This window comes from Eptesicus fuscus, chromosome 7 (assembly GCF_027574615.1).
Source record: "Eptesicus fuscus isolate TK198812 chromosome 7, DD_ASM_mEF_20220401, whole genome shotgun sequence".
Taxonomy (NCBI): domain Eukaryota; kingdom Metazoa; phylum Chordata; class Mammalia; order Chiroptera; family Vespertilionidae; genus Eptesicus; species Eptesicus fuscus.
In genome coordinates this window covers 16,751,841-16,873,736 of record NC_072479.1, presented here as the reverse complement: position 1 = coordinate 16,873,736, position 121,896 = coordinate 16,751,841, and the positions used below count along the sequence as shown (strand labels likewise).

General features: G+C 50.9%; 2 protein-coding genes across 2 annotated transcripts in view; one reads left to right on the top strand and one right to left on the bottom strand.

Moving 5' to 3' along the window:
- Nucleotides 1-1,222: 1,222 nt before the first annotated feature.
- On the top strand, nucleotides 1,223-107,181 carry IQSEC3 (IQ motif and Sec7 domain ArfGEF 3). The gene is made up of 14 exons (XM_008160665.3): nucleotides 1,223-1,776; nucleotides 34,617-34,700; nucleotides 55,069-55,333; nucleotides 67,952-69,102; nucleotides 71,097-71,258; nucleotides 88,654-88,776; nucleotides 89,267-89,433; nucleotides 94,175-94,314; nucleotides 95,482-95,607; nucleotides 97,605-97,704; nucleotides 97,850-98,011; nucleotides 100,934-101,026; nucleotides 103,344-103,393; nucleotides 106,747-107,181. The coding sequence occupies exons 1-14, from the start codon at nucleotides 1,223-1,225 to the stop codon at nucleotides 107,179-107,181; spliced, it is 3,612 nt and encodes a 1,203-aa protein (XP_008158887.2).
- A 14,387-nt stretch (nucleotides 107,182-121,568) lies between these two features.
- Nucleotides 121,569-121,896, bottom strand: part of SLC6A12 (solute carrier family 6 member 12) — a 21,460-nt gene continuing 21,132 nt past the window's right edge. The window contains exon 14 of the mRNA XM_054719712.1: nucleotides 121,569-121,712. Coding sequence (XP_054575687.1) covers nucleotides 121,569-121,712 — 144 coding nt within the window. The remainder of the gene's footprint in view (nucleotides 121,713-121,896) is intronic.

The window sequence follows — 121,896 nt, the reverse complement described above, 5'->3', positions numbered from 1 at the left end:
TTGTGTACATTTATTGTAGAAATTAATGAGTGATTCATTTTATGCTGATTCATATCTCTGAGCTTTTGCTTACACTTTTCCCCTTTTCTGGAAAATCCTTCCCACTTCAAGTGTTATTTCCTCCAATAAGTGTCCCTAGGTCCCTAAGCTGTTGGGCTTCTGTAGCACTTCCTATCTTAGCACTTACAACCACCGTTGTATATTAAAATTAAATATTGATTACCATTTTGACCTACTTTACCATAAGCTTCAAGAAGTAAAAAATTTCATCCTAAGTCATCCTTACTTTTAGCCCAGTGTTGGGTAGTAGCATGCACTTTACGAATGTTTTTCAAACATTTATATAACCCCTCCAGAAGTTTCTGGAAGCATTAGCCCATGACACAGAGGCTCTGGTTTGTTTACTTTGTGTTCCTATTAGAGTGGGCAAAACTGTCCTGAGCGCCAATTCCCAGGGAAAGCCCAGCATAAACAACCTTGCCATTCTAAGTGTCCTTTTGGCTGAACGAAGGAGTAGGACTAGGTGTTCTCTAGGGCCTCTTATAATCCCATGATCCTTATGTTCCAGAAATTCCCCAGCAGAATAGGTTGTTGAATGCAAAAGAGGCACGTGTGTCCTCTCCCCCGAAGGTCTTTACGATGACCCCCTGCCTCTGGGATGGCTGGACATAGGGAAAATAATTCGTGACCCTTCAGAGTACCCATGATTCCTCTTTTTAAATATATATCTCTCTCCTTTTGCCACCTTCCCTTTTTCTGCTTCCTCGTTCTCCCAGCCTCTCTCTCTTTTCCCTCTTTCCTTATCTGCCTCTCTTCGCCTACCCATTCCACTGCACTTTCCCGGCACCTCTACTGCTGCCTCTCCCGCTTTCCCTTTCTCTCCAGATTTACTTTATCCATCTCAGTTCTCCTTCATTTATCCTGCGTCTCTACCCATTCTCTCCCTCGCCTACCTCCTCTGCTGTCAGCCCTGCTGGAAGCCAAGACTCCTCACGACGCCTGGAGGTGGGAGGGTGAGTGGGTGGGCCCTGGTGCAGCGGTCCCGCCCCTCGGTGCGTGTGTGAATGTGTGCTAGTGACGCGGCACAGGCAGCGGGGAGGGAGGCTGGGCCGGCGGAGCGGGAAGCGAGCGGATCGCTGGGGCTGCTCCGCTCCTGCGCGCCCTCCCGCTCCCTGCCGCCCGCCGAGGCGCAGGCAGGGCGCAGGCGGCGGCGGCGGGCGGCATGGAGAGCCTGCTGGAGAATCCGGTGCGTGCCGTGCTCTATCTTAAGGAGCTCACGGCCATCGTGCAGAACCAGCAGAGCCTCATCCACACCCAGCGCCAGCGTATTGATGAGCTGGAGCGGCGGCTGGATGAGCTAAGCGCCGAGAACCGCAGCCTGTGGGAACACCAGCAGCTGCTGCAAGCCCAGCCTCCGCCCGGGCTCGTTCCTCCGTCGCCAGCCCCGCTGTCCCCTATCCCAGTCACCGCCGCCACCGCCACTGCTGTCCCCCAGGAACCGCTCCAGAACCACGGACAGCTCCCGCCCACCTCGCCACAGACTGTACCCGAGCAGCCACCGATTCAGCACCACGGACAGTTCCTGGTGCAGCCCTCGCCGGCCCACAGCAGCAGGGCGCACGCACCCCAGTCGCCCCACCAGCAGACGGTGGCGCCAGGGGCCGTCGCCAACAAGGAGAAGGAGCGTCCCCCGAGTTGTTGCGCTGCCGCTGGAACCCTCCTTCAGCACAAATCCCCCGCTGCCCTCGGCAAGGGCGTCCTGAGCAGGAGACCTGAGTGAGTGGGGAAGAGGGTTTGCGGACAGTTGAGGTGGGAGAAAGGGAAGCAAATGGGTATGAGGAAGAGCCAAGGGAGAAATGGGTGCACCTAAGAGTCTGAAGGACTAAGGTAACGTGAAGTGATGGGGTGAGAAGATGCTTGAGGGTAGAAGTGTGTCAAGGAGATTTGGGGGGAAGGAGGAAATGATATCAGTGTTTGAGAGGGTTTGGGGGTTGTTGGAGAAAAGAGGAATATCCAGACCATCATTGGGGGCAGAGAAGAAAGAAATTTGGTTTAAGTGATTGGGGATGTTGAAAACTAGCAGTTTTTAACGGGGACAAGATTGAGAGAAAGTTGGGGTGAAGATTTAACAGAAGAAAAAAGAACAGTTGGAGAATGTATTTAAGTTAGAAAAATCTTAGAAGAGAGTTTGAGTGGTAAAATTATTTCAATGAAGAGTAAGATATGAAAAAGATGGAGGCTTGGCAAACAGGCATGTTAAGGGCTAGAGTCCAGGAAGAGTAGACTTGGATTTGAGGGAATTCAGGAGGCAGAGGATACGGCTGAAAAGCAGGAATGATGTAAAAAGTCGGGCTGTAGATAGAAGATGAGCTGGCTCTTTAATTGATGCAGTGGGAATCAAAGCCAGGAGTGGCTCATTTGGGGAATCTTATGCTGCTCTGACCTGAGTGACTGCCTTTCTTATGAATCCCCACAGAACTAAAGGGATGCAAGGTAACAACCCACCAAGCTAATGGAGGACTGAGTTATAGTATGAGGACTCAGTCTGGTTATAGTTTTCCCTCTGACTCAAAGAGGATTTCTGTGCAGGGTGGTTGGCACTCGCACAAAGGGAACAATGATGAGAGAGACAGTTGCCAAACGGAGTTGGTAGTTCAGTGTAATTCCTGTTTAAATCTCTCTGTTAGGTCTAGTGACTGTCAACCTTCTTTCCCTTTGGTTTTTTGGCGATAACTGAAATCTCATGTTGAGTTCTGAGAGAAATAGTACCTCCCCCCCCCCCCCATGAGGGACTCTAGGACCTTGAGCTCTTTCTTCACACACAATATCCATCCATAAACTAGGAAGATGGAAAGAATAGATGAAAGGGGACTAGAATATTCTCCCCTGAGTATTGGGAAAGCTGTGATCATGTCAGCTTCCTTTCTCTGATTGGAGGTGATGGGATAACTGCATGGAAGAACAGCTCTGGGGAAATCAGCACCTGGTCAGCACCTGATCCTGACAATGATGACGCTAAAGGAATTGATTAGGGGAAAGAGTGAAAAGAGCCAAGAATCTCATCTTCATCCAGTCTTGGTGTGCTTTAGATATGGGAATACTTGTGAAGATTTTATATATTTCTTAAAAACCTATTTTCTCCTCACATCTTCTGTAAGTTAGAGAATTCTGGTCAGGTCATGTTAGCTCACAGGGTAGATTTAACCAAAACCATGAGATTTAAGGGGGAGAGGTCTAGGATCATCTGAGTTGGCTGACCTAAAGATTTGATTTGAGCCTCAAGGAGATGGTTTTCTTAGCTCCCTCAGTGGTCCAATTGCCCTCCCTTCAATTTCATTGTTTTCTTTCCTTATCTAGCATAAAAAGCAGAAAGTCAGTTTCCCCCCATGCTCATAGCTAGCTAAAAGGCCCATGATACTATGTGGCTTTCTCCCCCAAATAGGGAGATAAAAACTATTTCATTCCCTTTTCCCGAGGGCAGCCACAGCTTCATGAAAATGATGGTTCTTCACCTGATTCCTCTCCTCTTGTTCTTTATTGTCTCCTTCCCTTCCACTGCACCCTACATCATTTGCATCCCTTCAGGATATGTTGAGAAAAGATCATTTTCTTGAAAATAACTTTGCTGTGGCCCCAAAAGTGGCTTAGAGAACCCAACTCTCCTGCCCAGGTGCTCGTGCTGGGAATTCAGGGGTTTAGGAATCATCTGAATTCCATCCAGCCTCATATGGCAAAACTGGAGAGGAAACATCATTTTTCCTCCTCCCTTGTTCTGCTTTTGCTTCCCAAGAAAGCAGAACAAAAATAAGAAATAATTAGAGTGATGGAAAAGAGTAGAGATTGTTGGAAATCTCTCACGTAGGAAGTTGTGCCAGGCACTAAAAGGTTGATACCACTGGTAGCTCCTTCATTTATCCAGATCCTCCAGCTTTTTCTCCTGCTCCTCAAGTGTGAACACCAAGAGACTTAGAGAGTGTGGGTATGGACATGCATAGCTCACCTCCTTCCTAAGGCTCTCTCTCTCCCATAGATGTGAAATGTTGGCTTGCTGAATACATTTCTCCCCACTGTTTTGCCTAACTTCAACCCAAATTTTCCCCCACAGGACCTCAGAAAGGGATTATCTTTGTTGACTAGATCTTTGGCCTCAACCTGCTCTCTACCTACGACACCCTCTTTGTATGTATGTCCTCCTCTGCCTATACCTCTCAATGGTGCAGAGCTAGATGCAGCCAGCAGGCAGGGAGATACCTTCATGGATAGTGTTAGGTGAGAAGAGCAGAGCCAGCAGCTATCCCCCCAATATTTCTCCTAGGGAACTCCCTGCTGAATCAGTTTTCTCCTGGGGGTGCTGAAGTAGAGAAAGAGATGACAGAGGAGGAGTATCTTTGGATTATAATTTTGCTGCACTCTTTTCTAATTTCATACTTTCCCTTCCCTGGCCTCATTATAGTGAGAATGAGGCCCTGGTGAGGTTGCTGAAGGGTAGGTGAGGGTTACAAAGGGCCAGGCACTGTGTTAGATGCGCTATCTCATCATACAGTTTGTCTCTTATCCACAGAACTCCTCTTCCTGCCCAAATCCAGGAGAAGCAGGAGCCCTAGGGAACCTGGGACTGGGAAATAATGGATTGTTTAATTGTCATCAGATCTGCATTAATATGCAACTTGGCCTCTCTCCCTCTTTCAGCTGAGGGAGATAAAATAATGGTGGCCTTGGAAATTAGGCCAAGGAAGCAACATTATGGAGATGAGTGAGTGCAGAGACATCATGGAAAAAGAGACTTCAGGGGTTAAAATTCTTTCTTTGCATGTTTCCTGGCTCTTGCTACGCGCTCCAGCCCCCACTGCTTTTGCCTCTTAATGAAAGCAGCAATCTTAGCTTCCTCCTCTTTATTTTTTCAATCAAAGCTCACTACATCTACAGAATTGGTTATGCTCTTCCTGGCTGAAGCCAGAGCCTCAGCCTGACCTGGCAAAGTCTCCTCCTTGCCACAGAAGCACACGGCCCTGCCTGAAGCTACTGGCTTCAGCATGACTCCAGTTTCTCTGTTTGAGCACAGGTTTGTCCAGCCATCCAGCTATGCATTTAGAGCACCTGGACCCCAGGGCTTGCCAACATCCCCAAGCCCATGGGCAGAGGATTTTTGGAGGCTAGGTAAGATCCTTGCATTATAATTCAAATTTAGCTTCTACCTCAAACTCCCCACCTCCAAGTGGCCATGAAGTCTAAATGGCTCAGTAGCACCTGTCCTCTTTTCTCTTCTTCCTCCTTTGTCTTTTTTTTCTATACACTTCTTCCTCACTATCCGCCCTTTCTCTTTTTTCTTCCTTCTCTCTTCTCCCTTTCTTCCTGCCCCTCACACACTCTCTCTCTCCCATATTTTCTTCTTTCTATATTTTGCTTTTACTTAAGCTGCATAAGGAAGTCTCCCCCTCTCCACTCCCATCCTCTCAGCATAAAATAAATATTTGTCATCTTTTGAGTTCTTATACTGACTAGAGGCTGGAGGATGGTTAGAAGATCATTGGAAGTGATCTTTTTACCCTGTTATCTAAGGTGCTGGTTGGAGTAGGTTTCTCTGTTTGGAGGTGCAACTCATGACTGACCCATCCTGAGAGCTATTAAAAGAGTATGAAGGCCCTAACCGGTTTGGCTCAGCGGATAGAGCATCAGCCTGCGGACTGAAAGGTCCCAGGTTCGATTCCAGTCAAGGGCATGTACCTTGATTGCGGGCACATCCCCAGTGGGAGGTGTGCAGGAGGCAGCTGATCAATGTTTCTCTCTCATCGATCTTTCTGACTCTCTATCCCTCTCCCTTCCTCTCTGTAAAAAATCAATAAAATATATTTTTTTTAAAAAGAGTATAAAGGTCTGTCAGTCAGTCAACTCCATTGTATCAATTGTCCAGTTAATTCAAAATTATGCATTCTGTGCTGTGGAAAGAGGAAATAAGCAAACAGTTGTGGTTCGTCATGCAGGAGACACATATCTGGAAACATCCAAACAAGTGTAAGCAGATTGCGGCTGCCTCGAGCTACCCTCTATCAGAACAGAATGGTGAAAGGGGTGAGCATACAAATCACATTCAGAGTCCAGAGAGAAGGTTTTATTGGTTGGACTCAAGGGTTTATGTCAGGAACAGTAAGAGTCAAGGCTAGCTGGATGGAGGACAGGGGCCAGAAGATTCAGTGCATGGAATCACTGTACGGCATCTGCATATATCCTGTCCTCTGATGGTATAGTTCCCCACTACCCTAATCCCCTCCCTCCGGGCAAAACCCTATCCACAGGGTAAGGAAAGCCCTAGGACTCGGGGTCCTTGTCTATCTCATGCCTAGAAGGCCTGGTTGCTGAGGCCAATGCTGCCTATCCCCCTTCTCTTCCTCTGTCTGCTGCAAGGAAAGGACTTCTAGCTGGTAGGCTGGAAATGGGGCCAGACGAAGGTTCACTGAGAGGAGGGAGTGTGTGTCTTTTTGCTCACATGGAAGCTGACATGGAGTGGGCACTTGTAAAGATTTGCTGTCCCGCTCCTTCCCAATGGCCCAGACTGCTACTCTTCCCTCCCATTCAGCCAAAAAGAACACAATTCAAGAGAAACAAGTCACTCTGCCTTCTGGGAAATGCTGATGGCCTTTGTCCTCCTCACCAGCCCCCTTTGCCTTGCTCCACTCCTGCTCTTTCCTTCCTTACTCCTGAGCCCTTCCCAGACCCACAAAGTCAACACCCTGGGGCTTCACAGTGGCATCCTGGAGCATTTTCCCATTGGCCCAAAACCAAGCAAGAGGAGCAGCAGTTGGTGCTGCTGATTCAGCAAATAGTTTCAAAGGTCACTCATGAAAAAAGGTAGATGGGGTCAGGTCTGGGTGGAGAACCAATGAAAGGGAGAGTGGTATGAAAAGGAAGCGGGGAGCTGGGACAAATAGCTCCACTCATGATCTGGAAAGGGACTCGGATCCTGAGTTTAAATCCTATGTAAAGCTTTTCAGACAGCCTGGCTTTGTTGGGAAACTTAAAACATTTTTCATGGGGGCCCAACATACTCTCAGTGACCTGGACACAGGGCAGCAGCAGCTTAGTATGGGGTTTCTTAGTAAGATTTCTGGGGACTCTGATTGCACCTCGCAGATCCCCAGACACAAGTCCATCTGGCAGCTTTCCAAGGCTTTGGGCACTGCAGCGCCTTCCTCCTCTGCAGGTTCCCACAGGGGCTGCAAAGGGCTTCTTGTTTCAACAGAGGGTGAGGTAGTCATCTCCATTTCATGCAATGAGGAAATTAACTGAACAGAAAAGGGTCAGGAGTGAGGGAGAAATTAGATTTTTTGGGCTGAAAGGAAAACCAGAGAATCACAGAATTGTCAAGATCTAGGGAGTTAAAAACATGAGCTTTGGAGTCAGGCAAAGCTGAGTATGAATCTTGCTCTCCTACTATAAGCGTGAGACCCTACATTCATTACTTACCTTCTTTGAGCCTCTGTTTCCTCATTTATAAAATGAGAAGTAGTATGTACTTTGGAGGGTTGTTGTAGTTTAAAAATTAAATAGTATCAGTTGCTTAGTACTGTTCTGGGCACATAGTAAGTGCTCAATACATTGTAGTATTTCTAGAGATAGAGAACCCAGGGCCCAGGATCCATCTACAGTCAGACCATAGTGACAGACTGGAATCCAGGCAGGATTCCCTCCCTTCTTACAGGCCAGCTATCTCCATCTGCCCTTTCCCCATCTGCCCTTCTACCTCTGGACAATGTGCACCCAAGCTATTCTAGATAAATGAATGTAGAGCTTACACTGAAATGCAGCCAGGCAGGTCAAATCCACTATCCATTAGTGATCTGTGTTGAAGGCTCACAATTTGATAGCTGAGAAATGCTTCCTTAAGCCCAACTTAAATCTCATCTGTTGTCTTTTGAGATTTGTACTTAAGGTCGTTGAAAGGATCTGAGTTATCACCAATGCCCCATGGTAATAAGAATGATCTCCCCGTTTTCTAAATGCATAAACTACAGTCTCATCGAGTATATGGACTTATCAGGGACAGAGGGGAGGGTGGGGACAATGGGGCCTGAACCAGGAGACTGCCTCCCACCTGAAATGAATGAAAACTAAATCCACTCCTTCAAATTCTTCCATCCTGGGGATGGAAGGGTAGACCTGCTCTTTTCAGGACTCTGAGGTCAGAAAGCTGGAAAGAATAGCAGGATGAACAAAGAAAAGGAGAGGCCTGGTGTGTTCTTGTGGGGTGTTTTTGTGGTGGATGGGGGAAGAGGAAGTTAGGGACGAATTCTGCTTTCTTTGGTCAAGCATAGAAGTAAGAGTTTCTTCTCGAGAAAGACTTTCTTAGATGAAATACCTCCTAGGAAAAACAAAACAACTGGAAAAGTAGAGATGGTGGGCTCTAAAATTCTCTCCCAGGGTGGTTGTGGCTGTGAGGCCACCATAGGCAAAGGCTGCTGTGTGTGTGTGTGTGTGTGTGTGTGTGTGTGTGTGTGCGTGCACTGTTTTGCTATTGCTCTTTGTTTGGAATATCCCATCTGGGAGGGTTATGTAACACTGCAAGACTGGTGTATGCACTGAATGGTGCCTTTTGTCTTTGGCAAGTGGGCAGGCTACTGTGGACAGAGGGCATGCAGGCCTGTCTGACTCCCTGCCCACTTTCTGTACTGGCATCAGGCCATTCCCTCTAGGCCATAGCTGCAGGGGATGGAGGGCTTTAGGAAATGGAATAGGGCCCCTCAGCCCCTCTGAGGAGTCAGGTGAATGTCAGAGCTAGAAAGGTCCTATAAAAGGTCATTTGGTCCAAACTTCTCATTTGGCAAATGAGAAAACTATGGCCCAAGACAGAAGTGACGGGTGCTTCCAAACTAGTTAGTGGCAGAACTCTTCATCCAGTGCTCTTGATAGCATGTGGTGATGTACCCAAAGAACCCACAGGACTGCTCCACGAGTGTGCAGGGCCAAACTTACAGCTAGTTACGGAGTTTAGGGGACCCAGGGATATCTCTCTGCCTTCCACAATATCTTGCCTATGCCAGATATTCCACAGTTAGGGATTCCTTGGGTACTTCAAGGTTATACCCTTGTTAAAATGTAAACTATCTGAGGACAGGAGAAAAACAACACATTTAGTTAGATCAGCCTTTTACACTTCAGCATGAAAGAGTTTATTTGAGCCATGTCTGAGAACAGGTTTGATAAGGGAGGAGGTTGCCATGGTTGACTCAAGGCCAGGTCAAAAGGCTCAGAAGGAGTTGAAGGGCCCATGAAGGGGGCTGTCCAGTACCTAAATGATCTTTATCACTGCTAGGTTTTGCGTGGAGTTGGAACTGCCTTGCCTGAACCTGGCAAGCAAAGGGGCGGGAACTGGGCACTCCCTCATTGGCTTGTCTTGGAAAAGTAATTATCTGAGCCACAGAAGGTGTACTGTCCCAATGAGCTTCACGTGTAAAGTCATAAGGCAGAGATTTAAGGAGCATCCTGGTGCTTGGTGACCTCTTTTGACTCTTTCTAGTATCTTAAAATAATATTTTGGAAGGAAAAATTTCACACAACTCTATTGGGGTTAGCTATGGGGCAAGAAGATGTGGGCAGGATGAACCAAGGGCTAAGGGCTAGCAGACAGTAGAGGCTGGTGTGGCATGGGCCTGCAGAGAATGGGGGATGAGAGGCTAAGTCAACATCTAGGAGGTATTTGATAAACACTGCTTGAATGAATAAACTCTTAGTGTGTAGGGCTCAGGCAAGCTCATAGGTAGTTGAGTGGAGGGAGAGGGGTCAGCGGGAAGGAGAGAGGTCAGCTGGATGGAGGCCCCACTGGGCAAATAAGTTGTGCTTAGGCCCAATAGCAGTTTCTGCAGCTGAGCATGTGTGAAAAGCTGGATCTGAGGCTCAGCTCTTAAGGCTGTTTGGAGAGTGACGGGGACATGGGTGCTCCTCCCAGCTAACAGATCCTTCCCTAACTCTATCCATCTGAGCCCTCCTCTCTTTCTGTGTCTGCCTCTGACAAGTCCAGTCCTCAGCCTGGGAGGCTGCATTATTAAGCATGACAAAGCACTTGAGTGTTTCATCTCAGACACACACACACACACACACACACACACACACACACACACACACACAGCCTTGTCAGCAGGTTGAACTAGTAATGTGTAATGTGTCTATGATAATGGGAGGGAAAGGAAGCTTAAAATGTGGCCATGTCTCTAGGTAGAAAGAGACAGAGAGTGAGCTGGATACTGGGATCACCCTCTGGCCTAGAAACGCAGCAAAAACCAACACCCAGGCTCTATCTAGCCTTTCCTTCCTATTTCTATCAGGCAGCATCAGCTCTGTTCAGGGAAATGTTAGGACACTGACTGGAGGTGGGCAGATGTGAGTGGGGGTGTGTATGGTATGGATGTGTGTGGGGATCTGAGTGGATACAGCTGCGCATGGGTGAGTGTATTACTGACTTGGGTTGGGGGAGATTGATGTCACCCACACCATGCAGAAGGTGTGTGGGCCTCACAGCAAAGCTCAGCAGAGGTTTTCTTCCTGCCTCCCCATGACACCCTGGTCTGTTACCCTGTCAGGACTTGGGTTCCTTCTTCTTTCTCGGCATGGCTTGTTTCATTTCTCTTGGCTGGCCAGTTCCTTCTGGGTCTTTTCCTCTACAAAATGGGGAGAGTCTACAGTGCCTGGCTCTAGGCTTTCTCTGTCTCAAGGGGGCCTGGGGATCAAGGGATTTGCAGTCTCTGGAGGCTGTAAGCTCCTGGGAAGAAGGCTATCTGGAGGGTGGATGGGTGCAGGGGTGGGCATCTGGGACTCTCTATTGGGCTATTATGTTTGGAAGCTCATTAACCGGGCAGCAGGGAGATGCAGGGAAGGCTGCAGTGTGGGGTTTCCCTGCACCTGATTTGGCCTAGCTGTGGCCATGGCCTAGCTGTGGCCATGGCCTTGCACAACATGACCTCTCAGGGATCTGGGTAAGTCAGGTCAAACCGCTGTCTCCCTGCCTACAGTGAGGAATGCAGGCAGAGGGGCAAGGTAATTCCATAATTTCTTGATAAATGATTTGAATTGACCACGCTATTCATTCAACACATCAACTCAACACAATGATTATTTAAAAACAGCAACAGCAACAAAAACTCTACAGAGTAGTTGGGAACCTCTTGCCTGTGTCTAGTTTCAGTGATTCCTGTGCACAGCCTGGGCTTTACAAACAGATGCCCAGAATGCTTCCAAACTGGCTACTTGCCATCTTTGATATTCTTGGAGCTACTTAGCTCATAAGATCCCATCAGGGAAGGCCACAGGGAATTCCAGGGACAGATAAGGGGGACACTTTCCTTCCAAGCAGCTTGTCTCCACCAAGAAGCCAGGACTTCCGAGTTCTGTGCCCACCTTCACAGAAGCCAAGTGTAAGCTTGGAGCAACCCCCTCCCTTTCTCCAGGCCAATAGGAACAATCACTTTTTGCCCCTCTCTCCCCTCAGCTGACCAAGTCTGTGGCAAAGCAGAGCTGTTTACAGGCTGCTGCAGCACGAAGGGCCCAGCTTAGATGTGAAACCTGATTTCCAAATGATAAGAGCCTTAGGAAGGGAGCTCAGGGTGGGGGACCAAGAGAGAATGAATTCACTGGTCCTTTCGGGAGAGAGGGGGAGAGGAGGAGAGGGGGAGGGGAAGAGGGGGGGGGGAGGGGGAGAGGAAACGGACACCTGTGGGCCCGAAGTATGGCGGCCTTGCAGGTCTGCAAGGATGACGTGAATTCTGCAGGGCCTTCCAGCTCTAAATACCCCAGGAATTTCCACCGGGCTCCCTCAGGTCATTCCTGCTGAAAATCCGGGAGCAGCTGGAAGGTAGAGATTGGGGTCGAACCCTCTCCCCACCTGGGGTCCCCTCTCCCGCCTCTGCCCCCAATCTCGCTCCGAAAGCCTGGGAAAGCCCTTCCTCCTCCGTGTCCCGGGGGCTTCTCGGCGGAAGGGAACGCCGAGTCAGGCTTGCTGCCGCGTGGGCGGCCAGAGCTGCTGACACGCAGAATGGAACCTCCCGGGCCACACACTCCTCCGCCATCCCCGCGCGCTGGGCCCACAGCGGGGGACGCCCCCGCCGGGCGAGGCGGTGCTGAGTCACACGCTCGGGAAGCGCAGCCCCGGCGCCGTCCGCGCCCCGCCCCGCGTCACACCTGGGCGCTCCGGCTCCGGGGCCCGCGGCGTGGGCGTGCGCGGGGGCGGGAGGAGAGGGAGGGGCGCGGCGCCTCCGCCGGCTTCCGGAGTCCACGGGGCTCCCCTGGGTTCCCCGCCCCACCCGCGCTACCCTGGCCCCAGCGTCAGGCGGTCTCCCGACTGTGGCTGTTTCCCTGGGTCTTCCTCCGCCCCGGCGCCCTCGCCGGCTCCTCCGGCGCGCACGCCGCCCGCCCACGGCGTCTGTGAGCACCGCCAGCGCCGCCGCCGCCCCCGCCCCCGTCCTGGAACCGGGGGAGGGAAGGGGCTTCCGTGCTGCGTCACCGCCTAGCCCTGCGGCTCCTGCCGCCGCTGCGCCTGGGATCCTGGCGGCCTCCTGGCTTCAGATCACGACCCGCTCACCCTGCACGCAGGCTGCTCCCCAGGGGTGCGGGCCCTCTGCGCTGACGTGCGCTCCTGCCGCCCCGCCCTCCCCTCCCCCTCCCCTTCCCCCCTCCCCCCCCAGCCCCTTCTCCCTTCCCCCTCCCCCCCCTCGCCCTTTCTCCCCCACCCACCCTCCGCCTCCGTAGGCCCAGCCCAGGCTGCTGTGAGTGGATTCCCTTTGAAGAAGGTGGGAGACCAGAAGGCTAAGAAGGCCAGGGACCAGGATGGTGTCACCGAGGTCAACTTCCCAGTATCCACCTTCCATAGCCTTCCTCGTCCCCAAGACACCTTTGCAAGAAAAGCCCAGCTCTTAGTACCCCCCATATTTATATTTTAATTTAATGGGTCACATGATCATAGAATTCTAAGCCAACCTAGGATGAAGCATAATAGTTCAGAGTGTGACACTAGGTTTGAACCCTGACTCGGTCATGTATTTACTGTGTGATCTTGATCAGTGACAGCCTTGGTTTTCTTATCTGTAAAATGGGGATACAATTAGTACTAACCTGGTAGGATTGCTATGAAAATTAAGAGGTAATGCCAGCAAAACACCAAGTAAGCCAAGCACACAGTAAGGACTCCAACTAGAGTAGTTGCTATTATTTTGGGATCCTTCTGGCAAGAACTGGGCCAGAAAGTGCTTTTGAAGGTAGAGCACACTTCCTTACCTTTCTGTGTTTTCCAGAGGATTCAGAACAGAACTCCTCTTTTCCTCTTTGGCAGCTCCTCAAACATTTGAAGACAGTCATACCTCCTTCCCTGGTCTTTCTGCCCACTATCTCCCCTCCCCCTAGTCTTTTTTTTTTTCTTTAAGGGGAACAAGCCTAAGCCCACCACTTCCTGCTGTTGTGGCTTTGTGGGTTGCTGTGCCTTCTTATCACTGCTCTCCTGACACAGGAGCCAGAAGGGAGCCCTTCCATCCAGGGGGTATGGCCAGACCACCCCTTAACCTCCTGCCTCAACCAGGCAAATTCTGACCCAACCTGGCTTTGAATGGTGGTTGGTGCCTAGGAACCCACTTGGTGCCTCACACCAAGAAGGGACTGGTCAGCTAAAGCCCCTGGGTGCTAGGGTCTTTCCGCATTAAGAGTTCAGGAATCTGGAGAAGGGCTGCATGTAAATGAATAAACTAGACATGAAATATAAATTTGGGAGGCATTTTGGGGGAGCCAGAGGAGGCTTAGCTTTAGTGACTAAGCTCTCTGAATCTCCAGACCCAAGGCTCTTTAGTCACACATTTTTCCCTTTAGCAAAGCCGATATACATATCAAAGGTAGGGTTTGGTAAACAGAAAAGGACCATCAGGTTGGGGGAATTGCCTTTGGCTGTTCCAGCAGCAGGTAACAACATGCAGATTTCCAGCCCTGCTGAAAGAGTCCATTCAACCTTTTGAGGACTTCTCGCATTTATTATGACCTGCTGGACTTAGCCTCCAGCACCTGGGCTCCTTCTACCTGAAGGACTCTGTTCTCTGACTCCAGGCCCCTATAGTTTTGCAGGTGGCTTGCAGTTTAACATAAAAAAAAAAAAAAGCAGAACTGTTTACAAGGACCTATTGGTTTTTATCTTGTCAATCTGGTTGTGTGTTTTTGTTTTTTTTTTAAATTTAATTCACTCTTTTCAAGTAGGTAATATATTGACATAGTACAAAACTTACAAGATGCAAGAGTTTACAATGAAAAGTGTCTCCCCACCCATTTCGAACCCACTCACCCCCACTGGCACCCCACCAGCAACCAATGTTAGCAATTTCTCATGTATCTTTCCAGGGAATTCTTTATACATTTAAGTGTGTATGTGCATGCACACACACATGTATTTCCTTTTACACAAATGGTAGTATATTTTACACTGTACCTCACCTTGCTTCCCCCCACTAATAATCTGTCTTTATTGTTGAGAATATTACAGATGTTCCCCTTTTTCCCCCCATTGCCTCCTTCCACCCAGTTCCCACCCCACCCCTTCACCACCCTACTGTCTGTGTGCATAGGTAAGATCTTTGGTTAATCTCTCTCCACTCCCACTCCCCCTTCCCTCTGAGATTTGTCAGTCTGTTCTATGCTTCCATGCCTCTGACTATATTTTATTCATCAGTTCATTTTGTTCATTAGATTTCTTGTTCATTTATTTTGAGTTTTAGATTCAATTGTTGATAGATATATATGTGTTACCATTTTATTGTTCATATTTTTTAATCTCTTCTTAAAGAATACCCTTTAACATTTTATGTAATATTGGTTTGGTGGTGATGAACTCCATTAGTTTTTTCTTGTTTGTGAAGCGCTTTATCCTTTATCTGACCCTCAATTCTAAATGAGAGCTTTTTTGGATAGAGTAATTTTGATTATAGGACCTTATTATTCATCACTTTGAATATTTCTTGCCACTCCCTTCTGGCCTGCCAAGTTTCTGTTGAGAAATCAGCTGACACTGATTTCTGATATGGGCACTGCCTTGATGGTAACTAACTGTTTTTCTCTTGCTGCTTTTAAGATTCTCTCTTTGTCTTTAACCCTTGCATTTTAATTATGATGTGTCTTGGTGTGGGCCTCTTTGGGTTCCTCTTGTTTGGGACTCTCTGTGCTTCCTGGACTTATAAGTCTATTTCTTTCACCAGGTAGGGGAAGTTTTCTGTCATTATTTTTTTTCAAATAGGTTTTCAGTATCTTGCTTTCTCTTCTCCTTCTGGCAATCCCATGATGCAAATATTGGTATGCTTGAAGTTGTCCCACAGTCTTCTTACGCTATCTTAATATTTTTGGATTATTTTTTTCTTTTTGCTCTTCTGATTGGGTGTTTTTTGCTTCCTCATATTTCATTGATTTGATTGATTTGTTGATTTGTTGATTTGATTCTCTGAATCATCTACTCTACTATTGAATCCTTGTAAATTATTCTTTATTTCAGTTACTGTTTGATTAATTTCTGACTGGTCCTTTTTCGTGTCTTTGACATCCTCACTAAGAACCTTGAAAGTCTCATGAAGATCCTTGAGTAACCTTATAACCCTGGTTTTGAACTCTGTATCCAGTAGTTTGCTTGCTTCCATTTCTTTTATTTGTGACATGTTTCTTTGTCTCTGCATTTTGGCTGCTTCCCTGTGTTTGTTTCTATGTATTAGGTAGAGCTGCTATGGCTTCTGGAACTAGTAGAGTGGCCTTGTGTAGTAGGTGTCCTCTAGGGCCGAGTGACTCAGCCTCCCCAGTCACCTGAGTTGGTCACTCTAGGTGTATTCCTGTGTGGGCTGTGTGCACAATCTTGTAATTGAGCCACCATCCATCTTCAGAAAAATAACTGCCTCATTCTTTTTAATAGCTGCAAAGTATTTCATTATACAGCTGTGAATCTAGGTTCTTTCTTTTTGTCTGCTGAGAGTTTGGAAGGCTTGCCTCTATGTGATCATTGGGGGTGGGCTTTTCTGAGGATCCAGGGGTGAGAGTGGGAAAACACTATCAACGGGCTCCATTTGAACTTGGCCCTATAACTATGGACTTGCTGCTTTAGTGTCCTATAGGTAAATTACGGTAGAAATAAGATTGATGGAGTGTGCTTCCCAGCCTGAAAACTTTTTAACACTCTTCTAGCTTGGCTCACTTTTGTTCCCTGGGGTTGGGGGAGCTGCCAGGGTGTTATAATCTGGTTCAAAACAAGCTGAAGGGGAGTTCCCTAAACCCATCTCTTCAGGAAGTTTTCCTGAACTGATTTGAGAAATAAACTGAGATTCTCATAGCCTCTCCCCCTACTTACCACCTCAAGCTGAGCATACTCCAGTCCTAAGAATGAAATTAATTATTTATTCCTGTGACTTAAAAATGCTTGTTTTCTTCTCTAGGTAAGTTTATGTTCATAGCATCTGTATCTTTTCTTTCACTTAACAAATATTGATTGATTGTCTTCTATGTACCAGTTACTGTTCTAGGCACTGGGTACAGCAGTGAACCCCACATCCCCAAATCCCTGTGTGAAGCTTACAGACAAAAAATAAGCGAGATTAATAATAAACACATATAGTACACATGATGGGCTAAGTTCTCTAGAGAAAAATAGAGAGTGGGGCATGGGAATCAAAGGATTTGCAATTTCAAACAGGTTGCGCTGAGAAGGCCTCACTGAGAAGATAGTGCCTGAGCAAAGACCTGGAGAAGGGAGTTATCTGCATTGGGAGGAACTTTCTGGGTAGAGACCACAGCCAGCACATAGGCCCAGCACAGGGGCCTGTCTGGTTGGTCCAGTAAGATAGCAGAGGAAGTGCAGGGAGAGTAGTCTGAGGCCAAATAAGAACCATCAATGGGGTGTAGGGGAGGGTTGGAGAGGGCAGGGATGCAGCAAATCTTGCAGATATTCTCAGCTGGGATTTCCAAATTCACCAGGCAGTGTTTAGAAATGTGTGGGGACATTTTAGTTGTCACAATGACTGGCAGGGTTAAGGGGGAGGGCCTAGGTACTTTCATGATAGCATCTTTGCCATAGACACCTTTGCTGTAGCATTTATGCTGCAAACATTTTTGCCACACAACTAATTGCCTGAAAGGTAACTTTGCTGTAAAAAATATCAAATAACTATTAGACAGTTTCTTTTGTTTTTTGTTGGGGTGAGGTGGGAGATTGGTCAGGTTGGTTTCATTTTTCCATTGAGGAAATGGTGGAGAAAATAGTTACATATAATGGTGTTTTAAAATAGTTAACATTGCCCAGCTGGTATGGCTCAGTGGTTGAGCATCGACCCATGAACCAAGAGGTCACTGGTTTGATTCCTGGTCAGGGCACATGCCCAGGTTGTGGGCTCAATCCCAAGTAGGGGGTGTGCAGAAGACAGCAGATCGGTGACATTCTCTCTCATCAATGTTTCTATCTCTCTATCCCTCTCCCTCACTCTCTCTCTAAAAAATCAATAAAAACATTTAAATAAATAAATAAAATAGGCAGCATTGCCCTAGCTGGTTTGGCTCAGCAGTTAGAGTGTTGGCCTGTGGACTGAAGGGTCGTGGGTTTGAGTCTGGTCAAGGGTATGTACCTAAGTGGCAGGCTTGATCCATGGCCCTGGTTGAGGCACATGTGGGAGGCAACCAGTCGATGTGTCTCTCTCACATCAATGTTTCTCTCTCTCTGTCTCTCTCTCTCTTCTTCTCTAAAATAACATTAATAAGATAGTTAGCATTTCTTCCACATGAAGATTTTGCCCCAAGAGTTCTTTGGTTTCTTATTTTGAAACATACTACACTGGGAGGAGAAAGAGAGGCACTGAGGGGCCTCTTTTAGGGTACAGAGTTGAATCCACATTTCCTGTAGAATGAAGACGGTGCTTAGATACAACCAAAATATAAAATCAGTTATTTGCACAGTATTATCATGAATCTACACACATTTAAATGTATTCAAATATTCTGTATTTCACAATAAAGTCTTTTTCATTTTGTTACTCATTTTTAATGTACCTCTATTTGTTGTGAATTTATCTTTTTTTTTTTACCAGCAAAATTGCCTCACAGCCAATTAGTTATGGGGTGAAAATGTTTGCGGTGAATATGTTTGTGGTATAGATGCTACAGTGAAACAATACCAGGCACATGCGGGGAAAGTGGTGCTATACGGGCATTGAGGGGACAAGGGCTATGTTAGACCTATATGGTCCTATAGACAGGATAGTACCCACATGGAAGAATTTTCCTGCCCTAAATAAGTGTTTCTTGTTGAGAAACACTGGTAGGGCCTTGGAGTCTGTTGTGAAGAGTTTGGCTTGTAGTTAAGACAAACAAGTGACAGTTGGATAGTTTGAGCAGAAAATGCTTAAAGAGAACTTCAGATGCTCGGTTGAGTTTGGGTTGAGAATAGACTGAAGGTGGAAGAAAGCCAGAAGCAGAGAGATTGGGTAGGGGGTTGTTGCAAAGTCCAGATAAGAGATGGAAGTAGCAGTTGAAGCAACAGTACTTCCTGGGGGGTTAATGTGGGGTGTGAGAGAAAGAGGAGGAGTTGAGAGTGATCCAAAGAGTTTGGGTCAAAGTTATTGGAAAGATGAGTTGGGGGAGTCTGTGGGAGGGAAGATGAGGGGTGGAGGTTTAGACGTGGTAAGTTGGAGATGCCTGTTCAATATTCAGGTGGAGACCACGAAGGGACTGGAGATACACATTTGGGGGGGCTTTTAAAGCTTTGAGACTGGATGACGCCACCTAGGAGTGAGTTAAGAAGACTGAAGAGGAGCAAGGATGGAGCCTTGGAGCACTCCAATGTCAAGAGGTGGGCATAGAAGCCGAGAGGAGGGGAAAAGCTGGAGGACCAAGAGGTGTTTCAGCGAGGAGTGCAGGACCATAAGGTCAAACACTGGAGCAGGGTGAGGAATGAATACTGTCCACTGGCTTTAGCAACACTGAGGTAATGGGTGACCCTGAAAAGTTTGGTAATTTCTGCTATGTGCTAGGCATTCATGTACATTTATTATCTCATTTTATCTACACATTCCTATTTCACAGATGTGGTAGCTGAGGCTCAGAAAGGTTAAGATGACCCACCCAAGGTCACACAGCTCAAGTGCATCTTCAAGATTCACATGCAAACTTTAGCCTCTTATACCCTGACATAGCTATCCCCACTACAGAGGGTCCCCTGTGGTGCGGGAAGTGTTTGCCCTAGGCACCATGCCCATGTAACAGTTGTTCATGTTGCTGCAGCTCAGAACCTGGCCCTTGGCCCACTCATCTCTGCATGCCATGCAAGACTGGACTAGAGGACTGCCAGAATACCATCCACATGTAACCAGAAGATGGATGATTTACAGGTCCTCATGGGACATGACATCCTTCTATGGCCCACACACTCTGGGGGCTCACATAGGGGATAGAACATTATTGGCCTCAGTCCTGTCTGTGTGTGAATGCATGTGTGTGCACACACCTTCACATGCAGGGTTGTATGCGAAAATATGTATATGTCTATCTACATATCCAAGAGTGTGTGCACACTCATGTGCATGTGTGTCCAGGATTGTGTGTGCATAGGTTTGGGAAGTTTATATTGAGTGAGACTTGGACTACAGTCAGCCCTCCATATCTGAGGGTTCTGCATCTGTAGATTCAACTAACGAGGGATCAAATATTTGCAGGAAAAAAAAAAGTTATGTTGTTGCTAATGTGTATTATGTAGTTAGGCCTATATGCTTGTGTCTGTACTGTACGTGTATAGACTTTTTATTCTTGCCTTTATTTCCTAAACAATACAGTATAACAACTATTTACATAACATTTACATTGTATTAGGAATTGTAAGTAATCTAGAGATAATTTAAAGTATATGGGAGGGTGTGTGCCAGTTATATGCAAATACTACATATATATGAGACTTGAGCATCTGCAGATTTTGGTATCTGTGGGGGGTTCTGGAACCAGTCTCCTGCAGATACCAAGGGACAAGTGTATATTCAGGACCTATGTGCATTTTTATGAGAGCTCTGGATGTGTTTATGAAGTGAGGTGTGCATATTAAGGAGTGTGTGTGTGTGTGTGTGTGTGTGTACACCAAGAAGCATGTGTATATGTTTATGTATATTAATATTTGCACATCCAAATAGGTGTAAAAAGCATGTTGCATGTTAGCATGTAGCTGGTTTACCAGAAGTAAGAGATATTTCTGTAGGTATGTGAGTTGAGTGGGTACACATGACTCATTGTCCACTGAGCAGGTGGCTAGGAGGTTGGTTGAAGCTGTGAGATTGGGGATTGGCTGGATGAGGTTTTATGTTTTTGTTTAACTCCAACAGTCTGCCTGTGCTATGGAGGGCAAGATCAAGCCTCTTCCATTCACAGCCCAGTGGCCACCTCCCCTGCAGGTGCCTGCTGTGGGCTTGAGTGGCTTAGTGAGAGTAGGTGCTGGGGGCAGCGCGCAGCAAGGAAGGGCATGGGCTAGAGTCTCAGCTGTGTGTTCTCAGGAGGTCATCAAACCTTGCTCATCAGTCAAGTGGCATTAATATTAACATTAATTATTATAATACTAGAGGCCCAGTGCACAAAATTCGTGCATGGGTAGGGTCCCTAGGCCTGGCTGGCAATCAGAGCCAATCTGTGGAGCGACCAGCGGGACAATAGGGGAGCCCCTGCTGGCACCCGCCTTGGCTGGCCTGGAGCCTGAGGGCTGGGGGCTGTTCCTGCATTGAGCATCTGCCCCCTGGTGGTCAGTGCGCATCATAGCGACCAGTTGTTCTGCTGGTTGGTCTATTTGCATATTAGGCTTTTATTATATAGGATAATAATATTACTACCATTTTCCATAAATCAGAACTACTGCACAAATGCAGTCATTATATTGATCGGGACTTATCTTCGCTATCCCTGGAAAAGCAATGCATGCTCACCATTGATTAAGGGTGTGGGAGTGATGCCATGTGGGCTGCTGCTCTGGCATCCTGAGGTAGGCCACAGTGTGAAGCAGCCTCTGAGGCTGCATGGGCCAGATGGCCTTGATCTGTCCTCTCAAGCTGGCTTTGCCCAGCAGCCAGGACCCCGCCTGCCAGGTAATAAAGAGATCTCTTGTGAAGGAAGCTGGCAAAGGGCAGCCAAGCTCCAGTCCTGTCATTCACGCTGAGCCACCCCTGCCTGGTGCCGGCACCCTCCTGGCTGCCTTCAAAGGTGTTGGACTTGACACAAATAGGCTTGAGCTAGGCAGCTAAATGGCTCTGAGGCTGCTGGCAGTGCCACCCACTGGGCAGGAAGGGGAGAGGGCAGCATGCCGTGTGGGGACTGAGGAAGCCTGACAGCTCCAGGGCTGGGCTGGGGTGATGAGTATGGCGAGGAGGAGCTGGGGGCCTCCTGACACACTCGAGTTACAGGCTCAGTTTCCTGGTCTGAGTTAAGCTTCCCCAAGACTGCCAGGTTGATGCCAAAGCTGTGTGATATTAAGCAAGTGTCTTGGTCTCTCTGAGTCTCCTCATCTGTAAAATGAGGATTAAAATGAGGGAATGTATGGAAAGGGCTTGCACACTGCTTTGTACATATGATGATGGTGTTTCTGTGGTACATACTTGGGCTTTTTCCATGCATGTGCCTGTTTCATGCATGTGCATGTTTAACCCCCATTTCTCTCCAGCATCCTCAGAAATAGAGACTTATTCACGCATTGAGTTGATACTGCCACGAGCCAGGCTACATCTGTACTGGATGTAGACATGAATTGGTCACAGTCATGGCTCTGTCCTGGAAAGCTCACTCTAGTATAGGGAGGTGCAACATGCATATAGACATTGGCAATATGATGTTGTAGCCTGTGCGTGTTGCAGGGAGGCTGCTGTGGGAGTCTGGAGGTGCGTGCTTCCAGCCTGGGCAGGGGCAGGGGCAGGGTCAGGGGCAGGAGGGTGGGCATGGCATGAGCGAGGGAAGACTTTGCAGGGGAAATGTCTTTGGCTGGGCCCTGAAGAGTGGGCAGAATTGGGAGATTTGGAGATTGGGGCAGCCAGGGATCTCTGACTGAGGCTTCCATCCACTTTAGCCTGTTTCCTAATCATAAAATTCAAATATAGATAGAAGCGGTGACATCTGCACAGGATTGTTATGAGGCTTTTGAGTACTCACCTCCAGGGCTGAGGGCGAGGAACTCTGGGTCTAGGAGCAGCAGGGGCGGACTAACTGGGCCTGGCACAGTTCTAAGCACTTTAGATATATCTACTCATTTAATCCTCACAATCACACTTGGAGGTAAATGCTAACAGTACCCTATTTTACAGGTAAGGAAACTGAGGCTCAGACAGACCAAGCTATTAACTAAAAACTGGGCTTTGAACACTGGACTTCCTGTGCCCCATACCAGTGCATGTTCCAGATGTTCTATGTTGCCCTGCTATGTACTAATATTGTATACAAGTATAACATGGATTATATTGTTGGACCTTCACAGCAACCCTATGAGATAGTTTTCTTTATGACCTCCCCTTTAACCTTTTGCACTCGGATGTCGAGTGTGACTCGACACGGTTAGCATTAGAATAAAGGAATCGAGAAAAAAGCGAGTGCAAAGGGTTAAAGTTGGGGAAACTGAGGCTGAAGAAGGTCAGATAATCTGTCTAAGATTCCAGAGCCATCCCAGTGGCCAAGTCTATAACCTGCCGGCTTCCCGTGGAACTGAGCTACCTCTTATGGCTTGAGAAAGAGCCTGATGAATTTCCTCCTCCCAGCATTTGTTCCTCCCTCACTGCTCCATGAAGGAGCACTCCTAGGACCAGAGGACCTCAGTGCAATACTGGTTCCGCTGTGTGACCACTGGAAAACCAGGGCACATCTCTGCAAAGGGGAGTACCTGGGTGCAACTCACAAGTGGTACAAAGATGAAAAGAAGCTGTGTGAGAAAATGCTGTATAAACTGTGAAGTGCTGTAACGAAAGGAAGAGACAGCATTGTGTGCCCACCACTGTGGTGAATGTGATAAGGAATGCAATAGGCCACAAAGGCAAAAATCAAACTAAAAAGCTCCTGCACAGCAAAGGAAACCATCAACAAAATGCAAAGGCAACCGATGGAATGGGAGAAAATATTTGCAAATCATATATGTGATAAGGAGTTAATATCCAAAATATATAAAGAACTCAGACAACTCACAAGCAAGAAATAAACAATCTGATTTAAAAAATGGACATGGGGGTGGTCCATGAGATGGGCCATTGAAGCAACAACTAGCAACCCCATGCTGCCTGCACTCTGCATCACCCACAGAGCTTTCATGCCAGTTACCTCTTATGACACTCAAAGCAGCGCAGTGAGCTAGTGGACTTCACAGGTAAGGGCATAGGCTCAGAGAGCTCAAGTGACGAGCCCCAAACCGCACAGCTAGATCTCTCTAGAATTTGAACCCAGGCCTCTTGTTTGGCCCAATCTACACCAGAGCCTCTTCTGTGGGTATAGAATAATGTGGGGGCTGGGACCTGGCCTGGGTTCAATTCCTACCTCAGCCTCTACTTAGCAGTGTGCCTTTGACCTTGTTACTAAATTTCACTACTCATCTGTAAAACTCTTGTGTTATAGTTGCTGTATGTCAAGTTCCTGGCAGGTAGTAAGTGTGCTCAGTAAATAATGGGACAAGCAAGCCATTATGGAGTGTTCATTGTCTTCTGAGCTCTGTGGGGAGACACTAAGGAGAAGATATGCTCTTTTCTGTGGGGAAAGGGTGCCTTGGCACCTGGTTAAGGAATTGTGAAAAGGGGATGGGGCCCACTGTTTGCAGTTTGAATAGAGCCACTTCCTTTCCCTCAGCCTCAATTTTCTTACCTGTAAAAAGGGAATAATGGCAACATTGATACTTACCTCACAGGGCTAATAGGTGCCAGTCAATATCTGATGCAGAGATGTCTCTCCCTGAAGCAGCTTATAGTCTAGTTGGGGAGACAGGCCAACAACTATAATCCACTATAAGATGCATAATAAAGCACCCCAACTTAGTGTCTTCCAACCATCCCGGAACTTATACATCAGTAAGTACGTGCTTTGCTTAGAAATCTGCTTGTTATCCACGGCAGAAATCCACGTGGCACCAGCTGGAGAGGCTTGACTAAGGCTGGAAGATTCGGTTTCAGGATGGTCATCAAATGCCTGGTGAGCTGGTGGTGGTTGCGCCTTCCCACATGCACCTCTCTGTGAACTTGTTTGGGCTCCCCTCAGCGCGGTGGCTGATTTCCTCCTATTGCCATGAAAGCAAGGAAGCGCAGGCAGAGCACTTCCCTGGAAGTCAAGGGAGGAAGGTTACAAGAAAGAAGGTTTGGCCAATCAATAACTACAGAAAAGTCAATTCAGAACTGACAAATTCCACTAGGTTGGGCAACTAGATCCTTGGGGACTTCCCCAGTGAGAGTTCTGGGGGAAGAACTGCATTCCAGCAAGTTGGCAGGAGATCAAGATGGAAGAAGTCCCTGGACACAGACAGCTCTTCCTAAAAGGCTGGCTGAAGGACGAGGGGAAGAGCTGTAGGGAAACAAAGTAGTTTGGGATGAGAGATTTGAGCATATTTATATGCTGAGAGAAAAGGCCTATGAAAATGACAGCGCTGAAGACAAAGGGGACAAAGGATGAAGAGCAGGAGAGACTGGATGGAGCTTGGAGAAGAGGGAGCACCTCTTCCCTGAGATCAAAGGGAGAGAGGCAAGACGGGCAGAAATACGATATTAATAACAGCTGACATTCATTAAGCATTTACTATATGCCAGACTCTATTAAGTGCTTTACACGTTTTAACTCATTTCATCCTCAAAACAACACTGTAAAGTTCTGTTACTAACCCCATTTTACTTACTGATGAGGAAACCAAGGCAGAATGTGCACAGAGGAGTTAGGTAGGAGTACTTAAGGGGCCTTCCTCCAGGCAATGAGAAAGAGAGGGCAGGGCGCCACTGCCTTAGGGCGGCCAGCAGCTCCTCCCCAAGGGGAGCTGTGATTGGCTGAGATCTAGGGAGCTGCAGTAGCTGCAGTAGCTGCAGTAGCAGGGCTTTGGGTTAGAAGAATACTTTCCCAGCTGTTTTGTTTTTTTAAAACAAAAAACAAAAAACAACAAGGAAATTTTATCTCCAACTTAAACCTAATGGGCATCCCTAAGTAGCTAAAACAGACCAAACCAGAGCTGCATGGGTTGCAGGGTAAGGTTCTATGCCCTGCCCTCCCTCTCCACTTTCCTCTGACCTCAGAGTACCCCCTGGGGCAGCCCCTGGGGCGGTGGGGCTCCTGAGGGCACAGGAGAGAAACACAGGGCACCGCAAGACCAAAGGCTTCTCTTCTTATGAACATCTGACGAGCCTACAGCGTCAGGGCCTTTTTCAGGGAAAGGCCCTCTGAAAAGGAGAGGCAGGAACTCTCTCTGGGAGTCTGTAACCTTCTGTTCCTTGGGGGCATGGACTAGGCGACCTTTAAAACTCTCCCAAAAGGAAGTGAGCAGAGAATGAAAGAAGCAAATCCAGTTGAGTGTGAGGTCCCCACGGAGATTTCAGACTTTGTCAGGACTGAACAATGAACACTGAGCCCGGTTGTCCTCCCGGACCTGGATGCCACCAGGGTGATATTTTCTGTTGCCTTTTATTCCTGGTTGCTGGAACAGCTGTAATCACCAGACTTGTTAAGATCTTTCCAAAACTTTCCACATTCCGTGCAGTGGCAGATTCTACCAATGAGCAAAGGAGGGGGTGGGACTAGAGAGAAGGACTTCAAGCTGACATCCTGGGAGGTCTCTGCTGAGTTCCATGGTGGCAAAGACTAATAATATCAGTAATGGTCACGATAAGGTTTTGCATCTGTGCAGGGTTTATTATGCTTCTCCAGAGGCAGTTTCACATTCAAAGTCTTACTGAGTCCCCACAACTCAGTGAAAAAAACCAGGCAGGAATAAGAGCCCCGTTTACCATGACTGGCCGGACACTCCTGAGGGCCAGCAGTGGTGGAGTGGGGCGGGGTCTCCATCTCCTCAGCACGGTTACTACTGCACTTCCAGGGACTCTCAGCCCCAAGCCCTGGTCCACATTTTTCCATTCAACCATCCCAGCCCCTGATTTTCTCATTGTTCTAGTTTCTGGCCTCCTGGACTCCTTTGGCTCAGTCATGAGCCATCTGGTCTCTGAAAATCCAATCTAGCAGTTGGAAGGAAGGGAAAATACAGTGTTTTTCTCTGCTGCTTGGAGGGGGGTTAATAATTACGCGATCTGGGGAGAAATGGGAGGAGGGAAGTTAGAAAAGAAATTATTCTAAAGCCTCTTGGAGTATCAAGAAGTGAGAAGGGGAAGAAAAAGATTTTGGTCTTTTAAAAATGTCAGTTGTATTAAGGTACAATTATATATAATAAAATTTATCCATTTAAAGTGTATAGTTTGATAAGTTCTGACAAATGTCTACAGTTGTGTAACCATGATCTCAATCAAGTGATAGAACCTTTCCATCACCCCAAATGACTCCTTCTTCCCTTTTGTAGTTTGACCCCCCCCCACACACACTTATACCAATGAAACTGATCTGCTTTCTATTACTATAGTTTTTTCTATTTTAGAATGTTCTATAAATGGAATCATACAGTGAGTAGACTTTTGTGTCTAGCTTCCTTCACTTAGTATAATGCTGTTGAAATTCATCCACGTTGATGCATGCATGTGTAGCTCATCTCTTTTTATTGCTCACTAGTATTCCATTGTATAGATGTACAATTTTATCCATTTACCAGTTAATGTTGCTGTTTTATGACATCAATCTTTATTTTGTTGATACTAATTCTCCTGCATCCATTTAGAATACACCATCCATATGTGTGCAGGATATGTCACTTATTTAATTTACAGGCAACGCTTGGTGTGCATAAGTGTTTGTGCACTCCTTGTATTAACTCCGAACCAGCTCCCTCTCACTCCTACTCTCCTGGCAGGGCTCAGGTGCTCACAAGGTGGGAACACTCATTTCAGTCATACAACTCAAGAAACAAATATTCAAACCAAAGCACTGATGTTTAGCTTCTTAGTTTTATTTTGTTTTATTGTGGTAGGAACTTTGTTAAGATCTTCAAATTTTATCCATATGATGACACATTGGAGGATTTCCATTTTTAAGGCTGAATAACATTCTATTGAATGCATATACTTTTTAAAAATTAATTCATCCATCAATGGACATTTAGGTTGTTTGTGAATCTTGGCTATTGTGAACAGTGGTGCAATGATCCTGTGGTGCTAATATCTCTTCGAGATCCTGATTTCAGTTCTTTTAAATAAATACTCAGAAGTGGGATTTCTGGATCATATGGTAGTTCTATTTTTAATTTTTGAGGAACCACCATACTGTTTTCCATAGCACCATTTTGCATTCCCAGCAACAGTGTACAAGGGTTCCAATTTCTCCACATCCTTGCCAACACGTGTTGTCTTTTGTTTATTTATTTTCATAATAGTCATCTTAACAGGTATGAGGTAATATCTCATTGTGGTTTTGATTTGCATTGCCCTGATGAGCAGTGACTTTGAGCATATTTTCATATACCTGTTGATCATGTGTGTGTCTTCTTTGGAGAAATGTTTACTTGAGTCTTTAGGTCATCTATAGATATAAAAGCCTAAGCTTTTACCAAGACCATTTGACTGTTCGGCCAGTAGCTATGATGTGCACTAAACACTAGGGGTCAGATGTTCAATGCACAGGCATGGAAACATGGATCAGATTGATGAATCTCAGGGGGCAAGGGGGAGGGAGGAGGGCAGGAAGAGATTAACCAAAGATCTTACAAGCATCCTAGAGGCCCGATGAATGGACTCATGCATCGGTGGGGTCTCTCAGCCTGGCCTGTGGGGATCAGGCCGAAACCGGCAGTCCAACATCCCCCGAGGGGTCCCAGATTGCAAGAGGGTGCAGGCCAGGCTGAGGGACCCTGGGCCTCTAGTGTAAAATAATACTGAATGTCAATAATAATTGAAAAATGAAATTTAAGAAAGAATTATTTATTTTTCTTAATAGTGTCTTTTAAAGAAAAAAAATTTTAAATTTTTAATGAAGTCTAATTTATGAATTTTTTCTTTTATGGCTTGTGCTTTTTATTTCCTACCTAGGAAATCTCTGCATAAACAAAAGTCCCAGATTTTATTCCACGCTTTCTTTTAACAGTTTTATAGTTTTATCTGAAAGGTTGCTTTTGTTGTTGATTTCAGAGAGAGGAAGGGAGAGGGAGAGAGACATAAACATCAATGAGGAGAGAGAATCATTAATCGGCTGCCCCTCCTGCACACCCCCTACTGGGGTTCGAGCCCGACCTGCCAGGGAATCCAACCATGACCTCCTATTTCATAGGTTGATGCTCAACCACTGAGCCATACTGGCTGGGTTATCTGTTATTTTTTATCTATAATCTATTTTGTATTAATTTTTATACATGGGGCAAGACATGGGTTAAAGTCCTTTTTTTGCCTATGGAGATCCAATTGTTTCAGCACTGTTAAAAAGGTTATCATTTTCCTTTCAATTATCTTGGTACTTTTACTAAGAACCAATACACGTTTCTTTCTATTTCCAGCCCCTCTATTTGATTCAATCACTCTGCATGTCTGTCCTCATGCCAACACCAAACTGTCTTAATTTTGGTAGCTTCGTTGTAAATCTTGAAAGCACACAGTGTGTCTTACAAGTTGTTCTTGTTTTTCAAAGTTGTTTTGTAGATTTACCCTCTCCCCCCACCCACCTTCCCCCACCTCCTGTAATAGCAGTGATTTCTGAGGAAATGAAGGTATCTTTTCCTCCTATTCATCATGTTTAAATAGAGAAGGCTTCTTAGAGGAGGTGAAAAAATTAAGAGAAAGTGGAGGGGAAAGGAACTCAGTCTTCAGGCTCTCCCAGCACTAGTGATGGTGGTACCAGGATGAATGGGGGTGGGGATGTGACTGGAAATGATTTCAAGTTTCTCCCTTTTACTGCAGTTCAAGACTGCAAAGAGACATTCCTTGACTGCTTCCTTTCAAAGACTGGGGGTTAATCTGCCTTCTTCTACTTGGTGAAGGGGAGGGTTGTTTGTTTGTTTTTCCTTCAGAGTTGCCTCACTAGGTCCCTGGCTTTTCCTCCTTGATTCTCCTCCTAGGAATTCCCTTCTCTATCCCAGCTTCACCCATGCAGGACTGCACACGTCATCAGTTCCTCTAAACGACTCAACTGTTCTCATGGCCTTACAAGTGGAATCCTGAGCCTCAAACTAAATATAGATGTGGGAGTTATAGGTGCGCAGCCCCCATAGTTTCCGACTGTCCCTGGCAGAGCTGTAATCAGCTCCTCGTAGCACTGTTTTCTTCCCCTCCTGCCAGCTCCTGGCCCCGCAGGTCTCCGCAGCACCATCACTTTCTTCCCAGCTTCCTAGTTAAGAAAAAGGGTCCTTTTCTGGCTGAGCCCAAGGTTTTCCTCGGCCTTCAGGTCCACAATGCCTTCTTCGAGGACCCTTAACCCCCATCTTACTTGGGTGATGTCTGACATTCCCTGAGCCAGCTGCTCCTCGCTTAACTCCTCTCCTCCCCAGCCCACCCCCAGCATGACCAAGGAATGGCCACACATCACTTTCCTCTTTGTGGGTCCAGGCTGCCCCCCACATTTAGGTTTCACCACATCCACCTACAATCCAGCTATCTCTCAATATTCATCAGTTTGGGGCACTTGAGACCTCAAAAAACAGAAAGAGCTGGATTCTGCCTAAAATCATGGGCCCTGGAATTAAGAAACCTTTGGCCTGGACACCACAAACTTCCCTCCTTTGGAATTTCAAGAGCCAAGAACTCAGAATGGGCCATGTTCCTTCTTCAGAGGGGCTCTTCCATTGCCTAAATCCTTGGGTCCCCTCCAGCTCCAGAACTCCCAAGGGCCACAGCCTTAGACTATGAACCCCACAGACTACAATGTGGATGATGCCTCCAGAACAGTGCAACATGGGGGCCCTGAGAAAGACCTTCCCAGTCTCATACTCAGGGGTGAGCTGAGGGTTATATGATTCCACAGCCTGACTGGGGTTTAGGCTCTCCTACCAACCAGTTGTGTGACCTTAGGCAAGTCACTTACCTCTTCTGAGTCTTGGTTTTATCAATTGTAAAAAAAAAAAAAAGGGGGGGGGGACTATAAAACATACCCTAAAAGTTGTCATAAGAAATTAAGCATATGTTGAATGTATAATATTTCATCAGCAGTTCACAAACTCACTATTCCTCAGCTTCTATCTGCATAGTGATGAGAAAGTTTTGTTGGATGTTTTGTGAGAATTAACAACTTAATACAAGGAAAGTGCTTAGAATTATATGTGCCATATAGTAAACATTATAAAGTGGTAAAATACAATTATTAGTCCTGCCAGTGTGGGTCAGTGGTTGAGTGTTAACCTATGAACCAGAAGGTCTCAGTTTGATTCCAGGTCAGGGCACATGCCCTGGTTGTGGACTCTATCCGAAATGGGGTGGCATGCAGGAGGCAGCCAATCAATGATATTCTCTCATCATTGATGTTTCTATCTCTCTCTCCCTTCCTCTTTGAAATCAAGAAAAACACTCACAAAAATACATAATTATTAGCATTTTGCTGCCCCAACTTTATCATCTATTTATCCATCTACAAAACTCTAGACTTTGTTTTTATTAGTTTTGTCACTAATATTCTTTTCCTGCTCCAGGATCTCATCCAGGGTACCACACGACAGTTGTCCTGTCTCCTGAGTTTTCTCTGGTCTGTGACAGTTTGTAGCTCTTTTTGGTTTTCATTAACTTGAGAATTTTGAGGAGTACTGGTCAGATATTTTGTAGAGTGTCCTTAATTTGGTTTGGTCTGATGTTTTTCTCACAGTTAATAACATCAATGTTGCCTCCTGTACTCATGGGCCTCCTATACTCCTGTACTCACCCTGACTGGGGATGGAACCTCCAAGCTAGGTATGTGCCCTGACTGGTAACCTAACCCGCAACCCTCGGGTACACAGGATGATACTCCAACCAGCTGAGCCATACTGGTCAGGGCTCCAATTTTGTTTTTAATGGTAATTAATTATTTGGGTTCCTTTGTTAGGTTTCTCCTTTGGGATGGAGGGAAGGGGAGTCTTAGAGGCTAAAAGCAGTATTCAGCCAACTTAAGCTAAGACTTGCCCAGGTCAGGGGCACTTGGACCATGACCTTGGGCAGGAGAGGTGGCCAGACTGGTCAGAGGACTTATAAATCATCATGAATGAAATAGGACTTATAAATCATCATGAATGAAACCCCAAGTGAAGGCAAAAAGAGACGTTCCACGCCAGGTTTAGGAGGCCCATGGGACAGGAGGTGGATAGAGGAGAAACTGGAGAAGGGCTGAAGGCAAGCTTCTCCTCTCAGCTGGACTGTCCTGAGGGGCCCCATTAGCATGAACCGCAAAAGAGAGTACAGCCCCAATAACACTGCCATCCCAAGCCTGAGGTGTGGATGGACTTGGGGACATTCAGGCTTATGTCACCCATTGCATGGGCCAACACAGCTGAGTCTGGGACCTGGGAAAACCATCTGGAGCCTGCCTCAGTGCCTGGTCTGAGGAGCAGCTCCCGGCCCTGGGAGGATGCTTCTCAGAAATGGGCAGGATCAAACAGCCTGTGATGTGTCTGCGTGCACTCTTTCCTGAAATGCGAGTGTAGCGGGTGGTGAACAAGCTGTGCCTCTTTGCCTAGGCTCTCAAGGGCTTTTGCCAGAATTCTGAACCTGCTCTGGGGCAGAGGTGCACTTGGTAGTAGGAACTGGGGTGAAGGGGTAGGTTCTCTGCTTTAGCTACACACCTGGGTCTACCGCTCCATTGTTTGGCCTCTGAGCCCATCTGCCCTGTCTCCTCCTTCCTCCTTCCCCCTTTTCTCATGCCAGGCGGCCCTCAGGGTATCACAAGACAATTCTCTAAAGGCTCTGATTTGCCCCAGAATGCCTGGGCTGGACGGGAATGGTAGGGTTGACTAGAAGATTGAACTTTGGTCAGGGAACAACTCTAGACAAATCACTTCCCCAACTCTAGGCCTCAGCCTTCTCGATTGTAAAATGAGGGGTCAGATTCAATTATTGCTTCATTGCCCTTTAAAAAAGCTATATTAGTTGTAGTAAATATTAATCTATAATCTATAGATTATTCATAATCTATAATTACTAATTTTTATTAATTTATATTAAATTAATAAAAATCCAACATAAAATTGCCCCTGCTTCATTCCGAAGTGACATTAATATTTGTATTGGTTCCTGACACTTGCTAGTCCTCGTTCAGGTACATATTCAATTTTAATGTATTTATAGTAATAGCATAAGTAGGAATTTATATTTAACATTTTCAATTAACATTACACCATTTTTTTCTTTTCCTTTTTATACCTACACTCTTCCCCCCCCCCACATTGTAATCTTGCTGAGATAACCAATGTTAATAGCTTAGCTATGTATGCACTCATATATGAATATAGCACAATGTATAGAATTTGCATTTGGAGGAGAGGGGTTAATATTTATTTTACAAAACTATATAATTTCTCTGCAACGTTCATTTCTCATTTAGCCATATATTGTGGAAATCAAACCAGGCCAAGAGATATAGCACATAATTCCATAGCATGGATGAAGCTATCGCAGTTTACTCAACCACCATTTCCTGATTGATTGGGATTCGGGTTATTTCCAGTGGCTTTATTTCTCTCCCCTCCACGCCCACCCACCCCGTCCTGTAAAAATAAGGCTGCCACAACATTTTCTACAAATACCTTCATAAATGGGTACTTGCTTATCTAGGGTATAAAATTTCAGAGGTGGGATTGCTGGGTCAGAGGACCTGTGTTCTTTTTAATTTCCAAACAGCTGTAAAAATTCACATCTACACAGGTCATGGATGAGGGCAAGTCTCGCCCCACATCCTCACCAGCACTTGCACTTATTAGTCCTTTTCATGTTTGCTAGTCTGGGGGATGGAAAATAGCTTCTCAGTGTTCCCTTAATTGGCATTTGCCTGTTTACTATAAGGTGGAGCATCTTTCCATATATTCACCAGCTCTTTGGATTTCCTCTTGTGTCAACCGGAATTCATATCCTTTGCCCATATTTTTTTTTTACTGGGTTTGTCTTTGCACTATGAATTTGCGGGAGTTCAAAGTAGGATATTAACGTGCTTTCTGTCACATGTGTTGCAAATATATTTTCCCATTCTGTCATTTTTCTTTTGATTTAATAGGGTATCTTTTTTCATACTAGATGTTTTCATTTTGTGTAGTCAGACATGTTTATCTTTTTCTGACTGGCTTTTTCGGTTTCCTGTTTTGTTTTAAGCCTCCTTAACACATGGGCTATATTCCTAAGGTTCCTTCTTTATCTTCCCTTGTTTTATTTTCTCACTTAAACATGCAGTCTCTCTGGAATTTATTTTTGTCTAAGGTAGGCTTCAACAGTATTTCCTTCCACGAGGATAGCCAGATTTAGCAGCTTCCAGAACAGACTGGGTTTGGACAAAGTGTCCTGAAGCTAAAGAAGTTTAAAAATCCCTTTCAGGTGATCTTTCGGGGCCCTTCCAGGTCTGACATTCTCTGACTCCATAACGCCCAGTACAGCGACTGCTTGCTAAGAGAGAGAAGGCAATGGACAGCATCACTTATGAAAAAAAGTAATTTCAATATTAAACCCCAAGTTGGCTCAAAGTGGATATTAGAATAACAGCATTTTAGAGGTGGAAGGGACTTTGGAAATTATGTAGTCTAATTGCTCTGCTGAATTACCTGGGAACTTATAACAAGTCCTGGTGCCCACCCCCGCCCCCGAGCCAGGCCAGACCAAGTGAGTCAGTCCTTGGGTGTAAGGCCCAGGCAGGGGTCGATTTTAAATCTCCTGGTGATTCTAATAAGCAGCCAGGGTTGAGAACCACTTCTCTAGTTCAACTCCCTTATTTCACCAATGAATAAACTGAGACCAAGAAGAGGTGAACTGGCTCGCTGGCACTGGAGCCCAGGTCTCTGCTTCCTGGATTGCTTTCCCATCCGTGTCAAACAAATCCATCAAGCACCATACCTTGGATTTTCAGCTGGCAACACTAAGGCCTCTGTGTGAGTGCTTTGTACCTTTGCATATGATCAGCTTTAACCTTTTGCACTCGGATGTCGAGTGTGACTCGACACGGTTAGCATTAGAATAAAGGACTCGAGAAAAAAGCAAGCGAGTGCAAAGGGTTAAAATGTTTACTGTATGCAGTTCTGTGCATCACAAGTGGGTAGACAAGTTCTGCCTTGCCGGACCTTAGTGGGGAACGGGGTAATAAAGAACTATGATAATGATAAAAGACAGGAAACAAATGGCTCCTACATCTGGAGGAGCCTACTGAGGGGATGGGGGTGCAGAAGGAGGAAGAGTTCCCTTGACAGGAAGTCAGGGGCACTGCAAGCAGGAGGTGGTGTTTGAATTGGGCCTCGATGGCAGAGCATCCGTGCTGGCGACTTTAGTGACACAGAGGCAAGGTTTCAGGGCAGAAAGGCCTTGGTGTGAGAGAGCCGTGCTGGGCCCAGCCTGTCCAGGCCGAGCTCTGACCTTCTTCCTCTGCTCTGCCCTCAGGAATGAGACCGTGCTGCACCAGTTCTGCTGCCCCGCTGCCGATGCCGAGCAGAAGCCCTCCTGCGCAGACCCGGCCTCCCAAAGGTGGGAAGTCTTTGGTGGATGGTCCTTCCCTCCCCACCCCACAGTCCTTCCCCTCGGAGCAAAGCACACACCACCGCACCATTTGGCCTCTTCCTTGAGTCTTGTGCTGTTGGTTGTTTGTTTTTACTTCCTTTCTCATACTTCCATTTCTCTTTGCTTCCTCTGGACCCCAGATGAGCCATTCCCAACTTTTGAGGTCATTATGCCCATTCCTATACTGCTCCCCTCTAAATGACCTATGTAAATTACATTTTTAAACATCAAGGGAAATGAAGGTGGCTGTAATTACAGAGCACAGTAGTTGCTCAACCAATGAGAGTGCCCACTTTCCTCTTACATCGAATAGTTCCATTTGTCTTCCTGATCTTTCTCCTTCCATAACGAAGACAAGATGACTGACTTTAATTTCAGGGATTTTTCAACCTTCGATGAGTTATCTGACAACTTGGGAAGGAAGGGGAGTAGTGAAAAGTCAAGACTTGGTGTCACTGTCCCAAGCTTTCTCCTTCATCTTGTTTTGGTTTATTCATACGCCCTCTTTCTTCCTGTCTCCTTCCCTTGTGTTCTCTCTCCATCATGCTTTCATCTTTCTCCTCCCACATTCATCTAGCTGGCTGCCCTGCTGCTCCTCCATTCGCCTCCTCCCCGCCCCCATCAGTTTCCGCTCCCTCTCATCTAGATGTGTGTGCTGTCAGTCTCTGTCCCTTGTTCCACTTCATTTTCTTCTCTTTCCCACCAATTTTTCTGTCTCGCAGTTCTGCACATTTCTCTTGTTCTTTACATCACTCAGTCATGATCCTTCAATTTGGGACAAAAATTTGCCCCATGTACAGTCTCCTGTTGTCAGAATGAATTTGGGCAAGTGACATAACTCCCCTGGGCCTCAGTTTCCGCATCAGTATAATGAAGGGGTTGGTCTGTCTAGAAAATGACATTTACACGTAACCTCACTGAGCTTCTCACCTGCTTAGGAGAACAAGACCAGGCAGGTTTTATAAGCCCTGTCTTACCTGAGAGGCGAGTGAGCTCAGAGCACTCAGGGGACTGGCCCACAGTCCCACAGCCAGTAAGTACCGACGCCCAGATGCACACTTACGGCGTTTGACTCCCTGCTCGCCACTTCCAGGTTTAAGATTTAACAATCCCATCATCGTTCCCTTTCTCCCTTGGAAAATAACTAGATAATAATCAGAGATGATGGCTATCGAGCTTAAGGACAGAAAACATCCCCCTGGAAGGCATTACTACTCATTTCCCTTAAAGAAGTCAGAGGGGACTGGGCATGAGGCAGGACTCTGAGGAGGGAACCATGGCAGTGGGGCCACAGTAACACCTCCAGACCCTTCAGTCCGGGGCTTCGGGAGGCATGGTGTTCCCTGCAGCCAACCACGTTAGAGGACGGAAGGCAAAGGGAAGGACCAGGCTCTGTGCCATGCCCGGGTGGTCTCTGTGCCACGTTCTGTGCCGGGACACAAGGACAAGTAAGGTCACTTGGATTCCCGGGGAGCTCCCCATCTAGCAGGACATCACAATGCCTCCAAGTGGGAAATGGCTCACCTAGACACTGGAAGGAAGAAGAGAAATGGGAGAAGGAGAAAGTGGAGAGAAAGGAGAGAGGACAGAGAGTGGAGTGGTGTGAGGGTGGTCTGGGAGGAAAGAGATAGGGGACCCTGGCTCCTTCCATGAGCTGTCACTGTTCAGACACGGCTGAGTCTTCTTCCAAAAAAATGTCCTCCCTGGCAGCGAAGGAGCAGCAAGGAAAGCTGTGTAGTCTGCCTCCCACCGCGTCAGTCCAACTCACTTCAGCGGACAGGTAATTGTTGCTCCCTGAGCACCAGGCATTGGTGAGGATGGGTAACTTCATACCCTCACACAGTCGGTGCCAGGGGCCCTAGCAACAGAAATCTTCCCTTGAGTTTTCCTTGGTCCTTCCTCTCTCTCACACTCACCCCTCCCACTCTTCCACGTGCCAACACGCTTCTGCTGGACCCACCCTGCAGTCTGGCTCCTGGTAGGAAGGGGTGGGAGAGAGGCCGGTGTATGTGGAGGCAGGGGAAGGTGCTGGCCCTCATGGCACCTGGGCTCCAGGGGAATAGGGTTATTTCCCAAGATTCCGGGTGGGATTGTAGGGAACCTATGATCTCGGGCACCCCTGGAAGGGCAGGCCCCAAGGTTGGGTGGAGGTGCTCTAGGGAGGGAGGTGGGGTGGAAGGTCTTCTTGACCTTGGTGCAGGGAGGGGCCTGTAAGTGCTGCCTCTGGCAGCCCTCCCCTCGGGGTGGGGCAGGAGGCTTGCACCCAAGTTGGTCCAGCTGTTGTCTGTCTCTGTTCCCAGGTATGCCAAGTTGTCTTGTCTGTCTGGTTTGTAGTTTCCTAGAGTGTGTTTCTGCCTGTCTGTCTGTCTGTCTGTCTCTCTGATGACAGTTTCTCGGCTTCTCTGGAAGAAGGCTACCTCGATGTTTTTGGACAGTGTGTCAGTCGATCTGTCTATGCTTGGATTCTTGGGGGAATTCCATCCTGAGATAAATTTTCTCCCATCAGAGTCCCAACATCCCTGCTCCCAACCCTATCCGTGACTCCTTCACAGCCCTGAATCCCTCTCCTTTAGCCAGGTGTCCCGCCTCCAGTGTAGCTCAAGCCCCGGTGAGTTTCTCTACAAGAAAGTAGAGGTCAGAGAGCAGGCTGAGGGCCAGCTCAGGGTGGGCGGGTCACAGAGCCCTCCAAAAACAGCCAGGCTCCTCCCCACTGGTCAGTCTGGTTCCCCACCAGCTCAGCCAGCCTCAAGCTCCTCCGAGCATTTCTGGGAATTAGCCAGTTGATCTCTACAGGAGACATCAATATAAGGAATCCAAATCAATCATCAGATCTAGGGTCATTGGGGCCTTTCTTGTGTGACCTCAGAGCTGGTCACAGAGACCCCCTCACCTTCTTCCCCCTCACCACCCTGACGCCAGTGGTGACCAAGGCCAGCACAAGTGTTGGGGGTGGGGGTGGGGGCTGTCTCCTCTCTGCCCCCACCCCAAGCTGTGAGACTGAGCAAGAATCCCTTTCCATGAGCCACTGGGCTCAAGCCCTGAGGGCTGCAATGGCAGCTGATCTGTGTAAGCCTATCACCCACAGCTGATCCTGGTAGAGAGGAGCTGCTGCTGCTGCCTGAGGCAAACCCTCAGCCCCGGGGAGAGCCTCAGGGCCCCAGATAGACCCTCATTTCCTTCCAAAGAGGGGGAAGCTCCAGCCTGTTAGTGTGTGCTAGCACAGCCTCCCCCAGCCACCTGTGGAGCAGCCTTTGAGGGATGGGCTCAGGAGAAATCTCTCTGGGGACCTGGAGCCTGCCAGGAGGTGATGCTCCCAGAAGTGGGAAGAGCAAGTCCGGGAGCGGCTGTCTACAGAGGGGAGGCTGAGTGGTAGGCATTGTGTCCTGGGTATAATGGAACAGTTATGGGGCTGGCACAGCGTTATCATGGGCTCCATTGTGCTTAGGCTCACACATCCCTAGGCAACAGCCTATGCTTACCAGGGTAATAGACCCTCAGGTGAGAACTGGGCCCAGAGCCAGCCAGGGGGCAGCAGGCCGTGCCAGCCTCTTTTATCCCCCTTCCCAGCTCCTTCCCGCTGCTAGCTGACGGCAGGGCTTTATTCTGGGGAATTGAATAGAGAAGTAATTGCAGCCCTACTTTCTATGGGAGGGGGGGGACCCTCCCTCTCAGGCTCTCAGTGACATTTGGAACAATGACCCTGGCGCTGGCCAGCTACCTCCTGGCATCTAGCCCATTTGTCTCTGTGGGTGGCAATGAGGCAAGATGAGGAAGACTGGCTTCTATGAGGGCAATTTTGGGAGGCTGGAGGGGTGGAGGTCAGAGAGAGGAGGTGCTAGGGAGGAAACCGAACAACCCCCAGCCCTGGGGAGCAGGAGGAGGGGATAGGAGTGTGGATGGCGGCATTCTGGGCCCCAGCAAATGAAATGATTCACCCCCAATATTTGGTCCTTCCTTCTCAACCACCCTGTCCTGCTCCAGGATGGAAGAGAGACTCATATTTATTCAACAAAATATCTATTGGACACGCCGGTGTTGTTGCACTGAGCACTCTCAATATTTTATCTCACCGAATTCTGTGAGATACTGCTACTCCCATTGACAGATAAGGAATCTGGGAAGGAGAGAAGTTCGGTATCTTGATAGAGGGACCACTGTGGCTCAGTTTGGAGCTGGAAGGTGAGCCCAGGTCTAACTCCAAAACGTAACCTCTTTCCACAGAGCTGCTGCGAGGAGTTTTTTTATTTAATAGCATAGGAGAAGTTCTTTGAGACATTTCATTTAATACTAAATAACACTTATTTTCTCTGATTACAAGTTACACTTGCTAGTTGTTGGAAATGTGGAAAATACAGGAACATAAAGAAAATAAAAATTGAATCCAGCCAGACAGAATTAACCACTGTCAATATATTAGTGCGCAGGTTTCTGGGGTTTTATTTTTCTATGGACTGGGTTTTTCAGTGCCCCCATTAAAAAATAAGGATATTGTGGCCTGCATTTCCCACTGACTGCATACATTCATTGAGAAAGCCGCCTGCCCTAACCAGAACCTCCCGGTGCCTCCACCCCTCTTGTCTGTCACCTGCTAACCAGCCTGAAGAGTGTGTGCAGCAGAGGCTGAGGCCCCTGAGGAAGGGACACCCTTCCAAGGATGGCTGTCAGGGAGAGCCCTGTGTTAGCTGGCGCTGTCCTGTGCATCCGGGGACTTTCCTCTCTCCCCAGCCTGCCTTAGGCATGATCAATAGACCCGCCATGTTGACTCAGCCATTATGGAGCAATTAAATTCTCAATCAATACAGTTTAGTCTTCAAACCGCTGGGCTTGGGAGCTTTGGTGTCAGTGCCTACTCTATTTGTCACATCCGAGGCTCAGAGGCTGCTGGGAAACCTGCCCACCCACCAGTAGGAGGGGGTGGGTTGTTCTGGGGCTGCAGAACTGTCTGCTCCCAGTCCCTAGAGGCACAGAGAAGCCTCAGCTTCCCTCCCAAGCCCTGGGGTGGGGGTTTGGTGGGGGCAGGCCATTGGTTAGTTCCCAGAAGCCTTTATAAGCGTTGGGCTCCTGGGACCTGACCTAGGGCTGTAAACATTCCCATGCCCTGCCCTGGAGTGGAGCGTCCTGCCTGCTTCGCCCACGTGGGACTCTGGAGACTGAGGACTGTGTCTGGTGTGGGACACAGTAGGGGTAGGGGAAGGGGCTGCTCCTTCTTATTTGGGCTTTTTGAGCAAATTTGCTTGCCAGTCTTCTGAGGATCTCGTGTAGTTAAGCAGAGTCCACCTTGGCTGGACTCCTTACCTGAGGGTGACCACACAAGATGGCAGAATTTGATCCAAGAGCTGGTGAAATCTGTCCCCCAAGGAACTGTGTGGCCTGTCACTTCCCCTTCCCAGGCTTTTGGCTCCACCTGTGTCTTCCCTACCAGACTAGTGGGCACAAAAACAAAAGATATCAAAATACTGTGATACCTTGCAGTGGGTACCCACACTACTTCCCGAAAGTGTTAGGAAAGCTTTGTCTTGTCATGATGTTTGGCCTTTTGTTCAGAGGACTTTCCTCAGCTGGGATGTGAAACTCGTGTTTGGAGTCAAGTACTTGTCCAGCCAATTTCCTTGCGTGTTTTCCCTCCCAGGCCTTGCGCCATCCTCTACCACTGGTCTTTTCCTGAGGCCCAGGCTGTCACCAGAGCGTACTTAGGAAACTATGGGGCTGAGCAGAGGGCTACACCGTGTGAGCGAGGCTAGGTCGGGGCCCACCTTCAAAGAGCTGCTAGTTAGGACAGACAGCTTCCTGTCAGCAGCATTTAGAGATGATCGGAGAATTCCTCTCACTATTTGTATTTTGTGTCCCTCACCCATGAGAGAGGGAAGGAGAATACAAGCTGTCATTTATGGAGCACTTGCTTCGGTGCTACACAAGCAGTATGTCATTCTCACTAAAAGCTCATAAAATGTTATTATTATTCCCATGTTAGAAACAAAGAAACTGCGGGTCAGAGATAATGAATGAGTTATCCAAGGTCCATACGTCTGGTAAACTGCAGAATGAAGATTTGAGCCAAGCATCTGTGGCAGCTTCTACACTGGAGTCAGATAACCAGAAGGAGGTGTTTTTAGGCACAGGAAGTGCAAGTGTGGCTGGGGCGTGAACAGCTGGCTCCCGCTTCCCAGCCACAGGTGGCAGGCTGCTCAGGGCCAGCTCCTTGAGAGAACTTGGCGTGTAGGCCAAGGGTTGACAAGGCCAGGCCTTTCTTTCCTGCCCGGCCACTCTGTGCATGAGGCTGTTTTCAGACTCCAGGCAAATTAGGTAAACACGTCAGCGCAATCAAGCTGAGAAGAGAGATGACCCAGATGACATTTTTAGGGATAAAAAAAAGCTCTAGATTTTATTATTTAAAGAAACAAACATAACTAAAGATAACACTTTCAGAACAACAAAATGAAATATACCACAAGGAATGTCATGCTATCGCTGTTCAGTCAGCCTTCATTCATGTAGAGTTTTGAACCATTTTCTGGGAAACAAATTCTTGTTTAATTAACTGAAAACTTCCTGTTTGAGTTTTTGGCTATATATATTTCTTTTATTCCCAGAGAGTCACCTCTCCTTGCAGGCCTAGAGATTTTTCAGCATCTCCTGTGCTTTTCTTGTCTTGCTTTTCTCCTCCGAAAGGGCATCTTTACTTATTCATTTATCTTTTAACCAATACTATGACCATGAACATAATTTATAATTCCAGTAAGTGTTTCTGATGTATGACAAAAGAGGTTTTAAATTTGTTTTATAAAGTAAAAAAAGAGGAAATAATCTTGCTCTGTAGCAAGAGTGATTTAATCACACCAGGCATCCTTAAAGACATTACTGCCTCTGAGGGGCCTTGGAGCGGCTTGAGAAGGGAGATTTTCAGAGATTTCTTTTGTGACAATTAAAAAGCAAAACGGGGAAGACAGCTGTGTCTGAGGGAAGACTGGCATGTGTTGTTGTCTCTGGCAAGGACAGGTGCCAGCGGGAGCAAAGAGAAGCGTCTGTTCATTTAGAACCTCAGGATGTCACGGCTGGAAGCGAGCCAAGGCGAGCAGCGGCCCTTTGTTGAACAGAGGAGCCCGGGGACCCGAGAAAGGTGCCTTGCCCAAGGTCTCACAGCCGGTCAAGTGCGGAACAAGGCAGAAGTCCTGATGAAGCTGGGGCTTTGCACCACCTCCCCTTCCCTGGCCTCCGTGTCCTCAGCTATGACATGATGGGGGGAGGGGGGGCTGTCTAACCCCCAAGCCCCTCTGGCAGCGATTCTATAGAAGGCACTGTGCCCAGGCCAAGGATGAGACATACACGTGGGGAGACCAGGAACATCCACAAGCAAAACAAAGGGCAAGTGGTACGACACAGACAGTAGGCCCAAGAGGCAGATGAGAAAGGCAACGTGCAGACTAGTACGAGCATACGGGGGGAAAAAGCCTTGGATAGGCCAGTGCGTGGGCTTTTCCTTTCTCTGTTTTACTTATTGTTAAAACATAAAAAGATATTTTTAAAAGGAGAACAAACTCACCTCACTCGTAACCTGCAGTCCTTGCACAAGCACCTCCTCTCATTTTCCCTGTTCTCCACACATTTGAGTGCTGCAGTCTGGTCAATGTGCCCCCAGAATGCCACAGAGAGAGCATGGCCTCCCCTCACCCCACTCCCCCCCGCCTGGTGCTGGCAGGCTTCAGCATTGGTCCTAGACCGAGGTGCACTGCGTTCACTCCCAGGACAGAAACGATGGGGATGAAGGAGGCTGAAGTGCACAGTCAGCATGACCTTAACACTCCAAGGACAGAGGACTGAGCACCAGAAGACTTTCTCAGATTCCCTTCTAGGTTGGAAAGGGAGAGAGAGGTGAGGAGGTGGCAAAGGACGGCCCTGGGCTATGAGACCAATTCAGAACGACTTCAGGGAAGCGCTAGAAAGTGGAGCAGCTGAGAACTTAAGACAGAGCGATTCAAATCCCAGTTCCAGTCCTGGCTTGGCCACTTACTAACTCTGTGACCTTGGTAAAATTACCAAGTGTTCTCACCCTCAATTTACTTATCTGTAAAATGGGGATCATAATACCACTTACCTCTTAGGGTAGTTGGGAGAGTTAAATGAGATGATGCATGGCAAGGTATCCGGTATATAGTCAGCATGCAATAAATGTTAGCTATTTTAAAACTGGATTTTCAAAAGCAAAGAGGAGGAAGTCAGTTAAGATCTAGGAGTCCCAGGATAAGGGGTCTAGAAACTCAATTTAGAGAGAATGGCTTGAGTACTTCAGGGCGTGAGAACCTAGTGGCAGAGCCCCTGGTATGGCAAGCAGCAAGGGATACACTCCTTGCAGGTTGCTTGGGGTCACTGAGCCATGCCCTTCACAGAGAGGGTTCATCTCTTCTTTGGATGGCGGACAATGGGCATGGAGGAGGAAGAAGCAGTCTTTCAGATGTTTCTATTCAAACCCAGCCCAGGAAAGATAGCGTGTTGGCTGGAAAGAGCCCAATATCAGAGAGAGAAAGAGGCTCTCAGAACTGAAGGACTAATTGGGGGAAGAGGCCAGAGAAGCTAACGGCCCAGATGAATGACAATCAAGCAGGGCCACGGCGGGAAAAGAGTGTCTCTAGCCGTCAGGGCAGGAGAGGAAGTGATTTCTCCCTGCACCAGGCCGTCACAGTGCAGGCTGGGATGAGATTAAGAGCAGAGGCACTTTTATCAGGAAAATCTTCTTGCCAGTTTGACTGTCTGTTCTCCTAAGAGAAGGAGGCCATTTAACCCTTCAGGGAAAGGTTTATGGCCTGGCACTGACTCCTGCCCTGCCTGTGGAGGGCTCCCCTAGCTGGTATTTCTGAGGCTTCTTCCCAAAGCCAGTGTGTACTGCAGTGTCCCTTTCTCCTAAACACGTTGGAAACCACAGACATGTGGGAAATAGCAGGGCCTTTCTCATACTGTAAGCTCTGAGTAGTTTCTACTGCAGCAAGGAAGACTGAAGCTAGACATTAGGAAGGACTCCAGTAGGAAAGGTGAAGATAAGGAAGGTGGCTGTAGGGAAACAGGTAGGCATCTTGCTCCATAGTAACTTAATGAATGTCCAGAGTAATATCCTACGCTACTGGTAATTCTGCCATTTCTATCTCTTGTGTCCCGTTTTGGCAAGCACACACCTAACCACCATAGGCACCTGTGGGCCATCAGAGACCCTCTACCCTGGCATGTAGTGAAACTGAGCCTGTGAGGAGCTGGAAGGATATCCTTCCCTGGAAATGGCTCAGGACCAAAGAAACATCTACTCTGGGGTGAGGTAGGACTGACCTGGGTTACACCAGGAGGAGGGTGAAATGAAGGAACTTCAGGTCTCATGCCCTGTGTCTGGGTTGGGCTGTGTGCACACATGGTTTGTGCAGGTCACCATCACAGGGCTCTACGACAGATCCAAGAAGGACAAGACCAGGTCTTTGTTCTCCAGGGAGCAATCGCTGATGAGCCAGAAGGTGGGGAAGCACAGCTGGCCCAGATTAGAATAGGAAACTTACCTTTACTGAGCATCACATTGGTGCCAGAGGCTTAATGGACATTATTTTGCTAACTCTCCCAGCAAAATCATGTGGCAAGCATCTGAACTTCACACATGAGGAAATAGGCTCAGAGAAGTTAAGCAACTAGCCCAGTGCCACACCTATAGGGAATGGCCAGATTTTAACCACAGTGGGTCTGTCTGGTTCTCAATCTCATCTCGTTACAGTCTGCTGCTTCCCAGCCCTTACTGCCTTCTGGTGAGCTCCCCTTGGCATCATCTCTAGCTCAGAGCTTCAGTAATTACACCATAGAGAAAAGTCCAGTACTTCTCCATTTAAAGAATTCTAGCACAAAACACCAAGAACATAAAAAATGATAGTTCAAGTTAAAGGACTGTTTTTTATTCTGAAATTACATCCTTCCTACTTTTCATATTCTTTTATAATATTACTAGAGGCCCAGTGCACGGATTCATGCACCAGTGGGGTCCCTTGGCCTGGCCTGTGGGGATCGGGCTAAAACCAACTCTTCAACATCCCCCCAGGGGTCCTGGATTGCAAGAGGGTGCAGGCCAGGCTAAGGGACCACACCAGTGCATGATCAATCGGGGCCGGAGAGGGACTGCAGGAAGGCTCCAGGGCGTGTCCGGCCTGTCTTGCCCAGTCCTGATCGCCGGACCCCAGCAGCAAGCTAACCTACCAGTTGGAGCATCTGCCCCCTGGTGGTCAGTGCCCATCATAGCGACTGGTCGAACAGTCCAAAGGTTGGAGGGATGATTAGCATATTAGGCTTTTATATATATAAACTAGTGGCCCAGTGCACAAAATTCGTGCACATTAAAAGGGAGTTAATTAGAGGAAATATTTTAATATTGCTACTTGCCCTTTCTCTATAATAGAAGTATCAGAGAAGAAAGAAAATTAGTAAAATGTATATGAAAATCTTCCTCCTGTCAGAGTCAGGAGTGCGCCGCAGGACCCAGAGTCAAGTCTCCGCCCACCTGCATGCACCTCGAAATCAGTGAGCCCCAGACATGGCTGGCCCCAACCCCATTGGGTGAGATCCAGACCCGGCCAGCTCCACCCCTGTCAAGACCCACTGGGGGGAGGGGAGGACACAGCATCAGGTCCCCTGGCCTGGCACCGGGCAGGGGGCGCAGCCTCAGGTCCCCCGTCAAGCCCTGCCAGGTGGGGGGTGTGGCCTCAGGTCCCCTGGCTTGGGGCAAAGGGAGCAGCCTGAGGTCCCCGGCCCAGCACTGGGGTGGGGGGCACACCTTGAGGTCCCCCATCAAGCCCCACTGGGTGGGGGGCATGGCCTGAAGTCCCCCATCAAGCCCCACCAGGTGGGAGGCATGGCCTGAGGTCCCCCAGCCTGGCAATGGGGCAGGGGGCATGGCCTGAGGTCCCCAGGCCCGGGCCGGGGTGGGGGGCACACCTTGAGGTCCCCCCCGCCTCAGGTCCCCTGCCCCAGCCTGGTGCCATACAGCCTCAGGTCCCTGCTGATTGCTCATTACGGGAACCCCGCCTCCACTGTGGGCACAGCCATCTTGTGATGGCGTGAGGGTTAATTTGCATATTACCTCTTTATTATATAGGATAGGAAAATTAAAGAGCACTTTTAACAGTTTTCCTTATTTAGCAAAATAGCATGTTGGAAATTCTAAAAAAGAAAAAGATAGTTACTACTTCTATAGGGCTTACTGAGTGCATGACATATATCACTCCCTAATTCTTTCATAGAAAGGAAAGTGAGGCACAAGGAGGTTAAGCAATGTGCCCAAGGCCACACAGTAGGTGGAAGGCAGAGCCAGCATTCAGACCCAGGCAGCCGGCCCTGAGCCCACACTTGGAGCTGCCATAGTGCTGCCCCTGACCATGAGTTGGCCAACACTGCCCGCAGCCTCATGTGCTCCTTCCCTGCAAGGACCCCTGAGGCTCTCACACCCTGGACCCAGCTCCCAGATGCTAAACAGCTGATGTCTCTCTTCAGCACACCTCTGCCAGCCTCACCCCCGTGGCTCCCGACAGTCACCATGGTCCATTTGGAGATCATGACACACCCAGGCCACAAAGGGGCAGCCGGGGAGGGGGGGTCCTTAAGGGACAAGTCCATTTTCTTTCTGAAAGTCCTCCTTGCTGAAGTAATGGGCACACCCAGCTGCGGTCAGACCAGGGCCATCTCTGCAGTCCTGCCACCACATAGGAGAGGCTTCCTGACCCCTTTCAGGGCTGCCAGACCCGGAGTGTTCCTGAGCCTCCCACCCAGCACACTGTGCACACGTGTGCTCCTGCCAAGCAGCCACCATGCTTACACAGAGACGGAAGGGACTCTGCCCTGAAGGGAAAGCTGGGAAATGATGAACATGGATGCTGTACAGGGATTCCTCTGAGGAGGGAGGAGGAATACACAGGTATTAAGGCTTCTGATGGGCGATTTCTCGAGCTGGGTGCAGGTGTGTATTTTCCTTTATACCTCATGTATGTTATTCATATTCACACTATAGACTACTCCATAATAAAAGGAAAAATGAAATGAAAACCAGAGTTCACTGGGCTGTAAATATTAGGTGCTGCCTGTACCAGTTGTTGCTGACTTAGGTCGTGTGTTCCGGGAGAGTTTGAAGGGGAGCCATTTTGGAGCTTCATCTCAAGGTTGGTGAGATGAGAACGTTGGGAGGAGGAAATATCCTATCTTAGGGGTAATAACACAGCACACATAAAAGTGCGCCAGGTGCACTCGGGTGTACACTGAGCCTGTGTGCCTGGGTGAGAGAAGCATGCATTTGTGAAACTGTGTCTTGTGTGTGTGTGTGTGTGTGTGTGTGTGTGTGTGTGTGTGTGTGTGGAGGGGGCAGGGAACAGGGAGGATGTCCATAGAGCTTGATTTTGCTACCAGATCCATGCCTATTTGTGAGAAAATAAAATACTCAAAAATATTAGGATTCTGGGGGCAATAAGATGGCATTAGTCAGTGTGGCCAGCTGGGGAGCCTGTGAGGGAGCTGTCCTGAGGAAGCTTCTAGATAAGGCCTCTCTGGGGCGTGCCAGGGGCTAATGTTCCACTATGGAGTGAGCTAAGCAGGGGTGCTCCCACATTGGACATCTGGGCACAGGCTGCCCACCTGGAGTGAGCCCCTTGGTATTGTGGGCCTGGGTGTGGGGCAGGCACAAGCTCAGAGAAGTGCTAAGATCCCTTTGACAGAAAGCCCTACAGACAAACCAGACTGGCCAGTGCCTTTTGGAGCAGCCGTGAGACCAAAGGTGGGAGTCTCCAAGGAGCCGACAGGAGAGAGAATAACTTACTCTCTCCGGGCCCTTGGGAGGTGGGAGGGGGCTCTTCTGTCAAAACGGATGAAGTCAGGGCAGCGTCTGCAAGTGGATGAGCCCAGAAAGCCACAGCCGCCCTCCTCCAGGGGTTTCTATTCTGAGACCTGGCTTTCAGCTCAGCGAATGGAGGTCACGGAGCCAGGGCCGGAGGAGGTGCTGGCGTGGATTAAATGGCGTAGGGAGGCAGGGGGCGGCCGGTGCTGTGTCCTTGGGTGTGGGGGGCTGACTGGTGGGCGTCACAGGGATGGCGCGTGTGGGCCCTGGGCCAGCGCAGAGGAAGGGGAGAGGGAGGAGGCTGGCCCTCCTTCCTTCCAGATGTCACAGCAACTTGCTCAAACTGCCCATTTCATGATGAGCAAAGAGGTCCAGAGAGAAGACGATACCTAAGGTTATGTGAACGCTGCGAGCAGAGGTCACTGGACTCCCAGTGCTCTCTCCACCACCTCGAGCAGCATTTCCAGCCTGTGCTTTGAAGCAGCACAGAGTGGATTTGTTTTTAACCCTGGCCCTCGGTTCACCTCAACCCTCCCCAGTACCACCTGAACCTCAAAGGGTGCCTGGCTTCCCTTGTTCCCTTATTCTGACCACCAAAGATCACTTTATTGATTCGGACAAGGGAGAGAAAGATGTGTTTTAGTAAAGGCTGAAAAATCTCGAGATGTGAGGCATGTTACTAGCTTTTTGTCTGGAAAATGCCTCGTTTCTTCGTCCCGGAAGAGCTTTAAGAAGAGCTGGCCGACTCTGGGATAATCTAGTGCGGGGGAATCTTCCAGCCTGAGGAGGCCTGTGGCCTTCAAAACACCGTAGCAAGTCTCTAGTAATTACTGTTCTAGCCACTGTGCCCATGGGAAGGCAGCCCCTCCCCCCACTCCCACAACCTGCCCACCACCATCAGTACCAACAAGCCTCAGAGCTGGGCCTTTGGTCCTCCTCATTCCTTTCTCCACCTTTGTGCCCCCGCCCCTGACATCTTCTCTCCAAGCGGAGCCCAGACCCTCGCCTCACCCTCATACAGCGCCTCAGTTCTGGCCCCTCCAGCTCCTCTGCAGGGACTCAGCTTCCTGGCAGATGCCGGGGTCCTGACAGGTGCCCTCCTTCTCCCTCATTCCTCCTTCGGAAAGGCTCCATTTCCCCTGGGCCCACATGCCAATCTAGGAAGTCATTTCCCTTCATCTCTCTTTTGGAAGAGAGATATTTACATCCCCATGTTGCAAATGAGAAAACTGCGGAGCAGAAAAGTAAGGTATCTTGCACAAGGTCACCCAGTTAGTAAGTTGCTGAGCCAGGGGCCTCATGCCACTCAGGCTTTCTTACTTGTGAAGGAGGATTCCCTCAGGGTTGAGGACAGCAGTGGCCTGTGTCTGGAGGCTCTGTGGTGTGTGGTACAAACATTTTCTTTGTATGAGCAGAGCTGCCTGCAGCCCTTGGCACTCTGTCCTCAGCATATGGAAGATAATCCATGATCACCTCTTCAGAACAGTGTTTTTAGCCTGGTTCCACGGAGTCTGTAAGGCCTCTGATCGTGGGGGTAAAATTTGGCATGTATGAAATAATGTGCATTTTTCTAGGAAGAGAGCCCAGAGTTCTTAACAAAGGTATGTGAACCCAGAAATGTTCACAGATCTGGGGGTAGAGAGACCAGGGTAATCCTGCTGTTGAGGAAAAGGAAGGAAATGAAAAGCTGGGTATCTGTCACTGACTGGGTTCTTCAGGAAGCGGACTCTGAGCTCAGGGTGCCGAATGATTACTAGGGGATGCACTTGGGGTCAACACCCATGGAAGGGCGGGGAGGAACACAGCGGGGCAAAGGGAGAACGCAAATGCAACGGAAGTGCAACAGAAGACGTGGCCAGTCCTCCCCGAGCTCTGGAATAAGAACAACCTATCAACTTACTCCATGTTGGATCGAAATGGCTGAGGCTTTGTATCACCACCTCAATTAGTCATTAATAGCAGACAGCCCTGGGAAGGACGTGACTTTGGGCCAAGCAGCTCTCTGCAGCTGAGACAGCCCTGAGGTAGCGGAAGGGGCTGACTGCTGACGGCAGGCTCCAGCAGCACTCCCAAAGCCGAACAGAAAGTCACTCTTTATTTTGTTCTTTAGATTTCGTTTTGTTTTTGTTTTTGTTTTTGTTTTTGTGGCTGAGTAAGGAAGTCATTCTTTGAAGCTTGCATCACCAAACCCAACCCAGTAGCTCTGCCCTTGGGAAAGTAGTACAGATTAAATGATAGTCATCGACCCACATGTCCATCCATCCTTTCACTTAACATTTATTAAGCATGCTTCATGAGCCAGCCCACTGTGATAAGCACCTGTGAGAAAAAGATGTGTATGGCACAGTCTAGGGGAGGAGAAAGACAGACACTTCATTGAAAAATTAGAGTGCGAAATGGTTGTTGCTGGAATAGAGGCAAGTGCCTAGAATTATTAGAGCACATTGGAGGGTGGATGGATTCTTTCTGGGGGCAATGAATGAGTCAAAGTCAAAGAAAGGAGTAGGTGGAAAGGTAAGGGCATGGAGAGAAGGCATTTCAGGCAGAAGGAAGTCATGTGAGGGGCATGGTGGTCTGAGAGGGCTTGGCAGATTTGGGGAGAGTTTCATTGTGGACAGAGTGGTTAGTCACTCAGTAGAGATAAGGCTGGAAAGGGAGGTTGTGGTAAGATCATGAATGCTCCTGAGTGTCGCAAGGGTGGACTTCATCCCAGCAGTACTGCACTGGAAAGTCTCAGATGGGTTTTGAACAGAGAATTGATATCAAAGCATCTGCATTGTAGGAAGTCAACTATGGTAGCAGACATGGTAGATAGGCTGGAGTGGTCACTGGAGCACCAGGGCAGTCGCATATGCACCAGGACTGGCGTGCTTAGCAGGCACCCAGCATCCTTCTGAGCACGAGCTGGCTTTCCAATGAGTGGCCCTCCCCCAGTGTGATGCTCAGCTCCAACGTACATATTTTTCTGAGCAACTCCTGTTTTCTTAATTTCTCAAAGACATTCATTTCCCATACCCAAATCCGGTGTTCTCATGCATAGAATAACCTCCATGGATGGCCCCGGGCTCCTGTATATGTATCAGCCTAATATCACGTGGGCACAACCAAAGCCTTCTAAGAACCTCTACTTTGGTGCCACTCACATTCTACTTTTCACCTTCTCAAATGGGTGCCTTAACCCAGGGAAGACTCTTGTGACTAGCATCCCCCATATGTCAGCAGTGACCTTAAGTGTCCCCAGGCTAGTGGACTGCCATTCAACGATTCTGTTTCTGGAGATGGACATGGAGCCCAACACAGCTACGATCATCAGGATCCCCCTCCAGCAGCTCAAGGGAGGGGCTACAAGAAGCTATGCAGGTCACAGAGTAAATTCCAAATGATAATTGTTCAATAGCCAGGCTGCCTGGAATCTGACCCACTAGGATGGCAGCTTCATGAGGTGAGATCAGCCCAGCAAACTCTGGAAGCTTAAGGGACACACAGACTGTGTCTTGGGAGGAATGATGTCCCAGGAGCTGGAACAATGGTCTGCAAATTCCATAAGAGACTATGGGTTGAAGGAGATAGTCCTTCCAGCTATGACAGCCTAAGATGAAGATTAAAACCTCTTTCCTTGGACCATTTTTATAGATGGCGTGCAGAGAGGGAAATAGAGGCTGGGAACATTCTATTGGTGCTCAGCCTTTAAAGAGAGGTACTGAACACTCAGGCCTCCACTGCTCTTTGATAAAGTGACCAAAGCACAAATCCACACAATAGGCACTGGACAAATGCCCACCCAGGGGATGCCCACACTGTGGTGGCTACAGTTAAAGGGATGGCCGATAGGTGGTGGATATACACGGATTCCTCAGAGGCCATGGGGATTCTATGGGTCCCATGACTTGGTGACATTCCAGAGCAAGGCCCTTCACTGTGCTGCTGCTCCCATGGATGGAGAACAGAGGTGGGAGGAAGCCTCAAGGAAGCCAGCCCATCTTCAGTCTTCTCCCTAAACACGCTGGGCGTTAGTCTGGAGGGCTGGGAAAGGCCAGGAGGTATGATAAAAAACACACAAATTCTATTGTTTCTGTTTCATGAAGGCTGGCAGGAAGACTAAATGTTGAGAACCCTTTTCACTTAGGAATTCTCCGTGCTATTTTTCTGGGATTCTTTTGAGATTCCATGCTGTAGGGTTCCAGCTCAGAATACAACCACCACTGCCATCACCACTTATCAAGGACTACTGTGTGCCAGGCACTGTACTAGGTGCCTTGCAGACTATATTTATTTCTCACAGCAATCTTGCAAAAGAGTTATTAGGATGCCCATTTTGTAGATGAGGAGTTTAGGTAACTTGCTCAAGGTCACGTAGTAGGTAGCAGACCAGGGTTCTACCCCAGGTCTTCCTGAAATCAAAGCCAATGTTCTTTGCCCTCCATTAAATAACCTTAAACTTTGCCATACTGATGATAGCAGTCCTGGGTGTCCATAGTCACCTTCTACCACACAAGTCTGTGGAGAAGTTTAAGGAAGGAAGGCAAGAACAGGGTCCCCTTTCTACACTCTTAATCATATACCTGTGAGGGCCACAGTCTCTCAGGTCCCTGTGCACATAGGTGAGAGTTGGTTCTACCAGCTAGAACCTTGGAATTGGTGGGCCTGGTTGGACAGGTCTCGGCACTGCAACCCACGCTCCTAAAATGGCTGAGCTGGAAGGGTCCTGAGAGAGGAGTAAACTCCCTTATGTGACTGGTGAAGAAACTGACCCAGGAGGAGGACATGAATTACTCAAAGCCTCACAGCTATTTAGAAACATTGTGTGTGCACGAGTGTGTGTGTGTGTGCATGCACATGCACGAGTACACGCATGCACACGCACATGCATCTGTGCACATGTGTATGTGCTGGAGATGGCAGTGGGGGCAGCCTAACTCCTAGGCCCTGTGAATGAGTTCAGGTGAGAAGGCCTCAGAGCCCTAGTCTATATTCAGAGGGGTGGCCCACACAGAAGGCTATTTTAAAAGTTTGTTTTGTTTTAACGTAAGTCGTTTATTTGGAACAAGGTAACTGAACAAAAGTGTCAATAAGAGAGTTGGGAATAAGACACAGAAAAGAAAGAAACAAATTCATTAAATGATTAGATCATTGCTTTGGCCAACCAGAGCTCCGTTGCACTGGGCACTTTGGGGAGATGGCATGGAATGCACCTCAGAGTTGTTTTGCCCAAGGGAGGAGGAAGCTGGTATATTTATCTACCAGCCTCTGCTTTTGCTGGTTGAGACCTGCTATTGAGTGGCATCAACTCCCCAGAATCTCTTGCCAAGCACACTCTAGCAATCAGACAAAACAAAGGGCTAGTTTTAAAGATATCTATAGCCCTGAGTAGCCACCAGTTTTCTAAAGTCTTGAAACCTTTTGGGGTGGAGAGGCCTTGGCTGTCAGTTCCAAGGACAGTCGTGGGGGAGATGGATGTCTGTAGAGGAGACTGAATGTTGCCTTCCAGAGCCTGGAGGCAGGTTGTGCTCACAGAGGGAAAGGGCTGTTTCCATGTGCCCTGCAGGAAGAACGGGCATATACTTTTAAGCAAGAGGAGTTGAAGTCAGAGCTTTAAAAGAACCTCCTGGTGATACTAATTAAAAAGAAAACCATATCAGATATCTAGAGCTCATCCAACTGGGTAGCTTCATGGGTGGCCACACAAGAAATGACAGAGCAAAGGAATGCACAGTAGCAAAAGGAAGGGTACCTTAGGGAGTTTGAGGTTCCTGGTCCCAGGGCAGGCCGATGAGCTCTCCTTTATTTGGGGGATGCTGGGAGGACAGACGGAGGTTTAGTGAAGAGAGGCTTCTTCACTCTGCCCCTGGTTATTCTTAGCACCAGGAGGCTCCAACATTGGGTGGAGGCAACAGGAAGAGGTCTCCTCTCTGGTACGATTTGGGGCATCTTAGATGGAGGCAAAGCCATGGAAGAAATAAGCAAGTCCTGATGTTGCCTAGCTCTCTAATTAGGCTCATGCCACCTCCCTAGTCCCCTGCTCCTCATCTGTGAAAAAGGGAGATTGGAAGAGTGAACTAGATGACCTGAGGGTCCCATTCAGTCCTGGCCTTCTGTCACTGTCCACTGAGAGGCCATCCTCTGGTCCTTGGATTCTCTTTAATTCTGTCATCAGCAAATATTTATTGAGCACTCATCCTTTGCCCAGCACTAAGTGGGGGAAGAGAACCAGGTGGAATATAGGTCCTGGCCTCTGGGAGGGGACAGACGGGGAAAACAGGAGTTGATGTTTATTGAGCGCGTACTCTGCCAGGAACTGTGCTAAACACCTTTCATATACTGACTCCTTTACACCCACCCCCAATAACCCAGTAAGCTAGGTACTAGTATCTCCACTACACAGATAAGAAAACCAGGGCTCGGAGAAAAAGCAACTTGATCAAAGCCACACAGTGGAAGGGCTTGGATCTGAGCCCATACTGTGAGCCATGATACTTCTCCTCCTCTGTGACATAGACACCGACTCTCTAATCGCAGCTCCTAGTATCCCAGCAGATAGGGCAGTGAACGCTGGAGTCGCCTGGGAAGGCTTCCTGCAGGAGGTGGCTGGGCACTGGGCCTTGAGGGAAGGGAGGAACTTGGAGGCTGACGGGGGAAGGGAGAGACCTAACTGCATTAACACTCCAGGGCAGGCTGGGGTGTGGTTGTCCAGTGAGCAGGTGTCTTCTTATAGTGGGCAGGCAGGCAGCAGCTATAGCTCAGCCTGTTTGGTGGCTTCACGGGAGAAGAGGAAGGCCCAGAGAACAGATGCTTCCCAAACCCAGCAGGGCAGGAACCCTCCTCTTCACAGCTACAGCCCAGAAAAGCTGGCACCCACCTGCCCTGAAGGGCCTTTTGCCCCAGCCAGGCCTATAAGCATGACTCCTTCCCCAGACTCGTCTGGACAAACGAGGGAGCTGGTCCAGTGTGGGCCAGCTTTCTCCTCACTATCAAAGCCAAGTATCTGATAACTATGATAGCTAACATTTACACACAGCAATTACCTTGAACCAAGCACTGTTTTAAAAATTTTAACTAACTTATGCCTTCCAACATTCCTATGAAGTAGATACTATTATTATGCCCATTTTATAGATGGGGAAATAGGTACAGTGAGATTAAGTAATCTGCTCAGAGACCCACTAGCTACTAAGAGGCAGAGCCCACATTTTAACCCAGGCAATCTACTCTTAGCCACTCTGCGCTACTGCCCCTAAGTAGAGGTTCATGAGCTCTGGCCATAGCTGCTTCTTTCCTCGATGAGGGATACCCTGCTCAAGTTTAGGTCCTCCTCCTTGCCTGGGGCTATTCCATGCCAAGATAGCCCCTCCCCATAGGGGACTGCAGGAGACATCTCCACCAGCCCTCGCCACTAGAAAGGCTCATTGCTGCCAGACTGCCCAGATTCTCCCCCCACCCCTGCACCCACATGCACCCTGTGCCACTCTCCGCCAACCGAGCACCGTTGCCTTTTGTTCACAGTGACGGCTCCTGTGCCCAGGCCAGTGGGGGCATGGAGGACTCCGTGGTGGCAGCCGGCAGACCCAGTGCCCATACCCCGAAGGCTCAAGCCCAGGAGCTGCAGGAGGAGGAGGAGAGGCCAGGGGCGGGGGGTGCCTCCCCAAGGGCTGGCCCCCACCGCGGGGCCTCGCCTGGCCTGCAGCAGCCTGCCCTGGCGACAGCGCTCTGCTCCCACGCCCCTGCTGCCTCCGATTACGAACTCTCCCTTGACCTAAAGAATAAACAGGTACCCAGGGCCTCTAAGGGGGGTGGGAAGGGTGGTGAAGGGGCCCTGCTTTTGGGAGCTGTCCAGGGTACCAGGGATCTCCCCATCTGGGCCCATCTTTGCTGCAACTGCATCTTTTTTGCCACCAGTTCTCTCAAAATGAGCAAAGTAATCTGAACTTCCCTGCAGCCCAGTCTCCAATGTAACCAGCCTCTACATGGTAGGGTCACACCCTTGCAATGCCAGGCCCTTAGGCAGTGTGTCCAGGGCTCTGCTCCTCTCACCATATGGAGGAAGCCTAAACTGCCCCACAAAGCATTAGGCAAGTGGCCTATTGTTCTCTGGGGAAGTTCCACCTCCACTCACTACTTAGAAGAGATAGCCCAGCTTATATGCCCACTCAAGGGTCAATTCCATGCCTAGGCGCACACAGGCTCAAATGAGGTTCAAAGACAGTGGTCTCCTGGTAGAGTGAGGATTCCCAAGATAAACCCAGGTTGGGGGAAGTCCAAAGCTCCCCTGCTGGAGAACAAATCCCTTTGAGGGGTTCTAAGCCTTATCTTCTGTTCTGTGAAGCAGGAGGAGAAAGTGGTCAGTTATGGGGTCCCAGTTGAACCCCCAAAATGATAATGCCACATTTTTTCTTGGTGGACAATTAAGAGACCTGAAGGGAGATCTATAAGTATGTGTGTATGTATGCATGTGTGTATGTGTGTCCGTACACACATGTGTATGAATGTGCTTAGAGAAAGACATTATGACTTGATATTGCTATGAAAGAGCCTTGTTCTTGCTCTAGTAAAGCTGTGACTTCAGGAATGCCAGTTAAGCACTCTGGGTATTGGTTTATCATCAGCAAAATTGGGAATCAGATCTTGAATCATCTCCAAGGTCCCTTTTGCTCTGAAATGAGTAGGTTCTAAAGAACCAATCTTTAATACAGTGGACAAGGTGAGTCTTAGGAAGGGAAGCTAATAGAAAGGTCAATAAAACGGAATCAAGCTAAACCAACCTCATGTCTTTCTTTAGGCATCAATGCAAAGCTATTGTCCTGGACCGGGGCCAGCTGCAGTTCGGTGCACCTGGCTCTCAAATGGTATTTGATAAAATCTCTTATGATAGCTATGCAGACATGATAGAAAGTAGATTAGATCACAATATAATCAGGTGGGTTGTTCTCAAACAGAATTCTCAAAACCGTTTATTTTCCATCAGTGCCAATTCCAAGGTGAATGGGGCACTATCCTTGGTCCTGTCAGGTTCAATCATTGTAACGAGGCAGAACTTTCTGATGACACAGCTAGTAGGGGACAGCTAATACCTTGATGATAGAATCCAGTATAGAAAGATGGTTTGTGTGAAGTAAGTCAAATTAAATAGAGAAAAATCTAAAGTTCTGCTCTTCACTTTGAAAAACCCACATCACTAGTATAAGATGGGCAGGCTTGGTCCTGGGAGAAAGGCGTTAGGGCTTCAATTCATTGAAAGCTTAAGATGAGTCAACAGTCGGTGAAGCAGCTGCCAGAGAAGTGAGCACAGCAGCCTTCACAGCAGGGTAGGCCCCAGAATAGGGAGCAGCCATGGAGCCCCACGGTGGCTACTGCTCAGGCCTGTCTGGAGCCCATGCTTGGCTATGGGGCTTCGTTTAAGGGGGAAATGAGAATTCTGCAGGATTCTCCAGGATTGGCTGGAGACATATGGTGAAACTATAAACATGAAGACAAGCTTTAAGTATGGAAGAGCTGGCATGTGATAAAGGGATTAGATGTATTTTCTATCATTCTAGGCATAACTAGTGGTACTAATGTATGAAAGCTATAGGAGAGGAAGGTTTTAGCTTAACAACTAGAGATGTTACAAACTCAGAATGTCTTGCTTGTGAGGTAGTGAGTTCGTGCAGTGGCTGGAGCACAGCCCATATGGAACACCACGGGGTGATGGGAGTGGCCAGTTGGCCCAGATGAGGGAGTCCTCTCAGTTCCCCATGACTCTACTCCTTGGGCACAGAGACCATCTCTTATTCATCTTTTTACCCTTCCCCTAGCATCTAGCAGCGTGTCTTGGACATAGTAAGAGCCCACTGAGTGAATATCCTATATAATAAAGAGGTAATATGTAAAATGACCATCACTCCAACACACAAGATGGCTGCATCCATGTGGTCAAAGATGGCTGCCCCCATGTGGACACAAGATGGCTGCCACAAGATGGCCAGCAGGGGAGGGCAGTTGTGGGTGATCGGGCCAGCAGGAGAGGGCAGATGGGAGGGACCAGGCCATCAGGGGAGGACAGTTAGGGGCAACCAGGCTGGCGGGGGAGGGCAGTTAGGGGCGACTAGGCCAGAGGGGAGGGCAGTTAGGGGCGACCAGGCCAGCAGGGGCTGGCAGTTAGGGGCAACCAGGGCAGCAGGGGAAGGCAGTTAGGGGCAATTGGGCCAGCAGGGGAGCAGTTAGGCGTCGATCAGGCTGGCAGAGGATTGGTTAGGGGGTGATCAGGCTGTCAGGAAGAAGCGGTTAGGGGCAATCAGGCAGGCAGGCAGGTGAGCGGTTGGGAGCCAGCAGTCCTGGATTGTGAGAGGGATGTTCGACTGCCTGTTTAGACCCGATCCTAGTGGGACATCCCTTGAGGGGTCCCAGATTGGAGAGGGTGCAGGCCGGGCTGAGGGACAACCCTCCCCCCATACACAAATTTCGTGCACCGGGCCCCTAGTTTTTTAATAACTATGATGTGCAAGGCAACAAGGAAGGAGGGCACGAAAAGAAAAGAAGCATGGTCACTCCACAAAGAGATTACAGCTCAACTTAAGGAGCATCCAGTTAATAACAGCACAGAAAACTCATGCTTCAGCTTGGACAGTAGGATTCCTTTAATACCGATGACTAAGTGGGAGATAGAGTGCACAAGGTTCTGATTAGTACCATGGACACATTTTATAGTGGACATGACATAATGCTAATAGATGGGCTTGCACATCAGGCCAGCAGGAGTGGGGCAGGAAAGGTGAGGGTTAGTAGAAGTGACAGGATCCTCATGCTAGGTGGACCCAGCCCTGGGAAGGAGCTCACCTCCCCTGGCTCAGTTGTCTCTCTGGGCCAAGCACGTCTGGAGGTAGAAGGAAGGGGCAAAAGATATTGACAGGCTAGAGCAAAGTGATTAAAAACATGGCACACATTTACTAGAGACTGAGCTCTGCTCCTCTCTCTTCTGCAAATGAACTATGTGACCTTGAAAAAGTTGCTTAACTTCTCTGGGCCTCATTGCCTCACATCTCTTTGGGGCTTTGTACATGCTGTTCCCTTTGCCTCCACTGCTGATGCTCCTACTCCCTCCATACTCCTGCACTGGGCCTCCATCACTCCTCCTCTTGCTTTGGGACTCACTTTCCATGCTCTTTCTCCCCCTGGCAGCTCTCCCACACTGCACTGGATGCCCCTTCTCAGCGCTCCCATAGCCCTGGGGTTCCCTGTCATAGCTGTTCAGCCCTATATCATCGTTTCCTGTTTACTTGACTCCCTCTTGAAAACAGGGCACCTGACTTATATCCCCAGTGCTGGACATGGTGCCCGGCATGAAGAAGATGCTGGAAAGGTGAAAAGGGGAAAATAATAACTCAGTGACCTGAAGGGGGATGGGGATGGACATGAAGCCTTCAGCCAGGACCTAACTCTAGTTTTCTTTGAGATCTTGGTTTTAGTATTCTGATCCCATGATTTCCACCAGTCACACAAATCCTATAGTTCTTGGGCTGGAAGGAATCTTGGACAATCATCATTCCCCCAGCCCTCCAACCTGCCAGCCCTGCTCCATCAGCCAGTCTAGAATCCCAGTCATTTTCTCCCCTGCATCTGCTTCAACCCATACCCCACTGATGTTACCTCTCAGCTATTTTCCAAATCCCACTCTCTCCTGCCACCTCCTGCCCCCACTCTAGGCCAGCCTACTACCATCTCTGGCCTGCACCCCTGGACAAATCCCCACAGATCTCCCTGAAAGCTGTACCTCTTCCAACCTATCTCCACACTGCAGCTGAGTCCTCCTTATAAAGAGCACATCTGATCATCGTACTCCCCCCATGGTGCTTCCATGGCCCCTCATACATGTAGGACAAACTCTTCTCCAGGCTCTTCTATCACTCCACGTCCTGGCCCACTCGGGGTTCCAGCCATTCCTATTTACCTTTTTCTGTCTCCATGCCATCCTTTGCCTCTGGGCCTTCACATATTTTGTTTGCTGGGAATAGTCTCCCCGCCCCCCCCCCAACCCCCATCCCCCAATCACCCTCACCCGGGTGATCTCTCCTCACACTTCAGGTCTCAGCCCTGCTCCCCGAGCCTGGCTGTGTGCTTTCACTGGGTACCCCACTGCTGGCGCCGCACTGTCTGGTAGCTGTCCCGCTCTAGGGCAAGGACTATGTCATTCTCAGGGTTATCACGGAGTTGAGCAGCTTGTGCACTGAATACCTCCAGGGGTGCTATTCACTTCATAGTCTGTGTGAGGAGCAAACACTCCCTAGAGCTGGGCACTAGGTGCTGTCCTGCTCTTGCCCACCATTGTTTTCCTACACCCAGCACAGTCTCTGGTGCCTAGGAAATGCTCAGTATTGGAGGAATACGTGAATGAGGGCTGCCCCAGGCTTCCCTGCTCTCCCTGCTCCCAGTACCCTCCCCACAGTCACACAGTGAGCAGGCCCTCCTGCACAGCTTCTCTCATCCTCTGCTCCCTCTCCCCTCCCCCACTTCCCTCACAGAGAACCTTGGAACTACGACCTTGAGGGACATGCAGGTCACTTTGGGAGGGGGGAGGCCTTTTAGGAAAGAGGCTGTGGTGATTTCCAAATTCATTCAGGCTCTCCAGAGAGTTGCATCCTGCTCCTGCCACTGTCGAGAGCAGCCCATTGGAGCCCATTTCAGATGTCCGTATTACATAGCTCTCTGTGCTGTCCAACCAGGGCCATGGAGCTGTAGTCAGCGGCATCCAGGTCCTGTTCCCCAAGTTAGGGTCCTGGATGGAAGCCGTGTCTTTTCTGGAAAGCAGCCCTTCCCTAGTGGGTCCCCTATACCCAAGCCTTAGGGTCTGGCCTCACTGTGAGTGTAACTCTCAAGGGGAGAAGTGCTGGCTTCCAATTCTCTGGGCCTCAGTTTCCTCATTTCATCTTAATAACTATGATGTGAAAGGAGGGGTTGTACCAGATGTATCTGAGGACCTGCTCACTCTGAAGGTGAGAGCCCTACCATGGGCTGGGGGGCGGGGGGGGAGGGGTCCCAGGGGACCAGCTGATGGCGAGGCACATCGGGGTTCCCTCCGCACAATTGCATTCAGTGTAGCTGCTCTGTCCAGGGCCTGTGAGAGGCCTGGGGACACCACGATGCAAAAGACACAGTCCCTGTGCTCAGGGAGCCCACAATCCAGTGGTGGGCACTGACATGTAACCAGTACTAGCTGGCATGAAGGGCACTATGTGTTGGGCACAGTACTAGGCATTTCCTATGCATTATGTCCTCAGCTCTGCACCGTATCCCAGTGAGTGAGGTACTATTACTCTCCCCATCTAAGAAGGAGAGGACTAAGGCTTAGTGATAGAAAGTAACTTGACCGAGGATACATCCCAGGTATGGGTCATCCCTCGTGCAGCCATGACTTGGACTTCACAATCTAGGATTTTAACCCAGCACCTGCCACTATTTCCTGTTACAGTGAAGGGTAGTTCCATGGAAGTGGCACCCAGTGCACTGTGGGAGCACCGAAGAGGGCAGCAGCCCAGCTGGGGTTCAAAGCAGCTCACCTGAGGGCGCCTCTGACCTAAGAGTAGCTGAGCTGCAGCGCCCACTACCCCTACCTGACTGTAATCAGGGAAGGTCCGCAAGGGTGGCCCTGCTGGTGGGCAGGTCTCAGTGCCCTGCCATGTTGAGCATTTCTATATTTTGGACAATGGGCAGGGAGATGGGCACACAGAGAAGACGCAGGGGCCACATCCTGCCCAGTCAGGCCGACCTCTCCTGGGCTGCCCTGAGCATCTCCTAGGCTCCTCTGCCCTCCTCTGACTCTGCTACTCATTCAAGGTAAGGTTTGCTTTGCCAAGTCCTGTAGGCTTATTCCATGTAATGTCTCAATGTTCTCAATTGAGAAATCTTGGATCAGAGGAAATCCTTGCTCACATCAGAGGAAAGCCCGCCCCCCCCCCCCCCCCCGCCTGCCCCATCCCCAGTCCCACCTCCCTCCCCCACGTCCCTCAGCACCGTCCCTCAGCACCGTGGCTCTCCAGCTGGCTGCTTCCTTCCCCACCCTGACTGGGCGGCCATCTCTCAGTAGCAACCTGAAGAGGAAGCATGTCCTAATTAACACTGAGAGGCTCATTAGAGAGACTGAGCCCGGAGCCCCCTCCATTGCTTCTTCTGGCAGAGGCTGAGAGATTGCTCTCTTGGGAGGAGGGGAGGCCACAATTACCCATGATTCAAGGGGTTTAGAGAGAAGTGAGCAGAGCTGCTCCTTGGCCCAGAGGCCCCTCCCTCCCACATCTATCTCTCAACTCTCTGGCCTGGCCCTGCTTAAGAACAGGGTTAGGGCCCTGACCAGTTTGGCTCAGTGGATAGAGCATCGGCCTGTGGACTGAAGGGTCCCAGGTTCGATTCAGGTCAAAGGCATGTACCTTGGTTGTGGGCACATACCCAGTAGGGGGTGTTCAGGAGGCAGCTGATCGATGTTTCTCTCTCATCAATGTTTCTAACTCTCTATCCCTCTCCCTTCCTCTCTGTAAAAAAATCAATAACATATATATATTTTTAAAAAAATAAAAGAACAGGGTTAGGGTGGGTGGCACTGACCTGACCCCAATCTGTCAAGACCCCAATCCCTATGGGAAGCACAAGGTGGGGGGGCGGTGTGTAGCATTTGACTCCAAGCCCAGACCTGGAAGAGAGCCTGGATTTTTATTTCCCCTGGGACATAGGAGAAAGTTCAGTTAGTTCATGTATGCAAACATTTATTAAGTCCTAACCATGGCCCTGGCTCAGCGCTGGGAACCAGGGATGCAGAGACTGTAGGTCTAGCCTGTAGGTGCAGAGAGAGCATTGAGGGTGGGGGAAGGAAGTAGGGGGGAGACATGCAGGCTGGGGGGTGCAGCAGGCACAAAGCTGGAAAAAATGGGAGATGGTTGCATTCAATACATTGGAACAAATGGAGAAGAACCAACAACTGACAGTGAGTAGTTGTTCCATGCCAGGCTCTGTGCTGGGTGCTATACATGGATCAGAGAATGACTAAGACATATCTGAGGCCTTGAATAACATATGCTCTGTTGGAGTTTGGGGGAGAGAAGGAGGGATTAGACAAATATCACAAAGATAACTGGAAAAAAAACCATAAACATTCTCCATGGGGCCCAAGGCAGGGAGACCTGGTCTATTGGGGGACTGAAAAGGCTTTGTGGATGAGGCACACTGGAGATAGGTATTAAAGAAAGGAGCCAAGTTTTACCTGGAGGGAAGGGGACCAGAGTAGGTTTGAGGGTGGGGAGAACATTGCATTCTGAGCAAATGCTCAGAGCGAGAGAACTGAGCAAAGGCGAACTGCTGTGTGCATGGACTCCGTGGAGTAGACTCTGGGAGGTAGGCTGGGCCAGATTGTCAGGAGGAAGCATTTATACTTCTTTTGGGCACTGGTCTCAAGCAACAGAAAGCCTGTGTTTATACCTGCTTATTGAGAGCAGTGATCAGGGTAATGGGGTGTAAGGTAGATGGTAGGGATGAGGAAGAAGCAGGGAGGCAGTGAAGAGGCTGCTGGAGTGGTCCAGGTGGGGAGTCAAAGAGAGCCCACATGACACCAGTCTGGTGGAAAGGTCAAGGTGATTGCAAAAGATATTGGGAGAGGGCCTGGCTATAGAACCTTGAGGCTGATATATGTGGAGGATGGGGCAAAGGAGGACCCAAGGACAAATGAAAGGTTTCCCAACTGGATGGCATACAGCCAAGGTGCTATTAGGCAAATAAGGAAGTCCTTGAAAGCTGGTTTGGGGGAGGTGGGGAAAGACAATGGCCTTGAATAGGTGGATAGGAGACCCATGGGCTATTGGAAATGCAGGATGAAGGCTAAGAACAGAGATTTAAGAGTCATTCATAATCATCGTTGTCATCATCAGATAGCTACTACTTGCTGATCACCTACTATGTGCCATGTGCTATGTGAAATAACTTAAGCCTCACAACAAGCAGCAGAGTCAGCAGACTCAGCCTTATTTAACAGATAAGAAAACTGAGAGACAGAAACATGTCCAAAGTCAACCAGCAGGGAAGAGGTAGATCTGGGACTGAGCATATCCCCTACGGCTTTCTCATCAATCCATTAAAGTAGAGTGAAGTTATGGCAGTGTGGATGAGGTTCTCAGGCAAGAGGTAAGAACAGCCTGCAGAACATCTTTAGAGTTGCCACAAAGGCTATGCCAGAGATAGTTTCCCTCTTAATTACTTGTTAATTATCAACTACCAGGGGCTTCTCTAATGACTTCCAACATAGAAATCATGGAAAATGTCCAGAAGCGCATAGAAAAATAATTAAAATGTGTCCGGAGAATAGAAGATGGCACATATATGGCTTGTAACTGACATTCTTAGGGATTTGGTGGTCAAAATGTAGGATTAAGGAACTCTATTGAGACAGGAGAACTGAGGACAGAGTTTCAGGGTGATAAAAATTTCAAGAGCTGCAGAAAAGAGTGAGGAGAAAGATTGAGGATGGGCCATTAGGTTTAGTCACTAAAGATCATTTTAGAAGACTGGTGGGGGCAGGAGGCAGACTGCAAGGAGCCAGGGCATACAGCGTTGGATCAGCAATTTGGCATCTGCTCACAGAGTGAGGCAGAGGGTGTAGACTGGTTCTCCAAGAGGTTCGGTGGAAATAAAAAGAGATTGAGCTAGTGCCCCAGAGCAGGGGAGCCAAGCAGAGTTGTGTTTTAGCCTGGGGAGATCTGGGAGTCTGTAGGCTGGTGGAAAGGGGCAATGGAGGGGTAAGGGTGGGAAATACAAGTAAAAGAGAGCCTAGAGGATGAAGTAAATGCACAAAGGAGGCAAGAGAGATTGAGATAATCAGTTCTAGGAGAGGAAAGTTGCAGGTCAGATTAGGAGGGTTTTGGAGAGTCACAAAGATAACTTTGGAATTAATCCTTTAATTTATTCAATAAATATTGATCGAAGGCCTACTATGGATTGGGCATTCTTCAAGCATTGGGGATAAAGCAGTGAACATGGCCGGCAAAGTCTCTGCCTTCATGAGGCTTATAATCTAGTGGAGGACTTGATGGAACAGATTCAAGAATTTAAAATCAGATTTTCTTCTCTACTTTGATGAAGCATGGACAGTGGCTGGTAGAAGTCTCCTAGGGTTATCCCAGCTAGCCTCCTGCCTCCTTGATACCATGCAAGGAGGATGGGACCCCTTTACTGTTTTGGAAGCATTTCAGGCAATGGGATTTCATACTTTCCCTCTATTGTCAATAGCATCTCATAACCTGAAATGAATATTCTTGGGTGTGGGGTTTCCCTAATGAATAGACCAGGTAGAAAAGAGGTGTAATTTCCTATCTGGTGTCCGTTTCTCTTGGTGCTTGGGGAGGGGTAAGAGGGAGACAGAAATTGAGAGAAGGGGGCAGGTAAGTGGTCAGTTCCCCTCACTCTATACTTCTCCTTGGAGGACTTTCCTGCCTAAGCCAAGGCCAATCCACATTCCAGGCCTCAGGAAACTTGCCAGAGTTCTGCAGGGAGAACAGCTGAGCTACAGTACTCTTTCCTTTCTGGCACTATTTCTGCAAAAGCAGGAACAGAATGCCTGGAAGGCAGGTGTGTCTCTGGAGCTCCTGGGTACATGCAGTCATGCTCAGATAAAGACCCAGTAAGCAACTGTCCAATTGGTATGGTGGCAGAATTCTAAGAGGGTCTCCGGAATCCTGCCCCTTTGTGTACACATCCTGCACAGCACCCACCAGTGGGGGTGGGACTAGAGAATGGAGAGAGAGAGATCACTCCTATCATTAGGTTACCAATCTGTTGACGCTGAATTCATCAGAAGGTTGGTCATCCTGGATGGCTTGACCTGATCAGTTGAACCCCTTAAAACAAGGTGAAGCATCAGAGAGACTCTCTCCTCTTGGCCTTGACAGGGCAAACAACGCTGCTGTGAAGAGGGCCCTGTGGCTGAGAACGGCAGGCAGCCTCTAGTAACTGAGGCCTCAATCTTAAAATCTCAAGGAACTGAATTCTTTCCACAACAGTGAGCTTGGAAGAGGACTCTGAGCTTACATGAGATTGACACTTTGGTTTCAGCCTGGTAAGATTCCATGGACAGAACCCAGCTGAGCTGTGCCCAGACTACTGACATGTAGAACTGTGAGAAAATAAACGGGTGTTATTGTAAGCTGCTAAATTAGTGGTAACTTGCCATGTAGCAATAGATAACTAATACACTTAGTGTGATTTTTTAAAGAGCATATTGAAGGCCCCTGCAATATGAAGATCATGAGGACTGGGAGAGCTTTCTGCCTTCTGTTTGAGCTCTTGTACCTTATAAAATGCAAATACCTCTGGGAGGAGTCATATAGGAAGCCTTTTGGGTCATCCAAACCTTAATATGAAGTTTTCCAACTGTCTTCAGAGAGGGTTGGATGTGGGAGAGAGAGAGACAGGTGAGGGCACCGCCACTAGGTTTGAGGACAGGTAAGGGCACTGGATGGTGGGACTAGGAGAGAATCTTGAAGATGAGGGCATTCATTTTACCTGGGGCTGTTCTGGAGGATTGGGATTATGTCTGTGAGGGCTCCTGGGGTAGGAGGGTGCCGCCACTGGTCCAGCTGTGGGGTACCCACAGGGTGGGAACAGGGAGGACTGCTGGAATAATGGGGAGGCAACACGCCAGCTGCAGTCCCTGGTGGGTTGAGTGGAGCAGGAAGTGAGTAGAATGATTCTTTCTATTGAGGAATGAAATTTGGCCTATCTGTACCCCTCCCACCCCTGGTTCTGGGGGAACATGGGTGGGATAATGCTGTTCTTGCTGTAAGTTGTTTATCTCAGCCCGCCTATCCCGATTCTTAATTCAGGAATGACACTTCATGTGTGTGGAGTGTATGGTTGTGACCAGGACATAATTTCAGGGCCTAGGAACACTTTCTCACTTTCTAAACTTCCCTAAGGACTGATCGGAGCCCACAGTGCTACCATTTGTCTGTCCATCCCCTTAACATAGTCCTTGTCCCTTATTTAAATGCAAAAATCTCCAGGAAGGGGCATGGCTAAATGTTATTGGTCATTCACATCTTAGTGGGAATATCTTTCAAGTCCTTTTCTGAGAAGTTCTGATAAGAGAGAAGTAAGAGCATAACCTAAGGGATAGAAAAGACCATAGACTGGGGACAGAGCTGAGAGGATGTAAGTAAAGTGGGACAAATTGGCCCCTTGTCAGACATTTTCCTGGGTTGAGATCTACCCAGACGAGGCAGTGTGCCCCCACCAGCAGCCCCACCAAGCCGGGCCCTGGTGGTACAGCTCCCATTGATGAGAACAGAGGTGCCTGGAATTGTAAAGCACAGCAGCATGGAGGGCCTCCCACTCTTCAAACAGCCATCCATCACCCATCCTCCACCCATCCATCAACCTTTTAATTAAATTAACATTTATTCAGCACCTACTATATGCCAGCCCTTGGGCTGGGTACTGGGAACACAGAGATGATCAAACCCCAATCCCAACCCTTACGGTGCCGGAGGGACTACCCCAATGCAGTGACAGGAATGCTGAGAGGGAAAGCAGAGAACAGGAATAGCAGCAAATTTTTAAAGCATTTCTGTTTAATTTTTTAAATTATTTTTATATGTGCATAAAAGTAGAAAGAATAAACTGCCTTACAACCATCACCCAGCTTCAATAATTTTTATTAGTATTGTTTCATCTAACCTTCCACCTTTTTTGATAGAGAATTTTAATACAAATTCAAAATATTATGCATTTCACCCATGAATACTTCCATATGCATTTCTGATAGGAACATTTTATTTTATTTTGTTAATCCTCACCCAAGGATATTTTTCCATTGATTTTTTCTTTCTTTAGAGAGAAAGTGGAAAGGGAGAGAGCGAGAGTGAGAGGGAGGGAAGGAAGGAGGGAGGGAGAGAGATAGAGAGAGAGAGAAGAGAGAGAGAGAGGAGAGAGAGAGAGAGAGAGAGAGAGAGAGAGAGATCAATTGGTTGCCTCTCATGCATGGACCCAGCGGGGGCTCTATCCCTCGACCCTAGCAGACGGATGCTCTGACCACCGAGCAACACTGGCCAGGGCTGATAGGAACATTTTAAAATCACCACCAAACCAGCAAGATCTTACTACAATCAGCAATACCTCTCCCCCCTGCCTGCGACTTTACCAAGCCCTGGAACCCATTCCTACATCCTACACTTCTAGGGGTCTTGCCAAGGACCTGGTATCTCCTGCCAACATGCTAGTTTTCAGACCTGAGCCCCTCAGTGTCCCCACAATGGTGCAGTCCGGGTCCCTGCAAAGTTTAGCCAGGCGCCCCCCTGTGTTATGGACAGCCATCAGCCCCACCTTTTGGGAGGGCTGAACACGCCTTCCCTAACTGTGCTCCTCCTCCTCTCTGTCCTTAAAGATTGAAATGCTAGAACACAAATACGGGGGCCACCTGGTATCCCGGCGCGCAGCTTGCACCATCCAAACCGCCTTCCGCCAGTACCAGCTCAGCAAGAACTTTGAGAAGATCCGCAACTCGCTCCTGGAGAGCCGCCTGCCGCGTCGGATCTCCCTGCGCAAGGTGCGCGCACCCACCGCGGAGAGCCTGGCGGCCGAGAAGGCGCTCATGGAGGGCTACGGCCTCCTGGGGCTGCCGCTGGTGCGCTCGCCCTCCCTGCCGCCCACCTTCGCGGGCACGCTCACCGAGCTGGAGGACTCCTTCACCGAGCAGGTGCAGTCCCTGGCCAAGTCCATCGACGACGCCCTCAGCACCTGGAGCCTCAAAACCATGTGCTCCCTGCAGGAGAGCGGCGCCTACCAGATCCACCAAGCCCTGCACGCGAGCGCGGGGCAGCCCGGCCTGGAGGCGGAGATACGGGAGCAGGAGAGCGCGTGCCGGGGGCCCGAGGAAGAGGCCGCCGAGGCCGCGGGCCTGCCCCAGGGCCACAGCAGCACCCTGATGATGGCTTTCCGGGACGTCACGGTGCAGATCGCCAACCAGAACATCTCCGTCTCCTCCTCCACCGCGCTGTCAGTAGCCAACTGCCTGGGCGCACAGACTTCCCCGGCCCCAGCGGAGTCCCTGCGGGGCCAAGCCGAGCTGGGCCAGGCCCGAGGTCAGGAGGCTCCAGTGACCCCAGCCGAGGGCCAGGGAGACGCGCCCCCTGAAACCATGTGCGCAGAGGCGGGAGTTGGGGAGACCCTACGCGCCTACTCGCCTGGGGCAGCGGATGGGGCGGCGGATGCGATGGTGGAGGAGGCCCCAGCCGCGCAGGTAGAGGAGGCGGAGACAGGGAAGATGGGGAAAGGGGCCGAGGCCGAGGCCGAGGCCGAGGCCGAGACGGAGGCCGGGGACAACTCGGAGCAGCTGAGCAGCAGCAGCACGTCCACCAAGTCCGCCAAGTCCGGCTCGGAAGTCTCGGCGTCGGCCTCCAAGGAGGCCCTGCAGGCCATGATCCTGAGCCTGCCGCGCTACCACTGCGAGAACCCTGCCAGCTGCAAGTCGCCCACGCTCTCCACTGACACCCTGCGCAAACGCCTCTACCGCATCGGCCTCAACCTCTTCAACATGTGAGTGAGCTCTGGCTCTGGAGCTGCAGTGCGTCCTTTGGGGGCGGGGGGGGGGGGGGGGGGTGGAGGCCCTGGAGGGAGGGAAGACAGATTAGCAGGGTGCCGGGTAATTTAGCATGTCATCCAGTGTCCTCCCAGGTGGCATCTGTGCCATGCCTGCTCCTTGAGATACTGTGTACAAATACATACAGATTTTACTTTTACTTGTTATTCATTTATTTTAAGAAAAATTAGGAACAAAATAGCGTTTCAAACCCATGCTTTCACCACTGTTACTGCTTAAAATGAAGCTAGAGTTCGGAAAGTCAGAGACTTTAAAAGAAAATACAATATTAAGTAAGTAATAGTACAGATAACATGAGGATTGAGCAGAAATCCCTCAGGTAGGATATGAAGTTAGGGACACTCAGCAATCCCCTGGGGTTGAGGAGAAACAGACAGTGAGCAAAGGAGAAAGTGAGGAAAGGTGCATGAGGGACTGGGTGGGGGAAAGAGAAGAGACCTACTTTAAGGAGTACAGGTAGAAAGCAGAAGAGGGTGTGGGACAAAAGGGGGAGAGGGTGACAGAAAGAGAATATGAAGCAAGCAGGGGTGTAGCACAAAGAGGAGGGGAATGGAAGGAGAGAGAGAATGACTGTCAGAGCCCAACCTTTTCTTGCAACCAGAATGTATAGAGCTGGTGGCAAGCAGAGGGCACACACATGGAAATTTCAAGTATATGAGGCACTGATCTCCACCCTCCACCTGGCCCTTTCTTCACAGACCCGAGCCAGGAAATACAACATCCCTCCTGCCCACATACATTATTTATTGAATGCCAGGCACCATGACCACAAAAATGAGTAAGACATCCCCTGGTCTCCAGAATCGTATATCCTGGGGAGAACAGTTACTGTTCATAAAGCATCTGCAATCTTCCCAACAGTATTAGAGAGAGCATTGTTATGCCATTTTAGAGAAAGGAAACTGGCTCATACTAGTAAGGTGAGTTGCACACTGACACAGCTAGTAAGCAGCAGGCTTAGGTGAAGCCAGATCTGTCTGACTCCCAATCCATTGCTTTTTCTTTTACCTCAGGCTGCCGTCCTGGTGAGCAGCCCCCACCGGACACATCCCCAGCATCACTTGGGCATGCACCCAAATGCTCACACAGACACTTGGATCCCTCAAGACAGTGGTTCTCAAACTATCTGTGATGAAGGACCAGTTTGGGTTTTTACCCAACACATTGTGGGTCAATACTTGTGTAAAATACAATAAAAGTGAACTGCTAGAAAAACAATCACATGCTTGGTTGTCCTGAAAATGTCAAAGTGCTATAAAAGGTTCTAAATGCTTACCCTCTATTTCTGTACTTATATTCTCCTGGGCCAGTAAAAAACAGTTCAGGGAGCAGCGTGGATTTGCAGACCACACTGTGAGCACAATTGCCTTAAGACACAGCACCCACACCCGCACCCACACATAGAGACTCAAGCCTGAGGAAGTAAATGCTGGAGAGCAGGATTTTTGTGTATCCACCATCCACAGGGAAGAGGGGTGTGGGGGAGATCTCACTGCTGTTTCCCAATCTCATCCTCTCCAGATTCCAGGGTGGGTACTGCATATAGACAGCAAGATGCAGGCAGAAAGGACTTGGGGACCTCTTGGCAGGCCTTGGGGACCTCAGGATGAGATCCGATGGGAGGGAGTGAGGTCAGAAGAAAAAGGACACCTCTTCACCTGCTCTGGAATTCACTTTGCTTGGCCAGACTTCCCCTTCCCCCCTTCCTGCCCCACACTACCTTCACTCCTTTGTGGTGAGGTTCAGGAGAGTGAGGCTCAGGTGAAAGGTGATTCTGTGGAGGAAGGAATCCTGGCATTTCCTGAGAATTCTTTCCAAGGACCTCCAGGCACTATTTTGGGTTGAATTGGCTGGAAGAACAGAAAAAGAAGTCATGGATGGCCTCGGCTCACTCTCTACTCCTTCTCCCCACTCCCATCCGCACCCCCAGAAACCCGGACAAGGGCATCCAGTTCCTGATCTCACGTGGCTTCATCCCTGATACCCCCATCGGAGTGGCCCATTTCCTGCTCCAGCGTAAAGGCCTCAGCCGGCAAATGATTGGAGAGTTCCTGGGCAACAACAAGAAGCAGTTCAACCACGATGTGCTAGAGTGAGTGCCCTGCCCTCTTGGCACTCTCCCTCCACTCCACTCGCCCCCACCCCCACCAGGATGTCCAGAGGAGTAGGGGGATCTCAGCTGGGGAAGGACTCAGGGAAGAGAAAGGGTCCTCTGAAGTCTTGGTCATTTCCAAGAAATCCTCTCCCCAGTCTTAGCAGCTTCCTGATTGGCCCCAGGAACCAGAATATCCATGACCTTTAGCCAGTCTCCGCATTTTGACCAGCCTGTTTCCCCTAGAAAGTCTTTTATTTATTGGGCACATTGTGCACAGAGTACCACTGGTACAGAAATGGTCAAGGGTGATAAAAGACCACCCTCTCTGCCACCCTCAGGGGCAAGAGAATGAGCCTCGAAGAGAAGAGGGCTGTCAGTGCTAGGGCCATCTCGGCCTGGGGAACAGGCCCTCAGCCCACCCTCTCTGTGCTACCTGTCCAGACCCCAGACCCCACACAAGCATCTGTCTGCTCCCAATCAGGGTCGTTTTCATATCAGTAGAGGCAAACATGAGGCAGAAAAACAGGGGGGTTAGACTGCGGGTTTTTAGAGCAGGAAAACACTGACCACCCTAATCACAACAAAGAAAATTGCTTTAAAGTCTAATAGATGTGGGGTAAGGTGAGGGCTGCTTTTGCCAGTGCTCAGCTTTGTCGGTGTGGACGGGCAAGAGTCTCTTCACACTCGCTCCCCCTCTGGAGATGCAGGGCAGAGGTGGCATTACTTGGGGCTGAGGAGCAGGGCCTTGGAGCACCCCTCCCCTGGCAAAGAGAGGGTGAGGTCCTAGGAAGTCTGCTCCAGGCCCCTACCACTCTCTGATGCTCCTTCTCTCTTTCACTAGGCCCCCTAGGCTCAGATGCTCTTGAAGGTCATCATTCTATAGGGAGCCACCCCCACTTCCCTCCCCTCTTTCTCCTTGGATACAGTCAGCAGGAGTTTTTCCCTGGGGTGCTAGGAGAACCTCTCCATTTTGTCCTTGCTCTTGGAGCAGCAAGGGCCTGCTACAGAGGGGCAGAGGGCTCCTGATGGAGGCTTTGGAAGCGTGGGAGTCACCCAACCTGTCTGGCAAGGTTGTCGATGTCAGAGACCTGGCTTAGTTTAAGGGGTGCTCTTGGTGCTGTGTGTTCTGGTAAGTCACTGCCCTCTGGGCCTGCGTTTCCCTGCCTGTAGAGTGGGGATGTTGGACTATGAGGGGTGGACCAGTTTCCCTCTGGAATCCTTGTCACATTCCTAAATTCACCGATAGGGTGGTTGTCTCTAACTGAGCACAGTCAGAAGAATGGCGGCTTGGACCCATCTGAGGGACCATGAAATCCCCAGATGGCCCTTGGTTGGCAGAACCCAACTCCTGCCTGTGACTCTCAGTGGCCTTGGACAATTTTCTGTCCCTCTCAGATGGTTGAGGTGCTCTGAATGCCTCCCAAAGGAAAGTAAACCAATGCACGTGCAGCATTTCCCTGCACCCTCCTCTCTTCTCCCTCTGCCTCTGGCTCCTCTTTCCCTTTACCACACCCCTGCTGTGCAGGGTGCTCTAAGGAAAATAGAAAGAGAAAGGTCAAGTTTTCCAGGTGCCTTCCTTCCCATGTTTTCCCTCCATCTGGTTCACCTCTCTGGCTTTTTCTTTTTTATTTATTTATTTATTTCTATTTATTTATTTTTATCTTTATTGTTCAAATTATTACAGTTGTTCCTCCTTTTTCCCCCCATAGCTCCCCTCCATCTGGTTCCCACCCTACCCCCTGCCCTTACCACCCCCCCCCAACTGTCCTCATCCATAGGTGTATGATTTTTGTCCAGTCTCTTCCTGCACCCCTACACTCCTTTCCCCCCCTCCCCCAAGGATTGTCAGTCCACTCCCTTTCTATGCCCCTGATTCTGTTATATTCACCAGATTATTCTGTTCATCAGATTTTTTATTCACTTGATTTTTAGATTCACTTGTTGATAGATATGTATTTGTTCATAATTTTTATCTTTACCTTTTTCTTCTTCTCCTCTTCTTAAAGAATACCTTTCAGCATTTCATATAATACTGGTTTGTTGGTGATGAACTCCTTTAGCTTTTTCTTATCTGTGAAGCTCTTCATCTGACCTTCAATTCTGAAGGATAACTTTGCTGGGTAGAGTAATCTTGGTTGTAGGTTCTTGCTATTCATAACTTTGAATATTTCTTGCCACTCCCTCCTGGCCTGCATAGTTTCTGTTGAGAAATCAGCTGACAGTCATATGCGTGCTCCCTTGTAGGTGCTTCCTGGACTTGTAAGTCTATTTCTTTCACCAGGTGGGGGAAGTTTTCTGTCATTATTTCTTCAAATAGGTTTTCAGTATCTTGCTCTCTCTCTTCTTTGGCACCCCCATAACTGGTATGCTTGAAGTTGTCCCAGAGGCTCCTTACACTATCTTCATATTTTTGGATTCTTTTTTCTTTTTGCTTTTCTGGTTGGGTGTTTTTTGCTTTTTTGTATTTCAAATCTTTGACTTGATTCTTGCAATCCTCTAGTCTGCTATTGGATCTCTGTATATTATTTTTTATTTTAGTCAGTGTATGCTTAATTTCTAGTTGGTCCTTTTTCATATCCTCAAGGGTCTCACTAAATTTATCGGTGGTTTCTAGAAGATTCTTGAAAAACCTTATAACCGTGGTTTTGAACTCTATATCCAGTAGTTTGCTTTCCTCCATTTCTTTCATTTGTGACCTCTTTCTTTGTCTCCGCATTTTGGCTGCTTCCCTGAGTTGATAGAGTGGCTTGGTGTGCTAGGTGTCCTAGAGGGCCCAGTGGCTCAGCCTCCCCAGTTACCTGAGGTGGACACTCTTGGTGAATCCCTTTGTGGGCTGTGTGTACAGTCTTGTTGTAGTTAAGCCTTGATTGTTGTTGGTATCACTGGGAGGAATTGACCTCCAGGCCAATTGGCTGTGAGGATCAGCTGTGTCTACGATGGGAGAACTTCTGTGCTGGAAACACCCTTATGAGGCAAGACTTGCTTCAATGGGGCTTTGGTGCTCACTGAGTCTGCCCCCTGAGTGTGTCCCTTATGGATCTGAGGAGTTGTAATCTGGATGGTCCTACTCTGATCCCTGGGTACACTGGCTCTTGGATCTCCAAGGAGGTGCTAATTTAGCCTCTGCCTGAGGCCACCCAGCAGGAGCTATGGAGAGATCTGCAGATTCCTCTTCTTTGTTTGGGTTTTGGAGGTGCCCAGATGAGGCCCAGCTGTGAAGCAATGCAAGCTTCTGTGGGGCCTTGGGCCTTCTTTTGGATGTTCTGGGTCTCTCTGACCCAGCTGCAGTTTGTTAGGTAAGTTTAGATTTCAAAGGACCAGGCCTTTCATATGCAAAAGCCTCTGCGCACAGCTTGGATGGGGCAGAGTCTCAGGGCAGAGCAAACAGCAATGGCTTCCAGTCAGCCCTGCCCTAAGAGGCCCCCGGGTCTCAGTGTCCCTTGGTAATCACTGCAAGCACCTCTGAGAGAAAGCCACCTTCGAGTTCTGCCCGCTGCCAGACAGTCCAGTTTCTTCCCATATGAGTCTGGGTCCCCAGAGTCTCGCCCAGAACTGGAGTTCAGAGCAGTCGGGAGCTTGTGTCTCCCTGTGGATTGAAAAAGCCAGCCACGTCCTCAGTTGCCAGCCCTCTCTGAGCGCGTGCACCTCCGTACCTCTGCACTTTACTTCCGCACCTCCTCTGAGTCTCAGTGTGCTTTTCTCTTCCCTTCTAGTTGTAGAATTTCCACTTAGCCAGCCTTCCTGTGGTTCTGGATGATGTCCGTTTTGTCTTTTAGTTGTAGTTTTGAAGTGGTTGTACGAGGCAGCAAGTTCAGGTGTTTACCTATGCTGCTATCTTGGTTTCTCCGGTCTTCTTGTAGTTTTCCTCTCTGGCTTTTTCATTGGCTTTTGCCCCCTTTCCATTCTGTAGGAGGGTGAGTGGAGGTGGTTGTGCCCTATGGCTTTGTTCTTTCGGATGCTCCAACCCCCTGGGTGACCCTGCTTTGTCTCTAAGCTTCTCTCACAGTCCCTGACCTTCTGTGTCCCAAGTCCTGGTATTGCCTGGTCCTGGAATTTTAACCTGTCAGGCTCACATTTGCCTAGAGTATTGGGAACACACGGTTTTTCTCCAGTCCAGGTCATGCTGAACAGCACAATGGAAACTAATTGCCATCTTCCCTGGGAGACAGAGTGTGTGGGCTGGAGACTCAGACCAGCCATGCAGCCTGTGCTGGCAGGGGACCTAGGCTGGGGACTGGGCTAGCAGCTGAGGCAGAGCCAGGGCTGGGATGAGGAAGGCAGTGTGTGTGGGAGGGGATGCGGGGGAGGGGTGGTAGGACGGATGGCTGGACCTGAGAGAAAGAGCCGTCCTCTGAACCTGGCTCTGCTCCTAACAAGCTGTGTAGCTTTTGGAAGGCACTTCGCCTCTAGGCCTCAGTGTTCTCATCTGTAAAGCCAGAGGGTTGGGCTGTGTGACCTCAGAGGTCCCTCCAACTCCTGTGAATCTATCATTGTTCCCATCTCCCATTGCATTAGTAGCACACTGGCATCATGCAGAGTCATCTGCCCTGAACATGGAGGCCAGGCTCTGTCCTCCTGCCAGAGCATCCCTCAGGCTCCAGGGCAGCGCTGGCACTGAAGTTCATGGAAGAACAAGACGACCATTCATCATTCATTCAGTAAACATTAAGTGCCTACCATGTGCTGGAAATAGGGCTGAGCCGGCTGTCCCAGTGTGTGTATGTGGGATGGGGGAGGAACAGGAATGGTTCATGGCCTCAGGGAACTTACAGACCCAGGTGTTAACTGGGAGAAAAGAATGGAAAAGCCAGGCATGGAAAGGGAGGCAGGGGGGGGGGCAGAGCAAGCTCCTGCGGGCATTGTGGGTTTGAGGAAGACTGAGTACAGAGCTGAGCCCCAGTTCTGCCCCAGTGAATGCCTCAGTCCCTGGTGCTTTATTCTGCAGCCATGCAGGCTTGGGCTCTGAGGTGTCCGCACACAGAAAGGAGCCCTCTTCCCCCAAGTCTGCAGTGTGCTGACCACTTGGTTTGTCTCCTGCAAAGTGCCAGGAGAAAGAAGGTGGAGAAGCCGGAGGAGGCAGGCACTAGCAGGGGAGCCAGGCGATGGGGGTTTTGGCATTTCCCTGCCACTCAAGCCAACTGACCTGGTATCTTTCGGATCCTCTGCCTCTTCCTTACTCCCACCAGAGAGAACACACAATAACCACGTCACCGGTGCCATTTCGCCCAGGCCTGAAAGGCTTCATTGGGATTCTGCACGACTCCCCTGCCCCCGCATGGTGACATTCAGCAAGTTGCATTCGTTCTGTACAAAGCTGTTTGCTGAATAAAAGGACATAAGTCACCCATCCCCTTGGAGACTGAGACAGCCCAAGCCACAGCATTCTCCAGGAAGCAGCCAAACAGGAAGGGGAGAGGTTGAAAGCCTCTGGGAGGGGAAAGGGTGGGACCCCCAGGAACACCCCCCCCTCATTCTTATGCCTGTGGGGGACAGGAAGAGGGGCTGAGCAGGCTGCCTCCGCGCTGCCCTGTGTCTGAGCATCGTAGATGCGGTAATGTTTGCCTCCAGAATCAGGCCCTCGGGGCTCCTAGAAGCTGACCTCTCCATCCCTTTGTGTCCTACTTCCATAGAAGACACATTCCAAGGAGGAATGTGTTCAACTGGGCTTTATTCGAGTAATAATAGAAGGCCTTCTGAGCTCAAAGGGTCCTGTCCATTCGTGTTTACCTGGAAAGGGCACTTTTGTTTTCTCTTAAGGCAGTGGTTCTCAACCTTTCTAATGCCGCGACCCTTTAATACAGTTCCTCATGTTGTGGTGACCCCCAGCCATAAAATTATTTTCGTTGCTACTTCATAACTGTAATTTTGCTACTGTTATGAACCGTAATGTAAATATCTGTGTTTTCCGATGGTCTTAGGCTCTACAGCAGCGGTTCTCAACCTGTGGTCTCGACAGGTGGTGCTAGGTGGTGCTGGCTGTGAGTGGCTGTGAGTGGTCTCTTCTCGGGCCCGCGTGATCTTTGCGATGTGAGCCTCGTGCACATGGAGGGCATCGGTGTCTGTCATTCCCACGGAAGTGTCCGCAAAGGGCAGCTTTTAGTTTGAACTGCTAGAAGGAAGTTTCCTGAGTGTTCCTTCTCTCACTGTGTCTACTTCATTCTTTGTTAGATATGAAGAGTTTGACATTTTAGTCAGATTTCATTATTTAATTCCCATAGAAATGTGTTGGCCAGAGTGTAACAGATTTGTTCTTAGGGGACATTCAGAAATGAAGACAGGCTGTCTGTCACACTCAGCCGTCTGGAAGGCTCTGGCCTTCCGTCGCCAGGAAGAAAGTATTGGAGGACTTCCTGCCCCTAGTGCCCTGTGCAACCTCAGAACCGCTGCCTGGTCCCAGTGAATTCCACGAGGAGAGTCCTCAGGGCCCAGGCAGACCCTTATGTGTCTGGAGGAGGGTGGAGAGAGGCCTGGGGCAGAAAGGGATAGAGACTTTGGGGTGATTTCCACTGCTCTGAAAACTTGAGGCTGTCACCACCAGAGGAATGGAAGGAGGGGGTCTCTTCTAAAAGTGATGTCTTGGGGTTTTATGGCCTTGACCTCCTACCTCTCCAGTGCCTTTCCCGCATCCCCAACCACCTTTCCACCTCCCCCCACCCCACCCCCACACACACATAGATGAGAGATTCCCCTTAACAGTAAAGAGTCATGAGCATTGAAGAACCACGTACCCCTGTGGAGGTCTTGGGATCCTAAGTGTGGGGTGAACCAGTCCAGAGTTGAGACTCCCTTTGGCTTGGCCACATTATCATATAAACTGGGCTTTTACACAAAAATGAATATACCTACCACCCAATTCCTTTCTGATTAGCCCTGGAGGGGTCTCTTTTAATCCGTGTGTGATGTTCAGGTGTGGTGTAGACTGGCCACTCTTTCATACAGGACTTTAGAAGAGGCTTCCTGGGAGTTACGATCTCCTGGGGTTTTAGGAGGGTCAGCTGTGAGTGAGGAGACCTCAAAGCGTAATGAACACGGCTCACATATACGTATTAAGCATTTACTGCATACCAGCAGGCACTGTTCCAAGACCCATGCCATGCAAAACCTCATTTCATCTTCACAGCAACTCTGAGAGGTGAGTGCTGTCAAGCTGTGCAAATGAAGGCCCCGAGGAGCAGAGGGTGGGTAGCTTGTCCACAATCGATGGTTGAGATCTGAAGCCAGGCAGAATGGTTCCATAACGTGAGCTCTTAAGCCTACATCGTCCTACCTCTGCACTGCACCCCAAGAGAAGTGTGGGCCTAATGCCTTTATAGTCCTTGTCAGACCCAGGTGTGACTCGTGGTACCAGAAGACCCCTTGGATGGTCAGGTAGTCCAGCCCCCTCACTTTACCAGGTGGAAATTGAGACCCAGAGAGAGGAAATGACTAGTCCCCTGGCCAGTGGCAGAGAATTGAACAGAATCAGGTACTATCCATTGACTCACCTTTATGTGCTGTGCTCTGACCCTCTCATCTGAGAAGAAAGCAGAGCCGAAAAATTGATTCATAAATCTCAAGAAGTCTGAGCTAGATTCAGTTTCCTCTTTCTGTTTCTGGTATAGGTATATTTTAAAGGGTCGGTGGATGAATGTCTGATGGTGTAATTTCAGGCAGAGTTCATTGGTGATGAGGGGAAGGGTCTTAATCCTATGCTAGAGGGAAGGAACTTCAAGTCCACTTAGTCACCTGGCATGTCAGTTTACACTTGGTCTCCAGGTACATAATGGAAACTTCCTTTATTAAGCTCTGTTTCTAGGAACTCCCTTAAAACTCATAACCACCCTGCCCCTGAGGTGTTAGAGGTATCAGCTCCATTCTACAAACGGGACACCGAGGCACAGAGAGGCTAAGTGACCGAACAGCTAAATGATAGAAACAAGATTCAAACCCAAGGGCATCTGACACCAAAGGCCTGGCTTCTCATTCCTCCCACTGTGACTGGCATAGAGCAGTGGTTCTCAAAGTGTGTTCCCCAGAACAGCAGCAGCGCCTGGACCCTTGTCAGCAACACCAGTTCTCAGACTCCACCCAGACCCAGTGCATCAGAAACTCCGGGGGCAGCAATTTGTGTGTTAATAAGCCCGCCAGGTGATTCTGATGCCCACTCGAGTTTGAGATCCACTGGCAAACAGATGCTGCCAGGCCCAGCAGAAGGGAAATCATCTCAGGCATCCACACTGACTTCCGATGTGTTTGGATAGTTTACTCTGAGTTCTTGTGGTTCCTGAATCCTCAAGGTGTCCCTGGCAGCCATCTCTTCGGAGGCCCCTCAAACGATTTTCTTTGTCCTCATGTCATCAGCCCTGAGGAGTTGTAATCTGGATGGTCCCCTCTGGATGGTTCCCAAGCCGGTGAGCCCAGCCATCCTGGGTCACAGGGCAGAGCTTCCAAAGGTGCAGGCCACTGAACGCCCACCAGGAGCACGGCAGATCCTCCTGCGTCCACTTCCTCCTGCTCCATTTCCTTAGCCACATCGCACTTTCCCAAAAAGCCTTCACCTTTGTTGGGCACGTTGTGAGTTCCGTTAACAGAAATAACTCTCTGCGGATGGGGATATTTTTAATTGAATTGTGTGAGCCAAGAACTGCAGAAATAAAACCAGGGATCCTGCATCCGTGGCTGTGGGTGGTTTCGTTTTCCACCCTCACCCTGGAACCTGAAATCAGTCTCCACCGGGAGCACAGGTCCCGGGTCTGCAGCACAGGCCGCTCCTCCCCGCCTTGGCCTGCGCCTCACCTGCCAGATCTTTGCTGTCTGTTCTGCTGCTATCATTACCTAGCTTCAGCTCCCAACCAGTTCCTTTGTCTGCCAGACACTGTCTTACTGTCATTAAAAAAGAAATCATTTTTGCCCTAGCTGGTCTGGCTCAGTGGATAGAGCGTCAGCCTGTGGACTGAAGGGTCCTGGGTTTGATTCTGGTCAAGGGCACATGCCCGGGTTGCGGGCTCGATCCCCTGTGGGGTGCATGCAGGAGGCAGCCAATCAATGATTCCCTCTCATCATTGATGTTTCTATCTCTCTCTCCCTCTCCCTTCCTCTCTGAAATCAATAAAAATATATTTTTTTTAAAAAGAAATAATTTTTGACCACACATCATGTGGGTCTCCCTGCAACACAAACTGATTCCACGCACAGATCAGGGCTGAGCCGTTTTATGCACGACTGTACCTCTTTACACAGGTGCAGGGGACATCTGTGCTGAGGTTCCCCGCCTCTTGTGGGCTACTTGCTGCAGCCCCTGCAGATACCCACAGGAGAGGGAGGCCTGCCCAGAAGGAGCCCCGCACTACTCCTGCCGCACCGCCCATCAGCAGCACCTGCGAGGCAGGTCCAGACAAGCTCTGCGGGAAGCCCTCTAATCAGCCTCCGGTGCCCCATCATCACTCACTCACTTGCGTGTGCAGCTGAGGAGGGAGGGAAGGACCTGCACTCCACTCTGCCGCGCTGCCTGCCGATGGAACCCACGGGGCCATTCCCTGGCAGCTTTTCCAAGTGTCAGATCAGCTCCAGATGATTTTGCACAGCAAGCCGGTGAGCCCAGCCATCCTGGGTCATAGGGCAGAGCTTCCAAAGGTGCAGGCCACTGAACGCCTTCCCCAGCTGGCCATGTTGCTCGAGGTCTCGTTCATTCACTTGGTCTCTTACTTACTCATTCCCTCATTTTACAAGTGTTTGTTGGATTCATGTTTGGACGGGGATGCAGAGATTCAGAGCACTGCCTCTTCCTGCAGGAGCGCGTAGCCTGGTGGGAAGACAGGCAGGTAAATGTTAGGACACGGGCACAACTGCGGTGGTAGACAGAAGGCGTGCCCGGGTCCAGTGGTGGAGGAGGAGTACCGCTGGAGAGACTGACAATTAAATGGAGACTGCCAGGTTGGGGTTGGGTGGCAGAAAGAAAGAACAGTGTGTGCAAAAGTGTGGAGGCACGATGGTGAGATGGCAGGAGGGGTGCCAGTATGCCGAAGGGGCAGGAGAAGCTGGGAAGCCAACAGGGCCTGGCTTGCTTTGCTGAGAAACTCAGGTTTCCTACAAGTGATGTGGGAAACCCGTGAAAAAAATATAAGCAGAGGAGTGACAGGGCCAAATGATGTGCTAGCAGGATTGTTCTGGGAGGTTATTTGGAGGCAACAAGGCTGGTTAGGAGGCTATTGCAGTCACGCTGTGGAGGGAAATGATGCCCTAAATCTCAGCAGTGGCCTTGGGGAGGGTAGGAGTCGGTGGAGCCCAGAGGCATGGCGAGGCAGGGGCCTGGTGGCAGTGTAGAGGGACAGAGGAGGCCAGATCCCAGTGGACAGCCTCCCGAGCTGCTGAGAATTCAGAACACTCAGTCTTTGATGTGAATATGTTTGTGTACAGTACAGTAATGCGTGCAAATTATACTAAATAACGTGCATGTATTTTCAGTTTTGGGGGGAGGAAGATGCTGGGTTTGGGACTTTAATCTGAAGAATTCCTCAAATCAGACATTGTCAAATATTTACTGACAACACGTTAAAATAATAAATACCAAGTAAAACATAAAACATATACAACCTGACTTCTCTGCAAGAGATGCTAGCACAACCGATGGTCATGTGAGTATTGCCCATGACTGGCATTCAGACAAGTGCACCCAGATTCAGACAGCAGGCAGGACTCAAAAGTGGGCTGGTTAATCCCTGGCTGGTGCTGCTCGGTGGTTAGAGCATCGGCCCACGGAGAGGAACGAGTAACCTGAGGGAGGGTGACGTGGTGGGAGCAAGAGAGGAGTGTTTTAAGAATGGAGTGATTAACCATGCTGATGCTGCCAAGAGGCTGGTGGAACGTGGACAGAAGTTGGTGCCATGGGACTTGGCAGCACGCGGCCAGTGGTGGCCCCGACAAGACAAGTGTCAGTGGCACGCTGTGGGTAGAAGCGTGGCCGGAGCCGGGTGAAAGTGAATGGGGTTGAGAAAGAAGCCGGGTGAAAGTGAATGGGGTTGAGAAAGAAGCCGGGTGAAAGTGAATGGGGTTGAGAAAGTGGAGACAGCACGGGAGGGACGCCTTCTGGAAGTTCGGCTCTAAAGAGGAATAGAGAAAACAGTAGCTTCTAGAGAGCAAAGAAGGGTCAAAGCAGGGTTTTAATTTGTAAAATAGAAAATAACATTAAGTGCTAATGAGAATTTAGTAGAGAGGGAAAAATTGATACTGTATGAAAGAACATCGCAAACTTAATGTGTCCAAAACTGAAGTCTCCCTGAATCCTCCAGCACCTGTGTCACCCTATCATCAACGCGTCCTAAAAAATGAGCGACAGGCCCCCAGGTGCCAGGCCAGAGCTGAGACTCATCATTGACTCCTGTTTCCTCACTTCCCACATGCCCTCCATCACCTGGTGCACCTGTTCTTCGGTACGATGTATCTCAGGTTGTCCATTCAGCGTGTCTCCACTGCTTCCACCTCAGCCCAAACCCCACCCTCGCTACCTCGGACCTCTGCAGTAGTGCCCTAACGGGGCCCCTCCTTCGTTCTTGGTTCCCTGCCCTCCTTTTTCTGTCCATTCTCTCCCCAACAGCCAGCGAAGCCTTCTTACAGCAAACTGGATCTTATCACTCCTCTGGTCATCCCCTGCCATTGTCTCCCACAGCGTTCAGTATAAACTCCAAAATCCTTCTCGAGACTCACAGAGCTCTTAGCTGGTCGAGCCCCTGCCCATCTTCCCAGCCCCGCAGGCTGCCAGTCTCCACCCTCCCCTTTCCTCTCCACATGGCAGCCTCACTGACCCTTTCAGGGCCTTGGCATGTGCTTTCCCCACTGCCTCCGAGCTCTCTCCCACCCTCCCCTTCCCTTGGTCAGCTCCTACTCATCTTCCAGTCTCAGCTCAGATGTCATGTCCTCAAGGAGGCCTTTCTGAACACACCTGTATAAACTACGTCTCCTTTGTCCTCTCATGGAACTTTGTCGTTGCCTACATAGGACTGATCGCAATTATAGTGAAATAATTATTTAAACTCCATTTGTTTCTTTCATCAGGACAGGATCTGTGTTTGTGTTGTCTGCACTTATACCATGTCCTTAGCACAGCGTCTGGCACATAGGAGACACTAAATGCATATCTGTTGGAAGGAAGGGAGGAGGGAAGGAAGAAAGGGAAAGAGGGAAGGACGGAGGGAGGGAGAGAGGGGAGAAGAAGGGAGTGAGGGAAAGATGGAGGGCAGACCAGAAGGGGGAAGGTGGGAGGGCAAGAATTTAGCCCCTGCCGTGGGCGCCGTGGGCTCTGTGTGCCCAGGCCAGCTCTGAAACTGCAGGGTGGCCACACAGCCTCATGCTGACGGCTGTAGGAGAAGTGGCTCCTCGCACATGACTCTATGGCTGTGGCCAATTGTCCCCCCTCTCCTTCCCCTTGTCCCCTCATAGCTCCCATCAGGCATCTGGGTAAGGGAGCAGCCCCAAGGGAGACACACATTAGCATCAGACATTGAGAGGGGGAGGGGCAGGTGTGCCTGGCCCTGGAGATGCTGGCGAGGAAGTGGATGTATGCAGTCTCCCTGCGGGGCCAGCTCTCCTGTGAGCGTCCCTTTCCTGTATGTAATAAAAATAACAGGATAATTAACACCGCACAGGCCTGGGAGATTGTACACTCAGTGAGGCACTGGAACGGGGAGAGCACGGAGGAGCTTCTCCATAGCGATAGGACCCAGCGAAGTGGATAGGGCCCAGCGGGGCGGAGAGGCTCACAAGCAGGAAGCCAGACACCTGCTCTTCCTAGTTGTGGGAGCATGGAGCAAGCCGCTTTGGGGTCTCAGTTTTGCCTTCTGTAAAATGGGGAGATTATACATCAAAAAATACCACCCAGAAACGTGATATTTTTCACCTTAAAGATGATCTAAGAGGAGACATGGTAGTTGGTTGTCCTGGGTGGATGCAGCAGGGTGGATTTGAAAAACTGTCAACAATCTGCTCCCCACGAGAATTCTAGGGTGGCAAAGAGGACAGGGAGGGGGAGATTTTAAGTGCTGCTAGATATTGCAAAGTAAGAGAAGCGATGGAAAAGGTAAGAGGAGAGGAGAGATAGCAGAGGTCAAGGTGCAGGCCCACGCTGCTTCTTTGGAGGTGGGAAAACAATCATGCTGTGGGGAGGGGCAAGGATTATGGGCGATCCCGGGATGATGGAGACCCCAGAGGTGAGGTCCCACCAGAGCAGGCTTGTTAGACAGCACAGCCACCTGCCCCAGGAGGCACAGGCTCACCAGGAAGGCAAGTGATGGTTCTCTGGGAGACGTGGGAAGAAGCAGTCATCGTGAGCTGTATTCCAAAGCCAGCCAGAAATGATGCCCGGTCTCCTGCCATCCCGGAGTGTCTGCAGAGCCGTGGAGACTGGCTGAGTCCTTGTCAGAGAATGTCAGAGTGGGGAGAGTCCTGAGAGGCCACCTGGCCCAACGCCAGCTCTGCAGAGAGGAAAACATTTGTCTGCTGGAGGTGACAGTGCCTTTCCTCCGTGCAGCGCAGCTTCTTGCTGCCATCTGGGGGTTTCGCAGAAAACACTGCTATTTCCCCCCTGGGATCCGAGAACGCCAGGACACGAGCTACCCCGTAACCACTGCAGTCCCATGGTGGCAGCTGCAGGGAGGAAAGCATGCAATGTGTGTGTGTGGGGGGGGTGGGGGACTGCATCTGTCTGTACCTGCATCGTCCCCCCCTCACCACCCACTGCAAAGGCAGCCCCTGAGAGCTGATGGGGACACATGTGGCCTCACGAGCTGTTGCCTGTTGGCCTGTGAGTTGCTGGACTCACAGCTTAAAAGCTTCTACATGGGCCAGATCCCCCTCACTCAGCTCAGCTATTAGTTTTAATTTTTAAAGAATCTTTGGAGGATGCTGATTCCCAGGCCTTGCCTCCAGATAGTCGGTAGATCTGGGGTAGGGCTCAGGGATCTACATTTTTTTTTTTAAATATATTTTATTGATTTTTTACAGAGAGGAAGGGAGAGGGATAGAAAGCTAGAAACATCGATGAGAGAGAAACATCGACCAGCTGCCTCCTGCACACCCCCTATCTGGGATGTGGCCGCAACCAAGGTACATGCCCTCGACCGGAATCGAACCTGGGACCTTTCAGTCCGCAGGCCGACGCTCTATCCACTGAGCCAAACCGGTTTTGGCAGGGATCTACATTTTAACAAGCTCCTTCCTCGGGGTTTTCAAAGGTGTGAGCTATAGAGACTGTCTGCCCCATGGCCCAGGTGTCTTCCCCTGAAGTCATCATCCCCGTGGCGTGATTGATTTATGTAGCGCTCCCCATCGTGGGCTGGTGTTTCCACCCGGCTGCGTCTCCGTCCCAGTCCTTGACTCGCAGGCTCTGGGCTCATTACTGGAGCTTTTAGCTGCAGCCTGAGAGCGAGTGAGCCGGCTTCGTGTCACCTGAGGGAAGGGCTGGAAACTAGGCCATCGTGCTTGGCTGAGCAGATCCCACCCTCTCCCAGCTGCTCCACCGCCTCCTCCTGTCCACTGCGCACAGTGCCTGGGCCTCTGGGCGCTCCCCCTCCCCCTCAGGGGTGAGGCCTGGACCAGAGTGCGGCGGCAGAGGATGCATGCACAGAGGCTCTGGGAGGGCACTGTGAGGGATGCACTGAGCCAGGACTTCTGGGTTCAGAGGCCTGCAGGGAGAGGTCAGGGCCAGGTAAGGAGTAGGTAGATGGACCACAGGGACAAGTGGCCCTTGGCAGGGGGCAGCCAGACACCAGACCAGGGGAACCAGAGGCCATTCTGGGGTCCACCAGGGAGGCAGGCCCCACAGGCAGGATTGGCCAAGCTGGGGTTCATTGCCCTTCACCTTGGCCTTGCAAGAGTCAGGGTGGGAGCCCTAGCCAGTTTGGCTCAGTGGGTAGAGCATCGGCCTGTAGACTGAAGGGTCCCGGGTTCAATTTCAGTCAAGGGCACATGCCCGGGTTGCAGGCTCGATCCCCAGTAGGGGGCATGCAGGAGGCAGCCAATCAATGGTTCTCTCTCATCATTGATGTTTCTATCTTTCTCTCCCTCTCCCTTCCTCTCTGAAATCAATTTAAAAAAAAAAGAGTCAGGGTGGGAGTCCCTAGGGCGAGAGGCTGCAATGTGCCCCCCCCCACCACTGCCACTTCACGCCGAGGCCCACCAGGTCCCGTCTTTGCTGTTTTCCTCCTTCATTGCCTCTGTCTTGTCCTGTCGTTGTCTCCTCTTCCTCCTCCACCTCCTGCCTCCTTCTCCCCCTCCTCCATTCCCCCCATCTCTCCCCCTCTTTTCTCTCCTAGTTTTTGTTTTTCTCTTGTTCTCTCTCCCCGTTTTTGCTTGTCTGTCTCTCTCTCTTCATCTCCTTGCCTCTCTTTGTGTGTCTCTCTCCCTCTGCCTCTCACTCCTTGTTCTCTCTGTCTCTCTCACTGACTCTCTGTGTCCTCTGTGTCTCTGTCTTCTCCCTCCTATTACTCCCTCCCTCCCTGTCTGGTTCACCTCTTCCGGACATCTGGCATCCCTGTATGGCTCACTCATGCTGGATTTATAACACCTGACCAGGCGGGGTTTACGGGGACATGCAGATGTGGGCCCCATGATGCTGATCTCAGAGCTCACGTTCCACTGGGGAGGGGTCAGGGAGGAGGCGACAAGAGCTGCCAAGAAATCAGGCTGAACCTGGAGGGCCTGCTACCCAGTTATCCGTCTCAAATGCTCAGACACTGATGTTGCCAATTCTCATGCTTGGGCCAAATTCTTGCCTCCCCCTCCCAGCCCCACCCTCTGACTCACTCACTATCCAGATGGACAAGCCTGAGAGAAGGCTGCGTTTGACCAAGCCAAAGACAGGTTCCCAGCGTGAGATGGCCATCCTCCCTGCCCTGGAGGGTGGGGGAAGGAGAGCCCCTACCAGCAGGACATCCTCGGTGCCCTCTTCCCTTTGGTCCCCCTGAAAGGAGTGGGGGGAGCCGATCCATGACCACCACCATGTGGGCATCTCCCCTTTCTTTCTCCTAAACATTGACAGCACAGCCGGGATAGGCAGGATCTCTGCACAAGCATCAGGCTCAACACGGGAGCCAGGATGGTGGCGAGAGTGGTGTCAGGGCTCATCCCTCCACGCAGGCAGCCACTCTCCTGAGTCTGTCGGCATGCTGGGCCCTGAGCCACACACTGGACTCGAGCCCTGCATGGACTGGCAGACAGCAGTGAGGGGACATTGATGCCTGGGGTCCCTGTGGTGGGGTCTCCAGGGGCTGTGGGAGCAGAGAGGGGGCTGCTCACCTCCAGAGGGCAGCGAGGGGCTGGGTATAAAATGATCGATCGGGAGAGAGGGTTGGAGTGCAGCGTGGGTGCAGAAGCTGAGGAACAGCTCCAAGAGCCTTGTTAGGATGTGTGAGCTCAGGGAGAATTAGGTCTGCCTGAGCCAGGCCTAGATTCCCGCCTTGCTGCTCACAGCCCAGGGGACAGGCTCCCCAAAAGAGGACAAGCATGACCCAGTGGACAGGAGGCATGACCCTCCAGGAGCAGCCCAAGCCAAAAGAATGAGACTGCCTAGTGGGGGTGATTGGCACGTGCCCCCCACTACCTCCTCCCCCACACACCGAAGGGGAACATCAGAGGCAAACTCTCCAAGGTTAGAGGTGGCATTTAAGAGGTGGAGGGGCCCTTGGGGAGCAGGACTCTGACCTCCTTCTTCTCAGAAGAAACCGAGGCTCCAAGTGGTGAGTCTGTGAACTAAAGTCACAAAAAATTCAGTGGTGGGCCCAGGCCCAGGGTGGCTGTTCTTTTCACACTGTCCCCTCCCACGTTAAGATGATATGTCATTTCCTCCCAATGGCCACAGCTCCCCTGAGCGCTGGGGCTCCTTGGCTACAAAGGAAGGACCTGGGAGCCCAAGGGAGGGCGGTGCAGGAGGAGGTCCCCTCACCAGAAACCCCAATGGGACCTGGAAAAGGAAGTGAGGGAGACATGCATGCTCCCAGCAGGACTCTGAAGACTAGGAGAGTAAATTGCACGTCTTAACCCTTCGTCTGGCACTGAGACGCTCTGAGGTTGAGAAGAAAGGACCTGGGCCTTGGAGGTTCCGCCTCCTCCTAGCTCTGTGGCCTTGGGCAACCTGCCGGCCTCTCTGGGCCTGGGGTTCTTAGCTGTGAAGTGGAGACAACAGTCAGCCATCTGCCTCACAAACCATTGTGTTAGATGAGAGGTATGGGAAAGGGTCTCTTCGGTTATTAACCGGAGCCCCTCGGGGTGAGTAAGGCCTGGGAGGTCCCAGGGAGCAAAGTCACTCCCTCACCCCCGCAGAGTGGGGTCCTCCAGCCACTGGTGGCTGCACCTCACTCAGCTCCAGTGGGATGGGGGAGTGTGGGGCCGACCTCTCCTCATGACCCTCCTCCCGCCGCCTCAGCTGCGTGGTGGATGAGATGGACTTCTCGGGCATGGAGCTGGACGAGGCCCTGCGCAAGTTCCAGGCGCACATCCGCGTGCAGGGCGAGGCCCAGAAGGTGGAGCGGCTGATAGAGGCCTTCAGGTAGGAGCCCCTCTGCAGCCCCTCCCTCATACACCTCAGAACACACCCCTGGGGAGGAGAAGGAGAGCTGCTGCGGGCCTAGGAGTGGGAGAAGCCCTCCTGGTGAGGTGGGAGAGGTGGGCTGGATCGAAAGGAGGAAGGGAGAGAAAAGGGATAGAGCCCCTCGAGCTCTCCAAGCTGGAACAGCACTGGGGGCCTGCGTGCATGTCACTCATCCCACAACAAGCAAATCTTCCATGAGCATCAGTGCAAGGTTGGTGTGGTGGGGTCCATGGGTGTTTGACACCTGCCCTGTCCCCTCAGAGGGGAAGAGGACCAGGCTGCGTGGTGTGAGGGGCTGCGGGGTGTGTGGGGGGGGGGGGGCGAGGGGAAGGGAGCTGCCCGGACCTAAGGCCTGCAGAGAGCCTGATTCCTGCCCCCACGGTCCTCCTTGCTGGAGCTGGGGAGGTTGGGGAGAGGCCTCAGCCCCGCTCTGTGTCCCCCACCACAGCCAGCGCTACTGCATGTGCAACCCCGAGGTGGTGCAGCAATTCCACAACCCCGACACCATCTTCATCCTGGCCTTCGCCATCATCCTCCTCAACACCGACATGTACAGCCCCAACATTAAGCCCGACCGGAAGATGATGCTGGAGGATTTCATCCGAAACCTTCGAGGTGAGGAGGTGGGGGCGGCCTGTTCTGTTCAGTATGAATTCTGTGAGTTTGAGCCCAATTGTAGATGGTCTCTCAGCAGCCAAGGGCACTGGACGGTGCTCTCTGGGCCTGGTCACGCAGAGCAGCCTGGGAAAGTTGCCTGCACGCCAGGCACCTGGGGCGTTTCCAGGAGGCACTGCCACTGCCCTGTACCAAGCAGCAAGGGCCCTGGGGCAATGTCCCTGGCCCTGCACTAACTGTCCTCCATCGGTTGACCTCTAGGCCCCTGGCACCAAAGCTACTGCCTAGTCCTTCCCACTTCACAACTTCTGAGGTCTCTGAGGTCTTGGGTCCATTTAAGTCAGCCCTGCAGATAGCGAATGGAATCTGCCAGCCAAGTCCTCTTCTAACACATAACTTAATAAAGTCAAATAATTCTACAAGGGTTACTAAAAAAATCAGTCCCTAGCCCTAACCAGTTTGGCTCAGTGGATAGAGCGTCGGCCTGCGGACTAAAGGGTCCCGGGTTCGATTCCGGTCAAGGGCATGTACCTGGGTTGTGGGCACATCCCCAGTAGGAGGTGTGCAGGAGGCAGCTGATCAATGTTTCTCTCTCATCGATGTTTCTAACTGTCTCTCTCCTTTCCTCTCTGTAAAAAATCAATAAAAATACATATATTTTTTTTAAATCAGTCCCTGCCCCTGTCGCAACTCTCCTGCCTTAGGGGCAACCACTTTCATTTCCCCCTCTTTCTTGTGTTTCTTCTATATCATTAAATTACATGCTTCCTTCTGCTTCTTTTTTCTTATTCCTTTTTTTATTGGTAAAAAAATGCATGCTGTAAGGTTTATAAATCTGAGATCTTGATGAATGTTTATATTCCTATACAGCTATGTAATCACACCCAGATCTAAATATAGATCACTATCGGAACATTCTCCCAGGTTCTGTTCCATTCAATACCCCTGCCCTTGAGTAACAACTCCTCTGACCTTCCATCACCACTGCCAAGTTGTGCCAGTTCTGGAATTTCATATGAACGGGATTATACAGTACATATATTTTGGTATGCGGTTTCTTTCACACTCTGCTACTTACTCATTTAAAAAAAATTTTAAGTGTTATCTATTAATTTCTGCCTTGGTCTGTTCAGGCTGCTAAAACAAAATACCACAGTCTGGGTAGATTATAAACAACAGGCGCATTTCTCACAGTTCTGGAGGCTGGAAGGCCAAGGTCAAGGCACAAGCAGATTCAGTGTCTGGCAAGAGCCCACTTCCTGGTTCTAGCTGATGCTTCCCGCTGTGTCCTCCCAGGTGGAAGGGGTGAGGGACTCTGTGGGGTCTCTCTCATAGGTGCACTGATACCACTCATGAGAACTCCAGCCTCCTGACTTAAGCACCTTCAGAAGGCCCTGCCTCCTAATACCGTTGGGCATTAGGATTTCAACATATGAATTTGACAGGTACATAAACATTCAGACGATACAGTGGAATAAAAGGATTTAGCCCTCTCATTTACCTTCACTAACCCATCCCCACTAAAATTACGTCACAACCCCATGCATCATTTGTAGCATCATATTTGTGATGTCATTGTTTATGTTAAACACAATCCAAAGCTGAATAAACATAATACAAAGCTGAGTCTTGAAGTATAAAATGATTACAAATCCTTTCTATTTCTATTTTTCTTGGAGTGAATACTTGTATTCTTTTTTCCATTTGTTTAGCTCTTTATGTACCTGCCATTAATTCATCTCCAAACTCTTCACCTCAAGTGTCAAGTTCCTCTACACACATTGAGCCCCAGCAGGTATTTCCTGAGTTTCATATTCTGGGAGCTGTGTCTCCCGGGGCCTTTAGTTCTGCTCTGGTCTGGACAGCTGCACGGCCGTCATTCTGGTATCTTCCTTCACCATCGTCTGGGGATCCTTCACCTTGCTCCTGTGTTAGATTTCTGTTGCCTACATTTCATAGCTTCCTCTTTGAGAGAGAAAAGGTACACTTTTTTTCCCCCCTAGAAAAAAGGTACCCTGGAGGCAAACTTTTTGAAAACGTGTGTGTCTGAATATATCTTTTTCTATCTTCATTCTTTTTTTTTTTTTTTAAGTAAATCGGGTTAATTCCATCACTTTTTAAAAAATACATTTTTATTGATTTCAGAGAGGAAGGGAGAGGGAGAGAGAGATAGAAACATCGATGATGAGAGAGAATCATTGATTGGCTGCCTCCTGCATGCCCCACACTGGGATTGAACTCACAACCCAGGTATGTGCCCTGGCTGGGAATCGAACCATGACCTCCTGGTTCATATGTGGACGCTCAACCACTGAGCCATGCCAGCCGGGCTTCTATCTTCACTCGTGATTGGCAATCTGCTTGGGAATAGAATTCCAGATTGGAAACATTAAACGCTGAATTTTGAAGGCATTGCTCCATTGTCTTTTAACTGACAATGCTAACGAACACTCTGCCATTCCAATTCCTGACCTTTTGCTATTATTTTTTCTTGCTCTCTCCGAAAAGTTATAGGTTCTTCTCTTTGTCCTTTCTGTTCTGAATTTTCATGAAGGTGTACCTTGTGGGTTCTTTTTTTTTTAATCTATTGTACTAGGCACTGGGTTGTTCCTTCAGTCTAGAAGCACAAGCCCTCCAATTGTGGGAAGTTTTCTAAATATTGTATTTGTTCATTTCACCATCCATTTTCTCTGTCCTCTTTCTCTGGAACTCTCATTACTCCGATGTTAGATCTCCTTGTTTGATCTTCTAATGTTTATAGTTTTCTACCTGCCATCTTTGTCTTCTAGTTGACTTTCTTGAAGATATCCTTACCTTTCAAGTCTCTTACTAAGTTTTCTGTTTCTGTTGTCATACTTTTCATTTTAAATAACTCCTTTTTTCTTCTCTAAATGTTCTTCTTCTGTAGCATTTTATTCTTGTTTTGTAGATGCAATATCTTCTTATATATCTCTGGAGACATTAATGATATATTTTTATTTGCTTGTTTCAATTTCTTCCTGCTTGCCTCTATTTCTTCTGGCTTCCGTTTTCTGTTTTTCCCACACTTCTTTCTCATATGTAGTTGATGAATGGGTGTCCATTTATATTTAAGAGTGAGCCACTAAACAGCTGATAAAATACTCTGTGAGTATGGGCGGGCTGCTGAATGGTGGACTAATCATAGGGTGGTTTAGTTGAGCTGTTTCATTGAGGGACCCCTACTACAGTATCTTGTGCTGGTTGGAGAGAAATGTCCAATCTGTTGTCCAAAGGCTATGAGTCTGGCTGCCAACATTCTGAGATCTTTGTGAATGAATAGGGCTGAGGGGGGGGGGGGTCTCTTAATATATAGACATCAGTTCTACCCCCAGTTTTCAGCACAGACTCCCTCCTTTGGATGGGCTTAAAGGAGGGACCCGCAACCCAGAGTTCCTGGCTCAGCCCTTTCAGAGGATTAGCCTTCAGTGTTCTGCTGCAGTGGAGGAAGGGATAGGAAAACCTAAATGTTTTCTAGATTTTCAACCTATTTTCCTGTTTCCAGCCCACCTTCACCTCCACTTTAAGAGATCCGATTGCCGCCAACTCTAGAGCCCTTCTAGGTTCTGTGGTTCTTCAGTGTCCACTTTCTTAGGTTTGCTAATCCAGTCACTCCTTCATCTGCCTTCCAGGCCCGCTGGTGCCATCACGTCGTCCCCTCCTCTTCATCTTTGTGGGTGTAGCCTCTTTTAAAAATTCCTTTTTACCAGAATATTCAGAAAGAGATGTACAACCTTCCATCCTTACCTGGGGGCCCCTGTGTATTCCGTCTCGATCCCTGCTTTGTCTTGCCCCAGCCAGATTTCTCTCAGGCCCCCCGGGGTGCTGCATGGCCCATTAGCCCACCTTTAAGGACCAAGTACAGATACGGAAGAAGCAGGGTCAATACAGAGAATTGCTCACAGAAGGTGAATGTCCTCTCGGTTGTAGGGAAACTCCTTTAAGGACAAAGTTGATTAATTTTCAATTTCTTCCTCTTATCAAAAAAGTGTACTGTTATTAAAGATTTAGGAAAAATCAGAATTTTTTATTGCCCCTGTTTCTGCTTCTAAAGAAATTTGTTTTCATGTTGATATATTTCCTGTTAGTGTTGTTTGTTACCAGAGTTTTACCATTACTGTGAAGTAGGAGATGGGTACAGGGTCTCCTTACCTGCATTGCACACAGGGCTGCCTCTGTCATTCAATGTCTGACTACCTCCACCTTCCCAGTGAGGGAAGAATCTTGTCACCCACTCAACAACTAATCACTGAGCACCATTCTCCCTATTGGGAGGGAGGGAAAAGCCTGGGAGGGGGGAAATTCTAAAGGAAATAAGACAGAACATTGGCCTTCAGCATGCTCTCATGGTGGGACGGGGGAGGAGAGGTGGACGGCAGAAGCAAAGGCACATGGCAGGAACAGGGAGGCTGCATTTGGAGATGGGGGGAAAGGCCTGGGAGGTGGGAATGCAGGTTCTGGAACAGCAGAACCTTGCCTCGTTGCCTCATTCCAGACGAGGCTGGAAATGTGGGGCCATATTATAGCAGTTCTGGTGCCTGGCTAAGGGTTTGTCCTTAATGTAATGGATATGGGTGCCAGCCATTGAAGGCATTGGAGCAGGGACAGGGCAAAATCAAAGCTACTCTTTAAGGGCATCAGTCTGGAAGGGGGCTTCCCCTCTCTGGCTTCAAGCCTCTGACACCTCCCTCCTCCCCACCCCGCCTCCTTTCTCTCACCGCAGGTGTGGATGATGGCGCAGACATCCCCAGGGAGCTGGTGGTGGGCATCTACGAAAGGATACAGCAGAAGGAGCTCAAGTCCAATGAGGACCACGTCACGTATGTCACCAAGGTGGAGAAGTCCATCGTGGGCATGAAGACAGTGAGTGCCCGCTGTAGAACGGTACCCCTGGGGGTTCACTAAGCTCCCCATCACCTCTCCTCTCATTTCTTTCTTCCTGACATCTCTCGGTCTCCTCCTTGCCGTTCAAAAACACTTTTCCTTTACTCTTGCACTTAGTAGTTACTGAGTCCCTGCTGTGTCTCGTAGACTGCACCCTCTTTTTTCCCTTGCGTCACTGCCTCTTGCTCCAGCTGCTGCAGCTGCCCAGTGCTCTAGGGTTAAAGCATCTGGACGGCTAAATAGGGAGGTTTAGGAAGGGGTGGATCCTGGGCACGCCTGGCTGGTCCTACTGGATAGGATCCACGCCTGGTCCTACTGGAAGGATGCACGCCTGGCTGGTCCTACTGGATAGACACAGGGGATGGGCTAACGTTGGCTTTGGACTGTGGAGTCTTGAACCACTGGGGTGCCCTTCAGTTGTGACTGTGTCACAGGAAATAGGTTGTGGTTTTGCAGTGATTTTTAAGGTGAGCGTTCTCTGTAGTTTACTGCTCTACTTGCATGCCAGCGGGGGCTCTTTCTGCCGTAAATACAAAGGGTGTGGTGTCAGTTCTGGGGTCTGTCTCAGTTCCTCTCCCTGAACTGCTGGGGGGCACTTTGGGGACCTGGTGGAGGCTGTGCACTGGCTCCGCGCCCAGTGTGTGCAGGGAGGGCCCGTTCTGCCCAGAGCCCGTATGCTGAGGTTTCAGCGTCTCTGCTCTGCAGATGCCACTGGGGTGGATTGTTTTACACTCTGGAGCAGATTCGAGGTGTCCCTATAGTCCCCGCCCTCTTGCACACTTGCATTGGGTGTGCAGTGGAAAGGGAGTGGGGTGCTATCCTGCAGGCCACAGCCTGGGACAAGAAGGTCTTGGAGGGAAACGGGTTGACAGTGACTGGATATGAACAGTCTGAAAGCGCTTGTCAACTGTCTTTCCCATCCCTTTACCTCCTCATTTACTCCAGCACACTGAGCCCTTCGCCCCAGCCGTGCTCCCTAAGGAGCGTGATGAAGGGGAAAGGGCCCCGGTGAGGAGAGAGGAGGTTTAGGGTCAGTTCGGGCCGGTAATAGAGCCCTGGCCCTCCATCTGCTGGGAAGTGGGTGCTGTGGGGCGGGGAGGGCCGTGAGCTGTGGGCGCCTCCTGCTGAGCACGTGCCTCTCTCCAGGTGCTGTCAGTGCCCCATCGCCGCCTGGTCTGCTGCAGCCGGCTCTTTGAGGTGACAGACGTGAACAAGCTGCAGAAGCAGGCGGCACATCAGAGGGAGGTGTTCCTCTTCAACGACCTGCTGGTGGTGAGCGGACCGGCCCAGGGCTCCTCTGCCCTGCTCAGCCTCAGCAGGGACCCCCGAGAGGGGCGGGAGGGGCCCCCCAGATTTCACACCGAGTGCTGTGTACTGAGTGGCTGATTTACCTTGTTCGTGGCGTTTTCACGTTGTGGGGTGTGAGGTAGCTCAGGTGGGTGGGATCATTTCTGCCTTACAAGTGATGAAACGGAGGCAGAGAGAGGCTAAATCATGTCCCAGTCGCAGTGGAAATGAACTAGATCCTGACCCTCCTCCTCTCCGTTCAGCGGAAGCCTGGGGCAGGCCGGGGGCAGGGGGCACTTCATGTCCCACAGCCAGGGGGCACGGTGCCGGGCGGTGGGCCTCAGTGGGCATGTGCTGTCCCTGGGCCTGAAGGGGTGCTGGTGTGGTGTGTGTGTGTGTGTGTGTGTGTGTGTGTGTATGTGTGTGTGTGCGCGCACGCGCCTACATCTGTATGGTACTCATTCTTTGGTCTTTGAAGCCAGGTATCCATTCCACACTTGTTCAATGAGTGCCCACTGTGTGCCAGGCATTAATCTAAGTGCAAACAGTGGTGAACAGGATTCAGTTTCTGTCTTTCCTTCAATCCCCACATCTCCTCTATCCATGAGTCTTGTTGGCACTACCTCTAATAAAACTATCCCAGATCCAACGATCACACGCAGGACGCATCTGCCACAGCCAGGAGTGGTCCTTCCAGAGTGCAGATCAGGCCTGTCTGCCATGCTTCAGACCTGACCCTGGCTTCTGGTGCAGGAGAAGGAAGTCCCATGGGCCTCCAGGACCTCTGACCTCTTGCCCCACCCCCCCTTCCCTGGCTGCTCTGGCACCTTGGGCCCCGCAGGCTGCCTCTCATGGGCCAGGCTCATTCCATCACAGCCTTTGTTCTTGCTGCTCCATCCGCTTGAAAAGCTCCTCCCCTCACCCCACCTCTCCCACCTGTGCCACCACCCTCCCTGCATTCAGTTTGAGCATCACCTCCTTACACAAGCCCTCCCTGCTCACCTAGCAAGGGAACCTGCCAGCCACTGTCTAATCCTTACCCTATTTCATTTTCTTCAAAACACTTCTCAGTTTCTGAAATTGCCTTATTTATCCATTTCTTCACTTTCTTTTCTTTTTTTTTTCCCTTATTGTGCTTTATTGACCCAGCCAATCCTCCTCCACGGATAAGCATCCTGAGGGCAGGGCTCTCTGTCTCCCATTCTACTGTGTCCCCAGAGTCCAGCTCATGGGAGGTGCTCAATATTTTGTGTATTGAGCAACTGGCTTACAGAGTTTTCATTTTAGTAGAGAAGGGAGATTTTAAAAAATAATTAAGAAGACAAATAAAGAAGATAATATCAAATTGAGAGGAAGGTGCTATGAAGAAATAAAACAGGGTGATAGGATCAGGAGTGACTGGTGTTACGGTGGACTTTTTTGTTTGTTTATTTTGTTTGTTTTTTAGATAGGATGCTCAAGGAAGGAACCTCTAAGGAGACAGCATTTCATTTCAGATCTAAGTAATGAGAGTAACCCCGCTGTGCGGAAAGCTGTGTGCAAAGGAAATAGCATGAGCAAAGGGCCTGCGGTGGACTGAGCCTGCCCTGTGCAAGCTACAGAAAGGACGAGAGGGTGGCTTGAGCATAAGCCAGAGTAAGGCAGGGACCAGGGCGGGTGGGGCAGGAAGTGTGGCGGGGCTTCTTCTAAGTGCAGTGGGAATAGCCACTGGAGGGTCTTATGCAGTAAACACACACACACACCCACACACACACACACACATTTTGATGCAGGGGGCCGTTTATATACGTGGATATGTGTGTGCAGATGTAGATGAATATGTACATGTGTGTGAATGTATCCTAAGTACATAAGTGTGCATGTGTGTGCATGTATCGTTGCGTGCGTCTGCTTGTGTGTTCAGGATCGTCCCTGGAGGTCCATGCATCCGGGCACACGCCTGTGAACACCCGCCAGTGCATCTGTCTCCCTCTCCCGGACAGATCCTCAAGCTTTGCCCGAAGAAGAAGAGCTCCTCCACATACACCTTCTGCAAGTCGGTGGGCCTGCTGGGCATGCAGTTCCACCTCTTTGAGAATGAGTGTGAGTCTCCGGGCACCCAGAGATGCGGCACAGGATGGTTGGGGGGAGTTGAGGGCTGTAGGGAGGGGGGAGGGGCAAGCAAGCCGGCTGCCTCCAGCCTCGCCCGCTGCTGCTCACGGCCCTTGGGCCTGGGTCTGGTTTCCAGATTACTCTCATGGCATCACCCTGGCGACCCCGCTCTCGGGCTCTGAGAAGAAGCAGGTGCTGCATTTCTGTGCCCTGGGCTCAGACGAGATGCAGAAGTTTGTGGAGGACCTGAAGGAGTCCATCGCGGAGGTGACGGAACTGGAGCAGATCCGGATAGAGTGTAAGGACACCGTCAACCCAGGCTTCCTGAGGTGGTCGGCAGGGCGGGCGGGCCAGCTCCCAGTCAGCAAGGGACAGAGTGGGCTTGTAGACAGACATGCTCTGCCTCCTTCCCCCACTTTGGAGTGAGTGCGGGGTGAGCCAAGGACCCTCCTGCCGTCCGGAACCCTCCCCGGCCCACTGCACCGTCGCGGCTCCCCGCGGCTGCACTGCTCTTTGGTTTCTTCTCCAGTAAAGGGAGGTCGGCTAGAGCTGTGTGCGTGTGCGTGTGCGCACCCGGCCAGGCCGTGGGCTGCAGATGCGCCCCTTGCAAGTGAGAACTCCGCTGGTTGGACGGGACACTGAGCGAGCTGGCCAAGCCAGGCCTGCAAACCAAAGAGGTCCGGACCCGGCTTCTGTCCCATCAGATTCCCTGTGCAGCCTCTTCCCCTGGACCCAGCCCAGGTTCACACATTACATCTGGTTGTTCCATTTCTCTCGTCTGCTTTCATCCCGCGCTTTAGAAGAGCCCAGGCTGGTTTTCCGCCTGCCCCTCCCCGTGGTCTTTCTGTTCCTCTAAGGAAGCCTTGATTCTTGACTGCTCCAATTCAGGCGGTTAGAAAACATGGGACTCTGGTTTAGTGGTTGCTTTTTTACTTATGTGCATTTGCAAGCTTTTACTGTTTAAGCACTGCCGTGGCTTCAGATAGCCTTTCAGACAAGAATGGATTCAGAAAGTAAAACAGAACATAAAACTAAACTTCAGGTCTGCCTTACACAGCCACTTAGTTGAAAAGTATTTCTAAAATCATACAAATGTACCCTGGCTTGGTAGCTCAGTTGGGTGGAGCACCGTCCCATACACCAAAAGGTTGCAGGTTCGATTCCCAGTCAGAGCACATTCCTAGGTTGTGGGTTCAATCACTAGTCGGGGTGCATAAGGGAGGCAACCAATCAATGTTTCTCCTCTTTCTCTCTCTCTCTCTCTCTCTCTCTCTCTCTCTCTCTCTCTCTCTCTCTCTCAAAATCAATAAACATATCCTCTAGTGATGATTAAAATAAAATCATAGAAATCTACTACACAACAGGAGAGGCAGTGGGAGTTTTTGAGCCAGGGCTGTATTACATAGTATTGCTTTTTAATCATTGTTTGGGATCACCTACTATGTGCCAGGCAGTTTCTTAGGTTCCCCTAATCCTCACACAGATGCTGCGCAGTGGGTGCATTGTCCCCATTTGCCAGATAAGACAGAGACGTTAGCGGGTATGTCCAAGGTCATGCATATTAAAAGCAGAGGAGCTGGAATTTGCATTTGTCTGATTTTGAGGTACTTTCCACTCTGGGAGGGAGAACAGAGGATTTGTTGACAATCTCCTAAGAAAACAACCAAAAGTAAATCAAGTTAAAACAAGAAGACTGCACTAGACCAGACTGTATCACTCCAGTCACTGGGTGGAGGGCGGGTGTGTAAATTCCCTTCCGGCACGCGTTGGCCTGCTAGAGCTCACAGTGTAACCAGCAGCCTCTTTTCAAGAGGGCTGGGCTGCGTGTTCGGAGATGCTACCTCGGCCGCTGATGTTGAACATTCTCAAGGACACACCCTGAAATGGCTTCACTGCTCTCACTGTCAGAATGTCACAGGTGGCTCCACATCGCCCTGGGGAGCCACAGCATTTCCCATCCGCCTGCGAGCAGACAACGTGTATCTCCCCCGAGTACAAAGGAGTAGACATCGCCAGAATCTGTATGCCAGGAGCTGAATATCCTCTCCTGCTGTCTAGAGGGGAGGGACGTGGGGAGAGACATCTAGCTCTTATTCTTCAGATGAGGAGGAAGGAAAGGCGAGCTGAGGGAAGATGCAGGGCTGGGTGGGGAGGCAGGGGGTCAAGGAGAAAGGAGGAAATGAAAATCAGCCGCAGCTACCGTTTACTGAGCACCAATTTCCCCAAAGCCGAGAAAACGCCTCTGCGGGGAGAGGAACGAAGCTCAGTTCAGTAAAGGTATTTCGTATTGATTGATGCTGTGGTTCAGGCAGTCAGGACAAATGGTTTTGGTTCGGGGGTTTGCAGTCTGTGTCCCTGGATTATAGACAACCAGAGAGGCAGGAAATGGGACCCAGGAGAATAGCTTTAATAAAAGGAACTTGAGTTATGTCTCCTGGAAGAGAGAAGCTGGAGTGATTTAATAATGACTGTCAAATCTCCAAGGATGGTAGCTGGCAGTTCTCTAGCAGCACCCAGAGAACAAGGAGGAACGGGTTTACAGTCTAGAGAGAAAAATTGAAATTGAGTACCAAACTCAGTTGAGTACCAAGACAGATGCCCTGGCCATGCGGGCTGTGCAGCACCGACAGACCCCCTCCTCCCCGGGCACGTGGGTCTCTCCTGGGGAGACTCAGAAGACACTGTGGAAGCACCGCAGGCTGGGGGCTCAGAGCCCTGGGGAGCATGGCGGGCGGGCTAGACGTCGCCAAAGTCTGCTGTGCCAAGTGCGTCTTACACGTTGTAATGAAAGGTATTTATTGAGCACTTGCCACCGCCAGGTCTTGTTCTAAGTGCCTCTATATATTTTCTCGTGTAAATCCCCTTAATGATGCTTTGAACTGGGCACTGCTGTCCCTCAGGTGAGGCATGGAGAAATTCAGTAACTTGCCTAAAGCTACACAGAAAGTATCAGAACCAGGATTCAAACCCACACAGCCCTCCTTCCTCTTCTCAACCTCTTCTACAGTCAAGCAGATATTTCATCCCCAAATACAGATGAAGAAACTGAGGCTCCAGAGGGTAGTAATTGCCATGAAGTGGGGTGCCAGACCCTGAGGCCCACGTTTTGTAGCCTGTGTCAAGGATTCGTCCTCATCCTGCTCTCTCTGCTTCTTCGTGTTTTTTTTCTTGTGGTTGAGGTTAGGGTTTCTCTCTGTTCATGAGCCTCTCCATTCCCTAGGGGAGCTGGAGAAGCAGCAGGGAGCAAAGACACGCTCCTTCAAGTCTGGAGGAGCCCAGGTGGATCCACAGTTGAAGCAGGGATCGCCTACAGGTGAGCCTTGGCCCTGCTCTGGAGTTTCAGGCCCCAGGCCTGGATGGCTGGGCCAGGGAGGGCACGGAGGCCACTTACCGCCCCTGGGCTTGGCTTCCCGGGGATCTGGGTGAGGGAAGTGCTCGTTTCCATGGCCATTTCTCCCTGCTGAGGAGCTCCAGGCTTACTCCCATGGGGCCTTCAGAGTGGGAGTGAGGAGGAAGGAGAGAGACTGCCCCACGGCCTGGCGTCCACCTGCTGCCCACCATGGGGGGACAGGCCTGAGCCCTGAGAGTCCTGGCCCTAGTGAGGACGCCTTCTGCCCTCACACACCCAGGCTCTCGGAAGACTGCTGGTCACGGGGGTGTTGAATTATTCACTCCAGACAAATGAAGCCAACTTTCGGCTTTATACCCGCATTGGCCATGCTCCTAGGCCTGCTTCCGGACACCTTCTACCTCCCTCCCTTGCTCTCCCCTCACCCCCACCTTCAGGGAGGACTTACTCCACCTTCACAGTCCCAAATGAAAAAGGATTAGGAGAGGTGGCATGAGAATTAAAAACCCATCGCATCAAACCCCCAGCAAACTACCCAGAACTATGCGCTCATTAATTCATTCAGGCGCCTATTCTTTCTTACGTGCAACAAACACTTATGAGTGCCTGCTGTGTGTCCCGCGCTAAGCACGGCGGAGCCAGGGTCCTAGCAAGACATCGGCTTGAGCCGAGAAACTCCAGTGGGTTTCATGCTGGTCCAACCCTCAGTGACGGCCAGGATGCCATGCTGCTGCAACAGACGTGCTCACAGGGCGAGTCACACCAGCTGGGAGATGGGATTCGTTTTCTAGGCCGGACGAGGGCTCTTTGAGCTGCATGGAGATGCTCACTGTGATGTCACCTTCTGTACTGGAGTTTGACCTGCCATCATGCATTCGTGATTCTCCCCACCCCACGCCCCGCCTGCTTTCAGCCGGCCCTTTCTTTCTGTCAGGTCACAGCTGCTTGTTTCCGCAGCTGTTGAACTCCAAAGCTGAGTCACAGCTGTGAGTGACTCCCTGACAGCCCACTGCACACTGTGCAGCCCAGCTGCCTCTCTGAAGCTGCAGCCCTGGTCAGACCAAGCGTGCGTCTCCAGGCCTGTCCCCCAGGCCCTGTCCCCCAGGCCCTGTCCCTCCAAGCCCTGTCCCCCAGGCCCTGTGTCTCCAAGCCCTGTCCCCCAGGCCCTGTCCCCCAGTCCCTGTCCCTCCAAGCCCTGTCCCCCAGGCCCTGTCCCCCAGGCCCTGTCCCTCCAAGCCCTGTCCCCCAGGCCCTGTCCCCCAGGCCCTGTCCCTCCAAGCCCTGTCCCCCAGGCCCTGTGTCTCCAAGCCCTGTCCCCCAGGCCCTGTCCCCCAGGCCCTGTCCCCCAGGCCCTGTCCCCCAGGCCCTGTCCCTCCAAGCCCTGTCCCCCAGGCCCTGTCCCTCCAAGCCCTGTCCCCCAGGCCCTGTCCCCCAGCCCCTGTCCCTCCAGGCCCTGTCCCCCAGGCCCTGTCCGTCAGGGGCCTCCAAATGCTTGATCCCAAACACTGGCCCAGCTCCCTTTTGTGCTACAGAAAGCAGAGGGATGAGAGCAGCGTGGGAGCTGACAACCTCCCCCGCCCCAGGGGTGTGAGACTAAGAGGGGTTCTGGCAGAGGAGCCCCGGAATGCCTGCTGGGTGGGATGGGCAGGGAAGGAAGATGACTGGGCCAGAAAAAGTCATCACGTTGTCCCTGGGGGTCCACAGGGTCTCTGGGGCTGCGCCAGGCCGTCACCCACCGTTGTACAATTCCAGAGCCATCATGGGCTCTCGGTGCCCGGCCCTGCGGTGAGGGCTTGGCAGCCTCACTTCACTGAAGCCCCACCAGCGGGCCAAGCAGCAGGGATGGGAACAAAGAAGGGACGTGGCCCCTCCCTCACACAGGGAGCCTGTTTGAAGGAGACGGATGAACGTGGTGCCCACTAATGCCCAGTAGAGCCTCCTTGTGTTTCTGGGAGCCAAGAACCAATGCCGGCTCATAACCAGCCTGCACAGTCCGTGTCGAGGAGGCTCCACAATGCCCACGTTAGACGGAACCTCAGAGATCTTCTGGTCTGTGGAGGCTCGGAGAGGTGTGACATCTCGCCCAGGGTCACACAGCTGGGCTCCCCTGCCAGGCCACTGACCTGGCTGCATCTCCGTCAGGAGTGGCGTGGCACCCAGAGTCTCCCCCACCACGCCCTCTCGTTGTAGGCATGCTCAGTTGGAGGGGTAGGAGGGCAGGAGGGGCGGGGGTTTGTATCGGGAGGGTGGAGAATGAGCCCTGTGCTCTTTGCATTCAAAGCCAAAAGGGAAGCTGCGCTGGGCGAGAGGCCTTCGGAGAGCACGGTGGAGGTGAGTGGAGGCCTGGTTGCCCCGGTGAGTGGTTCTGTGCCCCCGCTTGTCCTTCTCACTGTCTCTGTTGTTTCTCTTCTCAGGTATTAATCAATGCCTCCCCAGCCCGACTCACCATTTTACCAATTTCAAGAGATACAATTAAAAGTTACCGCTAGCATGGGTAATGCCACTGTTCAGCGCCTAGTTAGCTGCAGCACTTCCTCCCACCCCCAGCCTGGCCCAGCTGATTGCCCTCCAAGGCCCAGCTCCCAGACTAACACCCTACAGATGAAGCCCTCCCACACGCCCCCCAAGCCCACGCCACCAGCACACTGCTCACTGACCCCCTGTATCAGAGAACCCAATATCCTCACACCACACCCCATGCCTCTGGGACCCTGCCCTCCGGTGCCTCTTGGAGAAGCTGGAGGTCAGAGCTTCTCCCTGGAACCGCTGGTCCATCTGGAAAGTGGGCCACAGGGTAGGGTGTGTGCAGGAGAAAACGAAGCAGAATACATTGGGGTTGTCTTAGGGGTTTTCTGCGGGGGAGAGCTGATCTCCCTGGAGACTGTCCATGTGAGAGGGGAGCCCATCCTCAAGCCACATAGGAAGGACTGGGGGAGCAGCAGCCGCAGCCACTCCTCCCCAGGCACCAAGAGTCACCTGCTTGCCGCTGCGAGCCTTGCTGGGCCCCTGTCCTCCTGCACTGGCTCCCCTCAAACCCCAATGAGCCTCCTCGCTCCTTTTCTGCCAAGCCTCCAGGGACCACTAGCTGCTCACACAGACACCTCCTTTCCCACCCCGCCCCCAAGCTGGAGGAGCCCCCACGTAGAGGTCTGGGGAAGGAGGCCTGCCCCCACCAGCCTGACTAAGCTCAGGGAAGCCCCAGGATACCCAGGGGAGCCCAGTGTCTCCTCGCTCCCCGTGGCCCCCATCTCCCACACACCTGTGTCTGGAGGAGGCACCTTTACACCGAGGAGCTTCCTGCCCCAGCAGCTGACAAGCCCCCAGGGTGGGTATTCCATCCCCTGCCCCCTCCGCTCCCCATCTTCCTGCAGCTGCCCATTCTCTAGCCTTGCAGATAAACACGCGAAGTTGCCAGCCCTCGGGTTTGTTCTGCCAGCCTGCCCGCACCTTAGCCGGACCTGCCCAGGGAGGACAAGCACTCTGATGGCCGTTCTCCCCGCCAGCCCTCCCCAGAGGGCCATGTGGCTATCTGCAAGGCTGCCACCCCCAGCTAGCCCCAGGGCCCTGCCAGCCTCTGCTCCCCGCACAGAGGGCAGCCTCGCTGCCCCGCCCTCTCAGCTGGACCCTGAGCTCTTTTGTCCTCTGCCCTCTCTCTGTCATTCCTCATTGCCTGGCCAAGCCCCTCTGGCAGGCGCTTCTCCATCTTCCGGGCTGCTACTCATGTTCCATCCTCAATCTCTCTCTCTCTCTCTCTCTCTCTCTCTCTCTCTCTCTCTCTCTCTCTCTCCTTTCTTCCTTCAGCAGGGAGGTGAGAAGGGGGTCAGAATGAGAAAATGTTTTGCTGTCACTCACTTCCTGCTCTTCACTTACTGTTAAAGATGAGGGGTCAGGCTGGGGTGGGGAGGGGGGAGGTGAGACAATGGAGGTGGGATCAGAAAGGGGAGGTGACTAGGGGGGCAGGATGAGGTCCAGAGCTGTGGGCTACATGGGGGAAGCTGGGGAGGAGGGGGAAGAGGGCTCAGCGGGTCTGGACTGGGGCAGCTAGGCATTTGCCTGGGGATGGGGCAGCCATAGAGTCTCGAGGGGTGGGGGGAGCAGAAGGGACACAAGCCCGCCCCTGCTGTCTTAGCCACTTCTCTCCTGGGAAGTAGGTCAGAATATGAGCAGGTGGGGAAGGGAGCGTGTTTCCCCCCGACCCCCCAGCAGCAGTGGACAGAGGCCTTCTGCCCAAGTGAGGGCCACAGAGGGCTCCCCAGGAGGGAAGTGGCCCAGCCACGCTCTCTGCCCGCCCTGTGTCTTGGCAGGGCAGTGCAGGGCTCAGGGGCCCCTTCATTAGTTTGGGGGGATCTCAGGCCAGGAAAGTGCTGCCAAGGCTGGAGGTTGAGAATGAAGAGTAAAGACTGCAACATGCTGAGCATGGCTGGGGCATGTGACTATGGAAGGGCAGACAGATGGGGCTCAGAGCTGTGGAGAGGGACACAGTCCACTGGGAGAGGGGACCCAGGAAGGGGGGGGGAGGTCCCTGAAATTGCACCTTTTGCCAATAAATAGGGTTAAGATCTGCTGGTTAGGGCCCTAAGATCGTTTTGGCCTGGGCCTTCCTGGTCTAGGCCTGGGGATAAGGTCCCCTCCTGTAGCCTGGATCCTCCTGGGCTTGGAGCAGCCTGTCCTGGGTGGTGGCTCCAAGGACAGTAGAAAACATCCTCAGAGAGCAGGGGCGCGGCCACCCCCAAAGGGCTCAGGTGTCGGGAGGGGGTTGTAGTATCTGGAGACCCTCTCCTTCCAGATCCTCCAGCCTCTCTTCCACCCATTTCCTCCCCCTCCCCCTGCTAGCAAGAAGAGGCCAGACTGGTTCATAGTGATCTCCATGGCCCGAGGGAGGGGACCACCTCCTCATTCCCCACCTAGGAGATAGGGATTAGGGTCCTTTCTGGGCACCCCCTCCTGCAGCAGAATAAGTTTAACCAGGATCCAGGTTGGGCCAGAAAGGCAGCTGGGGATCGAACTCTGGCCTTTGCTCTCTGGGCTGCTCTTGAATGTGTGGTCATGGCCTTGGGAGTCTGGGGGAAGAGGGAGGTGCACATCACCCCTCAGGGTCCCTGGCATTCTGGGGTTTGGGTGCCTTCGTGATGTCTACAGTGACCATGAGGCTTCCCCTCTAACAAAGCCAGAGGAAGGAGAGGGCTGGGAAGTCTCAGGTGCTTACCCCTGTCCCTGAGTCCTCCCTTGGCTCTCAACACACCTGGGAGGCAGGGAGGGAGCAGAGACCCTGACCCCAATTTTTCAAGCTCAGAAGCTGGTAGAGAGGAAGGTGGGGAGAAGTTTACCCACAGCCCAAAGCCACCCAGCAGGGCCATGAGTCAGACTGCAGAGCGGTGCAGAACCTGAGTGAGTCTATGTTCCAACCGCCCATCTCACAGATGAGGAGACTGAGGCCGAGAGAACTCTGGCTGCTCATGGTGGGTGGCAGAACACATCAGTCTCTTGACTGCAGGGTGGGAACCTCTGTTGGCTGCCAGTTTTCCTCTGGTGGAGAGCTGGGGAGTGGGTCAAGGTGAGGGCTGAGAGCCCCTAATGGGCACAGGAGCCAGGGAAGGGGAGAAGGGAGGCTCAGGGTAGCCAGTTCTAGTAGCTGGGAATTAGTCTTGTAACATTTCATGCTTCTCTGGCTGTTTCTAAACTAGGTGTCAATTCACAACAGGCTTCAAACGTCCCAACACAACTCCGGGCTGGGGGCCGAGAGGAGAGCTCCGGTGCCACCGCCAGACCCGCAGCCTAGCCCCCTGAGAGAGCAGCCCCCGCCGTTGCCGCCATCACCACCCACGCCCCCAGGGACCCTGGTGCAGTGTCAGCAAATTGTCAAGGTCATTGTCCTGGACAAGCCCTGCTTGGCCCGCATGGAGCCCCTGCTAAGCCAGGCTCTCTCCTGCTACGCCTCTTCCTCCTCCGACTCCTGCGGCTCCACACCCCTGGGCGGCCCGGGCTCCCCGGTCAAGGTCATCCACCAGCCCCCGCTGCCCCCACCCCCTCCCCCCTACAACCACCCTCACCAGTACTGCCCGCCGGGCTCCCTGCTGCACAGGCGCCGCTACTCCAGCGGCTCCAGGAGCCTGGTGTAGACTGTCCCCGCACTGCTGCCCCAGGGGGCTGCCACCAGGGTCCCTGGGCTGTACCCAGGAGCCCCGGCCGCCCCTTCCCTGCTCCCCGCACCCTGGCACGCTGTGTTCCTGGTCACCATCTCCATTGTTTTGGAAAAGAACCCCAATCCCTGGCACCTGGGTTTGCCTCACCGGACATGCTTCCCTTACTCAGTCGAACACCCCCTCCCTTAAATCTGGAGACACCGCTGCATCCTCCTGGGCCCTGCACAGCCGCAGGGCCCGGCCTCCTCCTCCTCCTGCCACCACTCACCACGTGGACCATGGACTGCAGGGGACAAGAACTGAGGACCGACCCAGCTTCTGGGTCCTGAGGCTGAGTCTGTTGGGCCCTGGGCCTCAGGCTGGGAGGGTGGAACAAGGGGCTGGGAGCCAGCACCCAGCACCGGACAGAACGTGGCCTGGCTCCCCGCTCAGCTCTAGGTGCTGCACTGAGTGGAGGAGAGTTGTCCCTGGATCCCTGGAGGGAGTGTGAGGAGGGGTCTTTTTCTGCTGCACCTGCCCCGCCCCCCACGACTGGCAGACGCAGGAGGTCTGTCTGTCCCCAAGGATGTTGGTTGTCCTGACCACGTCCTCCCGCTCCTCCCAGCGCCTGCCCTTTCTCTGGAGCTGGGCCCTGCCTGTCCAGGGCTGCGCAGACTCCAGGAAAGCTTTGCGAAAGGGAGGGAGGAGGGGCACCCGTCTCAGCTCTCTCTAGGTCAGTCCAACCGGCTGTGGAACCATGAGGTCATTTTATCTAAAATGAATCTTTTTAGGGTTTTAGTTCCCCAGCCCCAAATAACACCCGGCCAACGCAAAATGTGCACCGGGGCCTGGAAATAGAGGGGTTGGTTTCTTCCCCTGTGGCAGTGGAGACAGGGAGCAGGGGCCGTGGTGTGCCCAGGGGCAAATGCAGCCAGAGGAGGTGGATGGGGAGAGCCGGGCTCCCTCTCACATGGCTCCTGTGGCCTCCACGAGGGATGTGGATGCAGAAGTGGGCGGGAGAAGCAGGTGCTCCACAGGGACTTGCATTTCCCCTGCTGCCATCCCAAACTTGCCCCTCAGCCTTTAAACCTCCCAGCTCCCCACCTCCCCCAGGAAGGCACCAGGCCCGCCTCCTGCAGAGTCCCTGCACCCTCAAAATTGCAAAGGAGCGCAAAGTGGGTCTCACCGACCCCCCTCAGAGCCAAATAGCATTGGGAAGTCAACCTTTAGGTGACCCCACAGAGCCTGGGCAGCCCCCTCAAAGGCCTCAGAAGATACCAGGGCCCCAGTCACGCCCTTTCATGAAGTGTCTGTCCAAGCCGGGCCAGATTCCAGTCCTGGGCCATCATTCCAGTGCTGTCCTTCGTCGAGCTCCCCTCCTACTTGGCGCCCATTATCCAAGTGTCCCCAGAGGTGGAAGTGAACGTGGGCCAGGTCTAATGTGAGTGTGCTTCTCCGTGACCCTACCCCACGCCCCAAATGCAGTGCCCTGGGCCAGCTAGGAGACCCCGATTCTTCCCCCGCGCTCAGAGCTTCCAGCTGACCTGGTTTCATGTGTATGTGTGTGGTCACCAAACGTCATTATGGCGTCACCCAGCGAGTTTATTTCTAGCCCTGTCTTTGTCATCCTGGGATCCGTAACTTGTGACCAATTTGCTGTCTCCTCCGTGTGGCTCCCCAGCAGAGCTGCTTTTGTCCTTGTTGTCCTGGTCCCTCTCTTGTGTCTCTACTGTAACAAGGACACTCCAATCAGAGCCTTTCAGAACAGAGTGGCTGACAGATGGGGCCACAAATTCCGACATTTCTGATGCTGTGATCCCCGTGGCCAGGGCAGGGATCGCCCGTAAAGAGTGCCAGCGGAGAGCAGGAGCAGAGTTGGGGTGGGAGTGAATGAATCTTGAATAAGGGGGCCTCGAAATAGAGTGGAAGTTAATGGGTGGGCAGCAGGGACTATGAGTTATGAAGGAAGGGAGTGGGGGGTTGAGGTGGCTAAACCTGATTACGGGATGGGGACCCTGAATGCCAGGGGCTGGTGAGGAAGCAGCAGCCCCTCCCGTCAGGCCCCTTGTCACCGCCCACATAGAGCTTCTCATTGACAAAGTGCTCTCCTCCCTGTCAGTGGGCATGGCAGCCCTGGCCCCTTCCTCCCACCTCTGCTGCAGCCATGACTGTCTAGACCAGTGATGGGCAACCTTGTGAGCTTGGTGTGTCAAACTTCGCCAAAAAACTGAGCATAACTCGAGTAGTGTGTCACTTTGAGGAAAAAACATTATTTTGCAAATGTTTCATCCTCAGCATGCGGCCGCCTCAGCGGCCACATGTCATCAGAAATGGCTACGCGTGTCAGTGCTGACACGCGTGTCATAGGTTCGCCATCACTGGTCTAGACAGAACCTCAGAGGTCTTGGGGATGGAGCACACAGAGCCTTTCTCTGAGGACCCGGATGCTCGGGGACTGGGGCTTGCCCCCGGGCCCTGCGGTGGCTTCCCTGGGCCCCCTGGCAGCACTGGGAGTCCTGGCCTAGGAAGCCGACCAGCCTGGGCTCTGCAGCACAGGGGCCAAGCCTGAGCTGAGAGGCTTGTCATCCCCAGTGGCCTGGGCAAGGTACAGCTGGCCCTCCTCACTGTTAGGGAAACAACAACTCCCAGTGTCTGCATCCCCCCTCCCCTGTTCTGCCAATAGGCTAAGGCTGGGACCCCCTCTATCCCCACCCCCAGAGCCTAGCCCCCCAGAGGCCTTGGACAAGCCTCCTGCCCTTGCAGAGGCCCCGCTGGAGATGCTCATGGGGCGCCCTGCTCTCCCAAGGCTGAGGGCAGTGGAGTGCTGACTGAGCCCCGGACACAGCCCCAACATGGCCCCACTCTATCAACTCTCTAGGCCTTACTTTGGGGGGCCTGAGCCCCTCTCTCAATGTTATCCATTGGGCTCCAGCTCCAGAATCAGGAGTGGAGATGAAATGAGCTTTCCCACCCACTTTTGGGCAAGTCCCACCTCCAGACCTGGAGCGAGGCCCTGCCTGGGCAGCTTGACCTGGAAGCCTGCCTGCCTGCCTGCTTGTGTCCAAAGGCACACATGTCTAACGCCCGGGCCCTTGACCCCACCCCACCCCACCTGATCCCTGTAGCCTGCCAGAATGTCTCTTGTACCCGCTAGCTGCTGTGATAACCATCTGTCTGTCTGCCCTGTGTTCTGCTGTGCGTACCTCCCTGCTGCACCTCCTCCCTGCAGACACTCCTCACCCTGGTGGAGAGAAACCTCTCTAGGGAAGGCAGGGTGGCTGCACCCAGCGACTAATCCAAATGGCAAATATTTTGTAACAAAATAGCCCAGAGGTATTTTATCTGTTCAATTCATAGAGTTTTAGAGATTATATTGAAATATGTCACTTGAGCAAACTGTGTCGGTTGTGTTTCTTTTGTTTTGCAAGAGGGAGGGTCCACCTTCACTCAGAGTCTAATTGGGGAGGGTCCGAAGCAAAGTTCTAAGCCCTGGGGTCTTTCAGGGACAGCGGGGCTGCCAGGCTGTTCTTCTCCGGCCACAGTGGCATCACCCCTTTACCCCAGGGCGACACCCTTCTGAACTATGCTGTGACACGACTAGGAAGCCCTGTCTTAAGTTAATGAGGCTTGGATATGGGGGGAAGGGGTCATCTGATGGGTGGGCACAGGGTTGGAGCTAAGGGTGCAAGGCCCACTAAAACACACACACACACTCAGCTTTGAGCCAATTGAGAGAGCAGGTTATAATGGGGACCAGGGGCACATTTGGAGGCGGGATCACCGTGACGGCCAGTGTGCACCCAGCAGAGTGAGAGATGGGGGCCAGGAGCCCATGGGCCCTGCTTGGCTTTCTGTCATGGGAGTGGGGGACTGTTGGGAGGTCAGGGTCCCACTGACCATGCTGGGTCATCACCCTTAGGTGACTCACCAGACATCAGCTCCAAAGGCCTGACCTAATCACAGCGTGTGCTGTGACAAGCCCTGGGGTGTACCATTCTGCAGCGGAGGGGGCGCAGACCCAGGTGAAAGGATTGGGGGAATAGTGTTGGGAAACGTGCATGGAGCCATAGAGTGCAATGGGGCAAACGTTTGCCGAGCCCCACAGTGTGCCAGGTGCCCTGCTGGTTGCCGGAAGGGATGCCCAGGCTCTGCAGAGGGTACAACAGCGGCCACGTGGCTGTAAACCAGGAGAGCAGGCTGACACCAGGTCGCCTGGCGAGCCTTCACAGCTGCGTCAATGCTCGGATCAGGCTGCACAACGGGCCTGACACAGAGTGACCTCTTCTGGCTGCGAGAGAGGAGAGCCTTCCAGCCAAGCTGAGGCCAGAGGCGCCGCCGGTGGGAGAAATGCAACTGGCCACGATGGCTGGTCCTGTGAGGACCACACCCAGCTCCCCTGGCGACCGGAACTCTGAACACCCCGAAATCTCGATAGCTCCCCAGGCTGGGTCCCCTTATTCCCTTAAAATGAAAGGAAACCCGACCTCACCCTCCTTCCGGAAAAAGGGAAATTCCAGGAGAAGCCTGGGGCCAGCTATGACCTGTCACATCCTGGGAACTCTCTGACCCCCGGGAAGCTGAGCTCTAGCCCCTTGAGAGCACCCCTGAGGGGACCAGCTCGGCTCAGGCCTGGGAGGACTAAGGCTCAAAGGACCCGCTGCCATCTGTGCGGGGTGTGGAGTGGTGCCACCACCCTCCCAGCCGCTGCCCCTGACAGAGTCCCCTGGGGCCCCAGGCCCTCTGTTCCATCTGCCACAGGGATGGAGAGCTATGGCCGTGTGGCTCCCTTAAAGTGACCGTTTAGATGGGAAACTCAGCTGCTGACTTGGAATGTTTCCAATAAGGCGCTTGGGATTTCCGGGTTTCTGGCTGAGAGCGATGGGCCAGAACATGAGGCCAGTGCTAGAAATCAGGGGAACGCAACCAGCTCATGAACACCTGGCGTGTACCAGGTGCTGCTGGTCTAGGCGTCGGGAGAGGCCCGGAACGTGACAAGCCATGCCGCTGCCCTCGAGTTCCCACTGGGTAGTGCCCTCAGAAATCAACAAGCAGACCGGCTACTGTCACACAGATGGTGGTGCAACAGGGGGGCTGCAGGGGGCTGCTGGACAGTGAACCAGCAAGGAAGGTCTCTCCGAGGGGGCAGATTCAACAAGGCCAAGGTCAGGCTCCAGGGCAGGTGAGCCGTTCAGAGACCACCTCTAGGGGAGAGTCTGCTAAGGACTATTTCCTGGTGTATGCATTTACTTACGTGAAAATTCTTACTAAATCTTACTGAGATGCATTTTACAATCTCCTTTATTAAGGAAATAATGAAACTGGGCTTCTGGGAAACCCAGGGCAGAGGGTCCCCACCATCAGTGGGGAAGGAAGGGGCTGACAGCAGCAGGCTGGCTGCTGGAGAAGGCAGGTGGGTGGGGTAACATCAAAGGCTGGGCTGCAGCAGGAGGAGCCAGACCCCCAACTAGACCCCAGAGGACAAACCCCAGCCGTCAGGACAAGCTGTCAGGGCAGCTCCTGATCAGGAGGCGCCACCAGGGTCTGGTGGGCCTTCAGGAAGCCCCCTGTCTACCTCCTCCCACCACCCCAATCCAAGCAGGTCAGGTTTGCTATTTAAAATAATAACAGGGTGGACTTCATAGCCTAGTACCCACTGGCTCCTGGGATTGACAGCCCTTCACAGCTCAGCGGGAACAACGTGAAACTATAGTAAGACTGACGTCCCCTGCAGCAGGCCTGGCAGGGCCGAGGCCTCGCACCCGCCTCCTTCCCCAGCCTCCACAGGATGCCTAATGGATCAAGCTTTCCAGGAGTCACCATCAATCAATGTACATGGACACCCAGCATGAAATTAACTTGCCACCCGGCCCTGTCACCCTGTCATCCTCCTTGAACCACCTGGAAGGCAGGCGTTTCGGAAGCTGTGAGCTATGAGACCGTGAGCCTGGGAAGGAAAGTGAGGAACGGCGGCAGGGGATGCTCAGGCCCGGCTCAGGCCTCAGATTGCTCGTGGAAAGGGCTTTGCTTTGCTCCTTAGCTCAGCAACGCTCTGCCCCAGGGATGCTCAGGGCTGCTTCCTGCTAGGACTCACCACTCTGGCAGCTCTAGCTCACCTCACTTGCTCCACTCACCTCCCACCAGCTCCCTCTGCTCTGACCAGAGATGGAGCCCCTGAGGTACAGATGGCAGCCAGTCACAGCTGCAGATCGGGACTGCCAGGGAGAAGTCATCAGGGGCTCTTCATCCCGGGGCAAAGCGTGGCCTAGAGAGGCCACACCCAGGCACTGTGGGCCTTGGGAGAGACCCTTCATGAGGCAGGGGAGGTATTTCCTCCAGGAGGAGGTGAGGCCCAGACAGAGCCCAGTGGCCTGGAGTCGCAGGCTGAGTCCTTAATCTGCTCCCCACCCCTTCCCAGAAAGGTAGTCCATCCCAGCTCTGAGCCAGAACTGGTCCTACTGGGAAAATTCCATTCCGGAAGAGGCTGGAGGATGAGGGAACTCGGCTCAGGAGATGGGGAGGAGGGATGGGAATTCTTTCCTCCCTGCAGGTCTGGATGGCTTCTTTCCCTAGAGAAACAGGCACCCTAACCCCACTCACCAGCCCCTAGCACCTCAGTGCTTCCTGCTCCCATGACCCTAAGGAACCTCCAGGCAGGCTCTGGAAAAACTGTGGGAACCAGCTGCAGGGAAGGCAGGGGACCAGGAGAATGGGCTCCTGTTCCCATATTCTCAGCTGCCCTGGACAGACTGCTGCCTCCCACTCTGCCATGAACCCCAACCCCCTTGCCTTCCAAGACATCCGGGCTAGGAAGTATCTCCCTCCCTAACTCCACAGAGAACAGAGGCAGGGCGTAAGGGAGCCCTTTCCACTAGCACAGGGAGCCACCGAATTCCTGAATGTCAGCTTGGAAACAGACAGGTTAGTTAGTCCTACTGCTTCCTTTTATGGCTAAGGGGACTATTTCACTTAAGAAGATACAAAAAGAACAGCAGAATAATCCCAAAGTAAGTAAGAGGAAGGAAAAAACAAAGGTGAAAGCAGAAATAATGAAATAGAAAATACATATACAATAGAAAAGATGAATGAAATCGAGTTGTAAGAAATGACTAATAAACTTACAAGCCTCTGATAAGACTAATATGAAAATAGAATCAGCATAGATAAATAACAGGGGGACATGCTAACTATATTGCAGAGATAAATTTAAATAGAATACTACAAATACACTAGAAACCTATGACAGTAAGTTTGAAAACCTTCACAGAATGAACACTATCCTAGAACAGTATCTTACTAAAACTCGCTCAAGGACAAATAGAAAATTTGAGATGTAAACCCCCTAAAGACATTTAAATGTGTAGTGAAAAATCTACCCACACACCTCCCCCCTAAAAAAAACTCACAATACCAGGCCAGATGATTTTACAAAATTCTACTGTGCAGTCAAAGAGCAGATAGTTTCCATCTCTTATTAGCTCTTTCAGAGAAAAGAAAATTTCCAAACTCCTTCTTATAGGTGTCGTGTAACCTTAATAACAAAAACTAAATCAGGCAAGGACAGTGTGAGAAAGGAGCATAAATACAAAATTCTAAACACATTTTTAAGAAACTGAATCTAGCCCTAACCGGTTTGGCTCAGTGGATAGAGCGTCGGCCTGCAGACTCAAGGGTCCCAGGCTTGATTCTGGTCAAGGGCATGTACCTTGGTTGCCGGCACATCCCCAGTAGAAAGTGTGCAGGAGGCAGCTGATCGATGTTTCTTTCTCATCAATGTTTCTAACTCTCTATCCCTCTCTCTTCCTCTCTGTAAAAAAAAGTCAATAAAAAATATATTTAAAAAAAAAAGAAATTGAATCTAGCATTGAATGACTAGCAAGCAAAAAATGGTGTATCATAATTAAGTTAGGTTTGTCCCAGGAATTAAAAGATAGTTAAATATTAGGAAATTTATTAATATAACTCACCACAATAACAGATTAAAGGAGAAAAACAATATGATCTTCTCAATAAATGCATAAAAAGCAATCAATAACAGTCAACACTTTTTAAAATTGAGATATAATTGACATATGCCATTAGTTTCAGGTATTGAACATAATGATTCAATATTTGTATATATTGTGAAATGATCATCACAGTAGTCTACTTACCATCCGATTAACACGTATTCTTTCAAAAAAACAAACAAACAAAAACAGAAATATTGGAACAGAAGAAAACTTCATAGACTAATAAATGATATTTTTCAAAAATCTATGTCAACTATTACCCTTAGTAATAATTCTAATAGTTAAATGTTAGAATTCCTTTAGGAAGGAGACAAGGATGCCTCCTACCACCACTTCTGGTTACCAAGTGAAGGAAGACAAGAAAAAACTGAAAGGAATGGTGATCAGAGAAATTAAATTGTCATTATTTCCGACAGTCTGATTATCTATGCAAAAAGCTCTAAAGAATCAAGAAGTAAAAGTGTTAGAATTAATACAGAGGAGAAGCCTGCAGCAGGCTAGGAGCTGTTCCTCTGCCCGATGTGCCCTTCTGGCCTCTCTGGCCTCGTCCCTGCCTCCTCCGGGACCCTCCTCTCAGCAACAGACCCCGATTCCACCTGCACTTGCCGAGCACCCACTGGACCAGGGAGGGGATCAGGGAGGGTGCCGGCCACCTTCCCAGACCCCTGCGGAGTGGAGACAGGGAATGAGTAGCGCCTGGAATGACAGTCCACTGACGTGCACTTGGGAGTTGCACCTCAGGCCCTTGGCTGCACTGCAGTGGCCTCCGCGGGCCGGTGACGTGGCGTGTGCAGAGAAAGCCCGGAGTGCGATTGCGTCAGGAGTACTGGCTGAGCTCTTGCTGCAGCCATGGGGTTGGGCACTGGCCCTGTGGAGGAACCCAGGCCATCAGGGCCTCTCTCTCTGTCTGTTGCATCACCTAGCAATGATGTGCCCGCCTCCCCAACCTGTCAACCCATCCTCAGACCCCAGGAGCAGCCACCTGACTGCTGGTCGTCACACTGGAAGGAGAGCATGCTGGCATGCAAGGTGCCAGGGCCCAGGACACCAACCCACTTCCGCCTCATTTGACCTGCCAGGCCTGGCCCCCACCGTCCTCTGCTGTCCTCCCCGCCACCTTCTGGACTGATGGGTGGTTAACAAGCTTTCACCCCTGTCAAGTCCAATCAGCCCTTGTTACTGCCCTGAGCAGCTAAACCCGCAGGGAAGCCAGTGCTCTGGGTCCCAGGGAGCGGGCATGTGAGGCCTAGAGCAGCAGGGAGAGGCTGGCAGTCCCCACCTGCCTCAGGGCAGGGAGGAGAGGGCAAGGCCCAGGGTCCGGAGGGCTACGGAGGGTCAGAGTGGTAAGGACGTGGGAGAAAGGCGAAGGGCTCAGGCAGGACAAACACCAGCGAGGCCTTCCTTCCTACAGAGCTGAGGGACAGTGCTCTGATGAGGGGCATACCCCGCCCTCAAAAAGGGCGATTCTTGTACTTAGGGAAGCCAAGGACCCATATTAGGTATCTACTGCTGCTGAATAAATTACTCCAGAACTCCGTGGCTTACACAATATACATTGATTATCTTTCATGTGGGTCAGTGATTCAGGGCCCACCTGGCGGGTGTTTTCTGGCTCAGGGCCTTTCATAAGGTTGCAGTCAGCATCAGCCAGGCCTACAGTCATCTGAAGGCTTGACAGGGGCTGGGGGATCCACGTCCACAGTGGTCATTCACCTGGCTGACCAGTTGGTGATGGCTCTTGGCCGGAAGCCTCAGCTCCTTCCACATGGGCCTCTCTGTGGGGCTGCCTGAGTGTCCACATGGCCTGGCAATCGGCTTCCCCCAGAGGGAGTGACCCAAGAGATCATGGAAGCCTTAGTGCCTTCTATGCGCTAGCTGCAAACGTCCCTCACTCGTCCTCCATCTGCGCTGTGGGTCAGGGCATGAATAGCAGGAGGTGAATATCTGGGGTCCTGGGTCCTGGGGGAGAAGGAGGCAGGGTGGGCTGAAAGGTTCATCCAGGAGCTCCTTCGTGCCCTGGCTATTTCAGGGCGAGGTGCCAGCCTCTCCAGTGAGCTGGGCGTAGTCCTCTGCTTATGATGTTTCCCCACAAACCGCAGCCTGGCTCCTTCCTCCCAAATGCACACCTCTCTCCTCCTGGCCTCCTAATCTACGTCCCTGTGACTCCCAGATGATTCCGTTCCTTTCTTCTGCCCCAAATCTTATTCCCGTAACCTTGCCACTCACCGCTAAGGGCTTACAGGGCTGACAGGCCAGGCGGCTTACATTCTCTTTCTCTCTGATGGGGGTGGGAGGAGTTCTGACCTGAGGACCAGAACTGGCATCCCTGGACAGCACTAGGATGAAATAGGTCGCAGTGGATGCTTCCTTTCCATGGGAGCAGCAGACATGAGACCCACAAGGTGGTCTGGACCTGGAGGGTGGTTTGGGAGGTCAGCGGGAGGTGGAGCCCAGCAATACCTGGAGGCCCCAAACCAGAGCCAGGCCCTCTTTTGTGGGGGCCCTGCATGGAACCAGGTGGGAGAAGCTGTAAAAATGGGATGCCAGGCTAGATAGGGAACAATCCCCCCTGGTCATGTGCCCTTTCAATCTAATCCACACAGACCTCGGTCTCGCACATGGGAAGTCCATTCATCAGGGGTTGGGTCTCCAATCTCAGTGGAGTTCAAGGCCCTCTTCAGCCCCCTGAGCTCTCCTGGCTTGGGGGTAGGGAGTAGAGAGGGCACAGAGCATTCCTTTGCTTACTCCTCAGCTCCCACACAGGCAACCCACATGCTGGATGGAGAAGGGGCTCCCAGTTGAGACAAGAGGGGGGAGTCCAAACCCAGGTTCAGCCTTGCCAAGGGGAACAACATAGGGAAGAGCCAAGGAGAGTGGTTGGGGGCTGCAAACCCCAAGAGCAGCAGCCTTGGCGAGTCAGCTCCACAGGGAGCCCAGCCTGGGAGTGGTGGGGGGAGGGGGTGGGGGTGGTTCCCAGGAGGAGCTCGGGTGCCGAGAAAAGCCAGTCTCAGCCTCACAGGTGGAGGAGCGCCACAGTCAGGTCGGGTTCCTAAGCACATCTGGATGAACTGGTGGGATTGGAAGGCAGAAGTGATCCCAAACATCAGAAAACCAAACTGAGGTCTTTGTGGCTGGGCCACTGGTCTAGACTTCAGGTCTAGCTTTGAAAGTAAACTTGGCCACCACCCTTCTTTGGGAAAGGGACGAGCCTGGTGGGAGGGGGAGAACTGGCCAGGATTCAAGGGTTACAGAGTGGGAGACCCACAGATGAACAAGCCAGAGTGCTGGCTGTCCCAGGACTGCCCTCTTCTGAGGCGCTGGGACCCTGGGAGTGCTGCCCTTGGTTCCCCTCTGCTCAAGCAAAGGTTCTGGTTCCCTACCTGGCCCACAGGTCTGGAAGTCAAATGCCTTTAGACTCGAATGTGTGAAAAGCCCGGGTTTGGCTAATTTGGAGCGGTGGAGCCTGCAGCAAACTGGAGAGTACCTAAAAGCATACACCTAAAAATGTTTTACTATCATACTGGCCAAACAAATCAAAACTGCCAGATTAGGCCTCTGGCCACCAGTATGAAACCCAGCCTAGATGAGATGGAAACAAGCCCAGCTAACCCCATACCTGTTCTGTGTGCACATATGTGCATGTACACACACACACACACACACACACACACACACACACACACACACCTGTATCAGTGCTCTGGGTACTTTAACCTTTTGCACTCGTATGTCGAGTGTGACTCGACACAGTTAGCATTAGAATAAAGGAATCGAGAAAAAAGCGAGTGCAAAGGGTTAAAGGCCCAATTGCTGCTCCTTGCCCATGTTGTGAGTGGGCTCCTATGAGCTATGAAGCTGGCGGGAAGTCCCTTTCCCCAACACCCTGTTTCCTCCAGCCCCGAGCCACCCCTCCAGATCCTTTGGACTCACAGGCCATGGGGGCTCTGTACTGAATGCTCCCAGCAGTCCCAGAGCCAGAGCAGAGACCTCCTACGACAGCCTGTGAGTTTAGAGCCAGGGGGTCTGACGGATTTATGTGAGGTGAGGAAGGTGGGAGAGAATGATGGTGTCTGTGGACAGTCTGCAGAGACAGAGAGACAAATTCAGGGCCCCGTGAGCTGGGGAGAGCTTGTGCCCCACCACTGTGCAGACCTGCCCACAACAGAAAATGCTGTCCCCCAGGCTGACAGAGCCAAGGTGTGGGTGGCAGCAGGTAGCTGAGAAGCCTGGCTGGCCGCCCGCCTGTCCACTGAGCTGGCTGCCCCAAAGCAAGCTGTCTCTCTAGGAGAGCCCCACCAGGGTCTTGGGGAGAAGGGTGAGGGAAGTATTTGGGTTCCAGATGGTGAAAGCTGACAGGGAAGGAGAGCTGCTCAGCTTGTCCATACATCCTGAGGACAGGGGTGAGGGCGCTTTCCTCCTGTCTGTGAAGGGTGCTGAGGAGGTCCTGACAGGAACCTGGGGAAGCGGCACTGCTCCTATTGGCCACCAAGAGTCAGCAGAGAGCACTGTGCCAGCCTCAACTAAGGCTTCCCAGTCTCATCAATGAGTGTGATCACTTTTCTCTCCAGCCCTTCCTCCTGTACCCACTTCCTGACCCACTGACTGTCCAAGAAAGGTGAACACAGGTGCACGGAGCAGTCCAGAGGAATGCAGAAGCAGACTGCCAGAACCCAGGAATCTGGACATCTGCTCATGCCCAGTGTAACAGCGCACTTGTTCTTACAAGTGAGAAGCACCTACACATCTCGGCAAAGGGTGGTGAGTGATCTGAGGATGGCTGGGGCTGTTGGAGATGGAACTCACCATGGCCAGACCATATTTTTACTCCAGCCACTGGGCATTGGCTCTGGGGGACATCCACCTACACATGATTCTCCCCAGGTGACTTCCTTTCTTCCAGCGCTCAGGTCCTGCCCCAGGAAACTATCCTGAGTGGTATACCCCACCTCCACTCTCTCTCCTCGCTTCCTTCTGAACACAAGTCCTGCCTTCCACCTCCACAAAGCCTTCTCCGGCCAGAGAAGGACCTGTGTGATCTGGTAGGGATGCGGAAAGGAGCACACACACACACACACACACACACACACACACACACACACACACACCTCCCTCTCTGTTTGAGACCTGAGGGCTCTTGCAGGCCCAAGCCCGCTCCTGCGGGAGGAGAGATAGAAAGTGTCAAGAATGAAGGGTCTAGGGAGGAAATCTGGTCAGATGAGTAGGGGCTGGCAGAGAAAATACTATGGTGAGGGCACCACTCTAGGGAGAGCTGCTCACCCCTTCACAGAAGCGATCTCTCTCCCTCCTACCCCAAGACAGCATAACTGAACAGGTATGGGGTGAGGTAAAGAAGGCAGCACACGGGGCAGGCGATCCACACATGCTTGGTTATTAAGGCAGGAGCGGGTAATGGGGGACACACTGGCCGAGAACCAGAGGACCAGGTTCTAGTCGTATCTCTGGTGCTGGGGAACTGTGTGAATTTGAAAAAGCCACTTTGTCTCATTGGTCCCCATTCATGAAGTCAGGGATGTGGACAAAAGCAGGATGGCAAGGGAAGCTGCCTGGAGCACTATATATGGAAGGACTATGAGGTGGGAAAGAATTGGTGATCCATTAGCAATGTCTGTCTTGGACATAGGACACAGTCCAGGCATCATCTGTAAGTCCCTTCCATTTGAACGCTCCATGAGTTGATGATAACATTTGAAGAAGAGTGTAGAACTAGCCCTGGCACTAGGAACACTGGGAGAGACTGCCACCTGGAAAAGTCGATGCAATGATGGCCTGTGAAGATCTGCCTCCTGGCTGATTCTCAGTCCCCTCCCCCGGACTCCAGAATGCTACACCTAGTGAGGGACCCCCTCTAATGGAATGTCAGAATCCCACATGGTGTATTCAGTGCCACTTCCAGCACAGTGTTCCATCGCGCTCTCTGAATCAGATCATGATGTGTATTCCAATTGGCACTATATTCCAATGCACAAATATAGTAAACTCTAACAGGAAACATCCCTGCAGTGGGAGATCCTCACAATGTAATGTGCTATAATCAGATGGTGAACTCCAAAAAGACCACCCTCCTTTATAAATAAGACAGTGGGTTCCAGCAGGGAGTCGCTTCACAGCGTGGCATGTTCCAGCGGGACCGTCTTTAGCCCACCAGGAGGAGCTGCTTCCGCTGAGAGGAGAGAGGAGGGAGTCTTGCCTTCGCTGGGGGTGCCCCAGACATCGCAGGCTGGGGGTGCCCCAGACATCGCAGGCGTTCTCAACAGGGCTGTGGTGGGGACAGAAGCGAAAGCTGTCCACTGGGGGGAGAGGGTGGCCCTGACCCCAGGTTCCTGGCTCAGGAGCCCCCTGGCTTTCAGCCACATCCTATAAGTGGGTCTCTTTCTCCCCAACTATCAGTCCCTCCTTCACTGGGGAGGGTCCACAGTCCTGGCTGGTGCCACCATCCAGATACAGGTGTTGCTTGGGCTGTGGCAGGCTGGGGTCAGGGGTGATGAGCTGTCGCAAGCGCTGTGGAGAGAAGCGGGAATGAGTGGGTATTGTTGGTGAGAGAAGCAAAGATGCTTTCTCGTGTCTGTATCTTCAAGGCCCAGCACAGAGCCAGGAACATGGGGGCAGCTCAGGACCATATGAGTGAATAAATAAAAAAATATTTTGAGAAGAGAGAAGAGGCAATAATATGGTGATTAAGAGT

Coding starts and splice junctions, on each gene's coding strand:
- IQSEC3 (XM_008160665.3), top strand. CDS start 1,223: ATGGAGAGCCTGCTGGAGAATCCGGTGCGTGCCGTGCTCTATCTTAAG. Junction 55,334..67,951: donor TTGACCTAAAGAATAAACAG/GTACCCAGGGCC, acceptor CTGTCCTTAAAG/ATTGAAATGCTAGAACACAA. Junction 71,259..88,653: donor TTCAACCACGATGTGCTAGA/GTGAGTGCCCTG, acceptor CCGCCGCCTCAG/CTGCGTGGTGGATGAGATGG.